This window comes from Hibiscus syriacus, unplaced genomic scaffold, assembly GCF_006381635.1.
Source record: "Hibiscus syriacus cultivar Baekdansim isolate YM2019G1 unplaced genomic scaffold, ASM638163v2 tig00116971_pilon, whole genome shotgun sequence".
Lineage (NCBI taxonomy): Eukaryota > Viridiplantae > Streptophyta > Magnoliopsida > Malvales > Malvaceae > Hibiscus > Hibiscus syriacus.
The window spans coordinates 6,873,171-7,017,349 of record NW_024063495.1 but is presented as its reverse complement, the minus strand read 5'-3'; the positions used below and the strand labels follow the sequence as shown (position 1 = coordinate 7,017,349).

Below are 144,179 nucleotides of genomic sequence, written 5' to 3'. Positions count from 1 at the left end.
GAGATAATTATCCAGAGTCTTCTTCTCCAGCTTCTTCTTCTCCCCGTAAGCCTCATTTAAAGGTGAGTTTAATTTCAGCTGTTTAATTCTTGGATTTATAAGTTGATTTTGATTCTTGGAGTATTATATAAGCTTAAGGAAAGCTTATATAAGCTTTAAACATTAAGAATAGAGAATTAGAAAGGAAATGATATGAAGGGTGTAGAAATGAAATTTTGTTATAGAAAGGTTTTTGAAGTTCTAAAGATGGATTTGACTTGTCAAGGGTATAATTAAGAAGCTAGAAGCAATAGAATTGAATTTGGAGCATGTTGAAAATTTAGTGTAATTCTTGAATTGTATATGGAGAATAGGATTTTGATGTTAAAGAGGTGATTAATGAATAGGAATGAGTTTGAATATGAGTATGTAAGTTAAAAATAAGAAAGGGGATGATATATGAAGTATTAAGCTGAAAAGAGTGGATTTTCGGGCATAAAAGAGGATTCTGGGCAGAGTGCATCGATGCACATTCATAGTGCATCGATGCATCAAGGTTAAAACCCATAAATTATTTGAAGGTGTATCGATGCATTGGTAATGCATCGATGCACTCTTTTAAAATAGAAACATCGAATGCAATTAGTGCATCGATGCATAAGTCATGCATCGATGCATCCCTATAATAATACAACATTGAATACATTTTATGCACCGATGCATCAGTAGTGCATCGATGCATACCTTCATTAAAAGATGAAATTGGCTTTTCTCTGAGCCTAAGGAGTGATAGTTTCGAATATATATCAATCAGTATACTGATAAGTATTAATGTATTATTATGTAGATATAGAATGAAAGCTTGTTCCGGAACAAACTAAGGATTAGGATTGATTCAAAACAACGAGGCCCAGGTGAATGCAATTTAAATTGTACTTATGTACCAAATAAACATTGGCTTGCGATGAGCCAGTGATGGAGTCACTATGGTAAGAAGGGACTCCTAAAAATGTTATTTGAATTGTGATTCTTATGTTTGCATGAGTGCATGAAAATGGGTACATATGTTATATGTATTGCATATGTTACTTGAATTGAATGAATATATGTTAGTGTGATAAGCTATGTGAACTGGTTTAAATAGTATATGTGATTATATAAGTTTATAATATAAATATGTGATATAAGACATAAGTAAAGAACTATATGATATTAGTTAAGATAAACATATGCTATTATAATTGACTATAGGATCGCGAACTATGTAAAAATAGCAAGGACTTATGTGATAGCAAGAGAAAATGATATAAAATAGATGATATAGATATAAATGATAAGTTAAACGACATAGACATATGTGATTATATGAAAAAGAATATAAGTTATGTGATTATGAACATGTGGATATAGGTCTAGTTGAGGATATAATAACAAGATATAAATTACACGAGTTAAATATATGAGAATTAGTATAACCAACTTATGAGATGAAATGAAAAGTGAGACAAGTTAAATAACATTGACCTATAGGACAATATGAAAATAATATATATGAAATAATATATAAATTAGGAGACATTGATAGAAGTAATATGAACATGTAAGATAAGCTATGTCATATAAATATATAATATATAAGATTATGGGAGAATGTGATGATAAGTTATAAGAATATATATAGGTAACAAGTTATGTGAAATTGAATTAAGTAAATATATGAAACTAGGATATAAATAATGTGAGATAAGTTATAGGGGATTGATATACGAACTATATGAAAGTATGTACATGAATATATGTATAAGTTTATATGTTATTCTATGTGATATATGATGTATATATGAACATATGTGAATAAGATATGACATGTGTGTTTACATGAAAAATGAGAAATGATATAATCCATATGAAATGATCTACGTGATTACATGTAATACGTGATTACATGCACTTGAGATAAAGGTTATATGATATGAGATGTATGTTCACACATACATATGGTATATGACAGAATAAAAGGAACAAGTGATATGAAACATAAGAATAATGCCCATAGTATATGATATGAGAGCTATAGGTATAGTTGGCATGCCAAGAGTCGAGGGTTCTACGTGGTCCTTCGGGACATGTATGTAATTATGTGGAACCTATATGTAGTACTTCGGTACACTTATTGGAGCCATTGTATTATGTATGTGGTTCTTAAGGAGTAGTCCTTCGGGACATAGTGGTCCTACGGGACATATACAGTGGTCCTTAGGGACATAGTGGTCCTACGGGATGAATACTGAACTAAGGTTCGGTGCCCCATGAGGGAATTGATACGAGCTGTGGTGACAGCATTAGTGCACAACCTCAATGTACTCACATACCTCTATTCTCAATAATATACATGGGCAATTGAAATACAAACTTTAAAGTGAAAGTGGTACAAGAAGGTAAGTTTCGTATGTGCATGATATGATTATATATATATTATCGTGTAATAGATACATGCATATTGAAATGTCATGATCAAATGTTTAGAATACATATTCATCGGATGAAATGGGTATTGATTGGAAAAATGTATGATATTATATGATAGATATGTTAATGATAATGATAGTATTTGTATAGGTATGTGTTTTTTATATGAAATGTTCGATGGTTTTTATTATATGTTTATATGCCTCACTAAGTCAACGACTTAGCGTGTGATTGTTTCACACGTAGGTTTCGAGAAGAGTAAAGAGCAATATGAAGCAAGGCAGGTCAGTTACTTCTTACCGAAGATCAGATCAGAAAAGATGTTTTGAATTAGATGTATTCTGTACATTGAAAATGGTTGGCATGTAAATAAATGTCTGAATTGTATATGCAATGAACGGTTTTGCAAAAACATTTAAGCTCTGAATAGTTCTAGAAATCTTTTGAATAAGCTATATGTATATAAAAGTTTTAAATTACTCACTATTTTATACAAGTAAATGTTTTGAAAAAGTCAATGTGACACCTCGGACTCGAATCCAGGTCGGGTACGGGTGGGGGTGTTACAATAAGAACTTTGAAAAGACATATTCATACGATGAAACTACTGATTTGCATAGAAAATGCTAGTTTTGCTTAGAAAATATGGATAACTGATTCATAACCCTACGATGGCTTGTATAAGATACTAGAAATTTGATAAGGAATCATTTATAGTTCTTAGATTATCTGGGAAAACAATCAACCTTAGGATCTCTAAATTATAATTACCCTTGTTAAGAGTTTTAATACTGACATCACATGGTTAGGAAATTACGAAAATGCCTTTGAGATATAAAAATAGTCCGAGTTGACTCTAAATTAGAAAGTACCCTAAGAATTCGTACCTAACCCGATAAATTACAGATTTAATTGTTAAGATCCTACTTTTGTTCAGAAAAACTCTGATAATCCGTAAATCTCCGAGCTGTGAGTAAATAAGGGAAGAAATTTATCGAGGATGCTCACTTGTCAGAATTGTTCAAAAAGACTAATATAGATGATAAGTTTGAATAATAATAATATGGACGGAAAGAAATGATTGAAATACCCTTGATTTGTAAAATGACCAAAATACCCCTAGAATGAAAATGACCCAAGAATATCACCAAGCCAGGAATGATTGGATATCCTCAAGCTCTGAAATGACTAGAATAACGTTGAACACCAAAATACCCTTATGGACTAGGCTAAGTAAATGTCTTAGATTAATTACGGAATCTAAATAAACATGGGTGTTTTACTACCCTTAAAAGTTATGGAACTCAGTTTAAGTGAGTTGACCAACGCTAATGCTATATCAGTACTTGAATGGCATAGATACCACCTGAATGCTCGTTCGTCTCCTCAAGTTTCGATCAATGATAATCCTAGAAGTACTCGGCTTAGCTCAACGCTAGAGCACATTCGATAATAAGAAGTGGATATTCTTGAGACAAATTAACCATGAATACTAAAATAACTTTATTATATGACCAAATTGAAATGAATGGAAGTACAATATGTATTCAAAATTCAGAAACGTCTGAGTTACTCTGGAAAACTCTGAAGTAACCGGGATAAAAGTGACTACTAAATGAACTAAGTAACCTCAATAACTGAGGATTAAGTAAGTGATTTGGATAAGTTTGGAAACTCAGATGAACTTACATGATGTACCATCCCTATGGGTTATTAACCAAGAATTAATTACGTCGATAATTCCTGATATTGTTGAAATGTGGAAATGAAATAAAGACCATTGGAATATCTGTTCGTTTCCTTAAAATCTATTCATCAATGATTCTGAAGATTATCTATGGACAAGAATTTTTAATATTAAAGAGTGAATACCCCGGAAGGGTAATGAATTGACCAGTACACATGCATTAGTATGGGAGTTGTTCAGCTTGAGTTATTTCGATAACTAATAGATCGACACAAATTGTAAATGTCATGAACCTTTATTTCTTCCTTATCAGTTTCATGTTACCCATCTTGATAACTACCAAGTGTCTCTGAAAAATACTTGGACCCTCTAGTGTGTTCCCTATGTACTACATAATTGGTTTATCTATTTTGAAATGTGGGACATCAAAATCTATGGTTTACTATTTTATTGATGCACCGACTTACTGGTGATGGCTTATGGACTATGATTGTTATCTGATTATCGGTTTTCACTGGTATATGATTACGGATTTATGGAAATTCTGCTTGTTGTACAAATTTTATCTTGAGATATCGATTTTGGGTATGACTAAAACATGGAGGTACATCTCTGATCAAGCTGGTAAATCTTTACGGACCTAATATTACTCTTGAGTAGGCTTTGTGGCCCCGAAATCATTCTTAGGTAGGCCTTGTGGCCCTGTGATTTTTCTTGGGTAGACCCCGTAGCCCTGAGATCATTCTTGGGTAGGCCCTACGTCCCTGATATATTTCTTGGGTAGGCCCCGTGGCCCTGAGATCTTTCTTGGGTAGGCCCATAGGCCCTAGGATGCTCCCTTAGGTTGGCTTCCTTTGTTGTGTTCTTAGGATAAGCCCTTATGGATGCAGTTATGGAAAACTTCATAATAAAATATGGTTGGAGAGTTCCGCTATGATTTTAAAAGATTTATATCTTCTCACTGGTTTTGATTGGAACACACTAGATATCCTATTGGACCTCCTGAAAACTTGATAATATGAATATTTCCTATGAACTGAGATCTTCATGATTTTTTCTCGATGAACTACCAGTGGAACCTCAGATTATCCCGAAAACCAGTATACATCTGATTAAATAAGGAAATTATATGGTTTGACATTTATCTGCATAACCTGTAGCATCAACTGGTAATATTGTATTACTGAGCTTTCCAAAGCTCACTTTATTACTCACCATTGCAGGTTAAAAGAATCATTGTTTTCAGAGTATGATATGTGTGATTAGGGGGCATGTAGGTGGTATTTTGTTTTATATACGAGTCTAAAAATCTGTTTATCTATGAATATTGGTAAAGTTTTTTTTATTCATAAATCATTTTATGAGTTTACATGTTTTGATAAAAAAAATTAAATTTTCTGCTACTTTTACGGTGGGTTGCTCCGGTGGCCCTAATATGACACCCCGGATCAGATCGGGTTACCCGCATCGGTCTGAGGGGGTTACATTGATTGAACTACTTCGAGAGTACAATAATGTGTTTGCTTTGTGTTATGAAGACATATCGGGTTTGGATATAGAATTGGTGGTACACAAATTGCCGATAAAGCCAGAATGTAGACCTATACAACAAAAGCTTAGAAGAATGAGACCTGAGATACTGCTAAAAATTAAAGAAGAAGTAAAGAAGCAATTCGATGATGGATTCCTTAAATTGGCCAAATACCCTGAGTGGGTAGCAAATATTGTTCTAGTACCAAAGAATGATGGGAAAGTCCGTATGTGATTTTATATATAGAAAACTCAATAGAATAAGCCCGAAAGATAATTTTCCTTTGCCACACATAGACACTTTGATGGACAATACTTCTGGAAATTCTCTATTTTCATTCATGGATGGGTTCTCTAGCTACAAAAAAATAAAGATTCACCCTGAAAATATGGAAAATACTACATTTGTCACCATGTGGGGTACATATTGCTACAAGGTGATATCGTTTGGGTTGAAGAATACAGGTGTAACATACCATAGAGCCATGGTAACATTGTTTCATGACATGATGCATAGAAAAATAGACGTTTATGTCAATGATATATTTGTAAAGGCCCAGACAGAGGAAGAACATGTGGAGAATTTGAAGAAACTCTTGTAGAGGTTGAGAAAATGCTAACTGAAACTAAACCCGAATAAGTGTACATTCGGGGTAACATCTGAGAAGCTCTTGAGGTTTGTAGTGAGCAAAAATAAACTGAAATAGACCCAAACAAAGTTAAGGCCATTCAAAATTTTCCACCCCCACAACACACAAAAAATAAGTTTGAGGATTTTTGGGGAGGTTAAATTACATTGCTCGGTTTATCTCACATTTGACTGAGAAATGTTATCACATTTTCACCTTCTCTGAAAAAATAACTCAGGGGTATGGAGTGATGATTGTCAAGAAGCCTTTGAAGCAGTTAAGCAATATTTTTCAAATACCTCAGTCTTAGTTCCACCTATCTCAAGCAAACCATTAATTCTCTACTTGTCAATATTTGAGAACTCAATGGGGTGTGTATTAGGGCAGCATGACCAAACTGAGAAAAAAGAGAGAGCAATTTACTATCATAGTAAAAATTTTACTGATTGCGAGGCAAGGTACTCATTGATCGAAAAGTTGTGTTGCGCTTTGGTTTGGGCTACTCAAAGGCTCAGGCAATAAATTTGAATCACACCACTTGGTTAATCTTCATACTTGACCCTTTAAAATATTTGATGGTTGTACCTTCTCTATCTAGAATATTGGCTCATTGGGAGATTGTATTGTCAAAGTTTGACATCTAATATGTAAGATAGAAAATAGTTAAATGGAGTATCATAGCAGATTTTATTGCAAGCAGGGCTTCTGAAGAATATGAGCCATTGAGTTTTGATTTTCCAAATGAAGATTTGATGACTATTTTAGTAGAAGAATCGATTACTTCTACAAGTTAATATTGGAAGTTGAGTTTTGATATAGCTTCAAATGCTTTGGGGCAATTTTGGTCTCACCTAGTAGAGAACACTATCATTTCACCAGTCGATTGAATTTTGATTGCACAAACAACATGTTTGAGTATGAAGCTTGTATTTTGGGTCTCAGAGCTACCATTGAGCACAAAGTAAAGAAACTCAAAGTATTTGAGGATTCAATCTTAGTAATTTATCAACTTAGGGGTAAGTGGTTAAGGAACTTATCAAAGAATTTGAAGAAGTGGCATTCAATTACCTCCCCAAAAAAGAAAACCAAATGGCAGATGACCTAGCTACTTTGGCAGCTACATTCAAAGTAAATGAACATTCAAATATGATGCACATTGATATGCAAGCTTATTAGTATCTAATCCACTGCTACAACATCGAAGAAGAAGAATATGAAAATCACTAGTATTATGATATTTTGCAATACATCAGATATCAAAGTTATCTTGAGAAAACAACTGAGAATGATAAAATAGCTATAAGAATGATGGTTATAAGGAATGTGCTTGATGGTGAGATCTTATACAAGAAAATTCCACGGATTCTATTGAGGTGTGTGGATGCCAAGGAAGCTAAAACAATCCTCGAGGAAGTGCATGAGGGAGTGTGTGGTACCCATGCCGATGGATATGCAATGGCTAGGCAAATAATGAGGTTTGGGTATTATTGGTCAACAATGAAAACTGATTGCATCAATTATGCAAGAAAATGTCACAAATGCCAGATTTATAGAGACAAACTCCATACCCCTCCTCGTCTGTTGCACGTGATGACAGCTCAATGGTTGTTCTCTATGTAGGGCATGGATGTCATTGGACAAATTACACCCAAGGCTTGAAATGGTCATCATTTCATCTTGGTGACAATATACTACTTCACTAAATGGGTAGAGGTAGCTTCTTATGCAAATGTCTCTCAGACAACAATCTATAAATTCTTAAAGAATGAGATCATCTGTCGATATGGGTTGTTAGAGAGAATAATCTCTGACAATGCCTTGAACATGAACAATAAGATGATGGAATCAGTATGTGAGCAGTTTAAGATAAAGCATCATAATTTCACCACTTATCGCCCAAAGATGAATATGATAGTAGAGGCATCTAATAAGAACATCAAGAGGCTTATATAAAAAATGACCGAAACTTACAAAGTTTGGCATGAAAATTTACCATTCGCCTTGTTTGCTTATCGAAATTTTGTACGAATTTCAACTAGGGTAACTTTGTTTTATTTGGATTATGGGATGGAAGTTGTGTTACCTATTAAGGTATAAATTCCTTCACTTCATTTTTTTGTCAAAGGTAAAGCTAGATGAGGTAGAATGGGCGCGAGCTAGATATGACCAATTGAATCTGATAGAAGAAAAGAGATTAAAAGTCATTCATCATGGTCAAATGTACCAGAAGCGCATGATACGAGCACATGATAAGAAAGTTCACCCATGAGGATTTCATGAGGGAGATTTGGTACTTAGAAGGATCCTACCCATTCAATAAGGTTTTCGAGAAAAGTGGATGCCAAACCGGGAGGGACTTTATGTTGTGAAGAAAGCCTTTTCTAGAGGAGCTTTGATCCTGACCGAGATGGATTGACCAGAGTTATCCAACATAGTAAACTTTGGTGCTGTCAAGAAGTATTTTGCCTGAAGAAAAAAGAAAAGATATAACAAAATTGATAGTAGAATAAAAAAAGAGGAAAAATGATGAATGAAAAAATGAAATAAAAAAGGAGTGGAAAAATAAATAAAAAAGGGTTCAAGATGAAAGTCTGTAAAGAGCGTCTTAAAATCAAATGAGGTCTCAAGTTGAAAACTCACAAAAGGGCAACTTGGGTTTTGTGTAAATTCAGGATTCGTGCATGGTGCAGGTCTTGAATTGATAGTGAAGTTGAAATGGCTTTTGGTTTAACTAGTAACATCGAATAGTGATTAGAGTTGGGATTGGAGATTGAAAAGATCCTAGTTAAAACAACCAGAAAATAAATTTGTTGGGATTGATGAAGCTCAATTGAACAATCGAATAATTGCCAAGAGGGGTGAATTGGCCAATTGAAAAAATTTGGGTATGGAGGAGAAAGGATATGAAAATTTACACAATGATTTATAGTGGTTCAACTTATAAACCAAGTCTACATCTACTACCATAGCTCCACACTAAGAATTTTCTAACAAATTCACTAATTTGTTCTTTCTTTTTCTAGGCTCAAGAGTAACCTTCACAAAACCCTTAGTTTTTCAATGGCTAAACTAAAACCATTCCCTTTTACAGGGTTAAAAGATATAAAAAAGAAAACCTCACAAAGGTAGGTGTTTACAAGAATTAAGCTCACAAAGGAACTCATACTTGTCTAGTTTTAAAGATTTTGTTTTCTTTATAGGACAAGTATGTACATTGTGACCATGAAAATGACAATGTGAGCATTTTGCCATTTTTAACATAGATGAATTGTTTTTAGAAATTATTTATTTTTCTTTTGTTAACATTCAAGCTTAACTTTTAATTCAAGATTTTCTTTTTTCCAAATCTTCAATTTTGGTTTTTGAAATCTCAAAATCATTTTTCAAAATTTCATTTTGCTTTTCAAAATCCAATTTCATTTTCAAGAGAAAATCATTTTCAACTTTGAATTTTGAAATTAATTTCTTATATTTGGAATTCATTGTCTCAATTTACAAATACAATTCATCATAGGCAACCTGTAACTCCTTAAAATAATAAGAATTTAATTCATTAGAGTTAGAAGTTACCATTGAATCTTCTTCGATGGCCATGAGGCATAGGTTCCTACTTCATCTTTATCATTGGAGTCATCTTCACCACTTCAAGCCGTCACAAATGCATTCTTCTTAATTGATCCCTTCTTTTTTAGGAGGGACAATCATACTTGACATGCCCCATTATTTGACATTCGAAGTACACCGAATGACCCTTCTTTTTTCTTGATTCGTTCTTCATTTCCTTAGAAGTCATTAATCTCTTGAATCTTTTAAAGAGCTTAGCTATCTCTTCTTCTTCTTCTTCATCTTCATCTTCATCCACCTCTTCACTTAAGTCTTGATTACTCTCATTAGTGGATTTGAAGGGAATACCTACCTCATTCTTCTTCTTATTTTTCTTTTCTTCATATTCTTCTTCTTTTTTATCTTCTTCCTCCTTTATCATCTTCCTCATAAGTTTCTCATTAGGGATAACTTCTCTAAATCCATTGAGACCGTTGAAAATCATGAAAAATCTATCCGTCATAGTTTTGATGTCTTCATTCGGGTTCATCTTGAAATTTTCATAGCTATGATTGATAAAACTAATTTTGGTTTCCCTCACTTCATTGGTTCCTCCATGAGTGACTTAGAGCTTTTCCCATATCTCCTTGGTATTTGAGCAAGAGGAGACTCTTCCATATTCATCCGGGCCTAATGCATAAAATAGAATGTGCAGAGCTTTTGCATTGAGTTGGAACTTCTTCTTCTCTCTATCACTCCAGTCATCAATCTCATCGGTTTGAATGGAGTATCCATTCATAATTGAGTTCCAAGCTCTTAGATCATTGGATTGAATGAAGAGCATCAATCTATTCTTCCAATAGACATAATTTTCTCCATGAAATAAGGTGGCTTGTTGATCGGTTGAGAGTCTTCAATGTAGTAGGAGCCAGAGGTTGAAACCATATTTTCAGTTGTGTCATGAATTGGTAGAACTTCTTCAAGGATCGTCTCAAGGTTATTAAACCTTCTAATGAGTCAATCTCTGATACCAATTGTTAGGATTGATGAAGTTCAATTGAACAACCAAATAATTGCCAAGATGGGGTGAATTGGGCAATTAAAAAATTTTGGGTATGGAGGAGATATGATAGGAAAATTTTCACAATGATTTATACTGGTTCGACTTCTAAACCAAGTCTACATCCACTACCTTAGCTCCACACTAAGGATTTTATAAAAAAAAATCACTAATTTGTTCCTTTTTTTCTAGGCTCAATAGTAACTTTCACAAAACCCTTAGTTTTCAAATGGCTAAACTAAAACCACTCCATTTTTACAAGATTAAAAGATGTAAACAAGAAAACCTCACAAAGGTAGGTGTTTATAAGAATTAAGCTCACAAGAAAAACAATTTAAAGATTTGCAATAAGCTCAAACACATATGTATAAGAGAAAATGAAAAACATAAAGAGTGAAAGAGCTTTTCTCTTGATCTCTATTACATGGATAGGTGTTTTAACCTTCTTCAAGTGTCCTCAACCTATTTTTATAAGTCTTAATGAGTTTGTGGTCATTTTTAGCTGTTAGGGATGTTTTGAAGCCGTTGGGGATTAATTTTTGCAAAATAAAAATGCCCAGAACAGGGAGTATCGGTACTTCTTTAATGAGTATTGGTACTACTTTTGTAATATTTAAATAAACTAGTCGTTGAAGACCGTTGGGCTTGACCAATATCGGTACTATTATTCATGGTATCGATACCACTGTGTAAAGTAGTATTGATACCCCTTGAGTATCGATACCTATTTTGCATTATAGAATTTGAGCAATTTGGAAAACAACTGGTAGTATCGATACTACCTAGATAGTATTGATACTTCTCTTACTTTTGGTATCAGTACCACATGAACAATATTGATATTATTCATATAGTATCGATACTGTAAGAACAGTATCGATATTACGTACCCAGAAAACTATTTTGTGCTCAAATTCTAGTTTAATGGACTTTGAATTATTTTTGAAAACTTTGAACAAATTCAATCAAGTCCAAAAACATTTTGTCTTAATTTGTTATATCAAAATATTATAAAACATGATTCAACAAAATTGAATACAGATGAAATTCAATACTAGTTTAAGGCATCTAATATCTGGAGATTTGGTAGTCTAGAGGGAACTTCACACCCTTATGCGTTGTCATAATTCTCAATTCTCTTTAAAAAAAAGCTACACTTGAGTTACTCTATGGCGTGCATGTTCAAAAGCATCCTTACTATTGATATCTGGGGACTCCTACTTTGTTTTCTATTACTTTTTCCAGTTAAAAGTTTGTCATGTATTTACCCAAAAGCTATTTACATTTATATAAATAAAAAGGTCTTTTTCTGGTTGACATTCTTTTGCAAGCATCTTACATTAAAATTAAATACATGTAGTTTAACTTAAAAATATGAGATCATCGTGTATTATTGTGTAAAAAGTTTTAAAAAGTACAGGTGTTTTGAAGTTGACAATAATTTTAGCAAAAGGCTTATATGGTGATGGGCACCATGAAATTAAAACCTTAGGGTACATAGAAAGCTTCGGCAAGTTGGGGGTTAATCCAAGATGTTTATCATTGATCAGGTAGCTGATCATGAATATTGTCGGGTTTCAAGAAGGAATAAACCTAAGGTCATATCCAACCAAAAGCGTATGTGATCAATATTGTCAGTTAGGGTGAATCGATGGTGATTTTCATGCCCAAGATTTTATTGAATCACAAGGCGGTCAACAAGAGAAGGTTCTTATATAAAGATGAAAATATATAAAAAAATGCATCATTACATACATGTTAGGCATAAATAGGATAATGACATTCATAAAATGCATGATGATAAATGCAATTGAGTACTTACAAGTCTTCCAAAAGAAAGAAGGTTGAAGATGCTGAAACCTCAAGATAAAAGTAACCAATTCAAAGTTCAAAAAAGGAAGGGGTTTAAATGACACTCTAGTCAAGGCATATTCCCATATTTGGTGGTTGTAAGACAAGTTTCCGCAAGAGAAATTGATTTCAAAGATTCTTCTGAATTCTAAACCTTCAAGTATGATATTTTCAAATTCTCAAATGTGCACTAATAAATGATATTGTTTAATTTTCAAGTTTGATCCTCTTGAAGAAGAGAAAAGCAAACCAACACCGATTCAGTTTTCCACAAAGTGAGGTGGAGCAAATCAAAATTTCTTTAAAAAATCTAGTATTCCCTAAAGAATAGCGGAGCATATCCTCATTTTTTAGATTTAATCTTCCTGAAAAGTAGCGAAGCAAATCAACATTGATTCAATTTTTCGTGAAGAACAGTGAATTAAACCAAAATTTCCGAGTCTGAATTCCCCTAAAGAGTGGCAAAGTAAATCCTCATTTTCTAATATTTTGTCTTCTTGAAGAGCAATGAAACAAGTCGACTTCGATATAATCTTCTCTGAAGAGCAATGCAGTGAATCAAATTTTTCAAATTTGATTACCTGGAAAAACAATGGAGCAGATCAAACCCGACCTACCCTGAAGTTATAGTGGAGCAGACTAACCTTTCGAATTCCTCATAACCAAACAAATATGGACATCATTTGATCTTTGTCTATTCTCACTACACGATAATGAGAAAATAGAGACAGCTGTAGATACTCATTTTATTTGGGGGTTTCATTCGAGTTTCATTATATATATATTATTAATTAGTTAAAATATAATAGCTTGTTAGATTAATTATTTAATTATATACATGTAGTGTGCATATTGCATGGGTTCATATATTATATTATTGCTAGTTATATAGGGATTAATTATTAATTATTATTAGTTATGCATGTGTCTACTTATATGTGTATATATTATTATTAGTTATATATATTAGTAGCTATGATTATATATATTATTATTAGTTATATTCATATATATATATATATATATATGTTAATTATTTTAATTATTATTATTATTAATTAGGCGTGTGTGAATATATATATATATATATATTATTTATATGTTTATGCATATATTATAAAAGATATGAATGTATGTGATTACATATTATATGTGTATATATATATATATATAATTAAATTGAACATATACGCATAAAATATTAATGGACTTTACAAAGGACCAATTCCTATCAATTTCATTAACAAGTCCATTTATTACAAACAGGTTGGAAGCCGAACATTAGCCAAGGCCCGAGCTAGCAACAGTCCACACATTTAGGGTTTAGAGAAACCCTAGCCACATTAAGCCTTCAGCGTCACCAGATGCTAACCCTCGGATGGGAAAAGGATCCAATACTTGAGATTGGCGCTCAAAATTAGGGTTAACCCTAAGATCATCTACTATCGCCGCCACATGATGTTAATTGCTGGATACAATCAACGATCCAACGACCTAGATCACCTGCTACATTCCCGCTTCCACTGGCAGAGGGGCAGAGCCTCCTCGACGCAAAACTCTAATAAAGCACGAAGGGGCATTTCAGGCCCTCAGATCAACCACACCAGCAAGATCCCTCCCATGAAAAGCCAAAATGAAAAGAAAAGATATCAGAAACAAAAAGAAAATATGGGAATAAATACATATAACAGAGAGCAAAAAAACCCAAAGAGAAGGCATCAATCTCAGCAACACAACATCAACAATACAGCAACATACATACAAAGAAAAAGGTATCATTTTCTCTCCTCAGCCAAGGTAACCAAAGAGAACCAGAACCAAAGAGGAGAAGAGTATCCATCTCTCTCTCAACAGCCAGCATAACACAAGAGCACCAAAAAAAAAACTCTTTTTTTCATTAGCCATCATTTTCTATTGGCAATAGAGTACAAAACAAAACAAAAAAGGAAAAAATCCTTTTCGAATAGCAACCAAATCAAAAAAGAAAATACTTTTTCTTTTTTATGTTAGAAGAATCGAGCACCCAAAGAAAGTAGAAAATCCAGAGAGAGAAAAAGCTTACTTCCTAGACCGAAAAGGAGCGTCGCCGTCACCTATAGCCAAATCCCTGTTGAGCCACTAAAGGTAACGATTCTTTTAAGTTCATTTGGGGTTTGAGGGGGTCGACTCTTTGGGTTTTGGGTGGCTTTGGCTTCTATTTATGAGAAAGGGAAGACTCCGAGGAGTTTTGGCTCTTCCTCGGAGCCCTTTGAGGGTGCAGCCACGGTGGCCAGTGTGAAAGGGAGAAGTGAAGAAAGAAAATGGAGGGGCAGTGAAAGAGATGAGAGACCGGCGATGTGGGGATGGGGTTTGGCTAATGAGATGATATTAGGATTAGGTTTGTCTTTAGGTTAAATTTGGAGGGTTAATTAAACCCCAAAAAGGTGTCGTTCCATTCGTGGGCTGGGATTGGGGTACCCATTCGCGTGTGGGTTTATTGTTGTAAGGGCTCCGCCATTTTTCACTTTAATCTATTTTAGTCCTCAAACAATCATATGCTTATTAAACCTTTTCTTTTACCATTTCCATTCTAGGCATGTTATGATCCCATGTTTGTATTTTCGTCCTTTATGACATGAATATATATGTATGTAGGTACGGGTAATATGGTATATATGTAGTATGATTTGTTTTGTCTATATGTATAGGTATTCATATATATTAAATATATCTTATATCTAAGCTATTACGTTATGCGGGTGCATTCTTTTATATATATATATATATGTCTTAACTTTCGTCTTAATATTTTTATACATATACCAAAATATAACATGATAAACATTTTCCTTCAATTATTATATGAAGTAGTATTAATGGTATTTATTGTATGTTACTTTAAAATATACATTTTCTTAACCAAATCATGTTAATAAATTATACATGTAGTTGCATTTGTATGTGCATGTGCTCTTTTGAACATATAGATCTAGGTTCAAATATTTTTTGAAGTATGTGACACTCTTTAGTTAATATGTATGACCCCTATAATCATCACTCGATTCGTTCAAATAATTGGATTAAGGGTAATATATTTTCATTTTAAGGTCGTTGTGAAGTGACTGTCTTAAGGTATAAGAAAGTCACTTTTGATAATCTTAAAATGAAAGTGTATCTCATTAAGTGAAACCCTAAAAATTGAGTACACTCAAAATTTGGGAACGAGAGAAAAAGAAATGTCGGTCTATTTAAATTCGTCGAGGAAAGATCGTTAGAACTTATAAAATGTCTGATCTCGACGTCTTTAAATAATCGAACATCCTTATTCTTTCTAAAAAGATTGGTAATTTCTAATTTAATTTGATTTATTTTATCATTGTTCATGCATTTGAATTAATAATGAATTTTCGAATGAGATAGTAATATTTTTTTTATTTCAATTGGAGTAAGAACTAATTGCTTTAAGGCATGAGAAGTATTTTCTTCTCAATAGGAAATAATTAAATATTATCGTTTTCCATCCTAAAATTCAAAGAATATTATTTAAAGGGATCTCAAATTAAATTAAATTCGAACTTGTAAATTTCATTGCAAAGATAATTAATTAATCGACTATGTACCGATTTAGGATGCTGTGGGAGTGTTAACCCTTCCTTGTGCGTAATTGTCTCCTAAACTTAATTCTTTGAAACATAGACCTAAACATGTTGTTTTAATAATATTAAAATTAATTTTATTAAAATGACAATTTTTTTGGGGTGTCCAATCACACCCTAATCAAATATTGGTGGTAACTCATCGAACCCCTTTTTTATTTTAAAAAGAAACACCAAATTAATCGATACGAGATTTTTTAGAAAACCACACCATAATTAATTAATTTTTTAAGAAATCATTTAAACAGTATTGACATAACAATTTATGGTGCTGATGTGGTTATTTACGATGTTGATATGACGGCCCACAGTTTAGGGGCAAATTGGATTTTTATAAAAGTTTAAAGGACTATTTATTTAATTTTTTTAAAAAATTAAATTTTTAAATATAAAAATATTATAATATTCAAAAAATAAATACTAAAATATTAAAATAAAAAATAAGTTACTAAATATATATATATATATATATATATATATATATATTAAAATACTATTAATGTTTTCTTAAAAAATTAAATATATATTATAAACTATAAAATAATAAATTATTAAAAAACCAAAAATATTTTTAAAAACACATTTTAAATAATATATACATGTAACATATAATCATATCATCAATATTTATACAAAGTCCTATGACTAGTTTAGTTTAGACTTATAAATTTTATATTTAAATATAATTAAAAAGCATTGTAAGTTACTCACATCAGTACACAAATATAATCATATTTAAGGCAATTTTTAAGGGCGATTTTCCCCAAAAATCACCGGTGATCGGTATATTTATCGATTTAATACCGGTCAGATTATATTTCTCGATCTAACACTCGTAGCAGTAAAGTGCGCCCCATGAACCGCGCTATATACTAATTTGGCGCCACGTGGAGTATAGCGTGCGCCCTGTACCGCGCTATACGTTGACTGGGTTACACGTGGGGTATAGCACGCCCCCTGCTCCGCGCTATACGCCACGTAGGGGTATAACGCGGATCAGAGGCTGCGCTATACGCCGTACCAAAATTATATTTATCTCGGTGTCGGTACCGCACCTTATATGTTTATAAATATCGCATCTCTCATCACATCTCCAGAATCTCTCCTCCCTTATAAATTAATACAACAATTCCGTCAACGAGTAATAATTCTGGCAATCTTCTCATATTTAATTTAGAAGTTCATGCGATTTTTCGTTATAAAGTAATTTTGTTATAATTTTTGAATTATACTTATTTTTTATTATCATTATTTGAAAAAATATTATACTAATTATTTCCAATTAATTTTTATGTTTGTAAAGTTGAAAAGCGGGAGCATACTTCGAAATAGTTTTGCGGTGCAGGTAATAATAAAAAATTATATTATTTAAATTATTTACGTTGATGAGTAAAAAAATTTTGTGTTATATTTTCGTTTATATATAATTTATTTAATCATATTTGTTTAAGTTATTTTTTTCAAATATAATATTGCCGCACTTTTAAACTCAAAGAATGGCGTGACTTTCAGCTATTGTTTATTATGATGGTGAAATTCGAGAAGATGAAACCGACATTGTTTTAGTATCAAATGAGTATGTTAAAATATCATTCAAGATAAACATAACTCTTGAGGAGCTGATAACGAAGATTTCGAGGAAGATTCATGTTGGAAGTAATAGAAGAATGTCGTCGTTACAATACAGATTTCTAACATCATTGTTGCTATTAACTTATACAGCGTTCGAACTTTCGAACAATGATGATGTTCAAATGATGGTTGAAGCTCAAAGTAATTATTCAGACGCCGCTATTGAGATGTATGCATATTTCGTTCAAGTGCGTGTTGTTCGGGGTCAATCTTTAAGCTCACACCATGGGCTGGCTGAACAAGTTGATCAAGTTGACAGCCCGACTACAGTAATGTGTAATGATTTTAATGCCATAATAGGGAGACATTCATCCGTAACTCCTTACGATATGTACCGAGGTGGGTCCACTAACAATCCGTATGGCAACACCGCCGCGTCCAGTTTAAGGGGAAGACATTCATCTGCAAATTTCTTTGACCATATGGAGATGCCATCGACACAACCATCTGTGCAGTTTCCATTTGACACGATGGCTTCAAGCTCCAGGGGGAGGCATTCGACTGCGAGCTTTTTCGATCTCAATGTCGATATGCCTTCCAGTTCAAGGGGAAGGCGTGCAAGTAGTATGTTCTTCGACCTAAATGTAGAGAGCATGGAGGAACCATCATCTCCACCAGAAGAACCGCTTCGTGAGCCTGGTGTGGATGGTGCTGAGACTGGACTATTCATTCACCCAGAATCGCCGCAATTCAACTCCGATGATGATGAAGTTCCAGGAAATGTGGCATAAACTGACCCTCCTGCACACATGTATGAAGCTGATTATGGTGCAATGTACGGGACAGAATTTGCGGATATGCCTCATCTCGGTGACTATGGATATTACTCATCAATAAATAATTGTGAGTTATCTTTAGGCATGGAGTTTTCAAGCAAAGAAGAAGCGATGATGGCTATCAAAAATTACAATATCCGTAATTCTGTTCAGTCCAGAGTCAACCGATCGACGATCGAAAAATATGTATGCTACTGTGCCCGACGTAAAAACGGATGCAATTGGATGGTTCGCGTATCGAAAATGAAGAGGAAAACAACATACGGGAACTAACAGTATACAACGGTCCTCACACATGTTGTGCTGGAGGGGTCAACCAAGATCATCCCAACTTGGACTCTGAAGTGATATGCCAAGCCATCATGCCCATGGTAAAAGCAAGCTCTCATATAGCTGTTGCAGTGTTGATTTCAGCTATACAATCGCAGTATGGGTACACCTTCTCCTATAAAAAAGCTTGGTTGGCAAAACAAACTACCATTGTTAAACTTCATGGCGAATAGGATGCATCTTACAATGAACTTCCAGGTTGGTTTAGGTTGGTGCGGACGTTGAATCCTGGGATAATTGTGGACTTCGAAACCTCTTATGCATACCATAATGATCGAGTTCTTCGCGATCGATGCAAATTCTACCGAGTTTTTTGGAGTTACCCACAGTGTGTTAATGCTACCAAATACTGCAAGCCTGTGGTCCAGATCGACGGGACTTTCTTGTATGGAAAATACAAGCAAGTTTTATTATTGACAGTTGTCCAAGATGGCAATCGCAACATTCTTCCAGTTGCTTTTGCTCTTGTCGAAGGAGAAGATACAGATTCTTGGGCTTTTTCCTTCGAAATTTACGTGCACATGTTATCACGAGGGAAAAAATTGTGTCATTTCAGATCGCGGAGCTGGGATCAAAGCAGTAATGGAGTCTTTGGGTCCAATGTGGCAACCACCCTTTGTCCAACATAGGTATTGTCTCCGACACATTACTGCGAACTATCATGGAAGGTACAAGAAGAATGATGAGCGTCAATTAATTGTGCGCATGGGTAAGTGAAAGCAAGTTAGTAAGTTATAAATTTTTTGATCATTTTAATTTTCAAAGAAAGCAAGTTAGTAAGTTATACATTTTTTGATCAGGTTACGAACTACTTCCTCGAATGTTTGAATCAATGCTTCAAGATTTGCGGGCGAAGAACGAGGAAGGATACGATTACATCAGCCTCATCGATAAAGAAATGTGGACGGACGCATATGATGGTGGATATCGATATGGACACATGACGACCAACTTGGCTGAGGTAATCAATTCAACCTTAAAGGGTGCATGTCACTTACCTGTAGCGGCTTTGGTAAAAACTATATATTTTCATTTGGGGGCGCTTTTTACGAAGCTCGGGGGACAAACTCAAACCTGGATGCAAGGCGGTCATGTCTATCACCCTAGATTAGTTGCAGATCTATAGAAAAAAAATTGTTGCATCAAATGGAATGTTTGTAACAAGCTTCTCTAGAAGGCATGAAATGTTTCGTGTCACAGAGTTGTCGCGACCTCTTCAAGGGATTGAAGTTATGTCGTTAAGAGTAAATCTAAGGGACAGAACGTGCGACTGCGGGTTTTTTCAAGATCTGAAGTATCCATGCTCTCATGTGAGAGCAGATTGCTCGCATACACATCAAGACTATAACCATTTTGTGGATCCCGTATACCTACTATATGAAGTTTTTAAGGTATACGAATTTGAGTTTCCCCCCATAGGTAATGATAAAGACCTTGATGAGGTTCAAGATTGGCTTCCGAATGTACCAAATTTGAGTTTATTGAGGGAGCATGGTCGTCTAAAATCTAATCGAATTCATTGCGATATGGATATTCGAGAAAAATCTAGACAAGACAGAAGATGTAGTTATTGTAGAAACTCAGTACACACTAGAAAACCATGTTCACTTCTGTTGCCATCAAGTAACAATTGATGAGGAAATGATGTATTTGTTTATCAAATAATAATTCTTGTATTTTAATTTGCATTTACTTCAAGTTAATGTCATTCGATAATCGCTGATGAAGATTAAAAAAAACGAACACAATCATTAAATTTTATCAAACTAATAACAATTTGGTATTTAAATACAACAAACTTACAATAAGAATTAAATGGCAAATGATAACCAAATTACAATAACCGATATTAAATGGTAATAAACAAAATTAACTGAAATATATTAAAAAAAGTCCAACAAATTTAACAAAATAAAGTAAGTATTAAATGAGAAATAATAAAAAATTACAATTAAACAAAATAAAGTAAATACAAATATAAAAAAAATTTATCGATGCATGCGTCGCAAATGTGTTCCGCAAGGCGGTGGCTGTCGGTCTCGAGGAGGATTTCTTCGTATCACTGGTTCTGACTCCTCGCTGTCATCGTCGTCGTCGTTGTCGTTCTGAGCAGATACATTAGGTTGATGAGGAGATGATGACGATGAAGAACCTCCATAGAATAAGGACCCTAGAGGTGTATGACTGACTATACCACCGGCCTACGAAAACTGAGAAAACCCAGACATCGTTGAGTGTGAAAACTATACAGGAGGTGTCTGTACTACGGCCATGGGTGATGAGGCTGAACCCGCCAAATATCTAGCATATAAACCCCAAGTCAGATCTACAAATATAGACCCATAATAACCTCCAGGAGGGGTCATTTGTGACGGTGGCGGTGTCATAAAACCAGGTGAAGGCGACGACATCTGGTAATGGAAAGGCGATGGCGACATCATATATGGCTGCGACATCATATATGGCTGTGGTGGCTGCTGGGAAGGTCCTGCTGGTGCAGCTGAGGATGAACCGGAAGCACATGCTCTCCGTCCACGAGTCGGGGGACGATGATGCTGTGTCGGTGAACGTCTCTGTCGACGTCATGGAAAGGTCTGCCCTCGTGCATCCTCGGGAAGTAGAAACGGTTTCCCGTTACTGTTGAACCACTCATAATAATCCTCAGCATACATCAAGAAGTTAGTAAAAATGGGCTCTCTACGTGGAAGGCGCCGATGTTGATCCTCCCACAACACGACCCACTCATGATGCCTCACCAGCCAATCTGTATCTGTCTTACCGTGTCTATCTAAGCTATGCAACTCGTCCATATTGCGAGGTGCTTCCGGAATTGGTTGAAAACAACCAAACTGCCGGAGCACGCGATCAGTGGAGTGCCACTCGACGGTCGCATAACAGATCAGAGGGACCATCGCCATCCAAACATCTGATGGACCCCTCAACTCAGGTGGGATCACCGCCCTCACATCATCAGTAGAATATGGCACCCATTCAAACTAAAATAAACAATATATAATTTTTATCAAAATAATAATCTAATTATATAACTATAATCTAAAATCGATTTTTAAACATTAAAATTCATACCTGTGTGTCAGCCTTCTGATCGATTAACACCCTAATTTTTTTCTAAATCATCAGGTAGTTCTTGATGATCAGTAGACCACCTATTCAAGGAAAAAAATTTGTTATACGCTGTATAAAATTATTAATATACAAAATCAGTTTTATAATTACCTCAGAAGTAGTGGAAATACGAATGAGTTCTTCACAACGGGACATAAAAAGGGCAATTGATACCATGCCCAAGACTGCAGTAGCAGGAGACATCCGCCGATAGCATTACGTCTGTAGTCAGTGGCTCCACACATCTTCCTGTACAGCAAAGCCAAAACTACTGAGCCCCAACTGAATGATCCGGCGAGACGAAAGTCGCTAAGATGTCGCAACCACATGCAGTGAACTAGGTTACGCGATTTGTCCGGCATCAGCAACCCTCCTATCAGCTGCAGTATGCATGCCCGTGCATACATCTTAACCTCATCCTCAGAGGCATCTGCGTTCAACTCCCGAAAATTAGCATTTAACCAATTTAACGGTATCATACCTCCGATAAAAATTTCCAGGACACGTCCTAGACTATCCCGACACAAAGTAGTCCAAGAACCGGAAGCTATCCCCGATATAACATCTCCATCCACTGGAAGCCCCAGGTGCATAGAAACATTCTCAAGCGTGATCGTGCACTCTCCGCACGGAAGATGTAATGTGTGGGTCTCCGGCCTCCACCGCTCTACTAAGGTATAAATCAGGTCTGGCTCTACCTTACAGTGACACTGATATCTACCTATGTAACTGAATCCAACCTCTACTAAATACGGCAAGACACGGCTGAGTATCACTAACTTAAGATTCCTAATAAAAGGATCTAATACACGGTCATTCTCCTAAAAATAAATAATTACAAAAATTAATTCTTAATCTAATAATCATGCATTAAATAAATCAACTAATTATTACTAATAATTTAAATTAAATTAAAACGTTAAAATGTTACCGTATCAGCAAAGTGTCGAGATATTTAATTCTTAATCTAATAATCATATATTAAATAAATCAACTAATTATTACTAATAATTTAAATTAAATTAAAACGTTAAAATGTTACCGAATCAACAAAATATCGAGATATTTAATTCTTAATCTAATAATCATGCATTAAATAAATCAACTAAATATTACTAATAATTTAAATTAAATTAAAACGTTAAAATGTTAGCGTATCAGCAAAGTGTAGAGATATATGATTTCCATCCGAGCGAAGTAGACTGTCTTCCATTATATATCTGCAAAAGAATTATATTAGTAAAATATTAAATAAAGTAAATACATAATAGTAAAAATATTATAAAATATACCTTAAAAGAGAGAGAGTATCTCAGAGAAATTTAGAGAATTTGAGAGAATTTGGTGTGATAAAAGTGATTGAGGATGGGGTATTTATAGGGAGGATTAGGATGTGAGGGGCCGGGTATTTAGGGGTATAGCGCGCCCCCTGCACCGCGCTATACCCCACGTGTCAGATACGCAGGTATAGCAGAGATCGGGGGGGGGGGGGGCTATACCCACGTGGCGCCAAATCAGCGTATGTTGCGGGGCAGAGGGCGCGTTTTACTGCTACGGGTGTTAGATCGGAAAATATAATCTGATCGGTGTTAGATTGATAAATATACCGATCACCGGTGATTTATTGAGAAAATTGCAATTTTTAAGCGCAACTTTATATACTAGTTTATTATATAATGTGCAAAAGTTTACAAATAGTCCATAGAATTGTTCAAAGTATGATTAGAGGTGTATATTGATACAAAAAACTTACTATTTTTCCCAATTATATTTAGTACAAAATTTATAAACCTCAATTAGTTCAATAAGAATATTTTGTATAAGTATTAATGATATGATTATATGTTACATGTATATATTATGTATAATATATCTTTTTAATTTTTTTTAAATTTTTTAATAATTTATAAGTTATTATTCTATAGCTTAATATATATATATTTAAGTTTTAATAATTTTTATTTTTAGTATTTTATATATATTTAAATAATTTAAATAATTTTATATTTAAAATTTAAAATAATTTTTATTGTTTAAAAAATTAAATAAGTCCCTGAATTTTAAAAAAATCAATTTCTCCTTCGAATAAGACCAAAAAATCGATTTAGCCCATCTGTCATTAATGATGGGCATGGATCTTGTTCTCGGCCAACCCGACCCGAGAAATCTACACCTAAAACCATATATGATCTGACCCAGAACAAATATATTTATAAAAATATTAATTATATCCGATAAAATAAGGATCTAATTAAAAATATAATACATAAAAGACTATTATTACAATTATCCTTGAATATATAATATACAATTTTATCAATTATCCTTGAATATATAATATACAATTATATTATTTTCAGGTTAAGTCAGACTAATTATTTTTTACTCTAAACTTAAACCTAAATTTAACTTAACACAACTCAAACATATCATATAAAAACCTGATCGATCCGAACCATATTTTTTAAAATCTAATCCAATAGAGTCGGGACTCGTCGAATTTAGATCATGTGTCCATCTATATTTATTATATCATCATTCACATCATCAATCACCGTAGACTACTATATCAATATTATAAATCGTTAAATTATCGCCGTAACGGTAAACAGGTAAATAATAAAAATCATTAATCAAAAAGATAACATTAAATATATATTTTTAATCGGAGGGTGACCTTAAAACAGAATCTCAAAGCCCCAAAACCCTTGAAACAGTGATTTAGTGTTTTTTTTTCCAGGATAAAAAAACAAAGTGGTAGAAGGTTGCTGGCAATGGCATCAAATTTGAGATCAAAAACGGCAATCGTTTCCAAAGCCCTAACGAGACCACTCCCTGGTGGGGCCTTCTATGCCGTCTCCACCCAATCCCTGTCGCCAAAGCATTGGGTACCCTCTTATTCCTTCTATATCTCCACCTCTTCTGATACCGCTGCTGCTGCTGCTGCTGCTGCTGCTTCCTCTTCTTCCCAATCTCTTCATGGTATTTAACTTTATCACGTATTTCTTCATATGGGGAATTTCGTAGATTTTAATGAGACACAGAATATTTTCCATCTTCATTTGTTGATGCTTGGCAGATAAAGAGAAAGGATCAAAATGGACAAGATGGTTTCTTTTCCTTCCAGGGGCTATCACTTTCGGCCTTGGAACTTGGCAGATTTTCAGAAGGCAAGACAAGGTCAACTATATTTACCCCTTTTCTTTTACATTCCATTCATTCCCTTGCATTTTTCTGTTACTTTCTAGGACCTATGTATTAATGTCTTCTTATTCTATCTCTACCATTGCTTCAGTGCTCTTTTCTTTTTATATTATGCTTGCTTGCTTGAGTCTGCCCCAAGTACTCTTCTGTATTTTTTTCAAGTCAAAGTAATTTTAACATTTACTGCCATTTTAGTGAGTTTGAATTTCTCTATGTATAGATCAATTAAAATGCTCTTGATGCTATTGAGTTGTTTTTATTTGTTTAAATATAAATTTTCGAACTTACTTCTTTGAATAAACATTGCTCAAACAAATGATAGTTGTCTGGCTTCTAGCGAGAAAAGATAGACTGTCTTATTACTATTTAATTGAATTTGTTGACTGAACAAAATTAAAATTAGAGGTATCGACTTTACCTGGTCTTTCCAGGAGTTATCGTGTTTCCACTTCTTCTCCTACACATATTCAGACATAGGTATGCTGTATGGGGTACGATTCTCCAAATATATGGAGAACCTTATATAAATTGAGCATATTTGTGTGGTATACATATTCATATCTGACAGACACCCCAAGTCCAGCTAACTTAGTCAAGCACTGAGCCAATAACAGTCCATAGTGTTTTCTTATTAGAAATATACCCCTAAAGGGTGCTCTTATATACATTTATACCTGAAATTTGGAAGATTAGTAATTCATATTTTATGTCCCATTTTTTATTTTTGGCATAAAATACTTTCATGATATAGATAGACCATTTGAATAAATAAAATAGTCTAAGAAAGCGAATGCGTAAATGAACGATGTATAATTTTGCATACATCTATTATTTCACTAATCTTCTTTATTTATATGCCATATGCATCATAAGCATAATCACTTGTCATTTTCAATGGATCATGACACTTAAGTCATGTGCTTTTCAGGTTTATGCTGCAATCTATAGAAATCCTTTTACTTGTGTCTAACTGGAATGTTTCATCATTTAGAAACATGTGCACTCAAGTTACTGCACGTATTGCTCTCATCTGTGTTCCCTTTAGGATTGTTTTTCAGTTTTTTTTTTCAGAATAGCATTCTTATATTTTTCTCATTATACATAATCCAGATAAAGGTGTTGGATTATAGACAAAAAAGGTTGAAAATGGAACCTTTGAAACTAAATGGCATGCCTCCTTCAAGTGAGATATTGGAAACTTTGGAGTTTAGGCGAGTTGTGTGCAAAGGAGTTTTTGACAATGGAAGGTCAATCTATATTGGGCCTCGTTCTAGAAGCATTTCTGGAGTGACTGAAAATGGCTACTATGTCATTACACCCCTAATGCCAATCCCTGGTGATGCTGAGAGGTAATTAACGTTAATTTTCTGTTCTATATAAATATTCTCGTCAATTTTTGTATTTCCAGATATATCCTAAACACCTTAGCATTAATTTCCTATTTTCTCTTCATTGATACCATCTTTAAGCATATTTCTGGGAATGAGTAGAGGAGAGAATGCATAGGAATGGAGACTGGCAGATCTATATCTGGAAAGGCTGTTAATTTGGGTTCTTTAATTAAGTCTTAGATCATGCTTTTTTTTCCTTAAGTTTTTGGATTATGTTTTTATTTCAGTTAATTTATTTCCATTTTAGAATAGGTTATCTATTTACGTAATGAGACCCCTTCTTATTTAAAGGGACTTCTGAAATGATGAGACGATAAGCAGAATTTTTATCAAAACCCTAAGGAGATCTAGATCTCTCTTTGTTAAGCTGAAAGTTTTCACTCTCCCTTTGATAAGTTGAACTATCAATCCGGAACATATTATCTTAATAATTTGATAGTAAGAGACAACAATACTTAGCAATGGTAGAATAGTGGTTGATAGAGTGGCAAGTAGAAATAAGCAAGGAGCTCGAGCATATGCAAGCAAAGATAGAGGCATAGAGCAAATGCTTGATTGGATGTTGCAGGATATTGACGAAATTATTATTGAAACCAAATTCTAAGTGTTTGATCAAATGCATGAAGGAATAGATTAACTGATTACTGATAAAGAGGGTAGCAGCTCTATGGCAGATGAACAAAACCAAATCATGGCAGCCTCTATTGATCTCTCTTTATTTTCTTATGCATCAAACCCTCCTTAACCCATCTCAGCTAAAATCATGGCAATCACACTAGACTTCATTTTCTTGTCTTATTCATTATCTCCTCTTAAATTCATATCTAACTTGTCGTTTTCTTTAGACTTGATCCTTCAACTCCATATCAGAAAAGTTTAATGGTTTTAAACTTGTGTTATTTTGAAAATATTGAATGTTGGTGAGAAGTTTGAAGAGACTTATTCAATGAGAATAAGTTCGTAGAGGCCTACTATCCCTATCAGTTTCAACTATTATTAATGGAAGGGATCTTTCACCAAGTTTATCCTAAGTTCGAGCTTGAGGACAAGGTCATTCTAAAAGAGGGGAGTAATGTTATGGACCAAATCTATGGTGGGAAAGGTTGTTGATATGTGTCTCTCTTTAACGAGTCCTAAGATTTCAATCTCTGTTTCTCTTTGGTGATAAAGGTTTCAGTATCCCTTCGATGAACTGAACTATCAATCCAAAACAACATGGTTATAACAATATGGTAGCAAGGACTCTTTGGCCAAACTATTCTACCATCTGAATTTTGGTAGTGATCTATAGCCTCGAAGTTCTTTTCTCAATGAACATATGTTACCAAACATATGACCTTTGCTACCTAAATCGCTCACCATGATGCGTTTTCCAATTTGGATCGTGTGGTCCCAATTGTGGATCATTGGTGATCCAATTCAGTGGACAGTGTTTTCCCTAGTAACTGTAGAGAAGTTTATTTAGCTATTATCTCCGACATAAATTAACTAGAAACCAGCGTCGAAGAACAAATCGGCCATGGGTAAAGTTTTAATTCCAAACTTTGATGAAGAGTGAGACTGTAAGAGATGATTCAGATTACGAGCTATGGGAAAGTGAGAGTCTGAGGGCGTTGACGAACCCTTTGGCTTATTTATTTATGGCTTTTTAAAAAGTGAGAGCAGAGCTTTGATATGCAGTTAATTGTTTTGTTTTCCCACCAAAATTGTTGGTACTTTATGAATGACAGTTTTTAAAGGAAATTTCATTAATAAAAGGAGTAGCTTGATTCTGCCATTAATTATTTCTTTTTATTTTTTTTTCTTTTAAAATGTATATGTTTACTTAGTATTTTTCATATTCCTTTTTTGAATAAAAAAGGGTATTTTAAAGTTAATAATTATTAATAAAATTTAAATTTTAAAGTAATTTAATATTTTATTGGTTAAATATAAATTAACTTAATTATTTTAAGCATTAAATATATGGAAATTATTTGTTTTTATTAAATTAAAATATATAAAATGTACAAAACATTTTGTGTTCCAATGAATCTTACTTTGTTTTTACTAAACGAATTGAAAAATCATATTTCGTTCCTACTAAATGAACTGAAGAAGACTACCCCTATAGAATTACATTTCAAACAAGTAGCGATTAATGTTCCAGTTTTTGCTCCTAATACTGGACCATTCCACATTCCAGGTAACACTGCACATGACATCTAAGACAATTTATCTGAAAGTTTTGAAGCTTCCTAATTTTTGTGTTATAAGCATGTCCTGAAGAATCACATAATGATATTTCAGGCATTGCATTATTCATTAGAATTATACTAAGTATTTATGGCTGAACCTCTCAACTAAAGTCATTGCTTCTGGACAAGCTTGACATTTTCACTAGTGGGTCCTGGGATCCCTTAGACCCTTTTAAAGTTATTGGCGTGTATTAAAACCCTTTTTTTAGCATGTTTCAAAAGCAATCCGACTTTAAGGGTCTTACTTTTAGGTGCTTCAATTTTGTGTCATTGTTATCCCTGCACACCCAAACACGCTCACATACACACACAAACAAATAAATAAAGTACAAAAAAAAAGGAAAAGACTAGAAAGTGTTTTTTTTCCTGCTTTGTTTTAGTCTTTTGTCTCAAAGTAGCAAGCTTAAGCTGCAAGCTGGAATGGGGAAGTCTTTAAGATTCTACGTTACCTTCGTTATGTGGTATCCCTTTATAGGCACTTTTGAAGGTTAAATTGTTATTTGGTGCTGAACTTCATGTTCCTTTCTGATGCATGAGATTGCTTGCTATGTTTCCATTAGACTTATTTAAATGCACTTTCAGTGTTCAGTCCCCAGTTCTCGTAAATAGAGGATGGGTCCCACGCAGCTGGAGAGACAAATCTTTTGAAGTTTCGCAAGACAGGGAGAAGTCCTCAAGTATGGATGCTATTCCTGTCCAACAGAATGAACAAAGCTGGTGGAGAATGTTTCAGTCTAAGAAGCAAAAAACTGTTGAGGTTGTCTCTTATCACCCCTTAATTCCTTGGTTGATGCCAATAACATATCTTAGGAGAAAAAGTCTAATTGTTTTTGGAATACAGGATGAAGCCCCTGCTATTACTTCTGTGGAAGTTACTGGAGTTGTCCGGGGGAGTGAGAAGCCAAGCATATTTGTTCCAGCGAATGATCCAAATTCTGGACAGTGGTTCTACGTTGATGTTCCTGCAATTGCTGTTGCTTGTGGACTTCCTAAGGATACTCTTTTAATTGAAGACATCAATGAAAATGTTAGTGCAAGCGACCCTTATCCAGTTCCAAAGGATGTCAATTCCTTGATTCGCAGTTCAGTTATGCCTCAAGATCATCTAAATTATACATTTACATGGTATGAGCCACTATATTATATGATACAAAATAATGTCCCTGCAGTCTGCAGATATAGTTCCTTTGTTAGAGATATTTGAGGATATTTTATATTATTCTGCATGTTCGTTCCCTCTCCTTCCATCATTGGAATACTTTTGATTTTCTTGTGATTGCGTTGAAGGAGAGCAAACTTTTCTAATTAGAATTTAAACAAATCTGAATTAGAAAATTTAAATAATGAATAGGTTGTATGAACTGAATAAAACTATGTAAATATCTCGCTGAAAACTCAAGAGTCATGTTAATAAATTATTATAAAGATATATAATCATTTTTATATTTTTCTTGTGAAATAAATTTTGTACTAATTCAATTTAGCAACTGTTGGCCAAAGACTGCCTCTTCTTTTGGAAATCAAAAGAGAAGTGATGCCTGTTGCTTAAAGATGCATTTGGTTTAACACAACTTCTGCAAATTAGTTCCTTTTTTCTTCATTCATTATATTGCTGCAAATGCCTTCTTCTTTATGCCTCAAGGCAACTTGAAGCGGCTGTGCATTGACACACACCTCTATACATGCTTGAATTTTTTTTTTTGCCATGATATTTGAAACTAATAGACCATGTACTTAATATTTGTGCCTGCCTCTTTGGAAATGCCCTATGGAACCTTCCAAGTTATGGGTTGGGTACAATGCTAATTACTTGTTCTTGAAGTAGGTTTAAACTTTAGTATGCTTGTGTGTTTTTACTTAGTTATCATGATTGTTTTTTCGCATCAATTTGTTCTGGGAGATTTTGCAACATTTAGGAATGTATTTTGCTCCTACTACTGATAATTTGGATGATTATATATTCTGAGATTGTTTTGTTAGGAAGCATTCTGAGATGAAATAGAATATGATTTTTAGCTTCAGTTTCATGAATTTTACTTTATTAATGAGTACATAATTTCTGGTAACTTCTTTCTCCCTCTTCTTAAAAACAGACATCATAATATGATTATCATGATGGAGTATTTTCAACTGTTTCACTACATCATAATTCTGTCTTCAGTGATTACAACCTTTAAGCCAAGCCTGATAATAATATAGAAAACAATACAGCCAAATATTCTTTAAAAATTCTGTGAAAGAGGAAAAAAGGTTACCTGCTTACCGATTAATAATCTGTTGTCTGAGTAGGATCTGAATATCTTGGGGAAGTCAGATTTATTTTCTTGAGCTACTTTGCAAATTGTAATCTTGTAGAAATGCGCATAGGTTAGTTGCATTTGGGTTGAGAATTAGTTATGCCTCAAGGATTTTCTCATATATATATATGTGTGTGTGTGTGTGTGTGTGTGTGTGTGTGTGTGTGTGTGTGTGTGAGTGTATATGTACATATATTTTCCTTGCAGTTTTTGAATTGAGGAAACCCCATTAAAACTCAACGAACTGTATGTAAAACCTTTTGTGCTCAAGATTTTGCATTAGCCGAAATCTCTCTCTTCAGTGAAAATTTGCTTCAATAAAGTGTCTTATGATGGGACATAATGGTTCATGTATCCTACTTTCATCTGTAGAGACGTATATATGGATGCATGATGGATTGTGGTAAGGAAGCCTGCATGTGTTTGTATTATTTAGATTTCTGTATGCCTCTCGCTACACTTTATTTTGAGAACATTCTTGCTATTTTTTGCTTTTTCTGAAGTAAATCATGGTGTCACCTCAGCAGCTCATTAGTGAAAAGACAAACGGATTTATCTCAGATTTTTAAAGCTAATTCTTTCTCCCATCATACCTCTTACCTGGTATCTGTTTTATTTTCTGCAGGTATTCTCTGTCTGCTGCAGTTACATTTATGGCTTTCAAGAGGCTTAGACCAAAAAATGGTAGGAGATAGCAAGCATTACTCTAAGAGGTATGATTTATTCCTATGGTTATTGTTCTGAAGTGCATTCAAGCATATTGATTGTAACATGTTCTTAACCTGGACTAACCTACATATTGAAACAAGAGATTTTATTTGGTGGCACTTATACTCGGATTTGGGTAAAAGCATCAAATACGGGTATGTATCCAATGCGAGTATATTTTTTTCCCCAAGTTTTTCCATGTATTTGGAGGATCCTTGAAAACACGAATATTCAGACCCATGTTGGACACGAGTACTTCATGAAAAATGAAGAATTGGAGCAACCATGGGTGGCAAAATTAACCCAATAATGTGGGCGAAAAAATTAATTAGCCCAATAGGGCAACCCAAAAATTATTTTGTAATCTACGACATTTGCTACAATGGAGAGGGAATTCGTCATATCCTTGTGACGAGTTCCCCTGGATATTAATTTAAAATGGTCCTGGACATGTAGGCTCCGTGTGCCCTAATATTTTAATATCGATAGTTCTTTTGGTCAATGTGTCTTTTGTATGCAAGTAATTTTCCAAGAGTGCAATTTTGGACAGTGAGCCTTATAATTTGGGTTCAAACCACATTATTCCTACTATTTCATAATTTGTTTAGGAGCCAAGTTTAAATACTGCATTATGCATGTTCTCTATTCTCTACGGAGTACGGATAATTATTGAGTTACATTTGAAAGAATTGGCAAAAAAAATATATAGATTGCATATTTTGTTTAGGGTAAACTATACGGATAGTCCCTTTTGTTTTTGGTCCGTCCGATTTTGGTCATCACTTCCAAAAATAAGTGGTTTTGATACCTTACGTTATCGATCCGTATGATTTTAGTTCCTCGACTGTTAACTCCGGTTAACCCCTTAATGGAAGTTTGAGTTGACAATTAAAAAATAAAAGAAAAGTCATGTGGTCTTCTTCTTCTTCTTCTTCATGTAAGGGACCAACGAACCGATAACATAAAGGATCAAAACCACACATTTTTTTTAACCGGTGATCAAAATCGGACGGAACGAAAACATAGGGGATCACTCGTATATTTTATTGGTTCATTTTCTTTTAAGAATAAATTATGCATTTGCTTTTTGTACCTAGGGGGACCTTGGCCAACCAAACAAGCATTGAATCTTTGAGAGACATTGCTGCTTGCAGACCAGAATGCCTTATAAAACGGGTGGAGCAGTTGAGAATGTAGCCAGAAAGTCTATTCCAATAGCACCACCTGCTTTTTGATCAGTGGAAAGAAACAAATCAGTTTTGCTACATTCTGTTTTGCCTTTAAACAAAAATATGTACATATTTTAAAAAAAAACCTTTTGATAACTTTTTCTAGTCTAGAAGACAAGGAAAAAGTGAAATGAAAAAAGAAAGAGGGAGAGGAAAGATTGATTAATGTCTGATGTGATAAAACTTATTTATGTGTTTTCAACTATGTGTGTTGAGGTTTACTAACGCTGAGAATGTATTGTTTACAAGGGAAACTTTACTGGATCATCTATGTATCTTGAAGCTGTAGATTATTTTTGCCTTATTTTGGAGGCTCGTCACTGTCATTTTCAGCGACAATGTCGGCTCTTAAAAGTTTTAATATTTATTCTCAGTTAGGGTGCGATGTGTCTTACCACTTTACCAAAGATTTGTTGGTGACTTTTGTTTCCTTTTCCTTGTTGGTTATTGAGTTTAATGCAAAGATTTTTTGTAACCCCTCATACCGATGTGGTTAATCCGATCCAGTCTGTGGTGTCACATTAAGATTACCGGAGCGATCCGTTGTAAAAATATCAAAAAAATTAAAACTTTTGTCAAAACATGTAAGCTCATAAAATGATTTATGAATATAAAATAAAATTTATCAGTATTCAGAAATAAAACAAATTTTTAAACTCATATATATAAAACAAAATGCAATTACATGTCCCATAATCACATGTACAATACTCTATAAGCAACGTCGGAAGAACTTTTTTTCTGATGTCGATAAATGCACTGGTACGATTCTTTTAACCTGAAAAGGTGAGTAACAGAGTGAGCTTTGGAAAGCTCAGTAATACAGAACTACCAGATGATACTGAAGAGCGTGCAGATACATATAAACATATATTTCCTTATCGGTTCAGACATCTACAGATCTTTATGTTGAGCGGAAATCCTACTGATATTTCAGATAGTAACTGACAGTGAGCTTTCAGTTCAGAGAAATATTTCAGATGACTGAGTTCAAGAGATCATAATAGTTTATCTAGTGTGTTCCCTCAAAACCAGTGAAAATATATAGATCTTTTTAAAACATTTTTATTTAACAAAAACCATAGTAATCATTTCAACCGAACACAACATAATGTGTAGGTTCCACAGAACCATACACCCTCTGCACAACAGTAAGGCCCTGAGCACAAAGCCGAGGAACCTGCAGATATAAACCCTCCAACAATACCCCCAAATAAAACAATTTCTGTCAATAAACAGAGATATCAGAAAACAAAACATAATTCAGATCAGATATCATAACAAAATCCAGGTCGAATCAGAATAGATTTCAGATCAGATGTCAGAACAAAATTCAAATCGAAAATTAGATAAAATATTCATGTGAGTAGGGAACACACTAGAGTTTCCAGATATTATTCAGAGATATTGGATAATCTTATCGGGTGGAGAAACACAGATCTTCAGTTTACCGATAGAATGTCGGAAGTTAGAATCACTATTGGAAGAGTTCATTAACTGACAGAATCATCAGTTATTCAAAATATGATTTACCAGGATCATATCTTATTCGTACATTTTTCGAAAGCTCAACGTAATCATAAGGGTATTCAGAATCCTTTACATATGAGTTACTTGTGTATTCAGATATGCCCAGAGTATTTTCAGCTGATAAGAGAGAACGAAGATTCAGAACCTTTACAATCTATGTCAATTGATTGGATTATCGAAAAACTCCATATGAATAACTCCCAGAACTAATGCTTGTCGACTGATCAATTCATTGCCTTTCCAGTGTATTTACTCTTAAATACCACAAATTATTATCCATAGATCATATTCGGAATCATCGATGAATATATCTTCCAATGTCTTTATTTCATTTTCACGCTTCCACAATATCATGAAATGCTGACGTGCTTGATTTATAGTTCATGACCCAGAAGAACAATACATCATGTAAGTTCATTAGCATTCCCAAACTCATCCAAATAACTTATTTAATCCTCAGCCATTGAGCTTACTTAGATCACTTAGTAGTCAAGTCTATCCCGGTTACTTCAGAGTTTTCGAGAGTAATTCAGACGTTTCTGAATTTTGTTACATAATATACTTCTGTTCAGTTCAATTTGGTATTCGTAGTTGATTTGTCTAACGAATATCCACTTCTTAGTACCGAATGTGATCTACAGTTGAGCTGAGCTGAATACTTTCAGAATTATCATCGAACCAAACTTTAGAAGACGAACACGCATTCAAGTGATATCTATGTAGTTCAGGTACTGACATATCATTAAGGTTGATCGGCTCACTTAAGTTGTGTTCCATAACTTTTAAGGGTAGTACAACACCCATATTTACTTGGATTCCTTAATTAATCCAAGACATTTACTGAGTGTAACCATAAGGGTATTTTGGTCATTTTGGTGTTCAGTTTTATTCCATTCATTACAGAGCTCAAGAATATCACATCATTCCTGAGCTTGGTGATATTCTTGGATCATTTTCATTACAGGGGTATTTTGGTCATTTTATAGATCTGGTGTATTTCAATCATTTCCTTCGTTATGATCTTATTATTTAATTCAAACGTATCATCTTTTCCAGACATTTCGAACAATTCTGACAAAAGAGCACCCTCGATAATTCATTCTTAACTCGGAGATTTTCAGGTCAATTATCTTCTCAGAAGTTACCAACAAGTTATTATGAATTTTTTGCACAAAGACAAGATCTTAACAATTAAATTTGTAATTTATCGAGTTAAGTACGAATCCTGAAAATACTTTTTCATTCAAGGTCAACTCGGACTATTTTTACCTCTCAAGGGTATTTTCATAATTTCTAAACCAGATAAATTCGGTATTAACTCTTAACGAAAATAATTATAATTAGAGATCCCTTGGTTAATTATTTTTCCGAACATTCTCTGATCTTGAAATGATTCCTTAACAAACTTCTAATATCTTGCACAAACCCTCTTGGGGTTACAAACCGGTTATCCAAATTTTCTAAGCAAAACTATCATTTTCCATACCCATCAGCAATTTCATCAGCTCAATATGTCCTTTCAGAGTTAGTAACCAACTTCCAGGGTAATTCTTTTCATTTTACAATATAAGGGTATTTTCGTAATTTTACCAAACCAAAGTATTCTCATAATTTCTCGTCCAAGTACTATTAACAATTAACCTTTGATGATATAGAATATAAGTTACATATCTAGGGCTGATTCCTTTATCACTAAGCATAGAACTTCTAATTTAATTCTAACAATCCCTCAATTTCTTAATATTAGTCATATGAGCCGTATTCAGTTACCGAATTTCTACTGCATTCATATCGAGTGTATGAATTAATTAAAAACCCAAATGTGACTAAACATGTTCATTCATGCATTTACCAATACAAACATGTTCCATAAAGCATGAAAATGTATTAATGTATTTTCTCGATTTTCGTGTAATACTGATCGACCATTAAATTCCATCCGAACTCACTCGATCCTTAATTCAACTTTCAATAATTCCTCAAAAACATAACAATATAAATTTCATAAAAAACATAGCTTAATTTCGAAAAATGGATCGAATCGGGTGATAAATAAGTGAAAACAGCTTACCGGGTTTGAATTTGGCAAAACAGACCCCAAAAAACGGATTTAGAAAGTAAAACATCATGATAGGTATACCCGAAAAAATTTAACATCGGTCAACGGTGGTCAACATCGGTCAACGCGGTCAACGGGTCGAGTCGATCGGGTCGGGTCGGATTGATTCAAATCGGTCAAACCGATTCTTTTCTTTTTTTCTGTTTACCTACGCAGAACTATCCCCATGCGAAGGGGGCGACACGTGCGGCGTCCTCAAAGACCCTAAAAATCCCAAAAAAATTCTAAAAATTATTTTATGGCATTTTGGGACACTTACCAAGCTCAGTTCAATATTTTGAACAGTGGAGAGCTCGATTCCGAAACATAAAAAACTTTGACTTTCTCACCCCTCTACGCACCGGCGACGATAGAGACACGGAGATCACCGGTGGCCTCAGAACGATGCAAGGAACACGATGGTGTGGGAGGTGTCAAAAATGGATGACCTGATCGACGTGAATCAATGAAAAACCAACAAAAATTGAGTTAAAATCGACGATACTTCCGACTGAAATTAACGGCGAACGACGTCGATTCACGATCAGATGCTTGAGGGGTTTTGTTCATCGGTAGACAATGAACACGATGATGGTTTTGGTTCGTCAAACGGAGGTCGGATGATGAGTAGATCAGAGTGAAAGGAGAGTGAAAGGGGAGGGAAAACTGGGAAAAATATGCGTAAACAATCGGGGGGAGAGTTTATAATTCTCTTCAAAATAAAAATGGTTAAATTAATAGTTTAGCCACTGAATTTCATGAACCTTATAAAAGGTATTCTAACTTTGTGACTTTACAATTTAATCCTCAATTTTCTTCCCAAAATACCAATTAAATCCATCACTTTATAATTCTAAAATTTAGCCTCTAATTTAGGGTGTTACAATTATCCCCTCCTTAAAAGAATTTCGTATTCGACATTCATTCATGTCACAGAATTACAGAAAAGAAACTTCCATCAGTTCTTTAATATCTTCAAGTAGCTTTTATATAAGTATGTGTCATCTACTAATCCTTAACCAGTTGAGTATACATTTTCTTCACAACTCTCCCTCATTCCAATAAAATAATCAGAACAAATTTATCCTTGTGGAATCAATTCAGCCTTGGTTACGAGAATAGGCTCATAGAGCAATAACATATCCCAATTTCATTTCTGGAGTTGGATCAGAATTTCTTATATGAGTAACTCTCACATGGCTCGTGAGGTACTTTACAAAATTCAGATAAACGTTACTGGTATTCCTTTATGCGAAGGTAGAGCCTTAACGGATAAAAACTTAGGTTTGCTCGTTACAAATAGGGACTCAACCTTGGAGTTTCGGCTCAGAGATGTATGATTGTAGTCTAGAGGTATGTACTGATTAGACATCTTTTGACATTCGACCGGCCGGTCTATTTGGAAAAATTTTGACTTAAACCTAAGCTCTGATACTACTAAATGTAACCCCCTCAGACCGATGCGGTTAACCTGATCATATTAGGGCCACCAGAGCGACCCGCTGTAAAAATCTCGAAAAATTTAAAACTTTTGTCAAAACATGTAAGCTCATAAAATGATTTATGAACACAAAATAAAATTTATCAGTATTCAGAAATAAAACAAATTTTCAGACACATATATATAAAACAAAATACAATTACATACCCTCTAATCACATGTATCATACTCTATAAGCAACGCCGGAAGAACTTCTTTACTGATGTCGATAAATGCACTGGTACGATTATTTTAACCTAAAAAGGTGAGTAACAGAGTAAGCTTTGGAAATCTTAATAATACAGAACTACCAGATGATGCTGAAGAATGTGCAGATACAAATAAACATTTATTTCCTTCTCGGTTCAGACATCTACAGATCTTTATGTTGAGCGGAAATCCTACTAATATTTCAGGTAATAACAGACAGTGAGCTTTCAGTTCATAGAAATATTTCGGATGACTGAGTTCAAGAGATCATAATAGTTTATTTAGTGTGTTCCCTCAAAACCAGTGAAAATATACAGATCTTTTTAAAACATTTTTATTTATCAAAAACCATAGTAATACATTCAACCGAACACAACATAATGTGTAGGTTCCACAGAACCATACACCCCCTGCACAACAGTAAGGACCTGAGCACAAAGCCGAGGAACCTTCAAATATCACCCCCTGCACAACAGTAAGGCCCTGAGCACAAAGCCGAGGAACCTGCAGATATAAACCCTCCAACAACACCCCCAAATAAAACATTTTCTGTTAATAAACAGAGATATCAGAAAACAAAACATAATTCATATAAGATATCAGAACAGAATCCAGGTTAGGAATCAGAACAAATTTCAGATCAGATGTCAGAACAAAATTCAAATCGAAAATCAGATAAAATATTCATGTGAGTAGGGAACACACTAGAGTTTCTAGATATTATTAAGAGATATTGGATAATCTTATCGGGCAGAGATACACGGATCTTCAGTTTACCGATAGAATGTCGAAAGTTAGAATCACTATCGGAAGAGTTTATTAACTGACAGAATCATCAGTTATTCAAAAATATGATTTATCATGATCATATCTTATTCGTACATTTTTCGGAATCTCAACGTAATCATAAGGGTATTCAGAATCCTTTACATATGAGTTACTTGTGTATTCATATATGCCTAAAGTATTTTGAGCTGATAAAGGAGAACGAAGATTCAGAACCTTTACAATCTATGTCGATTGATTGGATTATTTTAAAACTCCATATGAATAACTCCCAGAACTAATGTTTGTCGACTAATCAATTCATTGTCTTTCCAGGGTATTTACTCTTAAATACCATAAATTCTTGTCCATAGATCATATTAAGAATCATCGCTGAATAGATCTTCCAATGTTTTTATTTCATTTTCATGCTCCCACAATATCATAAAATGCTGACGTGCTTGATTTGTAGTTCATGACCCAGAAGAACAGTACATCATGTAAGTTCATTAGCATTCCCAAACTCATTCAAATCACTTATTTAATCCTCAGTCATTGAGCTTACTTAGATCACTTAGTAGTCAAGTCTATCCCGGTTACTTCAGAGTTTTCGAGAGTAATTCAGACGTTTCTGAATTTCATTACATAATATACTTCCATTCAGTTCAATTTGGTATTCGTAGTTGATTTGTCTAATGAATATCCACTTCTTAGTAATGAATGCGATCTAGAGTTGAGCTGAGCTAAATACTTTCAGAATTATCATCGAACCAAACTTTAGAAGACGAACGCGCATTCAAGTAATATCTATATCGTTCAGGTACTGACATATCATTAAGGTTGATCGACTCACTTAAGTTGTGTTCCATAACTTTTAAGGGTAGTACAACACCCATATTTACTTGGATTCCTTAATTAATTCAAGACATTTACTGAGTATAACCATAAGGATATTTTGGTCATTTTGGTTTTTAGTTTTATTCCATTCATTATAGAGCTCAAGGATATCACATCATTCCTGAGCTTGGTGATATTCTTGGGTCATTTTCATTACAGGGGTATTTTGGTCATTTTATATATCTGGTGTATTTCAATCATTTCCTTCCATATGATCTTATTATTTAATTTAAACGTATCATCTTTTCCAGACCTTTCGAACAATTCTAACAAAAGAGAACCCTCGATAATTTATTCTTAACTCAGAGATTTTCAGGACAATTATCTTCTCAGAAGTTACCAACAGGTTATCAGGAATTTTCTGTACAAAGATAGGATCTTAACAATTAAATTTGTAATTTATCGAGTTAAGTACGAATCCTGAAAATACTTTTTCATTCAGGGTAAACTCGGACTATTTTTATCTCTCAAAGGTATTTTCGTAATTTCTTAACCAGATAAATTGTATTAACTCTTAACGAAAATAATTATAACTAGAGATCACATGGTTAATTATTTTTCCGATCATTCTTTGATCTTGAAATGATTCCTTAACAGACTTCTAATATCTTGCACAAACCCTCTTGGAGTTACAAACCGGTTATCCAAATTTTCTAAGAAAAACTATCATTCTCCATACCCATCAGCTCAATATGTCTTTTCAGAGTTAGTAACCAACTTCCAGGGCAATTATTGTCATTTCACAACATAAGGGTATTTTCTTAATTTTACCAAACCGGAGTATTCTCATAATTTCTCGTCCAAGTACCATTAACAGTTAACCTTTGATGATATAAAATATAAGTTACATATCCAAGGCTAATTCCTTTATCACTAAGCACAAAACTTGTAATTTAATTCTAATAATCCCTCAATTTCTTATATTAGTCATATGAGTCGTATTCAATTACCGAATTTCTACTACATTCATATCGAGTGTATGAATTAATTAAAAACCCAAATGTGACGAAACATGTTCATTCATGCATTTACCAATACAAACATGTTCCATAAAACATGAAAAGGTAGTAATGTATTATCTCGATTTTCGTACAATACTGATCGACCATTAAATTCCATTCGAACGCCCTCGATCCTTAATTCAACTTCCAATAATTCCTCAAATACATAACAATATAAATTTCATAAAAAACAGAGCTTAACGAAAAATGGATCGAATTGGGTGATAAATCAGTGAAAAACAACTTATCGGGTTCGAATTTGATGAAACGGACCCCAAAAACAGATTCAGGACGTCAACAAACGTCAGGATAGGTATATCCGAAAAAAGTCAACGGCCGATCAACGTCGGTCAAAGTTCTGGTCAACGGTGGTCAACACCGGTCAACGCTGGTGAACAGATCGGGTCGGGTTAGACCGATCAAACCGGTTCAAACCTATTTTTTCTTCTTCTTTTTTCTGTTTACCTACGCATAATCATCCTCATGCGCTGGGGGCACGTGTGGCATCCACGGATCCCCTAAAAATCCCGAAAAAAAATTTCTAAAAATTATTTTATGGCATTTTGAGACACTTACCAAGCTCAGTTCACAATTTTGAATGGTGGAGAGCTCAATTCCGAAACATCAAAAACTTTGACTTTCTCAGCCCCTCCACGCGCCGGCGACGATGAAGACATGGAGATCACCGTTGGACTTGGAACGATGCAAGGAACACGATGGTGTGGGAGGTGTCGAAAACAGATGGTCGGATCGACGTGAATCGACGGAAAACCAACGGAAATTGAGTTAAAACCGACGATACTTCCGATTGAAATTAACGACGAACGACATCGATTCACAACGAGAGGCTTGAGGGGTTTAGTTCATCGGTCGACAACGAACACGATGATGATTTCGGTTCGTCAAACGGAGGTCGGACAGTGAGTAGATCGAAGTTGAAAAGAGTGAAAGGGGAGGGAAAACTGAGAAAAATATGCATAAACAATAGGAGGAGAGTTTATAATTCTCTCCAAAATAAAAATTGGTTAAATTAATAGTTTAGCCACTGAATTTCATGCACCTTATAAAAGGGTATTCTAACTTTGTGACTTTACAATTTAATCCTCAATTTTCTTCCCAAAATATCAATTAAATCCACCACTTTATAATTCTAAAATCTAGCCTTTAATTTGGGGTGTTACATTGTGAGACTGAGAAGGGGTTTAAAATTCAATTGCATTGTAAGGGTATGGATTAATCATACATGTAAAATTTACAGGCAGATGCTGGCAATGGAAAATTCTTGCTTAGCGATGAAAATAACTAAATGAATTTTACCATTGGGAGAAAAGTGAAGAAACGAAAACCTTCATGACTTTTGATTTCATAGTCACCGAATTGTTGAGCGTCCGTCATTTCCTTCTTCCAGACTCTAAAGATGTATGCTGAACTTCATCCAACTGTGAGACCCAAAACCATTACCAACTGAATTACATTTCCTGCTAGTAAAGGTTCAACTCCCACAAAATAAAAAAAAATGATACATAACTTCCTAAAAATTGATATCACTTAATATTTATTAAAATAAAAATTTATTTAGGAAAATCTTATTTGATAGCTTGGATTTAGATTTTAAAATTATGGGGTTACAATTTTCCACTGCTTAAGAAAAAATTGTACTTGAATTTTTATCGGATTCGAATAAGCACGAACATGGTTGACATGTCACACCGTTGGTTTTCTTTCCACAGTGCGAACAAATTTTTTTTTAATTCTCGCATTGAATGCTAAGTGTCGAAACTGTCATTAAGCTTAGCGATGGGCAGGAGTAGATTGATTTAAAAATGTTTTAAAAATTCTGGGTGAAGTTCGATCTTGGAAAAATACATTGGTGTGGAGTCATCATCGATCTTTGGGTTAGGTAGGTCGAATATCTAAATGCGTATTTCAAAAGAATTTTACGAAAAATCATTTTAAAAGACAAAAATTATTTGCGTTTTTTCAAAAACTTATTTTAAAAAGGGTTTAAAAATCGATTACGCATGTGAAAGATAAACATCCCATAGTGCCCGAAATCTATACTTAAGTGATTAATTTTATTGTCTTTACAATGAAAAAATATTACAAATCTGACATCAATTTAATTAAAGATCCTTTTCACAAACAAGCATATAATTTAATTAATCCTATAATTCTAAGAAGAAAAAGACAATATTCCATCATTTCCAACCAAAGAGAAGGAATCTTCCAATGCATATTAAGACGGCTATTTCTCTTACCAACTAAAACAAAAGGAATATCATAATTTTTTCCTAAAGAATTCAATATTAATCACTTATTCAAAAAAGGTCAAATGAGAAATTAAACCAATTTATTTTAATTACACATCCATTTAGAAAAGATAAAGAATGATCGATTATTTAAAAATATTGAGACAATGCCTTTAATATAAAGTATACGAATGATCGTATACTTATTCAAAGAATGATCGTATACTTTATATACGAATTTTTCTCGATAAGTTTAAATAAAGGAACATTTCATTTTCTTTTCTTTATCTCGGTTAATTTTAAGCGCAACTGTCCTTTTTTATTTCACAAAATAAGGTATTTAATTACTTTAAAATATCAAGATAGGATATCTAGTTATCTTAAGATCATCTTTTTCTCAATATTTTAAAATAATAAACTACTATCTTTAATTTAATTATGAAATCGATTAAAGTAATGCTCATGAGGATCATACATATTCACTAGGACTAAAATAAACAGATGTAAACATGACAGGCCAGAATGTAAAATACAAAAAAAAAAATTAACTAGGCTTAACAAACATGTGACTAAATTGAGAACATGGTAAACTAGAAGGCAAACAGTAAACATGGCATAAATCATGGCCAAAAACATAAATATCATATACTTCGAGCACTGGAGTCGCAATAAAACCATAAATAACATGAAGGGAAAAATTAAAGTATTTAGAATAAAGCATTAAATGTATAAACATCACATAACAGAAACAATTAAGCATAGAGGACTAAAATATAAAACAGGAAAAATAAGAGGATAAAATTAAAAAATAGAAGCCTCTAATTGAGGACTAAATTGCATTACTTTTAAAATTGGGCGGAGCCCTCGTACAATAGACCCTAACGCAAAACACGCATTGCCCTAGACTAAACTTAATTAACCATTTCTTAATGGTTAGATTATGGTTAGAATAATTTAATAATTGTTATAATTGTTAACCGTACAGTTAACCGACCATGAAAACTCTTAATAAACATGGGTTGATATAAACCTTTGACCAAACTTGTATCTCACCAATGTGAGACAGAAGCAACTTTTTTGCATTACCATTTTATCAACAAGGGAGAATGGGAGGGACAGAAAAAACCGAATCAAGACATCTTCTTCACTCTTAAAACCTCTCAGAACCGTATGATATTTTCAAATCACCATGTACTACGACTTTTTACCTTATTCGATCAAAGTGAATTGCCTTATACTACCTTATCCCATTCATCCCCTCAACAATAATGATACTACATGATAAATTAATTCCCATTCTCAATGCCGAACAATTATAAATTACTGTACAGTTTTTCAATTTGTTCATAAAAGAGTGGCATGTTTTTTTTCTCCTGTTTATGGTCATGTAGTGTACGAAAAATGTTTCTTTGCAAAACAACAATATATCAATCACAATTTGGAAGTGTTGATGGATGAAATGGTCAACAAAAGTACATGATGATCTGAGATGGAAGAGGATGGCTTTGGTAATGGTTCTGATCACCTCAGAGATGCAGATGGTCTTGTGATGGAAGATTCGACCCCCTCTTGTTCTTTATGGAACGGATATTTATAATATCATGGATATGTGTCAGTTACGAGTTGTCATGTCTCTAATCCTAACTAGACATCTTAGGGGTTGAGAGTTCAGACTAGGAGATCTCGGGTGTCGACACATGATGGTCGATGATGTAATAGGAGTGTGTTCGCTGGAATAGTCGGTGGTCGACAAGTAGTTGTTTACATAATGCTCTACACGAGTCTGAGAGTTCACATGGTCTTCTATTTGTGTCCCTTAAAGTTCGTACTAGTGGTATGTTCGTTATTATGGAGGATTGCAGAAAGGGAGATTTGTTTGTACAGACTAGTGGTATGTTTGCTATTATGAAAAATTACGAAAGCACTCCAGCAAAATTGGTTTTTTGCTACATTTTTTTTACTTATAACGACGTTTCTAAACACCGTAAAAAATACTTGCGGCGTTATAACAAATGCTTCAAAAAGCGTCTCTAAAAATAACGTCGCTAAAGTTCGCAGCGTTTATGAAAAAAAAACATCGCAAAATGTAACGATATATAGTGGCGTTTGTTCAACAACCGCCGTAAAAGGTGATGATATTTAGCGGCGTTTACGCCGCAATATGTTTTGACATTTAGTGGCGTTTTTAGGATACAAATGCCGCTAAATATTTGATATATAGCGGCGTTTTTAGGATAAAAACGTCGTTGATGGTTTGGTATATAACGGCATTTTTAGTATACAGACTCCGGTAAAGATTGGTATATAGCGGCGTTTGCAAAAAAATGCCGCTATAGGTGTAATATTTTACGGCATTTTTTATACAAACGCCACTAAATGTATGATATATTGCGGTGTTTTTTGTAACAAACGCCGCTAAATAACACATAATTTAACCAGTTAAAAATTATTGTCGATTACCCCAATTCTATTTTTTCAACCTGTTTTATTATCCAACAATCATAACAACAATAACATAAAACTCTATATCAATAACAAGCAACATCCAATCCAATATAATAAATAAAAGTTTTCATTAACATAATATATGTTCAGTTAAACACGGTTCAGTAACAATAACATAATGCTGATAACATAAATGAGTTTATGATGGTGGATTTTGAGGTTGAGTTTTCTGTATCATATTCATTATATCATTAAGTCGTTTTTCAAATTCTTCACATCTCTGCTGATATGTTGCTTCTCTCTGTGTTGTCGTTGTTTCCCTTGCTTCATTTTCCGTTTTCATGTTAGTCATTTGTTGATCCATCTCAACCAACTGTTGTTTTAAACTACTAACTTCTAATTGGGAAGATTGAGACTGTGATGACATGTACTGTGATGAACTGGATCCAAAATATTTGGTAGGAGTAACAAATTATCCTTGACAACGCACCTGACCATACCTTTCAGGACTCAAAACGTCATTAATAGCTCGGTTTTCAATGTCATCATCATTAACAATACCGTGACCCAAACCAGTAACATGATACTCCATATTTTTCTCCTTCAATTTTCCTAATAATAAGGTGAATTTAATTAAAATAAAAAATGTCATGGTACAAATACAAATATAAATAAAGTTAGGTTTTCTATCAAAACGCCACTAAAGTCCGAATCATTTGCAGCGTTTGTTACTAAAACGCCACTATATATGAAACGCCGCTAAAGTACTAATCTGTTGCGGCATTTATTAAAAAACATCGCTATATGTCTAAAGTTAGTGACGTTTGTAAACAAACGCCGCTAATTACCTTTATTTAGATAAAAATGATTTTACATATTTAATTTATACTCTACATCAGCTAAACTGACTGATATATGTAGCTTTATCTAATTAACAAATATACATTTTAATTAACCCACAAGTTATGCAAAATAAAACCTAACAACAAAATAAATTAAAATTGATAAACATTAAATTAAATGTATGGTTGTACCTATTGCGGCGTTTGTTGTCAAAAACGTCACTATAGATGAACCTATAGCGGCGTTTTTTGATACAAACGCTGCTAAATACATTGATTTATATAAGATTAACATTCTTTAAATATTTAATTTATGTTGTACATAACATATATTTACTATCTTGTAGTTTAACCTAATTACCAACATCCATACATTTCAATTAAGCCATAAGTTATGCATAAATATACTTAACAAGAAAATACATTAAAATTTAGAAACATTAAAGTTATGCATAAATAGTCTGCATCATATTGTTCACTAGAATATATTTAGTTATGCTCCTTCGTGGGGGAAGGACGTAGGAAAGTTGTTTTCCTTGTTTGACGACGCATCGTTAAGTTTTTCCTCCATGTAAACTCTATATGGAGAAATTGTTCATCCATTTCACCAAATAAATCCCCTACCTCCGGTTCACCAAGAAGACTCTTTGCGCGCTTCAGTGCTTCACTTGAAACAGATAACGAACTTATACCTACACTATGAAACTTGATTGGAGGTGGCTTGGGAAATGAATCAAACATTAAAATAAATTTAAATAGATGATATAAATGTTTACTTGGAGTAACAGTAGATGAAACATCGTCTTCATTGAGGATAGATACTGCTTTTGCAATTGAAGATTCTTTCAACACCACAGAGTTACCAAATTCGGTTCTAAACATCGGGTATTTATCCACTCCTCTATCACCGTTATCAATAAGCTTCGAAGATCCTATATGCGTACAATCTATGAAATTTTAGTGACCATAGAAAAATAGTATATAGCGGCTTAAAGATTTATAGATTATTACCTTCAAGTAGGAGATCGACCATGGAAGGGGTATGGAGCAATAGAAGTTCCTTTCGGGTCATCATTGAGTTTCGACGGTGAAACTGGACCGATAGCCTCCCAACAATAATTTGATCCATCATCAGAGCAAAGACGCCACGTAGACATTCCTACGATAATTTCTCTTACTCAAGGCAACACCTGCTCTTTTTTTTCTAATACGTTAACTTTCTGGGATTTCCCCATTTTCAGAATACCCACAAAAACAAAAATGAAAAATATCATTAATTTAAGAGGGATCAAACCGTGCAATTGTGTTATAGTTCGTCGATCAGAGGGCCGATTTGGTCGCCGGGACATTCAAAAGACGACGACGCTTGGAATCGTGCTCAGCCTATTGTTGTACCAGAGAAAAAGGTTTGAGGGAAGAAGAGTTGAAATGATTTTAGGGTTTAGGTAAGAGAAAAAGAGTACCATATATTTAACATTTTACAACGTTTTAAAAAAAGCGCCACTATATCACATACTTTTACGGCGTTTATAAAAAAGCCACTATTGATTAATATTATTATGGCGTTTATCTAAAAATGACGTGAAAGGATTAATTATTGCGGCGTTTGAGGTATAAATGCCGCAAAATTTCTTCTCTATTGCGGCGTTTGTTGTTAAAACACCACTATATGTTCACTATATTACTGCGTTTGTACATAAAACGCCACTAAAACAACCATATTACGGAGTTTATCAAAAAACACCGCACCATTAATACTCAATAGAGGCGTTTGTATAAAAACACTGCTAAATGTCTACTCTTTTACAGCGTTTGTTGATAAAACACCACTATAAATAACTCTATACCGGTGTTTGTGCCATATGTTAGAATGATGAGTCAACAACAATATTGTTTATGCTTAGTTTGCATGGTGATGTTAGTTAAGTAGTTAACAGCATTCTTATCATGGTATCATTCGCCGAAGATCCTGACGCCGTTGTTTCTGTCACAATTATCATCTCCACCGTTTTCTTCATCCGCGATTTTCATTGTTTCTTTTGCTACTCGTCGTCTCTAATTTAATGTAGTCTTTCTTATACTGTTTCTGTTCCGTTCTTTTATTGGGTTCCTCAGTCACAACAAGGTTTTCTCCGATGCCTCCTTCACCAAATCATGCATCCTCAACCATAACGAATTTCGTCATCGCTCTTTTCATTCGCTGATTGACTTCCTTTTTCCTTGACAATTGGTTATTTGCTGGAAGTAGCTTGACATCCTTATGGTTCAGACTCTTTCTTACATTTCTATGGTCTAGCATGCACGAATTGCATTGATGATCAGAAAACACCAGATCTTATATTCTTTGTTTCATGAAACTATTGTTGCTTGCTTTCTACTGGAATTGTTGTCTCTTCAGGATTTCTCGCTCTTAAAGGGGTTAAGGTTAGTCTCTGTTGAATCGATTGTTAGCAGAAAAGGGAGGATTGATTGTCACCGATACCTTTTTTTGCAGTGTTGAGATTTCTGCTCATGTGAATTGTTAAATAACACATCTTACGTTTTTTTGGGTTGATCTTTAGTGTTGCATTGGATATTATAGTTACTTCAATGTTTGGAATCTAGTGATAGTTTTTTGTTGTTCTTGGCACTGGTTTTGTTGGTTTATCTTCATTTTCTGGAAAATTCTATGGAATTGTAGTTCACTGATTGTTAGTGGCTTGTTTCTGGAAGCTGTGATAGAGTGGGCTTGTAAACTGTTGCTAAATGCTGGAATGGATACTATGTCATTGCATTGCTCGCTCAATTGTTGACAATTTGTATTCTTCGTTATATGCTGCTTCTTCTCCAAGGTAATTGGAACTTGAAGCTTAACAACCAAGTGTCCATATTATAAAATATCTGGGGAGAGTCAAGAGTTTAACAACCTTGTTCTCCTTACTGGAAAATTCTATGGAATTGTAGTTCACTGATTGAGTGGCTTGTTTCTGGAAGCTGTGATAGAGTGGGCTTGTAAACTGTGCTAAATGCTGGAATGGATACTAGTCATTGCATTGCGCTCAATTGTTGACAATTTGTATTCTTCGTTATATGCTGCTTCTTCTCCAAGGTAATTGGAACTTGAAGCTTAACAACCAAGTGTCCATATTATAAAATATCTGGGGAGAGTCAAGAGTTTAACAACCTTGTTCTCCTTAACCAGACAAAATAGATGTTTTCTTTCCCAAGAGAGGCTTCAGATTACATCTGGGAGCTCGAAGCTTAACGACTTACTTCCACCAAAAATAAGGTTCGAATAAGTGAAGGAGAATGACAGTGAAAGTGAAGAAAAGAAGGGAAAAGTCATGAAGAAAAAAAAGTTGATGCATGTTGTCGATTGATTTGGTTTAAGCTAGTATTGTTGTTGAATTGTGAACACTTTTACTATAGATTTAGGTTGCTTGATTACCTTCAGTTTGCATTTCTTTGTTACATGTTTGATTCTCTCACAAGGTGATCATGAAACTTTGAGGCTTAACAACCAAGTTTACTTGGAAAGAAAATTATATGGGGGATGATTAAGTGTTTAACGACCTTGTCCTCCTTAACCAGACAAAATATGTTGTTTTCTTGCCCAAGAGAGGCTTCAGATTACACCCAGATGCTCGTAGCTTAACCGCCTTGCTTCCAACAAAAAGAAAGTTTGAATAAGTGAGGAAGGACAGAAAAACAAAAGAAGAAGTAGAGGGAATGTTAGAATGATGAGTCAACAACAATGCTGCTTGTGCTTAGTTTGCATGGTAATGTTAGTTAAGTAGTTAGCAGCTTCTTGAAGTTGATAGTAGCAGTTAAGGTTGTTAACATCAGTTGTAAAAACTGTTAGGCTTATAATAGTCATTAGAAGCTGTATATAAACAGGTGAAGTCTTGTAATCCATGTGCAGTTTTGTAATGATCAATATACTATTATTCTTCTTTCTTTGATGCATTCTTATCAACATAAATGCCGCTAAATTACCACTCTATTGCGGCGTTTTTTGGAAAAACGCCTCTATATTATCATTTAACGGTGTTTTAATTATAAATGTCGCTATATTTCAAAATATTATTGCATTTACTCTCCAAACGCCGCTATAAAACACTTTTGCTGGAGTGAATGAGAGGTTCGCTTGTATAGAGGATCGCATAGATTAAAAATAATGAAAAGATCAAGATTGACATTGTCGTTGCTGTATAGGTTGTTGACTTAATATATAGGTTATATTGCTAGACAATAAGGGGGTTTTGGTTCATGGATTTTGGGATTCTCATGGGATGAGAATCTCACATTCTCATGTTTGGTTGGCCGGGAATCTCATTCCCGGTAATGTTTTATTACCAATAATAGATTTTTTGGGGTATATTACCAGGAATGTCATTACCTCCATTCCCTTAGGTATTGTAACATTACCGATGTTTTGGACTAAAATGCCCTTAAATTTTTATATTTTTTCAAAAATATCATTCTTCTGTCATTGAATAATAAAAATTCTACGAAGGTTAAATTACAAATTTATCCTTAAATTATTTTAGATTTACAAAAAAAGTATATAATTAAAATTTTATATGAATTTCAGGGGTTAAAAAAATTTACTCTTTCATTAAACATTTTTTATATTTTAATGTTGTAAAAAAAATTATATAAATATTATGAATTTAATTTTTTAAAGAAAATATATAAATATTTTACAATTTGTAATATTATACAAATATATAATAAGGATAATTTGATCAAATATACATTCCAATAATCTTTTATTCATTTAACCAAACACGGTAATCTTACATTCCTGCTAAACCAACCAAACACAAAATACAACATTCTAAGTAATCATATTCCTTGATAATCTTTTATTCTCACTGGTAATCTTTTATTCCAACTGATAATTTTTACATTCCGTGAACCAAACGCACCATAAGTTCACTTTGTATTTACGAGTAATTTGAGGCCACTTGCTCATATAAGCTCACGAGAATTAAAGGCGTCAGTTACGCCTTGGTATTACTTTAATAAACCTCAGTAGAGAAAGAAAGAGACCAATTCCTCCGATTATTTCCGTACAGGTTACCGCTTCTACCGGGCATCCATCCCCAATATTTAACCCCCACATTCCCCTCCCTCAAGATTTCAGCCCTCCAGTTTTACTTAATAAAATTCAACACATCTGGTGGGTCCCAATTTAACCTGCTACCTTCTCTGTCTGAATATAATATATATATTGTTAGAGAAGAAGATACATGATCTTTTGGACATAAAAGAGATAACAAGGCAATAAAGCAAGAGCAGCCATGGAGGAATTGTTGGGTCTACTGAGGATTCACGTAAACCGGGGCGTAAACCTCGCTGTTCGCAATGTCCGTACCAGCGATCCTTACATCATCTTTGGAATGGGCAATCAGGTTTTAAAGATGAACTTCAGCCTTAGAGGGACGGCAAAATTTTTTATGTCCAACCCTTTTACTGTAGTTACGTTTGGTCGTTGTTCTAATCCTATATTTCTTGCAGTCACTGAAGACTGAAGTAATAGATAGGGATGTTAATCCGGTTTGGGACGAAGACTTAACTCTTTCCATTAGAGACCTTGAAATGCCAATCCAACTTGTAAGTCTTTTACTTATCCGTTCCTTTATACAATCATTTTTAAAGTTTTTTTTTGTTTTTTTTATTGCAGACTGTGTATGACTGTGACAGATTTAGCAGGTAAAATTTTCGAGATAATGTTCTTGAATTTTTTATTTAACGATATAACGTACTCCCAAGATTAATTGCTCAAATAGGGCAAATTGCACTGTGTTGGCCGTAGGTCGCCATGCCTTCCGGGCGACTTACGGCGTGGCAGCTTCCCAGCATAGGTCGCCATGCACTCCGGGCGACCTTGTAGGTCGCCATGCACTCCTTCTGCTCCTCGCGTGATTCCTCTTGCCTTCGGATGCCCTCGCATAGCTCGCTCGAATGGCCTCGGTCGGATGGCTTCGGATGCTCAACGTGTTGGAACGTGCATGACACATGCAATCTCTCTCATAGCTCGCCGGGAAGACATGGCGACCTAGTAGATCGCCCGGATGGCATGGCGACCTACGACCAACACTGTAGATTTCACCCTATTTGAGCAATTAATCTGAGGAGTGCATTATCTCGTGAATTAATTTATTCGAGAACGTTATCTCGAGAGTTTAGCCGATTTAACATGGATGACGAAATGGGTGATGCGGAGTTCGACATCAATACCTTCATAGAAGACTTGAGAATGGATTACACAGACTTTCCGGATGGAACCATATTAGCAAAACAACAACCGAGCAGGCAAAACTGCTTGGCCGAAGCCAGCACTGTGATTTTGAGGGAAGGGAAGGATCTTCAGACCTTTGCCTCAGATTGAGAAATATGGAGACCGGTGAAGTGGAACTTCAACTCGAGTGGATTGATCTCCCTGGTTGTAAAGGTCTTCGTGGTTAACTTCATCAATGTTCTTCTTTCATTTTCCTATCCTATATATGTTCTGCGGCCAGTTATTCCAGTGATGAGCAGTGGTTCATATGTAGGATTCAACAAGTCTTAGCTTATCCTGCCATGCCAATGGTTTTGGATACCAAATAAAGCATGTACAATGTAATTTTTTACTCCAGATGCCATCTCTGGTAAACAGTTCTCTCTATACATCGTATATTCATTTTCCCCATCATCTGATTCAAGGTGGTCGAGCTTTTTCTGAAAGCGAAAAACAAATGAAAAGCTTCTCAGCTTTAGGCAACATATAAACCTCCAAATTGCGGACGCTAGAAACAAGCTTAACAGACACCAAACCCTCGCATTGCAAATGGATTTGCAAGATGACACAAAAGTCTTCATACTTGATGGAGCACAAGAAGGATTAGGAAACCAGTGGAAAGTGTTTTTGCAATTGGTCTCTACTAACAAAGAAGTCTATGCCAATGTTGCATGGGTACTGCAACCCAATTCCGTTTTCAAGCACTCAATATACGAAATGAGTACGAGACAAATATGAATTGAGTACGTGCTGGAGATGTCTCATGGTGAAGGGGTACGACTAAAATTAATTAGGTTTAACTAGATACAACAAAGAGATTTTTAGAGATGAATCGAGAACGACATTTGATCTTCACGTGTGTTATCAAGGGTTAATTTTTAGATTTAACTTAAAAATGATAATAAAAATTAGATGATTTTGAATAAAAAATTAAAGTTGATTTTGAAATATCAACTGACTTACAAAGAATTTTAGGATGAGATCAGGATATATTTAGGTTGAGATGTCTTTTTATGTATGTATCGTCTTTCAGTTACATTTCTAACACATTTTGAAACATCTCAATCGGACGTCGAAAACTTAAGATATATATGTTTTAATAAAGATATAATGCAAATAGAGAACTAGATACGGATCTAATACATAATTTTATAATAATTACAAATTTTAAAATTTATTTATATTTATCGTAACCTTACCGTGTCATATAATTTTGGAAATTTTCGTTTTATGTCCCGTATCAGTGCAACATACGTCTCTACAACTCATCTAGAAGAAAGAAAAAGGAAAAATGAGGCAAGATTCCTTAATCACAAGCACTTCAGCTGAAGCGGGATAATGATACCCCCATTGATTTCAAAAAGCTAATTAAAACCATTCTGAGATGGTCCCTAAGGATGCCACCAATAGCAACAGGGCTCACCGAAACATGAACAACAACATCCATATTGAATATCTTTGAGCGGACTGATAATGTTGTTCTGAATTCTTGATTTACTATTTAACCTTAAATCGGTTGATACCAAATTATTTTTTGATTTCTTTTATAAATATATTTGTTTCAGGTCAGATCGAGTTCGAGTTTTATTTTAAAAGATGGATAGAATATCGGGTCGGGTGAAGTCATCCTAAACTTGGGTCAAGCCAGATTTCGGGTGGAAGATGTATATTTTTCTAGTTGGACCAAAATTGACCGAAAACCCGACTTAACCCGACCCATACCCATCTCTATCTACAAGACATTTATGAATCTTTTCAATAATAAGCTCATAAAACATAATTAAGTGGTTAGTGGATTGATTATGAGACAAATTTAGGCCATAAGACCCAAGCAACATGCCACTAAACAAGCCAATTGAGGAAGTTTAGACAACAACATGCTAAGATCCTCGGCAATGACATTGAAGAGAAGAAGTGGGAGTGGGCATCGTTGACGAAGGCCCCTTTTTATGTTGAACATGTTTAAGGGCAACCCATTGATCAGAACTGAAATGGAGGCTGAACTAACACAACAATGAATTTAGTGTCTCCATTTCTCGTCAAAGGTCATCTTTTTAAGGATAAAATTGAGAAAAAGTCCCAATCGACCGAATCAGTCCTTATTAAAACTAATTTTTATTATGATTTCCGAGAGAGCTTTTCTTCTTAGTTAATCCACCACTTTGTTAGCAATGAGGAAACAATCCAAAATTTGCTTCCCCGAAATCAAGGCAAATTGACATGCCAGTTCTGATATTTAATTTTCCAAGAATTGGATGGAATCTTCTTTAACCAAGCTAAGGACTACCAAACATTTTTTTTATTGAAGCTTTAATAATGCCAATTCTTTTCACCTTAGCTCCACCAACATCATTTTTGATACCTTGAGTAGTCTTCCAAGTATGACCAAAAGTCAAGCCATTTAAATGGGTGAGGTCCTCGATTAATCGAACTATGCTCGATAACGTAAATACCTATTTAAATCTTTAAATTTTGATTTATTTTGATTGTCTCACTATTTTTTATTGTTAATTACACTTTATCCCCTTTAAATTGATATTCTGACTCCATCCCTAAGAATTATTAGGTTGTGATCCGAAAAAGACTTGTTTAGAACTTTCTGAAAAATGCAAGGAAATTGAAGAATAACCTCAGGTGATAAAAAACAATTAAGTCAACAAAATGTAGCCTCTTCTATTCAATTACAACGCGTAAAAGTTCCTCCCGTAAGAGGGGATCCACAAACCCTAGCTGATCGATAAATTCAGAGAATTTATGCATAGCTGAAATGTTGAAATCAAAACCCTTTTTTCCTCAATAAATCTCACATTGTTGAAGTCCCCAAGAAACCTTATAACCACTCAGGTAAGAATATAACTCCTCGAAAGAAGACTCCTACGTTCATTTTGATCATTCAGAGCATAAACGTATTCAGCTCAATCAGCATGTTAACGCCCAGCTCATACTATTGTCAATTTTTTTAATGAAAAAGGATGAGTTTGGAACATATGAATAGTCGGGTGACCATTATGTAACTTTTAACAGTAGAGGGACTCAACAAAGCAACACCATATAGTCAGAGGACCATTTTATAAATTCTAATAGTTGGAGACTCAACAAAGCAACATCATATAGTTGAGAGACCATTTTTGTAATTTACCCTTTATTTTTATATCATTTTATGATTTATATAGAATAAAAATTAAAATAATAATAATATAATACTATAATTTAAACATTAAAAATATATCAATTTATTATTGTATAAAAGAGTAATATAATGAATTTAATAAACGAAAAATGATATAAAATATTAATATTAAACTAAAAATAGACTAAATATTTTTAAAATATAAATTAATATAACTTGGTCTAACGATTTTATTAACAATGGATGTGATTAGTATATATATGTATAGTTTGGGATGAAATCATAATGTTCAAAAAGTTTGGGGACCAATTTAGAATAAAGATCATAGTTTGGGTATGAATTTAAAATGTTTAAAAGTTTGAGGACTAATTTAAAATGATACTTATAGTTTATGGATAGAATTGAAATATTTAAAAATTTAGGGACCAAGTTAAAATGACAGTCATACTTTGAGGACATGTGAATGGCGTTGGGCTGATATTGTGAATTATCTTCCCCGATCAGCTCATTTGTACGTGGTAGCAGCGAAACCTCCTTTTCTTAATGGAGGCTCGGACTCACCTGGCTGGAGATGGGTAACAGACACCTTCACTAAGAGCGCTTACCACCGAAGAATCAATATGGAATCGATTGATGATTCTTCTATTTGGAACTTAATTTCAAGATACAAAGGACATCCTCGAGTTAAAAATATGCTTTGGCTTAGTTGTAGGGGCAGCCTTCTTTTGAATGGGGAACGTGTTAGAAGACACATATCCTCCGATTCAGGTTGTTTGATTTGCGGGGCCACCGTGGAATCATCATTGCATATTTTCTGGAAAGCCATCATAAAACCAAACCGTATTGATGAGTTCTTTCAACTGGATTTGGTGAGTTGGATTAAGTGTAACTTGTACAACCAAAGTCATTTCCCGATCAATGCTATGGATTGGGATCTTCTCTTCGGCTTAATTTTATGGAACCTTGGCTTCGACGCAATAAGGTGATTTTTGAACCTGATTTTTTTAAATGTGAAGACGTGTTGCAGAGGAGCATGCGCATGCAACAAGGAATTATTCGGGCTCGACTCTCCATTCCGCCGTTGGGAAGAAATCATAACCGAGCACTTGCATGGTCTCCTCCCCAGCAGGGGTGGCGCAAACTCAATACGGACGGAGCGAGGAATGCTAGCACGGGATTAAGTACGTGTGGTGGAGTGATTCGAGATCCAACAGGTAATTGGATTGCTGGTTTCTCCAAATCCATAGGTGTGTGTTCGACCCTTTATGCTGAATTGTGGGTATCTATGAAGGCTTGAAGCTGGCTTGGGACCTAAAGGTAAATGCAATAATTGTTGACTCAGACAGTAAGGAAGCTCTATTGGCGGTTGATTGGGGGAAGACCTCAGGTGGCAATTCTCCATTAGTGGCACATATTCGTGAGCTGGCTGCACGGTGTTGGAATATTGACATGTTTTACACCCCTCGTGACTGCAACAAGGTGGCAGATGGGTTGGCTAAATTTGCTTGGTCATTGTCTTTCGGCCTCCACTCTTTTCATTTTCCCCTTCACATGATGGGTGATTTGCTTCAGAAGGATTACCTCACTCCTTTGACTACTGTTAATTAGTTTATTAGACGTGGCTGCTTTTTTATCTATTAAATTTTATATATTGTGAGCACCATTTTCAACAAATCCGACCCGGGAACCCAAAACCCGACCCGGTTCTGTAACCGTCCTAAGCCCCAATCAACAGGCACCTTCAATCCCCCCAATCAGAGGCCACCCCTATCTGAAGCACCCCTGCACGCCAAAGCTCCACGCAATCTGCAGCAAACAAGGGAGAAGAGACAAAAAAAAAAATGATTCCAATTCTATTTAAAAACGGGTATAAGACCCGATTGAAAAATCATGTAAACGGTCGGTTAGAAAGTCATCCAAAAAAACAGTGTATTCACTCTCGGTTTTGAGAGATCCAGAAGCAATAAACAAGATTTCTTGTTTTTCCCCTAAGTATTCGAATAGCTTTTCTCATTTCTTTACTGCTTTTGTTCTTGAGCCTCTGAAAACTACGGATTTTTATCAATGTTTTTAAAATCGGATCGGACATTGAACCGGTGGAGGTACTAATTCACTGGTTCAATCGGGTTTAACCGCGGTTGAACCGAATTTTATATAAAATAATATTTTTTTAATTTTACATAATATTCAAAGCAATATTAATATATATGTAACACTTTTTTTAAGTTTACAATATTAAAAGATATAAAAATATCACAAGTCATAATATATATAAATTAAAAATCATAAAATCAAGTGAAACAAAATGATTCAAATCAACTACAACATAATATTTAAGGTAAAACATATTAAATAATAAATATATTTATATAACTATAATTAAAAAAATAAAATTGGGGCTTAAAAAATCATAACAAATGATGTCATTTGGTTTAATTTAAAAAAAAACAAACTCGCATAGCTAAGAAGCATAGAATAGCATCCCAAAAGTTTAAAGAGTAAAAATATGAAAACAAAACAATCTCACATGGCTAAGAAACATAGAAGAGCATCCCAACTTACTTCTATAAATAATAGAGGTAATTTGACATTCAAAATCATGGAGCCTTTTGGTGAACACAAAGCGAACTATTCTTTCGCTTCAATTAAGCTCAAATTTTAGGCTTCAATCGAACTTCTAATTTTTTTTGAGTTCGAGCCTTTTCGAGTTTAAGTTTTAATATTATATTTCGAGTTCGAGTTGAACTTGATAATTTTTAGCTAGTGAGTTTTTTAGTCGAGTTGAGTTTACTTTTAAAGTTTTCGAGTTCAAGTCGAGCTCAGCAATACTCGAATTTGACTTGGCTCGTTGAACAAACGACGTTGTTTGGTTTAATTGTTTTTTAAAAGAAAAAAAGTGAACCGACAGTTCAAACCAGTTTTTCCGGTTTTCAGCCGGTTCACCCCGGTTCTATCGATTTTCAGCCGGTTCATTGTCAGACTGGTTTTGTGAGGTAACCGGACCGGACAGGCCACCGGTTCACGGTTCAACCAGTTGAACCAGTCGGTCCGATTTTGATAACCATGATTTTTATTATAATTTTTTTGGTGTTCGATTTCGTAAAAGAAAAATGTCGAAAAAATACACAAATTGCATGGATTTCGAAACTAAAAATCTAACATTTTTTATCTATAAATATCAACAACCCATCTATTTTACAGCAAACAACCAGAAACAGATCAATCTTACCTTCATCGGAGGTCGTCGAAAAGAGAGAGAACCGAAGGGTCGCCGACTATTTTCGTGGCAATAGACGTCAGATCTCGCAAAACGGAGCCTCGAATCGATATCATGACGTCGAGACGGACTTGCTCGTGAAATTTGGTGGCCAACGGCAACCGAAGGCGGCGGCAATTGGCGAGGGCTCGACACCGGCGAGAGGCTGAAATTCTAATTTTTTTTTAAAAAAAGAAAAAAAAATGAAATGTTAAAAAAAGAAAAAAAATGTATTTATAAAGGAACTTAGGGGAAATTGCACTTCGGTCCCCCTAACTTACTTATGTTTTTACAAAAAGGTCACTAGAAGGACCATTTTTGTGATTTTACCATTTTTTCCATGCTTTATAATTTTTGGTATAATTTCATTTTAGTCCCCCTACTTTTAGCATGTTTTTACACTTTAGTCATGTGTAGTGACATTTTATTTTTTTTTAAATTTTTGTGGATTGATTTTGTAAGTTTTCCTGTTTTGTACATATGTTGTTACTTTTTGGGTTATTATTGTTTTTAGTCCCTCAAACTTTTCCATATTTTTGCATTTTGGTCACTGGACATTTCGTTTCTAATTTATTGTAATTTTATCATTATGTTTTGTTTTATTTTAATTTAGTCACTGTTAATTTCTGATTTATCTACTATTATTTGCATTTTGGTCACTATTTATTTCTTCTTTTACTACTAACTTTTATTTTCTTGCATTTTAGTCACTGTTATTTTATTTTATGCAGTTAGGTCCTTATTTTATTTTTATTCTATGTTTTTACTATTTTTTTATTATTTGTTTTAATTTTTTTTAATTAATTTGTTTAAATAGTTCATTATTTCATAGTTTAAATATCTAGATTTAGTTTTAAATTAGATTAATATTTGAATCAAACTTAGAAATTAGGATTTCACATTAGTTTTAACTAGGGAGCAATTCGAGTCGAGTTTTCGCAATAGATACTCGATTCGAATCGATTGCTCGACTTTTAAAATTTATCAATAATTAATATTTTCTAAAAAATACTTTAGGTTTAATAATTTAGATAATAAATAGATTTTTAGTTTAGATCTAGTCCTCAACTTTGGAATTTATCGATTTAGGTCCTAAGCTTTTAGATCTTTTAGAAATCGGTATTATTAGTCCTTTGACCTTTTAGTCCCCGAACTTCGATTATACCTTTAATATTGACATAATTAAATAGGTTAAATAGAGCCTCCATTTTTAGATAGATTTCAAACTTAGTCCCTTAATTTAGGAATTAATTCGAGTCAGCCCTCGCATGAATACTCGAGGGATCATCTCAGTTATTCAATTCAATAATTGGTTTAAAAATAGAATAAGGTAAATATTAGAGCCTACATTTAGGTTTAATCCCCTAGGTCCTTTAATTTCATAATTTGACACCTTAAGCTAGAAAAAGTCTTTAATTTACCTTAGCTTAATTAGGATTAAATAAAAATTTGTTTGATTGCATCGTTTTTTTAAACCTAAGGCAATGTTCACTTATTAGGGAATTAATGGTATATCTCCTGCAAGTATGCTCAAGGGGTGACTACTGGTGATTCCCGAAATAGGTCGACATCCTTTTCAAAGATCGCATCATGATTTTCTAAAAACGAGTCAATATTCGATTATTAGGCACAATAGTTGATCTCCCACATTTACGCTTGGGAGATAATGCTATCGGTCTCAATAAACGAATACCCTTTTCAACTTTGCATCCATAATGATTTTCAAATTAAATAAAGATCGAACTCAAAATTTTTGATTTTAAATATAGGGTAACCAACTAGGTATCAATTTTTGGGCGCTTGTGGGGATGTTAATCCTTCCCCACGCGTAACTGACTCCCGAACCCATTTTTTTGGATTTTCACAGACCTTAAAATTTGGTATTTTGATAAAAATAAAATGTTTTATTAAAATCACCCAATTTTTATGGTGTCCCAATCGCACCTTAAATGATTGGTGGCGACTAGAGCTGGGTATATGGGTATATGGGATAAGGCTCGCATGCTACCCGTATAACCCGCAGCCCGCTTAATTTAATTTTTTTTTCAATTTATTTTATTTTTTACGGAAGACAATTCACGTTTTATGTGCATTTTAGCCATAACACAATTCACGTTTTATGTGCACTGAAGTCTGAAGCCCAATTCACATTTTAATTTGATGATATGCAATTTTGAAGTATGAAGCCCAAATTCCCACAACCTCATTCACATTTCAAAACCCTACGAGTAAACGTTCCCAATTCACACTGAAGCAAGCAACTAAAGCAAGCCCCCAAATCCAATTCACACTCTCACTCTCAGTCTCTCACGAATCAATGGCGCAACATCGTCAATTCGAACCAGCTTTCTTTAACTTACCATCCATGTCTTGATTTTTTGCATTATTAGAAGGAGAATCAACTTAGATTTCCAGATATTGCATTGATGGCATGTGACATTTTGAGCATTCAAATTACAACTGTTGCATCAAAATCGACATTTAGCATTGGCTCTCGTGTTCTCAACAAATACTGAAGTTGTCTCCTTCCGGAAAATGTCCAATCTTTGATATGTACCAAAAATTGGTTGTTATGATTTGAGGTTGAAGGTAAATATTACAATTCTTAATGTTTAGTAAAATTGTTTCTTTATAAATTTACTTTTGATTTCAAAATTTAAGCTATCTAATATATTATAATTTTTCTTATGTTGTAGATGAAGTGGACAAGTCTCCGGTGATTGGAAAAATGGAAGATTTAACTACATCCAAGGATTCAAAAAACATTGAATATTATTGATGTTGATTTTATTTAGACTTATTGAGACTTATTAGTGTTATGATGTTATTTATTTTAGACTTATTGAGAATTAATGGTGTTATTTATTTTAGACTTATTGAGACTTATTTGATAAGATGCATATTAGTCATATATTCTATGATATTTTCCTCATATTTGAATAACTAAAATTGCTTAAATCATGGATTTTGATTATATTTCGTATTTTGTGTATTAGGTTGAAGATTTGGATTAAATAAGTTCAAAATCCAATGAATAACATGATCTTCACGAAATCCCCAAATTAAGGAGGTAAAATCGGAATTCAAGAAGTTGGCAATACCAGAAGAGGTTTTCGCATAAGGCGTGGGCACAGCTTATTCATCCTGAGCTATCGTAGAAGAAGTCTTCAGTTAAGGTGTGGGCACGCCTTACTAGTTTGTACAACTTTAAATTAGGGTTATGAATTTACAAGAGAAAAAGAGTTTAATGACAGTTGAAAGACTCTATTGAATTATTCTCATCTTTAAATAAGGATGAGGGTATTTAAAAATCTCTATTTTGGTGGGATTCACTTTTAATAAACTTCCTTATCTAGAATAGGACAATCCTTATAAAAGAGGAGCTAGGGTTTTCATAGTTATTATGTTAGAACATTATTTTTTAAAAGTGTAGTAAGTTAGAACATTATTTTTATTGCATTTAAAATTGTTGTTATTTAACGGGTCGCGGGTAAGCCTGTTAGCCCGCGGGTTAAATGGTAAGGGTCGCGAGCCTTAGAATTCAAAACCGTTTATGATTGTGGGCTTTTTAAACCGCTCCGTTTAAGCCCGCACCGTCAAAATCCATGGGCTAAACGGGCGGGTAGCCCGTATACCCAGCTCTAGTGGCGACTCCTCGTATTTCAAAAATTCCTTTCAAATAGAAAATCCCCGAGTCAGTATCAGTCTTTTTCCCACCCGGGCGAAAAACGGTGTCGACATATATATGTATATCGAATTTATAAACGCTTCTAATTTTATTTTTTTAAAATAACAGGGTAAAGTACACAAATGGTCCCCGACAATAGGATATTTTGTTGAGTATCTCGACTATTAATAGTTACAAAATGATCACCCAACTATTCATATATTCTAAACTCATTATTTTTTGTTAAAAATTTAACGATTGTCTGAGCTAGATATTAACATGCTAATTAGGATATGATAAAAGCATATTTTAATGATGTCTACTGGCATCGCTGTTGCATTCAAGCACTGATTCAACAACATAATGTTTCAAACAATGACTCGACGACGTAAACAGAGAGTTGATACGCAAAATACAACTCAAACGGTTCTGAGATCATATATCACTCAACATATTAACGTCCAACTCAGACAACTGCCAATTTTTTAACAAAAAAATGACGCGTTTGAAACATAAAAATAATCGGGTGACAATTTTGTAACTTTTGATAGGCAGAGGACGAAATAAAGTAGCGGCAAATAGTCAGAAGACTACGTTGTAATTTTTAATAATTGAGAAATTTAATAACAGAATACCTTATAGTCGAGGAACATTTACGTATTTTAGTATATATATATATATATATATTAGTTAGGATCTACTTACACCTAAGTTTTAAACCTTTTTAGGATCGTTAATTGAGAGAAAATCAAAGGTTGAGATTAACTACTTATTTTTTTCAGTGAATATCTTCACATTTCATACTGTTAATCTCAGCCCCTCATCTAACGATCCTAAAAAGATATAAAACTAAAAAGTTTTACACTATGTAATTAGGTCATGCCCATATATATATATATATATATATATATATATATATATATATATATATATATGTGTGTGTGTGTGTTAGTGTTAAAAAATCAATATAATTAATTTAAAATAAGGAGGTGCATAGAAGTTAGTAATTTATTAATATTATTGGAAGTATAACTTATAGTGCAGTGAGTGCAATTAAGCATGGTGTTTGGAGTGAGTGAATTTCAAAGAGATTAACTGACAGTCTCCAAGCTTTGTCCCCTTTCCCTTCCAAAACGCATGCTTCAGCTTTACGCACTTTTACAACCCTCCCTTCCTTTTTATTCAAATCCCCACAACCAATCCTTCATTGCCGTACAAGGAATTCTTAAAAACAAATTTTAAAAACTTAATAAATTAAGAATATTTGTTTAATATATTAACGTTAAACGATTTTAATTTATTATCATGTATTTAGTAAATTAAAATATTCTTTTAAAAAAATTCATTATCGATCTGTTAAATGATATAATTACAGCTTATTCAATCAACTAGTAATGTCAGTTCACTAAAGAAGATTCAAGTATGAAGAAGAAAATGTTGAAGTAGAGTGAATGATTGAATATTAAACTAAATTAATTGTAATTAGTTTCGACTAATTAATTAATTTGTTATTAATCAGTTTGGTTTATTAATCCAACACAGATTGTAATTTTTAGTATAAAACCAGCTAATGTAAATGCTAAGTATTGATGTATTGCAATCCACTTTATTTCCGAATACACATTCAATATTTACTCTCTTTCTGAGCCTATCAAGTGGCCAAAGTCGTAAAAGGAAATGTTATTTTCCCTAGAGGTCATGGTGTGTGTATATTGTCAATTGATTTATGTTGAAATATTTTGATATAACAAATTAAGGCAAAATGTTTTTGGATTTGAATTTAGTTTGTTCAAAGTTTTCAAAAGTTTTAAAAAATAATTTAAAGTCCATTAAAATAGAATTTGAGCACAAAACTATTTTTCTGGGTACGTAGTACCGATAATATTCTTACAGTATCAATATTGCATGAACAATATCGATACTATTCACGTGGTACCGATACCAAAGGTAAGAGAAGTATCAATACTCTCTAGGTAGTATCGATACTACCAGTGTTTTTCAAATAGCTCAAATTCCAAAATGCAAAAATAGATACTGATACTCAAAGGAGTTCCGATACTACTTTACATAGTAGTAACGATACCATGAAGCATAGTATCGATACTGGTCAGGCCCAACGGCTAGTAACGACTAGTTTATTTAAATATTAGAAAGGAAGTATCGATACTCATTAAATGAGTATCGATACTACCTGTCATGGGCAGTTTTATTTTGCAGAGAATTAATCCCCAACGGCTCCAAATCATCTCTAGCGGCTACAAACGGCCACAAACACATTCCAACCTATTGACACCGTTTTTCGCCCGGGGTAGGGAAAGACCGATACTGACTCGGGGATTTCTTTTGAAAAAAATATTTCAAAATGTGAGGAGTTGCCACCAATCATTTAAGGTGAGATTGGGATACCATAAAAACTGGGTGATTTTAATAAAACATTTTTTTTTATCATAATACCAAGTTTTAAGGTCTACGAAAATCTAGAAATCAGGTTCAGGAACCAGTTACGTGTCGGGAAGGATTAGCACTCCCACAAGCGCCCAAAAATTGATATCTAGTTTATTACCCTATATTTAAAATCAAAAATTTTGAGTTCGATATTTATTTAATTTGAAAATCATTACGAATGCAAAGTTAAAAATGGTATTCGTTTATTAAAGCTGATAACATTCGCCCCCTAGCATAAACGTGGGAGATCAGTTATTGTACTCGATAACTAAATATTACCTCGATTTTAAAAATCATGATGCGGTTTTTGAAAAGGATGTCGACCTATTTCGGGAATCGCTAGTAGTCACCCCTAAGCATACTTGCGGGAGATATATCATTAATTCCCTAATAAATGAACATTGCCTTAGGTTTGAAAATAGAATGCAATCAAACACATTTCTATTCATCTTAATTAAGATAACTGTAAATTAAGGATTTTTCTAGCTTAAAATGTCAATTTATGAAAATTAATGTACCTAGAGGCTTAAACCTAAAAATGTAGGCTTTAATATTTACCCAATTTGATTTTTAAATCAGTTATTGAATCTAATAACCGAGATGGTCCCTCGAGCAATTAGGCAAGGGTCAACTCATATTATTCCCTAAATAAAAAAACTAATTTAAAATCTAACCTAAGTGGAGGCTCTATTTAACCTATTTAATTATGTCAATCTTAAAAGTCTAATTGAAGTTCGGGGACTAAAAAGGTCAAGATCTAAAATATCGATTTCTAAAAGACTAAAAGAATAAAGACAAAAATCAACAATTTCTAAAGTTGATGACTAATTAATAAACCAAAAACCTAATTATTATCTAAATTAATCTATTAAAAAGGAACTAAGCCTAAAATGTTTTTTTAATTGATAAATTTTAGAAAGTCGAGTAATCGATTCAAGTAATCAGACATCTTATGCAAAAATTCGACTCGAATTGCTCCCTAATTAATAACTATAGTGTCGTCTTAATTTCTAAGTTCGATTCAAGTTTTAACCTAATCTAAGAACTAAATCTAGGATTTAAACTATGATATATCAAAACAATTAATAAACCAAATTAGAATAATAAATAATAATAAAAGAAAAACACAACATAAAATAAATAAAATAAACATACATACATATATACAAGGACCTAATTGCATAAATATCAAAATTTTAAACTAAAAGACAATAAATTAAATATAAAATGGGGCTAAATTAAAACAAATTGAGATTTTAAGGCTAAATCTAAACAAAATAAAAAAAACATATTAGGGACTAAAAAACAAAAAATGAATAAATTAAATGGACCTAAATGTAATTATCCAGTTTATTTAAGCTTAAAAATAACTTGTTTAACTAAAAAGGAAAAATTACAGAATCAGTCCATACAAATCTTAAAAAAATTAAAAGGTCACTACACATGACTAAAATGCAAAAACACTGTTAACTTACAGGACCACAAAGTAATTTTACCAAAATATATAAAAGGCATGCAAGAAAAGGGGGAAATTACAATTTTAAACCCTACAGGACCAGAATGCAAAAAAATTGTAACACCCATAACCCGTATAATTATACCTATACAGATTATAAATGTCACCTGAATTTCTAAAATCATTTTCACTTCAAAAGTGATTTAAAATTTATTTCCTTTAAAATGGTAAATGATATTATAAAAATATCGTATCATATGAATTATGTTTCATTATAACAAATTTAAAACCAAAGTATTTTTTATGAATAGTGAATAGTGTACCGATGCACTGCTACAGTAACATGAACAGTGCGCCAATACATAAAAATTTCGAACCTAAAATGTGTATCGATGCACTGCTACAGTGCATCGATGCAATGCTATAGTAACTGCTACAGTAAATTCTGAAAAATACATATAAATTAACCTTTCACCACTATAAAATTTCCATTTTTATTTCCAACTTTATTCTACAAAAATAATTAAACATTATTAATTACATGTCACTATCTAATTCAAATTCCATCGTAGGATGTCTTACTAATATTGAAATATACTTCTCGATGCTTGATGTCGTTCTGAAATCTTTACTATACTACTGGCTTTTTACTTACGCGTAAAAATTATCACACGCTAAGTATAAACTTAGTGAGGCAATTAAAACAATAAACAGTGCAATACAATTCATACATTTCAATGTCAAAATCAAAATGTCATAAAATCATATTATCAATATATCCAATATTTTATCATGATTAAAATACTATAAAATTTCTTATCAATATACATACCATTTAATCCATAAGCTCGTAAGCTTATTTTACCAATATACTTACCATTAAATCCCTAAGTTTGTAACCTTATTTTATCAATATACTTATCATTATTCCATAAGCTCGTAAGCTTATTTTACCAATATACTTACCATTATTCCATAAGCTCGTAAGCTTATTTTACCAATATACTTACCATTATTCCATAAGCTCGTAAGCTTATTTTACCCATATACTTACCATTATTCCATAAGCTCGTAAGCTTATTTTACCTATATACTTATTATAATTTCGTAAGCTTATTTTTCCAATATACTTACTATAATTTGCATCACTGATGCCATTAACCTCATATATTAATCGTTATTGGAATCTATACATTCCATAGGAAATTTATACAATTCGTATAATTTCCTTATAATATTAGCACTCTCAGTGCTCTATCTAGAATATCATATACTTAATATGATTTCCTTCTCATTTTAGCACACGAAGTGCCCTATTCGAGAATCCATACCATTAATACGATTCATTTACCATTTTTAGCACCTGAAGTGTCCTATTCGAGAATCCATACCATTAGTATGATCCCTTTACCATTTTTAGCACATGAAGTGCCCTATATGAAAATCCATACTGTTAGTATGATTTCCTTATCCTTGTAGCACCCTTAGTGTTTTTTTATGGAAATCCATACACTCAGTATGATTCCCTTACCATTTTAGCACATATAATGCCCTATCTAGAAATTAATATATTCAATATGATTTCCTTATCATTTTAGCACACTCAGTGCTCCATATGGAAATCCATACACTCAGTATGATTTCCTTATCATTTTAGCACACTCAGTGCTCCATATGGAAATCCATACACTCAATATGATTTCCTTATCATTTTAGCACATATAGTGCCATTTGGTCATCACTATACATACATTAATAAATCATGCTATTTTAACTATTACCACATGTACATGCATAATTAGATGCACTCACCTGGTTCGCCTTGCTATTATTTTCAATACGCAATTCTGATTACTCAACTACTTTGTCTTTACCTTTCGTTTTGCTAGACTCGGGAGCTTGATTTTGATCTACTCAAGCATCCATTAAAGACACATTCAATATCACTTATTAGTATATTGAAATCTTTCATTTCTTAAACTAAAAGAAAAGCTATTTTCATTTATTTATTTAATATATGCATCGGTACATTTTATAGTGTATCGATGCATCCTCTCACTGGTGCATCGGAACACAGCCTATGCATCGATGCACTATCTACATTCGATGTTTATTTATTTAAGTATGCATCGATACACTCCTTGTGCATCGATGCACTCTGTCCATAATTTACATTTTGAGCACGAAAATCACTTAATTCCAGCTCAAATGCTCCATATTCCAACCCCTTCCATACCCTTAACTCCAATACCTTCATCTAAACTCATTTATACGCATTTATTACACCCTTAACCTCAAGATCTTTTCTTCTACATGAGATTCAAGAATCATACCCAATTTTCAACATGTTCTAAATCCAATTCTAACACTTCATATCTCTTAATTAAGTTGATGACAAGTCAAATCTACCATAAAACATTCATAAACTGTAACACCCCAACCCGTATCCGACCCGGATACGAATCCGAGGTGTCACATTGACCTTTTAAAACATGTACTTGTATAAAATAGTGAGTAATTTAAAACTTTTATAACATATAAATGACTAATTTACATAAAAGACATTTTCATTATTACAAAACCAATCAGATCATGTATATTTCACTTATTATTTACATATAACTATTCGAAACATTTATAAAACTGTTCATAGCTTAAACAATATATTCTTTTGAAAACATGCCAACTAGAACTTTATATACTAAAATACATATTATTCACATCTTTTCTGATCTGACCTTTAGTAAGGAGAACTGACCTGTCTTGCTCCAAATTGCTCTTTCCTCTTCTCGAAACCTATGTGTAAATCACTTACACGCTAAGTCAAAGACTTAGTGAGGCATATAAACATATAAGGTAAACAGTAACTAATAATCATACCTAAGCAATTCTTACTATCATTTCATACCACTCATACTTTTACATGTAACGAATATATGCATACATATATGTCATTATCATTCATATCTCTTATGTCCATATCATATAACATACACCATAACCAATTGCACATATACATATCATGTCATGTAAACCATATATATATATATACTATCATAAAACACGTACACCCAAGCAACTATATTATCATCTTCATTTCTTTCTTATTTTATCACTATCATTGATTCCTTTCATCATATGGTCTTATAAGTTACCATTTGTACAATCAATATCACACATGAAATTCCACAAGGAAATAAACATATTATCATATCACTTTATTAATATTATCTATTTAATAGCCCATGATACACATGTGAGAACTAAAGATATGCGAGTACATAGAGGTTGTGCACTAATACTGTCACCACAGCTCATATAATTGCACCGAAGTGCAACGTAGAATTGCACTGGAGTACCGCGTAGAATTGCACCGTAGTGCCATATAATAATGTCCATAAGGACCACATATCATTCCTTAAGAATCATATACATATACTAGGGATCAAGTATGTGTCTCACCAGACTTCACACATGTTCCAAAGAATACATATATGTCCCGAAGGACCACATATCATTCCTTAAGAATCATATACATATGCCAAGGATCAAGTATGTGTCTCACCAGACTTCACACATGTTCCAAAGAATACATATATATCCCGAAGAACCACATATCATTCCTTAAGAATCATATACATATGCCAAGGATCAAGTATGTGTCTCACCAGACTTCACACATGTTCCAAAGAATACATATATATCCCGAAGGACCACATAGACCCTCGACTCTTGGCATGCCAACTATACCCCTAGCTCTCATGACACATAACATGGGCATTATCTTTTATATCCTTTTACATATTCATGTAACCATATCATATATTCATATAAGCTCATGGTTTCATTCACATATACATGTAATCACATAGTTCATGTCAATTCTCATATGAGTTCATATTCATATAAACATAGGATTCACCCTCATGTATCACATATTTCTCTTTCATATGGCTCATAACATTTCTCATGTGTTCATATGACATGTAACTCATTGTCATCTTATCATGTTATCACATAAACATATCATCTTACAATACATACAAAACATATCAATACCTATATTCACATATACCTATCATTTCATTATCCTTATTATTATTCTTATCATCACCATTAATCCCTTTTACTTACCATATTCATATCAATAACACATATACTCATGCACACATATAAATCATAACAAATACATACTTCTATGAATTCATGTTTTTCACTATTTGAAATAGACTTATCACAAGTCTTATTTTCCCTTGAACCTCATATACTAGAGAATGTGCACTCACCTTAGCTTTGCTTTGATTCGATTATAATCCTTCAATTGATCCGGAACGGGATCACGTTCTAAATCTACATCATCATACATAGATCTATATTAGTATTATAACTAATATACTCTAATGGTTCACTCTTTAGACTAAGAGAAAAGGCAATTTCATCTTTTAATGAAGGTATGCATCGATGCACTACTGATGCATTGATGCACTACTGATGCATCGGTGCATAAAATGCATTCGATGTTTGTTTATTACTGGGATGCATCGATGCACTACTTATGCATCAATGCACGAATTGCATTCGATGTATTTATTTTAAAAGAGTGCATCGATGCACTTCCTGTGCATCGATACACCTTCAAACGATTTCTGGGTTTTAACCTTGATGCATCGATGCACTATGAATGTGCATCGATGCACTCTACCCAGAACCTCTTTTTAAACCCGAAAATTCATTCTTTTTGGATTAAATCCTTCATATTTCAACCCCTTTCATATTCCTAACTTTCATATACATACTTAAACTCATTAATATTCATTTATCTCATCTTTAACCTCTAAATTTCATCTTTCATATGGAAATTCAAGAATCATACTCAATTTCTAACATGTTCCAAATTCCATTCAATTGCTTCTAACTTCTTAATTAGACCCTTGACAAGTCAAATCCAACTTTAGAACTTCAAAAACCTTTCTATAACAAAAGTTCATTTATAAACCCTTAATAGAAATTCCTTTCTAATTCTCTCTCTTTGGTGTTTTAAACTTATATAAGCTTTCCTTAAGCTTATATAACCCTCAAAGACTCAAATTCAACTTAAAACTTTCAAGAAATCAAAAGCTAAATCAAACTTACCTTTGCTCTTGGCTTCCACGTAAAGAAAAAGAAGAAAGGAGAAGAGAACTCTGGAGAATTCTCTCCCTTTCCACGTGTATATATCCTTATCAATCCCATTTTTAATTCATTTCTTGGTCAATTGACCTTTTTGCCCTTTATTTCCTTTAATAATTACTAAATAACCTTCATCATATATATCCAATAATCATTGAACTATTTCATTCTTCTACTTTAGTCATCAAATTCTGAAACTTTACAATTTGGTCACTAACCCATAATTTGGGATGTTACAAATCTCCCCTCCTTTTAAAAATTCGTCCTCGATTTTTCAATGCACATCCTGAGAATAACATATCTTCTAACGTTCTCATGCTGCTTTCTGAACTTAATCTTTTGTATCATCTTTAATAACTTGGTTCTTATCTTTTCAATTATTCGACTACCTTTTTACTTTATATCTCCTATCATGTCACTTATCAGATAGACAATAACATTAATTCTTATTACTCAAACTCATAAATCAATCAAATTCCTTGTCAATCTTCAATTGTCTTTCAAGAATCACCAAACTTTTATTTCATCCTTACTTGACTGACTCCAAAACTTCCTTAATACATATAAATCTTTATTCATTTCTCTGACTACATCCACTTAACCAAAAAACATAACCTTAAATCTTCATCATAACTGATTAAACATACACTTTGCATAACTAAACAATTTCTCATATTACCTGACATACCTTTCTTACTTCTGGTTAAACTTATAACCTATATCTCAACATAATCTTTATCACATCTAATTCTTTAAACTTCATCCTTTCATTTTCTTCATAACTCAAAATCTTCTTATACACCAATCATATCTTTCTTTCATGTTCACATACTCTTTTCCTATCACTTAAACTTATCTCTGATTACCAGTCTTTATTATATCTTTATAACTTTACTAATCAACTTCACTTATACAAAAACCTCATTCTTATCGTTCTTGCTTGTATTTTCTTCCTTCAAAATTTTCTTTAAAACACATAAATATTTATCTCATTGCCTATATAATATATATATGATCAAAATACAAAACCACATCCAGATTCGTATCTCATTTGATTAACTTACTTTATGCTTCCTTCAAATTTGATAATTCTAACATCCATGCCATTACATCTAATTAATAACAACTTTTCAATCTAGGGTGTAAGCCCTGATCAAATTAATCATAAACATCATTTCAGTTAAAATCAACCCAGTGTAATTCACTTATTGAACCCATACTCTCATTTATATACAGTATTATGCCTTGTCTCCTTTATTACCTTTCATTTCAATGATTAAAATACATAACCATATCTCAATCCACACCATACATAATTAGCTTACCCTGAAATCATCTTCTAATCCTTTAACTTTAATACACTACTATCTTATAACTCTATTAGTCAACATCGATTCTTTCAATCTAAAACATAAACCTTCATCGAACCATTCATATACATTCTTTGCAGTCGGAATTATTTCAACAATAGTTTACTCAACTAGTCAAATAAACATTCAATCTCATACACCATATCACTTCCATTATTCAAGCTTAACATTCTAACTTCCTTTATTTATAAACTGATCATTGATGTACCCATACTTAAACTCTTCTTATAAATTCTTAGTTTTACTCAAACATTTGAATCCTCACTTCCTTCACTCTATCACTTTACTATAATCACAGTATACAACTGTATCCAGATTCACTTCATATTTGGTTATCATAACCTACCATATCTTGAAATCTTGTAATTTCAATACATTTCATCCCATAATCTTGTTAGCCCACGCTAACACTTTCCATCTTAAATACAAAAATAGTATCTACCTCACTTGATACATTTAAAATACTTCTTATCCTTCACATTATTTAATTTCTTGCAAAACACTTAATCCATTCCTTGGTCTTTATCCATTTATCCTTTTATAATCCGCATTGTCTTATACATAACTAAACCGTATCATGTTCTTCATACTCCCATGCTCTTTTATATCACATATATTTATCCTTAACTATCACTCCTTATCACATTTTCATTACTTTGATAGTCAACTTTACTTGCACAAAACCTTATTCTTTACCATTCTTATACTTATGTTTTCTCCACTTGTTTCAAAAAAAATCACCAGATTTCAATACTCATCTAATCCATTTAAAATACTTTTTCTGCTTCGATTTACATAACTTCTGAAAGAGCTTTTAACCTAATTCATAAGGGTTGTCTTTAACCCTGACTTATCCTCAATTAACTCTTTGTTTAATCTTTCAAGATCAAACCTACTGTTGGAGTCTGTCGAACTCTCATCTGATTTGATTCTCTGACGGAGAATACAACTAATTCATGTCTGGTTTAAAGTTGAACCAGAATCTCTACCTTTCTTTGATGGTGCTAAAATTCTATGAAGCACTAATTCTCTTAATCATCTGAGATTTTATTTCTCCAAACTTTTCGTTCTGAGCTTTTTCTCTTTAAAGCTTTAACACAATTAACCATTTCTTGAAACGATAACAAATTCAAAACCAGTAACACTCTTTTAATTTAAGGCGCAAGTCCTAACAACAAATCACATGTATCATTTTCAGTCGGAATTAACTCAGCAGCAATTCTGCTAAGCTTAATAAACTTATAATCATACTCATACAAGGTGTAATTCCCTTGTTTCAAGCTCGTGTATTCCAGTTTCATCTGTCTTATAAACTGGTCATCAATGCACTCATCCTTAAACTCTTATATAATTCTAATCACATCATTTAATCTTTTAACGTTCTTATGGTGACAATTGTCCACCATACTCTAACTTACCAAAGTAGTAACAAAACTACTCAATTCAACATCTCCACTTTGAAGAAATGAAAACCTTCTATCATATCATTCAACCAAAGCTCTATAACAATATAACCTCCTCAAATCCACCCTTGAACTTGGGTGCTCGTAACTTTATCAACTAATTTGATACATTCATTCTATGAGTTAAAGAAGTATAAATTGAAAACACATCAGAACATTCTTCAATCATGAAGAATGATTTTCCAAATTTTATACAGGCATTTCCTGAGGTGTTCGCTCTTCTCCCTCCCTGACCAGGGCAGGTGAATGCTATTACCTTCAAGTTTATTACCTTTCACTTCTTTCGAAGCTCTTATTATCATACTTCTATTATCACATAATAATCTATTTTTATTAGCAAGACAGCATACTCCTTACACTATCAGATCAGAATTTTTCACTTTGAGTTGGCATGTACACTTTTTAAAACACTTCTGACTTCGATTTAAGCCTAGAATCGGCTAAACCGTAGCTCTGATACCATTAAATGTAACACCCCAACTCGTATCCGACCCGGATACGAATCCGAGGTGTCACATTGACCTTTTAAAACATGTACTTATATAAAGTAGTGAGTAATTTAAAAACTTTTATAACATATAAATGACTAATTTACATAAAAGACATTTTCATTATTATAAAACCAATCAGAGCATGTATATTTCACTTATTATTTACATATAACTATTCGAAACATTTATAAAAATGTTCATAGCTTAAACAATATATTCTTTTAAAAACATGCCAACTAGAACTTTATATACTAAAATACATATTATTCACATCTTTTCTGATCTGACCTTTAGTAAGGAGAACTGACATGTCTTCCTCCAAATTGCTCTTTCCTCTTCTCGAAACCTACGTGTAAATCACTTACACGCTAAGTCAAAGACTTAGTGAGGCATATAAACATATAAGGTAAACAGTAACTAATAATCATACCTAAACAATTCTTACTATCATTTCATACCACTCATACTTTTACATGTAACGAATATATGCATACATATATGTCATTATCATTCATATCTCTTATGTCCATATCATATAACATACACTATAACCAATTGCACATATACATATCATGTAATGTAAACCATATATATATATATATATACTATCATAAAACACTTACACCCAAGCAACTATATTATCATCTTCATTTCTTTCTTATTTTATCATTATCATTGATTCCTTTCATCATATGGTCTTATAAGTTACCATTTGTACAATCAATATCACACATGAAATTCCACAAGGAAACAAACATATTATCATATCACTTTATTAATATTATCTATTTAATAGCCCATGATACACATGTGAGAACTAAAGATATGCGAGTACATAGAGGTTGTGCACTAATGCTGTCACCACAGCTCATATAATTGCACCGAAGTGCCACGTAGAATTGCACTGGAGTACCGCGTAGAATTGCACCGTAGTGCCATATAATAATGTCCATAAGGACCACATATCATTCCTTAAGAATCATATACATATACTAGGGATCAAGTATGTGTCTCACCAGACTTCACACATGTTCCAAAGAATACATATATGTCCCGAAGGACCACATATCATTCCTTAAGAATCATATACATATGCCAAGGATCAAGTATGTGTTTCACCAGACTTCACACATGTTCCAAAGAATACATATATATCCCGAAGGACCACATATCATTCCTTAAGAATCATATACATATACCAAGGATCAAGTATGTGTCTCACCAGACTTCACACATGTTCCAAAGAATACATATATATCCCGAAGAACCACATAGACCCTCGACTCTTGGCATGCCAACTATACCCCTAGCTCTCATGACACATAACATGGGCATTATCTTTTATATCCTTTTACATATTCATGTAACCATATCATATATTCATATAAGCTCATGGTTTCATTTACATATACGTGTAATCACGTAGTTCATGTCAATTCTCATATGAGTTCATATTCATATAAACATAGGATTCACCCTCATGTATCACATTTACTTTCTCTTTCATATGGCTCATAACATTTCTCATGTGTTCATATGACATGTAACTCATTGTCATCTTATCATGTTATCACATAAACATATCATCTTACAATACATACAAAACATATCAATACCTATATTCACATATACCTATCATTTTATTATCCTTATTATTATTCTTATCATCACCATTAATCCCTTTTACTTACTATATTCATATCAATAACACATATACTCATGCACACATATAAATCATAACAAATACATACTTCTATGAATTCATGTTTTTCACTATTGGAAATAGACTTATCACAAGTCTTATTTTCCCTTGAACCTCATATACTAGAGAATGTGCACTCACCTTAGCTTTGCTTTGATTCGATTATAATCCTTCAATTGATCCGGAACGGGATCACGTTCTATATCTACATCATCATACATAGTTCTATATTAGTATTATAACTAATATACTCTAATGGTTCACTCTTTAGACTAAGAGAAAAGGCAATTTCATCTTTTAATGAAGGTATGCATCGATGCACTACTGATGCATCGATGCACTACTGATGCATCGATGCACTACTGATGCATCGATGCACTACTGATGCATCGATGCAAGAATTAAATTCGATGTATTTATTTTAAAAGAGTGCATCGATACACATCATGTGCATCGATACACCTTCAAACGATTTCTGGGTTTTAACCTTGATGCATCGATGCACATTGCATCGATGCACTATGAATGTGCATCGATGCACTCTGCCCAGAACCTCTTTTTGATCCGAAAATTCATTCTTTTTGGATTAAATCCTTCATATTTCAACCCCTTTCATATTCCTAACTTTCATATACATACTTAAACTCATTAATATTCATTTATCTCATCTTTAACCTCTAAATTCCATCTTTCATATGGAAATTCAAGAATCATACTCAATTTCTAACATGTTCCAAATTCCATTCAATTGCTTCTAACTTCTTAATTAGACCCTTGACAAGTCAAATCCAACTTTAGAACTTCAAAAACCTTTCTATAACAAAAGTTTATTTATAAACCCTTAATAGAAATTCCTTTCTAATTCTCTCTCTTTGGTGTTTTAAACTTATATAAGCTTTCCTTAAGCTTATATAACCCTCAAAGACTCAAATTCAACTTAAAACTTTCAAGAAATCAAAAGCTAAATCAAACTTACCTTTTCTCTTGGCTTCCACGTAAAGAAGAAGAAGAAAGGAGAAGAGAACTCTGGAGAATTCTCTCCCTTTCCACGTGTATATATCCTTACCAATCCCATTTTTAATTCATTTCTTGGTCAATTGACCTTTTTGCCCTTTATTTCCTTTAATAATTACTAAATAACCTTCATCATATATATCCAATAATCATTGAACTATTTCATTCTTCTACTTTAGTCATCAAATTCTGAAACTTTACAATTTGGTCACTAACCCATAATTTGGGATGTTACATAAACCTTCATATTTCATCATGTCACTCAAAAACCCATTTTCTTTAATCTCTAATATCTAATCAATAACTTAGTTTTAATCTCATTTAAACCTTCCTTTGGCTTCCATAATATATAAAGCTTCAACCCCTATAAAAAATCGAAGGAAATAACCATTAAATTGGAAACTTACATTTGAGCTGAAGGGGAGAGTTTTCCACTGCAAGAAGAGAAGAAGATGAAAGGGTTGACTTCCTATTCCCCTCTTCATCTTATCTCTTATCTTAATTCCCCACTAATTGAATATTAAATTCAATTTAATCCAAATGACCAAAATATCCTTTTAATCATCCTTTATTACAATTTAGTCTAAGCTATGAATCTTATTCATCATCGTCTTTCATTATTTAATTTAATAAATCCTCATATTTTTAATTCATTTCAATTTAATCCTTAAATAAATTTTTAGGCCATTACAAACATGCTAAAATAATCGGGACCAAAACAAGAATAACCCAAAAATATAAGGCATACACATAAAAAGGTAAAATAGCATTTTTTTTCACTCATTTCACACTAACTTACCCTATAAATACCAAATATTTATTATTTTTCACTCATTTCACACCAAACTTAAAACAAAAAAAGCTTAAGAGCTCTCTCCTTCCCCCTACCGACAGCAGATCGACTGCCTCAAATCCCCTACGACCGACGTCCGTCCCTCCAAAAAAGGCGACGAACCTATATCTAACCCCTATGACCTAGTTTAAGGTTAAAACCACCGAAAAACATTCCTAATCTAGCCAAAAATCGGTTAAACTCTTCGACTCCCATCGAACTCCGACGACATCCTCGACTCAGGTAACCCTTAGATCTAGTATTTCATTTATTTTATTTTTTACTGTGTGAAAAGATTGATTATTAATGTTAAAAAGCCTCGATTTTTTTATTATTTTAATAAAAGGCATATATTTTTATTTCAAAATCTGAAAAACTTTGTTTTACTGAGATCCCAAAAAAGAAAACAAAAACAAAAAAAAAAGAAAAAACACAGAGGAAAAAACTATTCTAATACTTAGAAAAAAGAAAGATAAAAAAACTTGTTTAATGCTTTGAAAGAATTGGTAACAATATTTTTTTTCGGAGAGGTCTCTCGTCTTTTTTCATGCATGAGTCTTTTAACCGTTTTACACAGAAATTACAATCATTGTATCTTGTATGCTTGATGGTTGTTTCTGTAGGTAGCGTGGAGCTGGGGCTGTTGGCTTGCATGGGGTGGCCTCTGCTGATTTTGGGGTAGAGAAGGGCGGCAGCTGAATGGGTGAATTAGGAAGCTACCTAGGGTTAGGGTTAGGGTTAAATTTAGGGTAGGCCCTGGGTCGAGTTCGGTTTGGGCTCCGGGTCGGGTTTAGGTTTAATTTGGTTGTATTGTTTGGGTTCTGGTTGGGTTAAAAATGGTGATTACAGCTGCCCCTCTTTGCTCATTGCTGTGAAATAGGAATGAAGCAAAGATAAAAAAGCACCATTTTTCATCTTGGTCTCTTCTTGTCACGATGCAAACTTTTCGCTGGGAATGTCAGTTAATCTCTTTCTATGAAATCGTCGAGTCCTTGGTGCAAATGATGTCATCTTTTCTCCGTTGTTTTGGCCGAGTCTCAATCTCTAGTTCTTCAAGCTACATGTTCTTCTCATCATGATCTTTTCACTGGAAATGTTGATCTATCGAGTGATATGTTGTTGATTCGAAGTGTTGTGAATTGAGCAAGAGAGATATGAAAACACCTTGTCCAAAGGTCTTATGGATGGCCCGAATGACTTATCATCTTGCTCGAAAGACTTATAGATGACCCGAATGATTTAAGCATCATGCTCGAAAGACATACTGATGGCCCGAATGACTTTTTCTAATTTGAAGTGTTGTGAATCGAGCAATGGGAAATGTTGATCCCTCAAGTAGGACATTATTGATTCGAAGTGTTGTGAATCAAGCAAAGGAAATGTTGATCCCTCAAGTGAGGTGTTCCTGATTCGAAGTGTTGTGAATCGAGCAAAGGAAATGTGAAAACATCCTACCTGAAGGTCGTATTGATGTCCCGAAAGACTTATCATCTTGCTCGAAAGACTTATAGATGACCCGAAGGATTTAAGCATCATGCTCAAAAGACTTACTGATGGCCCGAAGGACTTACTCATTAAGAAAGCCGTAAAAATCAAGCTTTGTTTCTTAAAATCTTTTATTTACAGTTGTCATCAAGAAACACCAAAAAATTAGGCTTAGCTTCTTTAAAAATTCTTTGGAAATAATCATCAAGAAACCCTTGAAAATCAGGTTTAGTTTCGAAAAACTCATTTGAAAACATCAAGAAACCCCTAAAAATTAGGCTTAGTTTCTTTTTAAAATTCATTGGAAATCATCATAAAAACCCCCCATGAAAATCAGGCTTAGTTTCTTTAAAAATTCTTTTGAAAACATCATGTTGTTTGGGTAACGTGCCCCCATATCAAAGTAATGATTCTTCTTTAATATACTCCTCAATCCTTGAGGCTTAGCCATTTTGGAAAAAAAATCCCTCATAAAAAAAACCCCTTAATGCATGAAATGTGAATGCAATAGATATGTATCTAAATGTAATGCATAACTTTCTTATATGCAGAAATGTTTATCAATAATCCTCTTTTGACTTCAAAATGGAGATCTCGGTCTTATTTCTTTTGATCACTCTTGTATAGAGTCTGCCCCAATATCAACATGGTCAAACTAATTCTCTTGTACAATCATATCCCTCCCGTATTCTATATTTTTTCTTAATTTTTCAACGTAATTCTAGAAGAAGAGATTTCTCTCTTGAATTCTTGTGGCGATCAGGTAGACGACTAGGCACCTTATATATCTCTGAATCGACTTTTCAATCAAAATTATTCTCAAAAGTCTTTTGCCAACTGAATCGTGAATGGCTTGTTTCTCTATGTAAGCTCTATTTATTTTCATTCTGCTCTGAGCACTCCAAATGGTGAGGCTCATCTGCCACATCTACTTGATTTAAATCTTGTGATCTTATTGATATTTGGTTTTGGTAATGCCCCAATGTGGGAACTTATGGCTCTCTTTGTGCCAAGATCTTAATCTTGAGTGGTCTCACTCTTGTGTCGCTAATCAACAATGCTATCGAATAACTTGAGGGCTTCTCTTCATGATGCTATAATCAGATGGACACTAAAGAAGTGATCAATTCCTCTAACATGATTGTCTTTCATTTTTTTATGAGCTGGGATATGTGTCACTTTCGACTAAGGGGGTCATCTGCTTCTAACAACATCACAAGGAAGTTTTAGAAGTTATGTCCTCCAGTTCTTCTGATATCTCGGCCTATTTTCTTTTAAGAAATACTTCATTGTTCTGGCATCGTTTGTTCTTTTTCTTCGATAGAGGCAGAATGAGTCTCACCAGCCTTAAGGACCTTTTTCACTTGAGATTGATTTGTTGAAAATGTTTTTTTAATTTTATTTTAGAAATGTGAAAAAATTTTGTTGAATGAATTTTAAAAGTGTTGTCATTTTCTTCCGACTCACAATCAAAACAAATTGTACAACAAGAGTTCATTGAATAACAAATAAGTAAAATTTTCTTTTAATCCTTCAAAAATTATATAATTTAAAAAGTGTAAAGATTAATATTCATATAAGGCTTAGGCTGACTTGGGAAGGTAATGTGTTTCAGGTTAATTTGGGGAGGATGGCTTCTTGCGTCCTCGATTCTGGTGTTCATTGATATGATAAAACAACAATCATGCTTCTCTTCTGGAAATGTTTACTGGTTCCCAGCCCTCGTGAGTGCCTTTGGGTTGTGCAGTACGTTATCAAGAGATATATAAGATTGTCTTCTGTGCAATGGTTGACAATATTCGTATTCGAGCTGGCTTTTCAGGTTTTCAACTCGAATTTCATTTAGTTTCAAGACGTCATCTAAAATTTTACGTCTTGAACCCTCCTTTTATTATTTTTCCCTTTAAAGCATTAAATATTTTAGAAAACATTTTTTGTAAATAAAATTAACCCTGAGAGACGGAATGAAGTCTAAAGATAACCTCTCCACTTAGAAATCCATGTATTATTAGAAGTGACTTTTTAGGCATGTAATGTAAGTAAGGGCTCACGGTTATGAAAGAAATTGATTAATATACCCAAATAAGTGTTTAAGGGTTATCGAACCAAGGATCAATTCGTCCTATTGTCTTCAATCTTGTCTTGCTCGATTTGAATTTGCTTGTGTGTCTTTTCTTTTATTTCCTTTTGGTGTTCTCTGATCTTCTGAAGAATTGATTTTAGATCTTTGAATCGTTAGTCTTGAAGTATTCGATCAGTTTTCTTTCTTTTCTTCTCTATTTTTTTCTTTTTTTCTTCTCTTTCTCTTTTCCGTGTTGTCAACTTGATTTGAACTTCGAGCGCTTTGTATTTGGTCTACCTTGCAGCATTTTGTTATCTCTTACTTTATTTCATCATGACTTGCTTCTATAACGAAATCTGGATTGATGATCTTCACTCATCTGATCAAATGTCCATCACTTTTACCCCTAGTGTAGAGGGTGATCCTTGGTTAGGGTTGAATTAGAAAAAATACTATAGGCTCAAAAGGGGATAACAAGGGATATATATATATTTGAAAGTATAAATGAAACAAATTCATTCATAATCTTATACACAGAAGTCCTTGTAAAAGAGGTATCCCCAGGGGACGAGTTTTTAGGATTAACCCTACGTACATGAAAACAATCCAATTAATGCATGATAGAATTATTTCAATGATTCCCTTTATTTCTACTTCACTTTGCTCCTAGCATACCCCATGTATTTGAATTCTCTTGCAAAAACTTGATCTGCAACATTCGATCTTATCTTTCTTACAAGAATGGTTCTCATACACACAATCATCTTGTACTTTAAGCCTCCCGATTTATTGAAGTTAAAAAAAGACTGCTAGTTCTGTGTCTAGGAAGGGAAATGTGTGACTTTAAAGTCATAATTCTGAAAAAGGTAATGTTATTGAAAGATTATTTATGTCTTGGAAGGTAAAAGTATAGGTTTTGGTACCTCGGGGGGATAAGGGCATGACTTTATTGTTTCTAAGGGAGGTGATGTCAAAGTTCGGTCTTTTGGTAATGAGCACACGCCGTGTAAGGAAACGAGTAAGGGTGTTCGGCTTTGGAGTGAATACGAAAGGTTTAATCTTTCCCATTTTCAACGATCTATAATTAATGAAGTAGTAAAAGAACCTTTAATTCATTTGATATTCAAAGAATTACAATATTAAAACTTGATTTATTACTCCTAACCCTAAAAAAAATCATAAGTTCAATCAACAAAAATATTTATTGAGTATGAAAAGAACAAAAACACGTTCAAACAGGACAAAGCCATTGCCATAAGGCTTCACGGTGGGTGGAAGAATTTATTTTTAATTGGCCCCAAAATGTCTCATTACAAGTTAAAGATTAATACCCCTGGGTCAAACAAAATATGGGCATTGCTTCTTAGTGCCCTAAGGATCTCAATCCTTTTTTGGTATGAATGGGGTGACTTCTTCTTGCCTCAAAACTTTTATCACGAGATTCTCTGTAAGTTACTCCCAAGATCCATGATTAAGGCATGTATCTGGTGATACTAATCTATAAGAATAAAGGAGATCCCCAATGTTGTGGCAACTACAGAGGTATTAAACTACTCAGACATACCATGAAGCTATGGAAAGGGTGATAGAGGCTAAGTTGAGACAAGTTACTAGGGTTTCAGAAAACAAATTTGGCTTTATGCCAGGCAGGTCTACTACGGAGGTAATTCATCTATTTTGACGGCTTATGGAGAAATATTGGGGAAAAATAGAGATCTTCACATGGCGTTCATTGACCTTGAGAAGGTGTATGATAGTATTCCCCGCGATACGATCTGGAAGACCTTGGAAACGAGACGGATCCCAATTGCTTATATTAGGGCGATTCGTGATATGTATTGTAGATCTACTACTTATGTCAGGACTACAGTTGGCGACACCGAGGCATTCCCTGTGGAAATCAGACTCCACCAGGGGTCAGCTCTTAGCCCTTACATCTTCGCCTTGATTATGGACGACATCTATTATGCGACACCAGACGGTGTTCTATGGTGTATGCTTTTCACTGACGACATTGTCCTAGTTGCCGAAAAAAAAACTGAGCTAAATAGAAGATTGGATGCCTGGAAGACTGCTTTGGAAGTAAAAGGTCTAAGGATCAATATTGAAAAGACAAAGTATTTATGTTCAAACTTCAGTGAAAATAAAAATGATGAATATGTAGAAGTATGCATAGAGGGGCACGTTATCCCCTCAAAAGAATGTTTCAAGTACCTAGTGTCTATGATACATAAAGATGAGGGTGTAAATGATGACGTTACACATCGTATAAAGGAGGTATGGCTAAAGTGGAGGGCTGCTACTGGAGTTTTGTGTGACAAGAGGGTGCCTCTAAAACTTAAGGGAAAATTTTATAGAATGGAAATAAGACCAGCGCTTTTGTATGGATCAAAATGTTGGGCAATCAAGAAGGATCATGTAAGGAGGATGGAGGTCGCATAAATGAGAATGCTATGATGGGCATGTTCTAGAACTCTGTGGGACATGACACCAAACTCTGCTATTAGGATGTCCTTAGGGGTGGTGTCTGTATCCGAAAAATTGAGGGAAGACTACGGTGGTTTGGGCATGTCCTTAGGCGACAACCGTCGGATGAGGTCAGGAGGGTAGAGTCGATTACAGTCGACAGTGCCAGAAGAAAAGAAAGACCAAGACAGAAGTGGGAAGACTGCTTAAGAGCTGATTTGAAGGATTTAGCCATTACCGAGGACATGACCTCTGATAGGAAAGTATGGAGACTTCTTTTTAATGCCTTTGTAATAATTTCCATGACTTATACTTTATATACATTTTTTTCATTAGAATTTATGAAGTCTTAGAACTAGGGTAGCGGAGTAGTGTAGCCTTAATTTAGGTTTTTAACCCATTAGACTTTATTCCTTCTCGTAGCTTGCTACTGTTGACTATTGTGTATCATTCTCTTCAGGTTCTCTCTTTTTAAATTTAGTTGGGTCTTACGTTTCTGTCTATATACATATATTTTAATGCAGGGATTTATTTATAGGGATTATTTCCCATTACAGACGTGCATATGAGGACTGCATATGAAGATTGTTCAACTATGCATTTATTTATTTATTTATACATGCATTGCATTTTATCTTTATATTTAATTTGTTGAATACCAGAGGTCTTCCACGGAAGCTGCTCTCAACCCTGGCGTTGGGGGCAGCCTACTACCATACCTCCCCTTACCTCATTACACATGTGAATAGGGTTTTGTTGTTGTTGTTGAGATGCAATGTATACCATGTAATGTATTCATGTTAATGCAAAGATGCATATGCAAATGGAAATATGGGTGTGCAAAATGTGAGATGCAAATACAACAAGGAATTGATCCCAAAAATAATTGTTCCTTGAATAATTTTTGAAAAACCGAAAATGTCTACGTATACTAGGGAAGTGAAAATCTGGTCCATTTGTAAGTTGTCCAACTCCTGCGATCGTTTGGGTATAGCATCAACTTCAAAGCTTCTACTTTATCTCCTACTTTCAGCAGTTTTTTGAGCTATTTCGTGATATTCAACTGTTGGTTTCAGTGTCAAATTTTCTTGAGTCTGACTTGTTACCTCGGCTAGTCGATGTCTGGCTTGTCTCCTTAGTAGGTAGACTCTCTCTTGACGCTACTCGATTTACGTAGAGCATCTTTAAAATTATTCTGATATGTCATTGTTTTGGGCATTGTTTTTCAAGAACCTTCTAAAAGATCAGTTATTTAAGGGATCAATACCCTTAAAGGATATTTCATTTCCATGCAAAAATGCAACAAGACCAGACAAAAGGAAATTAATGTTAGTAGAAACAAAACAAATATAATTAAGTCAGTTGAAATGATTAGTCAAAGAAATGTAATCTTAGCAACAATAATTGAATACGACTCAATGTTGAGACTAAAAAATAAAGCATACAAAGAAAATTAATAGTCCTAATTGCATGCATTCTAATTCTCCTAGGCTATCCACATGACTCTAACGGGTAGGTTTACTAAATTCCCTACATATGGTCAGTTGTAGAAAAGGTTCCCAAGCCATCTTTACAACCTGCTAAGGTTGACTCCGATTCTGGCCCATTACAGACTTGCGAATCAGATTCGTCCCAGGGGATCACACCACTAAAAGTGTGTCTAGGAACTAATATCTAGACAAGAAACTCAAAATGCTTTCGAGATATAATTTATCAGACCCACACAAGGAAGCCCAATGCTCCTCATGAGGTGTGACGTTTCTCCATACTTAGGTAAATTGGGATTGAGCTCAGGCTTAGAGCTATGATATGTAACAGTCCTAAATAATTTCATAGAAGTGTAAACATTAACCAGAAAGAAAATCTTTTTTGATTGATTTGAAATGTCATAACGAACTGTAAATTAAACAAGATCGAACTCATAATTTCCAAAATCCTGAATATAGGGTAACCAACTTGTGGCTCGACTCTCAAGTTGTTTTAAAAACAAAATGTCCTTAGTGGAGTCGCCAAGCTATTAACATTGTTTTTCACCAGGGCGGGGAAAGACCGATATCGACTCGGGGGTTTTCTTTTGAAAAGATATTTCAGAAAGTGGGGAGTCGCCACCAATCATTTAAGGTGCGATTGGGACACCATAAAAACCGGGTGATTTTAATAAAACATTTTATTTTTATCAAAATACAAATTTTTAAGGTCTGCAAAAATCCAGAAATCAGATTCGGTAGTCAGTTACGTGTGGGGAATGATAAGCACCCTCATAAGCGCCCCCATAAGCGCCCAAAAATTTATACCTAGTTAATTACCCTATATTTAAAATCATAAATTTTGAGTTTGATTTTTATTTAATTTGAAAATCATTACGGATGCAAAGTTAAAAAAAGGGTATTCGTTTATTAAAGCTGATAGCATTCGCCCCTAGCATAAACGCGGGAGATCAGTTATTGTACGCGATAATTGAATATTGTTGTTATTGGGGCAGAGAAGGTTGATTATTACTGTTAAAAAGCCTCAGTTTTTTTATTATTCGAATAAAAGGCCTATATTTTTATTTCGAAATATAAAAAACTTTGTTTTACTGAGATCCCAAAACCAAAAACAAAAACACAAAGGAAAAAAACACAGAGGAAAAAAACTATTCGAATACTTAGAAAAAACAAAGATAAAATAAGTTGTTTATTGCTTTGAAAGAACTGGTTACAATATTTTTTTTGGAGAGATCTCTCGTCTATTTTCATGTATGGGTCTTATACCCGTTTTACACAGAAACTACAATCATTGTATCTTGTATGCTTGCTAGTTGTTTCTGCAGGTAGCGTGGAACTGGGGTTGTTGGCGTGCATGGGGTGGCCTCAGTTGGTATTGGGGCAGAGAAGGGTGACAACTGAATGAGGGAATTAGGCGACTATCTAGGGTTAGGGCTAGATTTAGGGTAGGCTTCAGGTCGGGTTTGATTTGGGCTCCAAGTCGGGTTTAGGTTTAGTTTGGTTAGGTTGTTTGGGTTCTAGGTTTAGTTGGGTTGAAAAATAGTGATTACACAACATATAAAAACAAGTTGAGAACACTTGAAGAAGGGTTAGAATATCTATCCAAGTAATCAAACACAAGAGAAGAGTTTTTCATTCTTATTTTCCTTTCTCTTGTAAATAGTAGTGTTTTAGTGAGCTTAATCTTGTAAAAAAACTACCTTTAAGATGTTTTATTGTTTACATTTGTTTTCCTTTTATAAAAAGGGAGTTATTTTAGCTTAGCCTGTGAAAAACTATGGAGTTGTAAAGGTTATCACTTTATCTTGCAAAAAGAAAGAACAAATTAGTGATTTTTTTTTAGAAAATCCTTAGTAAGGAGCTAATATAGTGGATGTAGACTTGGTTGAGAAGTCGAGCCACTATAAATCATTGTGCATCAAATTTTCTCATTCTTAAATCTCCTTAATCCCTAAATTTTTCTCAAAGCCAATTCACCCTCTCTTGGCAAATAATTCGGTTGATCAATTGAACTTCATCGAATATCCCAGTAATTGATATTAGAGCTTGAATAATTAGAAGGTTTAACAACCTTGAGATGATCCTTGAAGCTCTATCCATTTCTGACACAACCGAGAAAATGACTTCCATCTCTGGCTCTTTCCACATGGAAGTCTCCCAACCGATCAACAAGCATCCATACTTCAATGGAGCTAACTATCGTCATTGGAAGAAATTAATGAAGTTATTCATCCAATCCAATGATATTGATGCATGGGAGATGATCAAGAATGGCTACTCTTCTCCAAATAAGAAGATGAATGAGTGGAGTGCCCAAGAATGGAAGAAAAATCAACTAAATGCCAATGCCATGCACATATTGTTTTGGGCATTTGGTCCTGATTTTTATGAAGGAGTTTTTCTTGTTCAAATGCCAAGGAGCTTTGGAATAAGCTCGAAGAGATTCATGGAAACAAGAAAGAATAACCAACAAATGCAGTGTCCTTAATGGCTCTTGAAGAGCCCCGAGGTATCTTCAAACTCAAAAGAATCAAATTCTTATTCTTTTAATGAGTTACAAGTTGCATATGATGAATTATATTTGGAATTTGAGACCATGAATTTCAATTATAAGAAATTAATTTCAAAATTGAAAATTGAAAATGATTTTCTTTTGAAAGTAAAATTGGATTTTGAAAGGAAAAATGAAATTTTGGAAAATGATTTTGAGCTTTCAAAAATCAAAATCATTGATTTGGAAAAAGAAAATCTTGATTTTAAAATTAAGCTTGAAAGCTTAACAAAGGAAAAAGAATTAATTTCTCAAACCAATTCAATATATTTAAAAATGGCAAAATGCTCACATTGTCATTTCCATGGTCATTTGGAACATACTTGTCCTTTAAAGAAAGGAAAACGTTTTAAAATTAAACAGGTATGAGTTCCAAAGGGAACAAAGGGCATTGAAACTAAAGTCCAAGGATCAAAAGCAATTTGGATACCAAAATCCAATTAAATGTCTCTTGTAGGTGTGTTGGAGCATTGTTGATAAAAGTAAATGATTTTCAATTGCTCTTGTCACACAAAATAAGAATGAGTAACCTCTAATCTTAAAGTATTTTGATTATCTTGCATAATTGGTTGCTCATTTAGTTTAAGTATGCATGAATTTTGATTTTAAATAATTTTATGTTTTCTATCTCATGTATGTTAAAAGGTATTATGATGGACATTTTAAAGTTTTAATGATTTTTCATAAATTTTAGTTCATCATAATGAATTTTTGTCAAAATTTATTTTAAATGCTTTGCTTTTATAAATTTTAATTTTTGATCTTAATTTAAATGTTATTGCATGTGATTTATTGCAAATGATATCTCTCTAACAATTGATATTAAATTTTTAAATGCATAACATTTTTGGATAGCTTTATGCATATACACTTAAATACGAAAATTGGTATTGCATAAAGTTTATTAGACTTGGATTGAATTTCTTGTGCTACTAACTTGTTTGTTCATCTTTGTTGAAATTCAATGTTTTTTAAGCGTCACGCTTTTAAAGTAAAATTTTTTGTTTGGAATGCATTTATTGAGTGAGAGCTTTAATTTTTCAAATGATTTTAATGTTAAAATTACTACTTACTCTTCATTGTTGTTTTGAACTTAAAAGTTTGAATTGTTTTTTATATAACAAAAAGGGGAAGAAGTATAGATTTGAAAAATTCAATTTTAAGAATGAAAAGGGGAGAGCTTTAATATTTTCCAAATATGTAAATGTTTTATTAAGGGAGAGTTTTGCCAAAAATAATTTTTCAAGTGTTTTATTATATCAAAAAGAGGGAGATTGTTGAATTATGTTTTATGATATTTTGATATAACAAATGAAGGCAAAATATTTTTGGACTTGAATTAAATTTGTTCAAAGTTTTCAAAAGTTCTCAAAAATAATTAAAAGTCTATTTAAATAGAATTTGAGCACAAAACTGTTTTTTGGGTACGTAGTATCGATACTATTCACGTGATACCGATATCAAAGGTAAGAGAAGTATTAATACTACCAATGTTTTTCAAATAGCTCAAATTCCAGAATGTAAAATAGGTACTGCTACAGTAGTATCGATACTGGTCAGGCCCAACGGCTAGTAACGGCTAGTTTATTTAAATATTATAAAGGAAGTACCGATACTCATTAAAGGAGTATCGATACTACCTATCATGGGCAGTTTTCTTTTGCAGAGAATTAATCTCCAATGGCTCCAAATCATCCCCAACGGCTAGAAACGACCACAAACACATTCCAAAATATAAAAACAAGTTGAGGACACTTAAAGAAGGGTTAGAACACATATCCAAGCAATCAAACACAAGATAAGAGTTTTTCATTCTTTTTTTCATTTCTCTTGTAAATAGTAGTGTTTTAGTGAGCTTAATCTTGTAAACACATACCTTTAAGAGGTTTTCTTGTTTACATTTTTTTCCTTTTGTAAAAGGAGAGTGGTTTTAGCTTAGCATGTGAAAAGCTAGGGAGTTGTAAATGTTATCTCTTTATCCTTAGTGAGGAACTAAGGTAGTAGATGTAGACTTGGTTAAGAAGCCGAACCACTAAAAAATCTTGTGCAAATTTTCTTATCTTTTTTACTCCTTACTCCCTAAACTTCAAAAAGTCAATTCACCCCCTCTTGGCAATATTCAGTTGTTCAATTGAGCTTCATCGAAAATCCCAATAATTTATAAAAATTATGAACAAATATTACCTTGTAATCGCCCCGACTAATTAAAATATATTTATGCTAAACTCTAAACCCAAAACTCAAATCTCTAATTATATAGTTGTTGTTCATCACCTCCACCATACACACATCTTAACCACTCATGGCTGCCTTCTCACTGTGTGCATATGTAATGTGTGTAAAGTACTGTATAATTAAAATGTGAACTGAGGGTCCTCAAGGAACGGTTCTATCATTTTGTAAATTATTCCTAATAAATTTACTGGAATAAACTATCCTAGGTGTTTTAAACAAGTACACTTTTTATAATTTTTAGTACAATAAAATATAGGATAAATTATTTATTTGGTCATCCAATTACAAATGTATTTTTGTTATGATCACTCAACTATCATTTTTAGTAAATCATCACGTAAATTATGTTTTAATTCTATTTTAATCACTTATCGTTAATTTTAATTATCGACTTAAAAGAGATGGTGGCATGATTTGGTATAATAATAATTTTAATCCTCAATGTATTCTATTAATTTAGTCCTAATTCAATAAATTAACCCTTAATATTTAATAATCTTGTTAGTTTAAGAGAACATAAAACTTATCATTTAATCTTCATGTTTTTCTTAGTTCGTATGATATAATTTTAAATGTTACACAATGATGGTCGAGGGTTGGCTAGGGACAGACTCGTGATTTTATGTTAAAGATATGGGAAGATGAAATAATTTTAGAAATGGGAAGAAGAAAAAGATTTTTAATAAAAATATATAAAAAATAAAATATATAGTAATTTTAAATTTCCACACAGACGATTGTCCATCTATAACCTCAGTCAATCCCTAGGTTGGGCAATGGTTTATGCTAAGCTGTAACAAACTCCAGCTTCCCTCTTAATCTAAAAAAATGTTATTTTTCATACTTGAGTAAATAAAATAAAGGGTAAACTACAAGTTTAATATTTAAAGTATTATTTTTTATTTTATTTTAGTACTTAAACTTTATTTTTTTTAAATATATCTAATATTTAATTTATGTTTTATTTTGATATCATATCATTAAAAACTTATCGATGATGTTGTAATGTTTGAAAAAAAGCATTTAAAAAGCCATGAGTAAAAAAGGCGAATCCAAGAAGAAAGAGGAAAGGATAAGAGTCTATTTTAATGTTTGCAAAAGCTTAGAAAGTGTAACAAAAACAAGTGTTTAGAGACCCACAAACACTCCCTCACAAGGCCCCTCCCCCACCCCCTACCAAAATGTTGTTTCCACTGAACTTTGTTGCACTATTCCGTAGAAGTTAGACCCACGAATATCAACATTTATCAATATCATCTCCAATTAACCCGATATAAATATATATATTTTTCTGTTAACAGATGTGTCATAATCATTTTTGAAAAAAATCATTTTTTTAAAATAATAATGACTTCATTTTGGGAAAATTTTTAAATTAAATTGATTTGGAGTCTCCATTAATCTTTGGATTAGGTAGGTCGAACACCTAAAAACGTCTTTTAAACAATTTTAAGAAAAAACATTTTTAAGACAGAAAACTGGTCTGCGTTTGTCAAAGATTCATTTTAGGTTCGGGAGTCGATTACACGTGGGGAATGATTAGCACCCTCACAACACCAAAAAATTTGTACTTAGTCGCTTATATGTTGTCTTAATAGTGGAAATTGAGAATTAGAGAAACAAATAAATAATATTAATAACATTGACTAAAATTAAACCCAATATAAATAACAAGGTCTAAACATATAAATAAATTAAACTGGATTTAAACATTGACTAAAATTGCATACAAGGCTAGTCTTAAGGACCTGGAGTGTAAATAATCATTTCACATGCAACATAACTAAGGACTAAATTGAAATGTAATCTAAATTAGCAGGCATACAAGGACATTGAACCTAGAAGCAATAGTAAACAAAACAATGACTAAAATATAAAATTCGTAAATATTATACCCAAAGTCAAATATCAATAAAAATAGGAAAATAACATGACCATGATTAAAATGTAAATACAACAAAGTAAGTGCTCAAAACAAAATGATTTAGAATCTTCTCCGTGGATCGAAATACAAGAATAGAAAAATTTAAAACTCGAAATTTGAACTTGAAACTTGAATTAAGTGACTAGAATGGAACTTTTACAAAACCTCGAGGACACACTAAGGGTTTACCCAGTCGCTTAACGCACGTCTATTCCCCTCCCCCAAACGACATCGTTTGATGCCTTGAACATAAGGCCAAAATACAGGCCAAAAATCGGCCTAAACTCCCCATTTGTCTCATTTCTTTTTTTTGGCCTAAAGGGAGAGAGCCAAAAGCTCTCAACTCCCTCTTTTCTCTCATGTCCTCCGCCGAGGGAGGAAATCGAAACTCCCCAGTCACCGTAAATTAGTGGCCACGAAAAGTGAAAAATGCCTCAAAAACCTTACCTCTTTCCTCTTTTCTCTTACTCTATTCTTTTTATCCTTGAAAACTCAACCTTTCGGGTGCCCAAGAGCTAAAACTAACCCCTCTAATCCAAACCACTAAAACTAAAATTGCAACATCCCGAAATCTGGGTCAGTGACTAAAATGAGAATTTTTGAAATTTGGGGATAAAAGTAAAATAGTTTAATAGTTTAATGACTTATTGGAAATATAGTCGAAGGTTGTTTGGTAATTATTGAATGAATTAAAGGGCAAATTGGTCATTTGATAAGAAATATATTTTTCCCCTTTTATAAGAATGAATCACGTGGGGGAAAATAAAGAGTTATCTGGAAACTCTCTTCTTTATCTTCTTCCTCCCGTATCTCCAAGCTCAAAGGTAAGTTTATGATTTCTTGATTATTTGTTGATTTAGAGGTTGGGTTATGATCACTAGATGATAATTAAGCTTAAGGAAAGCTTAATTTGTTCTTAAACAACAAGATGAAATATATATGAGAGATTAAAGATTTTGAGTTCTTGAATGAAATCTTGGAATAGAGTTCATTACTCATATTGGAAGACAAATTTGACTTGTCATCAACTTAATTAAGGGATATGAAGTGATGGAATTGAATTTAGAACAAGTAGAAAATTTAGTATGATTCTTGGATTTCATATGGAAGATAGAATTTTGAGTTTAAAGAAGTGATTATGGAGTAGAAATGAGTTTAAGTATGTATATGAAAGTTAGGAATATTAAAGGAGGTGAAAGATGAAGAGTTAAGCCGAAAGAGAGTGAATTCGTGCGTAAAATGTAAATTATGGGTTGTGTGCATCGATGCACTCTCAAATATTGAACATCGAATGCCAATAGTGCATCGATGCATAAGGAGTGCATCAATGCACCCGTTTAAAATACAAACATCGAATGGGATTTGTGTACCGATGCACCGGTAGTGCATCGATGCACCCGTTAAGGAATGCATCGATACACGGTATAGTGCATCGATGCATGCCTTCATTAAAAGATAAAATTAGCTTTTCTCTTAGTCTAAGCAGTGATAGATTATATTATATCGATTGTATACTGATAGTATAAATATATGATTGTGTAGATATCGATCGAGAGAAAGTTCCGAAATAATTAAAAGATTAGAATTGATCCAGAAGAGAAAGAAAGCCATAGGAGTAATTGATAGCAAGTGAGGCCAAGGTGGGTGCATATTAGTTAGTTTATGGTGATAAATGGAAACAAGATTTGTGACAAGTCTATTTCCTATGTTAGAATGCATGAATATATGATTATACGTATATGAATGACATGAATTGTATGTATGTTTGATTATATGGGTTAACATGCTTTTGAATGTAATGATATGAGAAGTATGTGCTATATGATGTATATATATGAACATATGGGAAACTGAACTGTATGACTGCATGAGAAAGATATGAGCCATATGACATGTTATATGTGAACATGAGAAAACAAAGTATAAGATATGAGCTATGTGATCCTATGAAAATATGAAAAGAAGTTATGTGACTACATGTATATGTGAAAGAAACTATGAGCTTATATGACATGTGAAATGATAAAGTGAAAATGGCCATGTTATATGATACGAGAGCTATATGTATAGTTGGCATGCCAAGAGTTGAGGGTCTACGCGGTCCTTCGGGACATACAGTGATCTTTCAGGATATTTCATAGGTCCTTCGGGACAAAATCTCATAGCCTCTAGTGGGACCCCTTACGAGCTGTGGTGACAGCATAGTGCATAACCTCCATAGACTCACATATCTACAGTTCTCAGAAATGTAAATGGGCTAGACAAAGATATAACAATAAATATATATGTGAAGAATATGCTTTTGTGATATATGTTGATATGTGTATTGCACGAGTCATATGATGATATGTGTATTGTTTGGTTACACGAAGCATATGTTGGTTAAAAAGGTTAGGTTCAAGAGGGTATGATCAACACATATAAATGAAAATAATATGGATAGTGAAATAATATTAATGGAAGTAAATGATGAGTGTATGTTTCTATGTATATTTGATTATACGTAATGTTATATTGTTTTGTGTGATAGCATAGTATGATATGTTCATGCATGGTTAAGAAGTTAGAGTTTCTCTTATAAGTTTAATGCCTCACTAAGTCATAGACTTAGCGTGTGAGTGTTTCACACGTAGGTTCTGGAAAGCAAAGTGAGAAGCTAAGAGGAGCAAGACAGGTCAGCATTTTCCTTACAAAGTTTCATATCAGAGAATAGATGATTTAAATGTGTTTGGTTAATCTGAATATAGTTGGCATGTACTAATTGATTGAGTTGAATATGCTTTGATCGATTTTGGTTATTTTGGTCAATTTATGTAAATAAATAGCTTTTATTTTAATGAAAGTTTTAAATTTTCTTGATTTTTCGTCAATAGTCAAAGTTTGAAAAGTCAATGTGACACCTCGGACTCATATCCGGGTTGGGTACGGGTTGAGGGTGTTACAAAAATCCCCACTTTAAAGGGGAAAAAAACATAACTTTTCACCTTCAGTGGTGTATTTTCTCGCCTACGATGAAGCCTAACGATCTCGGATATTGCTAACAGGTAAATTTTCCTCCTTTTTTCTTTTGGGTTTTCTTTTCTTTCGATTTTTCCTCTCTACTGATCCCCCTTCCCCAAAAATATTGCTTGCCTATGATTTATTGTTGCCTTGGATGGAAATCATGAAAGCTAGTTGGTAAGGAAATGATTTTCCCGGATTTATCAAGATTTAATGTAATTTTTTATTGTGTTTTTAAAATTTGGCAAATTTTGACTGATTTGGTGTGTTTTGTCACAGTTTCACTGGATTTGCTGACGACTACGGCTCGGGGAGTCCTCGAAGGTGGCTCACGCGACGGGATGTTGAAGGATCGGAGCGTGCATCTCACACGCCAATTGGATTATCCATTTTGCTGGTGGCGGCGGCTACGTTGGTGTCTTAGGGTTTACCCTAATTTGCATCTCTGATCTGGACCGTTGGATGGGTCCATATCGTGTGGCTTAAAGGAGGCGGCGCTGGAAAGAGTTACAAAACACTAGATGCAGATGCGTGTGGGCTGTTGGATCTAGATAAGATCCAACGGTTGGAGATGGTCAATGCCTAGGCTAAAGAGAAGAACCCTAACCGAGTTTGGGCTCCAAATGGGTTTCAATTCGGTTGGGCTTGTTTAGCTTGGTCATCCGGTGAGCTGATTGTATTTTGTAACTTAGGCTTGTAAGCCTTGGTCTGTAAAAAATAATAAAAAATATTATTAATAAAACAATAATAATAATAATAATAATAAATAATTAAAACTTAGACAAAAACTAATATCTACGAGATGAATTTTAAAATATAAAAACGAAAAATTTAAGAGACAAATGTCCCACTTGTCCCTCGATCCGTATCTGATTACACCTGATGAGTGTGTTAAAATTATCCCAATAAACAAATAAGAAGCAGCACATCCCTGTGCTTTGGGGACTTCAAGTTCAAGCTTGGTCGCAATTCTCAAAGCTGTATGGCATATATATATATATATATATATAAACCTCTATTCTCTTGCTCTGCTTATTAGCACCCACTTTCCCCAAAACTCAAAAACACATGCTCTCCCATTTCCCCCACCATCATCACTTCCACCAAGCATACCTCCTTCTTCCTTTCTCAATTAGGCTTCAACTTGTTTTCCTTCTTTTTTTCTAGTTTTGAAGCTGGTTCTTGATCTGCTTGATTCAGTTTTCAACTTATAGCTTGCCAAAGATGATCACGTTAGCAGACTTTTACCATGTGATGACTGCTATGGTGCCACTTTACGTGGCCATGATTTTAGCTTACGGTTCAGTGAAATGGTGGAACATCTTCTCCCCCGGTCAGTGTTCGGGGATTAATCGCTTCGTCGCTCTCTTTGCCGTCCCTCTCCTCTCTTTCCACTTCATCGCCTCTAACGACCCTTATGCTATGAACTTCCGTTTCATAGCTGCTGATACCCTACAAAAGGTCATAGTCCTTGCGATTCTTGCGGTTTGGTGTAAGGTGAGCAGAAGGGGTTGCTTGGAATGGACAATCACCCTCTTTTCACTCTCTACTCTTCCAAACACTTTGGTAATGGGCATCCCTTTGCTTAAAGGGATGTATGGGGAATTCTCGGGAAGCTTGATGGTTCAAATAGTTGTCCTACAATGCATTATTTGGTACACTTTGATGCTTTTCATGTTTGAATATAGAGGTGCCACGATGCTCATATCTGAGCAATTCCCCGACACTGCTGGCACTATTGTTTCAATCCACGTAGACTCGGACATCATGTCACTTGATGGTCGACAACCTCTGGAAACTGAAGCTGAGATCAAAGAAGACGGAAAGCTCCATGTTACTGTCAGGAAATCTAATGCCTCAAGATCAGATATTTTCTCCAGACGCTCCCAAGGTTTCTCTTCAACAACTCCACGCCCTTCGAATCTAACCAATGCCGAGATCTATTCTTTGCAATCATCGAGAAACCCAACACCAAGAGGCTCGAGCTTTAATCACACTGATTTCTACTCCATGATGATGACCGGTGGACGCAACTCGAATTTCGGTGCTGCTGATGTTTACGGTTTGTCTGCCTCTAAAGGACCAACTCCGAGACCATCCAATTACGAGGAGGATGGTGCTGGAGCTCGTGCTGGTTCTGGCACCGGTAAACCGAGGTTCCAGTACCACGCACCAGGCGGTCCCGGTGCAGCCCATTACCCGGCTCCTAATACGGGTATGTTCTCATCGACTGGATCTAAAGCAAAGAAGCCTAATGATCAAGCTCAACAAAAGGCTGAAGATGGTGGTAGGGATCTTCATATGTTTGTTTGGAGTTCAAGTGCTTCTCCTGTATCCGATGTCTTTGGTGGTAATGGCCATGAATATGGAGCACCGGACCAGAAAGAGGTTAGAGCAGCTGTCTCCCCAGGGAAAGGTAGCTTTACAGTACATTTTTGTTCCATTTTTTTTTCCATTTTAGATTAATGATTAGTACTATAACTTTCCACACTGCTTTGTTTCGTCGTTCCAGATGAAGTACATATGGAGAATCGTGAAGAGTACATGGAAAGAGAAGATTTCAGCTTTGGGAATCGAGGATTGGAACAAGAAATGAACAACCATCCCAAAGTGGGGGATGACACCGGCAACGGCAAGCCCAAAACCATGCCACCACCAAGCGTCATCACAAGGCTGATACTGATCATGGTTTGGAGAAAGCTTATCAGAAACCCCAACACTTATTCAAGCTTAATAGGACTCACTTGGTCACTAATCTCATTCAGGTACAAATACAACACTCTGTTTGTTTGGCATCAGAGCTCTCATCATTTATAGATTGCTGGTTTCTTTGCAGGTGGAATGTACAAATGCCTGCCATAATAGCCAAGTCCATTTCCATTCTGTCAGATGCAGGGCTTGGCATGGCCATGTTCAGTCTTGGTCAGTGAATTTCTTTACTTTTTCTTCTTCTTTACTTACAACAAATCTTATAATGAATCGCTTCATCATTATTAAATGTTGTAATAAAGCAAGCAAAACTGCGTAAGCAAAGTAAGCCAAACAGTGTATGGTCATCATGATAATAATAATAAGCTGGGGGTTTCTCTTTATATTTCCTAGAGTTCTTATACTGTTGGGCGGTGGAAATGATGATGAAAGATGTTAAAAATGTTTTTTTATCTAATGATATAAAATTTAGGGTAAAATATATATTTAATTGTCTAATTATTCTTATGATCATGTTTTGATTATATAATTATTTTTTCCAAAACGTATAATGTCAAAATTAATCATCAATTTTTATCAAAGTTGTCATTTTTTATTTCAATTTTTAAGCATTTTGGCTCTAAATCTTTATTTTAGAGTAAAAGGGCTCTGATATTTGACTCAATAGTTATTTTTATCTTTATTTTTTTAGTATTTTAACTCTAAAATTTTTATTTTAAGTCTCTTATTTTAGAACGTTAATTTAATTAACTTTTTCATATGTAGAGTGACTTTTTTCCTTAAAATAAAATATTGAAGGCCAAATACTCCAAAAAAAAATAGAAACTAAAATGATTATTTTGATAAACATTAGGGGGCTAATTTTGACATCATGTCTTTTTAAATTACGTTTTTGTTTAGTATTGATCACATTCCATTTAAAATAAATAAAACTATTGACATAAAATTTTTATATTTTTTTAATGGTAATGACTAAAATGGAGTAAAAATAAAAATTTAAATATAATTAAAAAAACTAATTAAATAATCAAAACGTAACTACTAAAATAGATATGTATCTTCTAAACATATTATTAACTGACCCTATTCCCATATGTAATGGGATAAGGAGAGGTATGATAGTAGGTTGTCCCCAACGCTAGGTTGAGATCAACTTCCGTGGGAGACCTTCAGCGATTAAAATTATGAATTGTCTATCGTGGGACTCGATCCTACGATCGTAAGATTAAGAGCCTTGCACTTTTATCAACTGAGCTAGACAATTCATGTATCTAAACACATTGTTTACCAAAGAAATTAATATTGGATTCCGGGAACAAGTGTGAGGCTAATGGGCATGGCATGATGCGGTGACAGGTCTGTTCATGGCATTGCAACCAAGGATCATAGCATGTGGGAATTCCGTTGCAGCTTTTGCCATGGGTGTTAGATTCCTTGCAGGACCAGCAGTGATGGCAGCAGCTTCCATGGCTGTTGGACTACGTGGCGTCCTCTTACACGTTGCCATAGTACAGGTCATTTGGCTTTTGTCTTCATCTTTTACCGTCGTTATTTGCACACATAGCAATCTTCAGATAAGATTTTTAAATCTCTGCTACATATTTCAGAAAACCAAAAAATCTCTTATACATTGAAACTGCATGGAAGTAGTAAACAAGTGAATAAAATAAAACATTGAAAAGATTTGCTTCTGATACACTCTTAGATCTATACAGTCAAAAGGATATCATATGTTTTTGGATAAAGTACACAAATGGTCCCCTAACTGTATGATACTATTTATTGAGTTTTTTTACTATTAAAAGTTATAAAATAGTCACTCACTATTCATTTTGTTCCAAACTAGTCATTTTCCATTAAAAAATTAACGACAGTCTGAGCTGGACATTAATTTGCTGATTGAGATATGATAAAATTTGATCACATAATCTCAAACGAGTATCATATCTTAGTCAGCATGTTAACACCAACTCAGATGGCCTTTAATTATTTAACGAAAAATGGTGAGTTTGGAACATAACGAATAGTCAGGTGACTATTTTGTAACTTTTAATAGTTGAGGGACTCAACAAAATAACTCTCTATATTCGATGACCATTTTGTAATTTTTAATGAAAGACTCAACAAAACAATATTATATTATCAGGGGACCATTTTTGTACTTTTACCCTATTTTTTATACAAAAACCATACAGTATAAATTTAATTTAATTAGGGTTATTAAAGAAGAACAAACATCCCTACAAAATCTAACATGTCTTTTATTAATTTATTTTCGTTTGCATGCATTTGGGGTTTCCAAATTCTAAACAAATGAAAACAGGCAGCTCTCCCACAAGGAATTGTCCCCTTTGTCTTTGCCAAGGAATACAACGTACACCCCGATATTCTCAGCACAGCGTGAGTCTTTCCTACACATTTATTTTATGGCTAAACTTCACGTTTAGCAACCCACCTATTATTTTTGTTCCGTTTTAGTTATCCAACTATTTTTTGTTTTAAAATCGGACCTAACATTTTGTTTTGGTTTCCTTTTGGTTATCCGTCGTTAAAAAATTAACAGTGATGATGATGTGTCACCATAAGATAATGACACATCATCATTGTAAAAAAAAAATCATATCAACAATTTTATTAATTTTTTAGCAGTGGGTGACCAAAATGAAATCAAAACTAAATATTAGATATGATTTTTGAACAAAACTAATGGGGTGACCAAAACCGAACAAACGTGATAATTGGGTACTAAACTTGTAGTTTAACTTTATTTTATTTATTTAATTTTATATTAGTTTTACTTCTACTCTCATTAATATATTTGTTCCTTTTTATTTTTTATTTTGTTGAATTGCAGTGTTATTTTTGGGATGCTAATAGCATTGCCCATAACGCTAGTGTACTACATTTTATTGGGACTATGAAGTAGCCAGCACTAACCTAATATATCAACATTTTAATTATTGTTTTTTTCCTTTTTATTTTTTCGTAGTAAAGTTTGTAAAATCTTATTTTGTAGTCAAATTATGAAGAAAAAGAATCTAGTTTGTTATCATTTAAAGTTGTCATTTCTATTCCAAGAATTCGTGCTCTCTCATGCATAATAAATAAATAAAATTAAACGATCAAAATCGAATTAACACTTTTAAAAAATAAATTAAATTTTAATAATATATTGATTCAAAAATCACTTTTGTTTTTTATAAAATTCATCATTCTTTGATAGAATTTTTTGAACCGCACAAAGTTTGTTTGAATTCAAGAAAGTATTTGCATAAAATCTGATGGGTTTTAGATTGGACCGACCTGATACTAATAAAAATAGTATCTCTTGTTTCTTAAAACAAAGCAGAACTGAGAAAATCAAGTAAGCTAAGGTTTTTTTTTTAGAATTTCATTTGATTTCTCATATTTTAAGTAGTGATTTGTATAATTATGTAGATTTAAGTGTTGTTTATAGAAATAGTTTTTTTTAATTAATCTGAGGTAAGTAGGGCTGTAAATGAGACGAAACAGATCGCGAGCTACCCGAGATCGACTCGATCAAAGTTCGGTCAATACTCGAATCGAATAGACTCGAACCAAATTCTTAACGAGTCAAAGAGAGCTACTTGATATTCGGCTCGAAAAGTTCTCGAGCTACTTGGAAAAAATAATATATTAAGATTATAGATTTTTTAAATTAAATTAATAATAATATTACCATTTGTATGTTATTTTTTTAAAAAAAATATTACATAAGACTTTCATGTATTTAAGGTTTGGGTTCGAAGTTGAGTTAAGCTTCAATTTTTTGATTTCGAGTGAAACTTGAAAATTTTAAGCCAACGAGCTTTCGAGCCGAGTCAAGCTTCAATTCTTTACTTCGAGTTGAGCTTGAAAATTTTAAACTCTCGAGTTTTCGAGACAAGTTGAACTCGATTTTACATTTTTTGAATCGAGTCGAACTCCACACTACTCGAGTTCGACTCAACTCATTTACAGCCCAATTCAAGACTATCTCGTAGATTATTTATGAACATTCGACATGTAAGTACGTGCAAATCGCTCCTAAATCTTATGTAACAATACTAAGAAATCGTAAAACTTATTTAAGGTCAAAACGTGCAGTATCAAGGTTGGAAATCATGTTTATTAGGCTCTGAAATCAGGTATGCAAGTCATGTAAATTATACTTTAAAAATATGACATAAATGTAACGCATCGACCTTATAATTCATCATTGTTTGTTATATTGGTTTGCATTGAAAATTAAGAAACTAACCAACAAAGTATAAATGGGTTTCATTATGTCTCCCCTGTAGTCTTCGTAGAGGAAGAGCCCTTGTCATAAACTGGTCGACCCAAACATATAGATCGTATATACAAAACAAAATGACCGCCGTATATATCGTGTATTTGAAATTCTAGTGGCATGAAATTATATCCAAAGGTTCCAAGAGAATCCAATAGTTTATCATTTATTTCAAAATCCTTTTAAGATGCACCAAAAATCACTATCGTAAATCATATATCGTGTAAATACTTTTAAGTATTAGTGTAGCAATATTGATTGCGCGTGTAAATAAACTTTCAAATACCAATAATTCATATAGCATATAGCTGCATAAAAAGCAGGGTAATGCAAGAATGCACGTGCTAGAATTTTGGATTGACAAATATTCATCGTGTTAAAACATGCAAATTAGACATTCAAGTGTTTTCTAAACCATGCAATCCTATAAGAAACTCAAAGAAAATCGAACCATTTACTCTGAAACTTAGTATAGGGGGCTAACCTAAGCCTAAGTCCCTAAGTATTTATACAGATCACCATGACCACTCACCAATGCAGCGGTATCGACAATGACGCTTCAACAAACAACTTCTTTCTCCTTCACCTCGCCACTTGAAGCTTCCCATGGATTAGGAGCTTCAAAGAAGCAACGAAAGGCACAAATACCATCATGTATCTATTGAAATTTCACTCCAAATGACTATCAAACATTAGTCCAAATTCATCTGATCAAATCAACAAAACAAGATTCAATTTGGTGATTTCCTGTCCAATCTAATATTGATCTTTAATCAATCTCTTCCAACACTTAAATATCTAATTAAGAAGTTAGAGAACACCTTTAATTATCATATTCAACATCAAAACCTAACTCAATTAATCAGGATCGAATTCTCAGAACTATGAACAATGCCTAATTTAGACATCCAAAATTAAAATGAAATGTCTTGAACTAATAATAAACGTTTTTTGTACTTATAAACCATGTGTTAAATCATCAAAAGACACTAATCTTCCATAGAAGAATTTTACTCGCACAAAAAAATCTAAAAACAAACCTTCAATTTTCGCACATATCATTCCATAGAATTGGGAGCATGACAAAAGAAGACTTGATCTTTAAAGGCAGAAACAGCAACCTATATGCCAAGGAAGAAGGAGAAAGTTTCCTTGATCAAAGAGGAATTTTATTTGGTGTAAAAAACCTTCAACGGACATCTTGGAAAACAATTGAATGTCTAATTTGACAGAAACATGTTACTACTATAATGCGCCATATCAACATTTCCCAACGGCATCGACTATGATGAAAACAAATTAAAAGCTTAACGGCTGCAATACAAGATTTAAAAGTTAGGTAACTAAAGTGAGTTTTTTTTAAAATTTAGTGACCACTAGTGAAGTTTACCCTAAGAACATTTTTTTTCAACAACAAAACAACGGGCCAACTCGGGCCCTTACCGGACCGAGCTCAATAAGGAGATTATGGATCGTGGGATGACTAGTTGACTACTACCTTTACCAAATGATAACAATCCATCCTTTAGAGGACCGGTCGGCCCTGCGCCGGTGGTCAGTCACAGTCGCGCACGTGTGATCAGTCGTTGGCCTATCCTTTCTCGTTTAATTAATTTTTCGATAAACTCAGGCCTTCACCGTCACAAAACTGACAGACACCCCATTCGGCATTATTAGCCTTCGATCTTTCCAACTTCAAACCTACGTAACTACTCCTGCTGTCACCGTCCTGTTACATTAGCACTCCCCTCCAAATTCGCTTCTTTCGTGGCATCGTCGTTCCCTTTCATCACAGCTCCGAAATTTTTTCGCCAAAATAGTAAAAACGAGCGTTAAGCTAAAGAGATCTGGAAAAAGATCAAAAGAAGAAATTAAAGAAAGAGGAAGCAGGTTTTAATGGCTAATTGGATTTCCTCCAAGCTCAAAGTCGCTGAAACTCTCCTTCAACAGGCAAGTTTTTTTTCCACATTTTTCATTTCTTTTCTTAATTTCGTTTTTTAATTGTCCATTTTGATTTCTTTTATGGATCTGGTTTCATGCCATTTCTTTTTCTTGAATTTTTTTTGAGGAAATAGAATATTAATTTGTTTTATAGTAGTTGTAACTTGTAATTGCATTATGTGATGGGCGGTTCAGATCGATCAGCAAGCGGCGGAGTCGCTTGGGAAGAATGAGAAGCAGTCATCTGATGAGGTTCAATTGGCCACTCCAACGAAACCGAGTGGCGTTGTATCTTTAAAAGATCAGTTAAAATATAAACCACAAGAAAATAATGATTGTCAAGGCAAATTGGTCAGTGATCCCATTGCTAATATACCTAGTAGTAATAATAATAAGAATGATAGTAAGAGAAATACTTCAGTTAATATTTTAAATGTGGAAAAAGAAGTTTCAAGCAAGTCGAAACCTAGTACCAAGCTAACCGATAGTGATTGGACTGAACTTCTTAGTACACCAAATCAGGGGACGAGTTCTAGTACTAACGGGGCATCTGGGATTCGTGGCTTGAAGAAAGATGCCAGGAAGAAAGGATATTTAGGGTCTCATTTGTCACCCCTGGAAGAGAAGAGGAAGCAAAAAAGTAATGTTGATGGCATTAAGTCTGTAAAGAGACCAGATGTAGTTTCGGGAAACAAGTTGAGTGATAAGCCAAGTAATGGTGAAGAACCGAGTGCTCCAGCAAGGCTGTCTAGCGCGGATAAACAAAATGATGGTAAGAATTCGGAGGAAATGAAAGATGCCACAGATGAAGAAAATGGTTGGGAATTGGATTCTAAAGACCTTCTGTCCAATGTGGAAGGGTTCACACATTCTAGAAACGAGAACCATTCGACCCAAAAGACGATGGAATTGAGAGAAGTTGATGTGGCACATGATGTGAAGATAGGAAAGGCTGATGCTCATGATCAGTTTAGAACCACTGTAAGAACTAGAAACTCCAAGTCCATTGGCCCATCTAAAAGTTCAGCCTTTGACGATGTAAAAAGAGCCTCTCAGACAACTAGTGATGCAAGCTCTGATTTGGATTCAGATTCCGGTTCAACATCCGACTCTGAAAGGGAACATGAGAGGGAGGAAAGGAGGAAGAGGAGGGAGAGGATTTTGGCTGAGCGAGCAGCAGCAAAAGCTGTGGAGGCTATCAAAGAAAGAGAGAATATGGTTGCCAAATTAGAAGGAGAGAAACAGAGCTTAGAGAAAATTCTTGAGGAACGAGCCAAACAACAAGCAAAAGAGGTAATATTTCATTTTTTTTACATTATTACATGCATGTGTTCATTTTTATTTCTTTCTTTGTTGAGGTTGGTAAGAAAAGTATTTTGTTCTGAGTTCTGACCATGGGGATTTGTTTTTCTCCAAAAATGACAAGGTTATATGCTTTGAAAATTAAATGGTTATAGAAATTTGTTGTTCACGGGAAGAACATGATGCATTACACTTTTCTTTGTAATGGGGGTTGGGTGATTAGGGACTGAAGGTGGTAGCGTACAATTGGAAACAAACAAAATCAATTCTGCTGGTGCCACCAAACAAATTCTGTGTATTGTTAAGAATAGAACATTTTACTTCTGTAGTGGCTACTCACCCCAATCGCTTTAACCCTCCTGTTTTCTTCTTTATAGAACCAGGTCATAAATTAGGGCACTACAAATTTAAATGTGTAGAAATCAGAGTAATTCTCTGTATTTTCATATTATTTTCAATAGGACAGATTACATATTTATATACAAATTATCTCTCTAAAGTAGAAAACACTTAAGAAAGGAAAAATACTAATCCTAGGATGTGATCCCTTAAAATAAGGGATTGTATAAATATATGTACAAAATCCCTTAATTAAAGGAATGATATCAAATCATAACAAATCATATCACTATAATTCCTACACCCCCCTCAAGCTGGAGAATATACATTGTATAATCCCAGCTTGAATAGGAATTTATTGAAAACAGGCTTTGGCAAAGCCTTAGTAAGAATGTCGGCAACTTGTTTTTCTGAAGGAATGTATGAAAGTGTGACTGTCTTTTTGTTAACTTGATCAGCTATAAAAAACCTATCAATCTCAACATGCTTTGTTCGATCATGTTGAACTGGGTTCTTGGCAATTTGAATAGCAGATTGATTATCACACAAGACTTCAAAGTGATCCTCTTGATTAGTGCCAAGTCTTTCAGGAGTTTAAGTAGCCAAATTCCTTCGCATATTCCAATGCTAGTGCTCTGAATTCAGCTTCAGCACTACTTCTTGAAACGACAGATTATTTTTTACTTCTCCAAGTTGTAAGGTTACCCCAAACAAATGTGCAGTAGCCACTAGTGGATCTCCTTTCAGTAAGGTCTTTGGCCCAACTAGAGTCTGTAAAAATTTTAACAGTTATGTCTTGTGTCTTCTTAAACATTAAGCCGTGTCCTGGAGTTTTCTTCAAGTACTTGAGAATTCTATTTGCTGCTGCCATATGCTCTTCAGTAGGATTAGTCATGTGTGGACTTATCACATTTATGGGAAAGGCTACATCTGGCCTTGTCAAGGATAAATAAATTAGTTTCTCAACTAATCTTTGAAATTTCTCTTTGTCTACTAAGGACTCATCTTCTTTGCTAAATTTCAAGCTTGCCTCCATTGGTGTATCAATCGGCTTACAACCAAGAAAACCAGTTTCTTTGAGTAAATCAAGTTCATATTTTCTTTGGTTGATTACAAGTCCTTCTTTTGACCTTGCCACCTCTATTCCTAGGAAATACCTTAGCTTTCCCAAGTCCTTGGTTTCGAATTCCTCATTTAACAACTTCTTCAAATTGCAAATCTCTTCTTCATCATCTCCGGTAAGAATTATGTCGTCCACGTACGCAATAAGGATAGCTTTCTTATTTGTAGAATTTACCTTGTTGAAAAGAGTATGATCGGCGAGGAACTGCTTGTAGCCGTTTTTCATAATGACTTTAGTGAACCACTCGAACCAAGCTCTGGGTGATTGGTTTAATCCGTATAGAGACTTGTTGAGCTTGCACACCTTGTTACTTCCTTCAACAGACTTTAAGTCAGGTGGCTACTTCATATAGACTTCTTCTTTTAGCTTGCCATTAAGAAAAGCGCTTTTTTACATCAAGTTGGTGTAATTTCCAATCACAATTTACAACCAAACTTAGGAGTACTCGAACAGTATTCAGCTTCGCCACAGGTGCAAAAGTTTCTGTGAAATCTATCCCATATGTTTGCGTAAAGCCTCTGGCCACTAGTCTAGCTTTGTATCGTTGAATACTACCATTAGAGTTATACTTTACAGCAAAGATCCATTTACAGCCAACAGCCTTTTTTCCTTGAGGAAGGTCCGTAACGATCCAAATAGTATTTTTCTCTAGTGCACAAATTTCCTCTTCAACAGCCCTTCTCCATTTTGAATCCTTTAGAGCTTCAACTATGCTTGTGGGAACTTGTTCTTTATCCAAGTTTGTTGTAAATGCTTGAAAAGACGGCATCAATGAATTATAACTAGCAAATTTTTCAATAGGATGCTTGGTGCACTGTCTAACCCATTTTCTAATAGCAATAGGGAAGTCATCTAGAGTAGGGGAAGTGGACTTACTGATTTCTTCTTCTATTTCGACAGCTGGACCCAAATCCAATTATCGACAAGCATCAGATTGCAAAACAGCCTCAGGAATATGTTTGCTTTTCCTTGTATAGACACGAAATTGTTTGATTGGTGATGTTTGTGGAAGATTTTGAATGGGAGTAGATGTGTTTTCAGGAATGGTGTTTAAAGTAGGTGTGGGTGAAGTAGTGATAGGTACTACAGATGAATCAATGGGAGTAGTTACAGGTGACAAATCTGTAGGTAAAGACAAAATCGGTGGCAATTCTGAAGGTTGAGAATGAATAGTAGGAGGAGATACCTGATGTGGCTGAAAATCCTTCCATGTCTCCCCCTGAATTTCAGCCTGAGTGAAATAGGGATCCTGCTCTTAAAATGTTATATCTATAGTGGTAAAAAATCGTTTAGAAGGAGGATGATAGCATTTATAACCCTTCTTAAGAGAAGAATACCCAACCAGTACACATTTTAATGATTTAGGATCTAACTTGGACTTATTAGAAGCAATGTTTTGGATGAAAACAATACAGCCAAATATTTTAAGTGGAAGAATGGAGGAGATAGGTTTAAAATGGGGAAAGTATTGCAAAAATATAGATTGAGGTGTTTGAAATTGTAAAACCTTACTAGGCATTCGATTGATTAAATATGTGGTTGTTAAGAAGGCTTCCCCACAAATATTTTGGAACATTAGTGGTAAATAGAAGAGAACGGGTAACTTCAAGGAGGTGTCTATTTTTTCTTTCGGCAATGCCGTTTTGTTGTGGGGTGTCAACACAATAACTAATCTGAACTATGCCATTTTCCCTGAAAAACGCACCTAAAGACTTAGCAAAAAATTCACTGCCATTATCACATTTAAAGAGCTGAATTTTAGACCCAAATTGAGTGAGAATCATGTTATAAAATTAGGTAAAAACACTAGCAGTTTCAGATTTATCTTTTAGCAAATAAGTCCAAGTTATCCTATTGTGATCATCAATGAAAGTGATAAACCACTTACAATTATTAGCATTCTTCATCCGAGAAGGCCCCCAAATATCATTGTGGATCAAAGCAAAAGGGTGAGCAGGCTTATATGTAGAAGGAGAATAAGTTGATTTAGTATGTTTGGCAAGAGAGCAAACTTTTTAAGAAAAAGAATTTGGCCTTTCATGAATGAATAGAGCAGGAAAAACTTTTGCAAGATAGTGGAAACTAGGATGACTTAAACAATAATGCCATAACATAACATTATCAACTTTTTCTAAAGCGGTGAAAGATTTCGAGATTTCGGTTTTAGTAGAGGCAAGAAGAATATAGAGACCATTCTGCAAGCTGGCCTTACCAATCATCTTCTTCGAGTTCAGTGCCTGCAAAGTACAATCAATATCATTAAAAATTGCAGAGCAGTACAAGTCGATGGAAAGTTTACTAACGGAAACGAGATTGCAAGCCAGATTTGGTACGAAGAGGACATTTTTAAGTACAATCTGGTCATTGAGAATAACAGTGACATGTCCTTCTATTTTGCACAAGGAACCATCAGCTGTTTTGACAGCTTTACCAAAATTTGGAAAAAATTTGCAAAACAAATCCTTATTACCAGTCATATGATCCGTAGCACCAGAATCGAGGATCCAATTTGGGGCCGACTGGGAGGAGAAAAAAACTTTAGCATGAGGTTTACCTTATGGTTCTTTCATGATCAGATTACCTTCTGATTGAGCAGCAGAACCAGAAAAATTTTATGGATTCGAAGTGATCTCCGGAGTAGGAGGAGAAGTTGTGGACATCGTCTAGGTTGGAAAGAAATCGTAACCTAATTTGATACCATGTAGAAATCAGAGTAATTCTCTGTATTTTCATATTATTTTCAATAGGACAGATTACATATTTATATACAAATTATCTCTCTAAAGTAGGAAACACTTAAGAAAGGAAAAATACTAATCCTAGGATGTGATCCCTTAAAATAAGGGATTGTATAAATATATGTACAAAATTCCTTAATTAAAGGAATGATATCAAATCATAACAAATCATATCTCTATAATTCCTACAAAATGCTATGTCTTCAAGATTTGAATCTACAATGTAGCAAGAATGAGAAAGCCTGGAACATAGGCATTTGTACATTCTTCTTCTCCTCTTTCTTTCATTAAGGTTAGCAGCCCTATCAGAACTACAAAAAAAATTGTGACTGCCTTGTGTTTTCCTTTCATAAATTGGTGTATGCATTAGTTTTCCTCACATAAATTTATGCTTGCAAGTTGTAATATTCAAAATGCCTATTAAGCTGAAGTGGAAAAATTCATGCTTATCCACGGATTTAATCATCTTCAAATTTTGCTTTGTAATTATTTTTACTAAGTACATGCCACTTTGTTTCTAGAGTCGGATCATTGTTGTCTTTTGCATTTGGTATTTATTTTATGGTTTTGGAGAGTAGTCTATTAAGTACATGTCACTTTGTTTCTAGTATATTTGGTTTATGAATATTGAGATTTGAGCATCGGATCTATTTTTTTCCCCTTTCGTCTTTTTACTTGATTTTCATCTCTATTTTTTTTATATTCTAATTTCTACCTAAAGCTAATATGTTTCCCCATTTTATTCCTATCTCCCTGTATCTTCTGTTTCTTTCTTTCACCTCCCTCGTCATGTGGTTGAAATTCAACACTAGCATTAATGGCTTGTAATCTCCTTCTTCCATCAGGCTTCAGAGCTGCAGACTACTACAATGGAAATGATGGATGCTGTTGAGCTAGAAAAGCAGAAACATAATAATACTAGAATGGAAGCTCTCCAGCGACTGGCTAAGCTGGAGGTGCTGCTACAATGGCTTTAGACTGCTACTTCATATTTTCTTAGTTTTCTCAATGTTTTTGTTTGTCTATTGCATTTGGATGGAAGTTCTTGTTTCTGATTTCAGTAGTAATTGCAGACCAAAAATGTTGATCTTGCAAGATCACTTGCTACTGCACAGAAGAAACTTGAAGTAGAGGTATGATAAACTTCTAAATATAGTCTGATTGGATCTTTCCCCTTTCTAGACAATTTCTTCTTCTCTGTACAATAAGTCCTTAGCGTCTGGATTATGAATTCTGGCTTTTATCCATTTGTTAAATTTTTTTTATTCATGCTTGTTAAGATAACTTGATATAAAGAAAACCAGAACTTTTGCTTTGTATATCTGGCTTCTAGAGTAATGAATTTAGTAGCATCTTCTATTGGCTTGGCTCTTAGGTCTGACCAATTTACTAAGTGATGACTTTGGGAATTGATAGATATATTTTAAATGTAACTAACACCACAATGAAAGTTTTTCTAGCTTAATCCTGCCATAACCTTATATTTTATGCTCATTACCAGATTAATCGGGTAGCAGATCTCAGACAACAAATTGAGCGGGAAGAAGTGGCTCATGAAGGTATATTTTATTTTGATGCAAAGTTTCTTTAAAGTATTTGGAAGAACCTCATCCTGTTTCTAACATCAACCCCAATAATGAGGAAAAAGAAGAAAAATATAAAACCAATTGCATTAAATGAATATATACATAAAAAGGAACGAAAAAGAATAACTTCTTAGTATTGCACCTAGATTTGTGTTAGGATTTTGGCTATTATCCTCTTATGGTTGATAGCAGTTGACCCATATACAAGGTACTTTTTGAAGCTAATTGGTTGTACAGCATTAAAAAATTGAATTAATGGAACTTCATACAGACATGAAACATTAGGTTTCAGGTGTTTTGATGTAAGAGTTCTTTACAAAATGTCAATTGCAAAGCATTAAATAACCCCAAAAAGCTATTTTTCCCTTCTCACTAATAGTAGCTTGGAAATCGATTTCTTTCCCACATGATCATTTTGTTTTTTCCTAAATAAAGTTTAGTTTACAGTTAACACATTGTAATGGTACAAATTACCCCTTGAGGTTTTAAAAGCGTTATTTAACTATGATTTACTCCTTTAACTTACCAATCTAACACAATTAACTTGTTCTCCCTATTTCTGTGTTGTCTTGTGGCTGATCTTTTTCTCATTTCCTTGTTCTGCACTTTCTTCTATCTGTCAGTATGCTGAAGTCTTGTATTTAATTGCTCCCTTGCAACCATTCTCTGTCCTCACCTTTGCTACTACCCAACTGATGAACCTAGATTTGATTGTTACCCAATAGCTTTTCCCTTTGTTATCTGTTTTCGCTTCTCACCTTCCCTCTCAAGAATCTAATTTGCTTGCTTAAAAACTCCAAATTCTTTTAGGGTGGCTACCGGATGATGCAAAATCTTGTAAGCTCTGTTGGGTAACAAACAATGGATATGTTTTAAATGCATATTATTTTCATATTGATAATGACGATGTTGCTTGCCGCAATTCTTATAATTCCGGGCAGCCACTCTTGGGTATATTGTGTGGTTGAGAACTAAATAATTATCTTGATCAGGAATGGGACCCCTTTTTTTGTACTATCAATTATAACAAGTCATGCATATCTGGAAATAAACAAAATAAAACTAAACTTCTGATGGAACTGCCTAAATAGTATGGGCTAAAAATGTTAAAGGGGTCATGAGACTTATGCTTTTTGGGCGTAGGGAATGTCGTTAGCAATTTCTTGACTAATACTATGCTGAAATAACAGCCTATTTCAATCAGGCTTTACAAGTTACTTATACTTCTTTTTCACCTTGTAGAACTAAAAAGGAGGATCACCAGTAATCATCAGAGTGGAACTTATCTGAATCAAGTGAGTTAAGTTGTTCCTCATATCATATTGGATCTGTAAAATAGAGATTAGTGAGACTGCTATAATCTCACTTTTTCAGCTAAAACACTTTGTGCCAAAGGGTTCTCTGGTTAAACTTTTCTGTTAACTTTTCATTTTAATATGTTGTAGTTAGCAGCTTCAAAGGGAATTGAATTTGGATGTGAAATTCTCGAGGCAGAGTACTCTGTTGTCACTGATAAAATTGGACGGTTGCAAGACAAGGCTAGCTTTCTCTCTTATTTTCTTTATTTTGCTCTCTCTAAATCAATTTCTCCATTTAGCCATCCTTAACTGCATGTTTCTTTTCCTGCTAGAATGGGTTAGTGGTAAAGTGGATATAAAGATCACATCTCTTAGCATAATAGTTCTCATTCATGTATTTGTATCCATTCAGTCACTAAAATTATATGCAAATCTAACAAAACATTATTCTACCATATTGGTATAATGTCATATTAGTCCTTTCTGTTTCTAAGTAGGATTAAGGCCTCCTTTTGAATTGCTTTCCTCATAAGATAATTTTTCTTTCTTTCTCTCTCTCTCTCTTTTTTTTTTTTTTTTTTTTTTGCATTTAAAAACAGCTGTTACGTTTTTTCTTTAAGCTGTGTATTGCCTTTTCCACTTTTCCTTTTAAACCCATGTAATGGATGTTAATTCTAGTTTTAGCAACTAAATTGGTGTCACTGAACCTGTGAACCAGAACTCAAAACATGCAATTGTTCCTTATATTTTTTTGTTACTATGATAACTAATTCATTGGAAAACAAAGATAAGGCTGCAAAAGATATCCTTTGGGAAAAATTAAGCATTGGATAACATTGTAACGAGTAACTCTTAAAACCTATAAGATGATATATTAGACATTGATGTATAAATTAGACTCAAAGCATAAAAACATATATAGGACAACTGAAGGAAAAAGTTATGAGAATGCAAAGACAAAATTAAAGATTGATGTGAGAGAACTAATTGACCTGTAGTCTTGTATAGACGCTAAAAATTAATGTTGTATTCATGGAGAGGAAAAGTATTAAGAGAGAAAATAAAAGATTCTAAAGCTTCTCTCTTTCTCTTTTAAGATTTTGAAATTAGAAGTCAATACTAAAGGAGAAAATATAGAAGTTCGATGAAGAAGAAACATGTGAACATACTTTTACTGGTTATTTAATTACGCAGCATTCATAAAAGAATGTAGCTAGAATTCAACAGAGAAGATTCTTCTTGTACCTGTAGAAGAAAGGAAGTGGGAATAGTTGTTAGAACTTCGGGTGTATTGGAAGGTGTGGAGTATTATTTAGTTTATGTATATCCATATATACTTTTTTCTAGTTTATGTATTGGAAGGTGTGGAGTATTATGGATAAGTTGTTCAAGTATTTTATTTTTGCAGCCTTGCTATCTACACTGTCATTAGTTTTGCTAGATCAGGCATCTACATCTGCATCTGCATCTACATCTACATGACAGCATATGAAAATTTATGCTGAGTTGGCATTTATACTGGCTTGTAGCCCTAGATCATATGGCATATAGATTTTGTGACAGTATCTTTAGATCCCATATTTAACCACATATGTTGCCTTCGTAAATACTGATAAGGCAAGTAAATAGTCTTATAAATAAGGGTTCTATTAAACAACAATAGTACTTCAGGGGTTGACTTGGGTACAACAAAATTAGAAACATGGAGGATTATCTAAGAAATTTGAGAAAGGACAAAGACGTTTAAGAAAGCAAAAAAACATAGCCTTACTATTACTTTATTAGGACAGAATAGTTTTAGGTGGAGGATTATCTAAGAAATTTGATTTGATTGTCACAAACAGGCAAGACAACTGGAAGCAAGCATTGAATCAACAAGGAAAGAGGTGGAGGAGCCAACAGAAGTAGAGGTTGAGCTGAAGCGAAGACTTGGACAGCTTACTGATCATTTAATTCAGAAGCAAGCCCAGGTCTGTCTTTCAAATTTTGTGCATGTTGATGATCTGGTTAATCAATATATCATTGATGTTTTTCCTGTCTAGTAAGTCTTTAGGTGCTCAAAGTGAAAGGATGAATAAATCTTAGCAACCTTTTAAGTATATATATATATATATTCGGCTTTCAAATGTTGGTCATGTGAATGATTCTGGTTAATCGATATAACATCAATGTTATTGTTGTCTAATAAGTCATTAAGTGCTCAAAGTGCAAGGATAGGTGAACCTTAGCAACCTTTTATGTGATATGTGTGTGTGTATCTCACATTGTACATAAAATGTTTTCAGCTTTTAGGAGACGATGTGAGTTACTATTTTATTTGGCTCGACTTTAGCTTAAATTTGTTGACATTAGATATAGCATGCAAGATAACAAACATCAGAAGAGAAGCAATCAAGTTTGGCTCCAATTAATAATTGGTCATTTACCAAAATCGGCGGAATAGTTTACTGATGTCAAATGTTGAAATGAATGCATGTATTGATTAACTTGAATAAACAAATTAATACTGAAGAGTTACTTCATTTGTTGTGCTCCTCGCTATATCAAATGACCATTACTTCTTTTAGATTCATTTGTCCACTCTTATTTTTGCAGGTTGAGACACTCTCTTCAGAGAAAGCAACATTGTCGTTTAGAATTGAGGTACGTAATTTATGAATTGATGAGCGGTACAAGTTTTTGTAACTTATCAGTAGATCTCGTAATTTGTACTAGTGAACTTCTTCAGACAGTTTCGAGAATGCTGGAAGAGAACAAGTCCTTGATTATGAGTAATGCTTCATCAAGTGATTTGGAATCAGGGGTATGGGGTCTTTCTGATTCAAAGTCGCTCGAAGACAAAATCCGTTCCGGAAAACGGCAACTTGGATCAATGATCAAGCAGTTGGATGCCATATTTTTGGCTGGTGCAATATTCTTGAGAAGAAATGCAGCAGCAAAAGCTTGGTCTCTAGTGTACCTCGTATGCCTTCACTTTTGGGTCATATATATTCTAATGTCACATTCCCAACCATCAGACGATAAAAGATCTGGTGCTGTTATGTCATTGGAAAACATCAACAAAACTGGTGTGTAATTTGCAATTGATGTATTTCTTGACCCTCGACTATCGAGAGATCTATTATATGTAGGGTGTAATAGATTTTAATTTCTGTAATTTCTGGTATAATAATAGTTTAGTCCCTAAAACTTATACATTCTATCAATTTGATAATAATTCAGAATAATTCAATAAATCTTTGATATTTAAATTTTTTATCAATTTGATTCATTTTAATTTAATCTGTCGATTTGATTCATTTTAATTTAAATTAATTTAATAATTTAAAAGATTTAACCCATTAAGAAGATGATGATGCACGTCGTCATCCTATTAGATAAATGAAATAAAAGTGTAAATAGAGACCACAATAAGAATTGAATTTGGGACATTTGAACCAAATAGCCCCAAACCATTAGCTTAGTTCATATGCAACTATAACTTTATCGAATCTATTGAGTGATCTCGATGGTTGAAGGGAATGGTATTCTTCTTTTAGATCCTGGGCTAGAGCATCTGTGTCTACATGGTGTGTGTTGTCAATGGTTAAGAAAGATTATGAACAAATATTACCTTGTAATTAACCTCGTACTATTAAAAGAAAACCCGTTACCTAATTGAAAAAGAAATGAATGTGTTATTCATGTAATATATTATATATTATTTGAAAAGAAATCGAAAAAGATTCAGGCCTATAACCTAAGATATCAATTACTTACCATTAAACTAAGCTCAAGTTTTGTTAAATTTTGATAAAAACACATTTTACTTAAATAGGCCACAATTGATAAATGTTTAGAGAACATGAAATGGATTTAAAGAGAACTGAACCTAAGACCTAAACTATATGCCCCTTGAGTCCCTTGGCTATGAGATGCAATTAAAAAAAATCTTTTTTATTTTTGTTTGACCCAATTATCATCAAGTTAACCTCTATCTATTCATAGGCCAAAATTGATCCTACTATTCGGTCATAGCATGTTGACCAGAAGTTTGGGTCTTTTACTTTTAAATCTTGAATTTCTTTTTTTCCCGTTAAACTGAACTAATGGATGAAAATGTAATGTATTTTAACAAATTTTTATTTTTTTTACAAATTTCATAATTTCATTTTTATAGTTTTATAATTTTATTTGTTTAAAATCATATATAGATCAATTTTAATAATTTATAGTTTTTAAATATTTTCATTTTCTAAATTATTCTGCAAAAAAAGATAAAATAACTAACATCAATATTGATATAAGGACAAAATATTTGAAGTTGAATTAATAAGTTCATTAATTTTTTCATCAATTGGTTCAATTTGAAAAAAAAAATTGTGGGTTAAAAGAGATAAAAAATTTAGGATTAAAATGTCTTTTTTAAAATTTTAAGAGTAAAAAATATGCATCAAAACCTTTTTTATTTGGGATTTTATTGGGAAGCGTTTAAATGGGGAATAATTGTTTTTTTTCAATTTTGTGTGAACTAAAAATATGTTCTGTATATCCATTTTATTGATTTATTTAAAAAAATATTTTCGAGTTATGTAAAATTAAAAAAAAAAGATAAAATTTTCTTATTAAATATATTATTTCAAAACAACGGCTTTTATTTTAAAATGTCTCCAAGGTATCATGTAAATTTGACACAATATGAAAATTTGGGGTTATAATGACAAAAGAATGTAAAATTGTGGGGTTAACTTTATCATTAAGCCGAAATAATGAAACTAAGCAATTTGGACGTAAGGTGTGCCGAAATAATGTGGCCCGTTCTAAAAATATAAAGAGATCATCTACACCCATTTCTACCAAGCTAATCATTTTGTCCCATCAGTATCGGCCACGTTATTAGTTATCCAGGGCTCCCAATTAGACTTGGATGAAACAAGCACGAACCAAACGATCTTAATGGTTAAAAAAATATTATTCTTCTTCGAGGTCTCGGGTTCGAACATTATGTATGTCATGAATATGAGTATTTAATATCAAATTGTTGAGAGTGTTAAAAAATATAATAGGTTGAGTTTCTATTATTAAAAGTTGTTAATGAGTTAGTTAAGCTTATATTAAACTATAAATATGATGTATTTGTCACGCCCCCAGAACTTCGACGCCTCTCACCGTCGGAATATCAGAGTCAAGGTCTGACGGGTCGTGCGGCCTTAGACGCTTTAGACGCTCCTCGGTCTTCTCGGCGACTAAGTAAGCCTTACCCAAGCTAAGTGAGTGTGCAAACTCACAAAGGTTGGAACCAAGCCCTCAAGGCTTCGGATTGCGGAAGCTTTAGAATGCCGACAAGGTCGGACTATCGTGTGGAAGTGCTAACACGAAGGTGGCTACTCCTGGCCACCGAGATAGGCAACAAGAACAAAGAAACTAAGAACTCAGAAAGAATAGAGCAAATGTCTCAGAGCTTTATTACTCTCTCACAAAGAGAAGAATGGAATTGGGTGATTACAAATGAGGAGGAGAGCTCTCTATTTATAGTTGAGCTCCCTCTCAATCAATGGCCTAGATCATTTTACATCAACGGCTATGATTTGCCCAATTAATGACAAATCCCCTAAATCAAGGAATTACAACCAAATCCTTCCTAATTACATCCATTAGTAGGATTCTTTCCTTGGATAGGTGTTCACACTGGATATGGTAAGATTTTCCCACAATATCTTCCTGATTTTGTTGCCTCTTGCCATATTTACCGAGCTTCTGTGATCATCTTCAGATATGATGCCACTTTCCTTTTCTGCACGGCCAATGTGAACGGGCTCCATAAAATTCTCCAAGCGATGGGCCAAGTTTGGTGGCTTTGGCAAGCCCGATAACTATCTTGAGATTCCCTTTCGGACTCTTGCACCAATGTCTTAGCAAGCCCGATCCTCTGTCTTGAACCTCTTTGTCGGACACTTGCACCAGTGTCTCGGACCCAAGTTCCTAGCCCGTGACACTCTCCCCAACTGAACTTAGCGACGCCCTCGTCGCTGCACTCAACGATCCTGGGCAACACCACTTTGGATACTTTTCCTTGCCTTGGCTTGTTGCGGTCCTCCCATACGATCTGCTTGCCTTGGCTTCTGCCGCATGTAACTTCACGATCCCTCGCGCCATACTTCAAATCAACTTGGTTGCCTTTCGACGCCTTCGCTTGCTCATGTCCCCCCATAAGGACTCAGCCTCCCATAATGGCTGTGCTTGCTTCGGCTCTTGCCGCCAAGTGATGAAATGGGCTAACACGCCCATAAGTGCATCTCTTTCGTAGGAACTCTTTCCTACAAGTCTTGATTTGCCTCGGTTTGGACCTCCCTGTCCCTTGCGGCAAAGTCTTGGATCCCATCCAAACTTTGTTCCATCCGCGTTAAGAGTTAGGTCTTGCCCGACCTACACTCAGTTAAAGTTGCAAATCAAGCTCACAAGAATAGTGTTGAGATGTACCTTCCCCTCTGATTTAGTTGGCATTTGCTCAAATTTTTGCGTCAGCCTTTCTTGCTCAATGAAGTCTGACACTCCCCGCATTGAACCCTTGTCATTGGAGTTCTTTGCGCCATCCTGCATCGGCACTTTCTCGCGGCAAAGTCCGATGCCCCTCCTTGCTTCATCCCTTCTAACACGAAGGTTGGAGCTCGCTTCCCACCTTTGAAATGGGTGGTGTCTCCATGGTTGCCTTGTCCCTCAACGTCTTGGCCTCCTTCGACTCTTGTCTACGAGTCTTTGAAGGATTGTTCCTCTCTTGAACATCCTCGGTAAGCCCTTGTCTTGACTCCTTGGACATGGTCAACTCAGTCTGCCCTTGGCCTCTACTTGCTTTGGCAGAAATGAACCGTATTGAGCCAAGTCGCAACGCCCCTTCGATCCTTGGTTCGTCCTCTTCATTGGACAACACGATCCTGGGCTCATCCATTACCTTGGATGACTCGACTCCCCTCGGGTAATATTGCAACACTGTTGGCACCTCAAGTTTGCGCCCCTTCGGTTGCTCGACTCTTACCCTCGGCTTAGCAACTGTGTCACTTGAACTAGTGCACACATCATCCCCAGATTCCCCATCTGGTTCATCATTGAGTGGACTTGCTCTGCCACTCGAGGAACAACCTTCCTCATCATTCGACTTGCCTTCATCTCGGAATCTCCTGCCGCTACCCTCGGCTTTGGACTTTGCTTTGGAAGTCTTTTTCTTCTTGACTCCAAACTCTTTGATGGACTCCGCGGTTGTCAAGGCTTTAGACAGCTCCTTGACTTCCCTTTGCTCCAACGTCTTCCTTGCCCACGGCTTTAATCCGAACATGAAGGTGAAGAACGCATCTTCTTCAGTCAAACTCGGGACTTTGAGCATGAGTCTTCTGAATCGGCTCACATACTCCTTGAGTGTCCCTTTATGCCTAAGGCGCCTCAGCTTGGACCACGCCTCCATCCTGGCATATTGTGAGCGAACCTGCTCACTTTGAACCCTCGGCTTGACGGCTTTATTGCTTGCTATCGCACCGGGTCTTTCCTTGTGCTCGACTGCTTTGACACCCGCAGTCTCGTCACGTCTCGATCCTGGCTTGACTACTTGAGAACTTGTAGTCGCACCATGCTTGCCCCTTGATTCGGCTACTTTGGAACATGTAGCCTCGTCAAGTCTTGCCCCTGACTTGATTGCTTGATCATTCGCAATCGCATCTGGCTTCCTTCTCGGTTTGACCGCCTCATCTTCGACAGCCTTGCCTTGTCTTGATCCTTGCTTGGCCGCATTGATCCCATCAATCAGACCAAGTCTTTCCCTTGACTTGGCAGCTTGAACTCTTCTGCCTCCGCCAATGCTTGCTACTCCTCCTTCTCCCATCCTCTCCATGATGGTTGTAAGGCGACGTTTCTCGGGACATCCTCTAATCAAGTGAGGACCATCACAGAAGTAGCACTTGAGCTTTTCCTTGCTCGCCTTCTTCTTTTCCCCGGACTTGGCCTTGCCATTCTTACCCGATGGCTTTCCTTGGCCGTGAACAGTCGATGGCTCAACTTGGCCACTCGAAGAGCTTTCTATACCATCTCCCCGCTGCACCATTTCCCGGTCTCCCCCATTGTTGCCACTATCCCTGGGCATGGGCCTGGACGACACATCGCTCTTTGGCTTGACATCTGCAAGCTCAGTCGGCGTTCCGGCTACAGCTATGGCTTCCGAAAATCTCTGGGCATCACCTTGCTCTCCCCCGAGCATCGCCCCTGGTCTAAGTCCTTCCAAGAAGGTCTTGAGCGCACCCCATTCACTCATTGCTCCCTTGCATATGAGTAGCTCCCTCTTGATCTCATCCACCTCGCTTCTCAAAGCCGCTACCTCGGCTTCTTGGGCATTTCTCCCTCGAACTATCTCCAACTCGTCAAGAACTCGTTGCGTCTCGACCTTGAATATGCCCTCCATGGACTCTAATCGATCAAGGCGGGATTCCACAACACCTTGGGTCTGCTTGGCCTCATCTTCGGCTTGTTCAAGTCTCCCGACCCTTTGTTCCCATGAAGTTGAGATATGCTCTAGATTAATGAGCTTCTCGGTATGGTCAGCAATAACTTCCATCCAATAAGCCTACTTCTCGTTCATCGTTAGCTCCTCGTCTGGTTCCTCCTGAAGACTCTCCCCGTCATCATGAGAGAACCTTTCGTCTCGCTCGGACATGCCTTCGGCGTCACCCTTGAGCCTCTCTACCTCGAGAACCGGCTCCCCTTGGTGTGCTATTGTTGCCTCGAGCATTCTTTGCGAACTCATCACGGCATCCTCATGCTTGGACACCGATGATGCTCTTGAGCCCCTCAGACTCTCTTCCCGTTTCCCACCATGGCACTCCTTGCCTTTGCGTGCGGAAACTCCTCTTTTCTTGTGCCCCATTCAATTATCAAAGTAAATTGATTGAAAGTAAGTAAAACAAACTTACCCGACTCGCACCTTCCACCAAAACACGGTTGAAACGATCGTTGCTTGCCCACAACGACTCGCTCTGATACCACTTGTCACGCCCCCAGAACTTCGACGCCTCTCACCGTCAGAATATCAGAGTCAAGGTCTGACGGGTCGTGCGGCCTTAGACGCTTTAGACGCTCCTCGGTCTTATCGGCGACTAAGTAAGCCTTACCCAAGCTAAGTGAGTGTGCAAACTCACAAAGGTTGGAACCAAGCCCTCAAGGCTTCGGATTGCGGAAGCTTTAGAATGCCGACAAGGTCGGACTATCGTGTGGAAGTGCTAACACGAAGGTGGCTACTCCTGGCCACCGAGCTAGGCAACAAGAACAAAGAACTAAGAACTCGGAAAGAATAGAGCAAATGCCTCAGAGCTTTATTACTCTCTCACAAAGAGAAGAATGGAATTGAGTGATTACAAATGAGGAGGAGAGCTCTCTATTTATAGTTGAGCTCCCTCTCAATCAATGGCCTAGATCATTTTACATCAACGGCTATGATTTGCCCAATTAATGACAAATCCCCTAAATCAAGGAATTACAACCAAATCCTTCCTAATTACATCCATTAGTAGGATTCTTTCCTTGGATAGGTGTTCACACTGGATATGGTAAGATTTTCCCACAATATCTTCCTGATTTTGTTGCCTCTTGCCATATTTACCGAGCTTCTGTGATCATCTTCAGATATGATGCCACTTTCCTTTTCTGCACGGCCAATGTGAACGGGCTCCATAAAATTCTCCAAGCGATGGGCCAAGTTTGGTGGCTTTGGCAAGCCCGATAACTATCTTGAGATTCCCTTTCGGACTCTTGCACCAATGTCTTAGCAAGCCCGATCCTCTGTCTTGAACCTCTTTGTCGGACACTTGCACCAGTGTCTCGGACCCAAGTTCCTAGCCCGTGACACTTTAAAAAAGGTAATTCCTTTTTAAATAAAAATCACTTTTGTTATTTGTTTTTTACCTCTTGTGTTGTTTTTCACCGTCGATCATTATTTCCTACCATTATGGTTGTTTTTTTTTATATTGGTATCATTCGTCAAAGATCCTGAAGTCGTTTTTCATTCCATTTTGATTCATTATTTTTCAGTTTTCCGGTGTTGATTTGCTCTCCTTAATCGCCTCTGCCGCTATCAATCACTTATTTGTTGTTGATCCATTCACTACTATTTTCTTCATCTTCGATTGTTGTCGATCTGAAATTGCTACTTGTATTGGATCAAAGATTTGACTCTGCTACAATAGAGTTCTATTCTCTGTTCACTACCATTGTTGTTTCCTTTACCACTCATCTTCGATGCATGGAGCTTGAATGTTTAACCATCAAGTGTTTAAGAGTTTAATAGTCTTGTCCTCCTTAACTAGATAAAATACAGTGTGTGTTTTTCACGAGAGGCTTCAGATTACACCTGGGAGCTCGTAGCTTATCCGCTTTGCTTCCAACCAAAATAAAGCTTCCAACCAAAAAAATTCCAAATAAATGATGGAGGACAATGAAGATGGAACAAACTGGAAAGCATGAAAGAAACTGTATTTTCAGTTTGATAATCAAGTAGAGTGCCCATAGATTATATCTTATATTCATCGTAAATTAATAAAAATATCATAGATAAAACAAAAAGAAGGGTACACTCCCATCATGTTGTTTTCTTTTCATTAGATTACCGTTATGTTGCCCCTTGTAATAAATACATTTAATTATTAAGTGGTCATTAAATTTTAAAATATTTAAGTTTCGAGATTTTATTATTATTGAGCCATTAAATCGTTAACATCATTATGACATATTAATTTTGTTTTTTGTTTTTTGAATTATAAACTCATCTTGTCGACTAATTATCCCATGTCACTTATCATCATTAGTGATAGTATCGATAATATACATTTTCATTTCAATCTTCTTTCTTTTTTTAAGAATCTTTTTTCATGAAATTCATTTAAAATCGATGAAAATCTAAAGTTTTATTCTCTTTTTATGACGAGGTTAATTTAGAGGTGTGTTGTTTGTCTTTTTCAAACTCCTTATAATATATCCTTATAATCATTATACAATTATTTATTCATATTGGTTTAATTTTGTTTGCAGTTTTCAAACCTTTTAGTTTATTCCCCATCTGTCTCTCGCTCCTTCGCTGCTTCCCGTGAAACAGAGGAGCACAAAAGAAAGTAAGTTTCTGTTCCTTTTTATTTTAATTTTTCCTTTTTTATACAAAAAAACTCATTTCAATTTCTTAAAAGTTAATTTGTTTAAAACTAATCATACCAAAATCAGTTCCATTCCAATTTGATCCACTTTCTCACGTTGTTGTATTTTTTTTTCTGTTTAATTTTCTTAATTTTGATCCTTTTTTTTAATATAAGAAGGTTTGTTTTCCTTAATCTTATTTGCAAGGGATGTTACTTTCGGTACTTAGTTTCTGTTTGGACCAGGGAAATAAATATAAAAGGAATTATAATTTTCAATGCTAATTATGTTTGAGCCATTTCTGATCATTGATGTTTCATGATCTGTAGCTTAAGCTCATTATTGTAGTTAAGTCCTCTTTAAATGGAAGTACGGTATTGAATTTTGTGAATTTAGAATGACGTGATTAGTACATATCGGTAAGTAATAGATTCCGGATTCTGATTAAGATTAACAGTGTATTAGGAACAAATAAAGATTAAAGGAAGCCATTTTTATTGAATAGATTTCAAGTGTAGCAAACTATGAAATTGAGATGAATCTGGAAATGAGTGGAATTCGTTTCTTCTGCATAAATGGGGAATAAGATATTTTTTAGCAATGGTTCCGTTTGTAATTTTGTTTATTAAGGTACGCCTTGATTTCTATTTCAACTTCTTAAATTTTCGGGTTGAGAATTCTGGCCATGTTCCTCTATTGTTTTCATTTATGCCAATTCAGTATTTTTTAACTTTTCAAAATGAAAATGTATCTTTTAGGAGAACAAAATGGATTATTACTTATATTTTATAAAGAACCTTATACTATAAATGCTGTTGTATTTAGCCGGTTAATTTTTAATCAATTGCAAGTTTTGCTGTCGACTGTTTGCTTTTCCTGTTAAACTGAAAGAAATAGTAAAAGGGGAAGTATCAAAATTAGTAATCTAATTGAACTACTTTCCAAGCTTATGGATTTTGCTAGACTGGTTAGAGAATGAAGCCATCAATGTTTAACAAATTTTCAAGCTTCTAAATTTTTATCCTTTTAACCTTTTTCTGGAGTATGAGAATGGAATTACAATCTTCTTTTTTCCAAAAAAAAAAAAGAAGAAGAAGAAACTATTTTATATAATTTTTGCTTTTCCTTCCCAGAAATGAATTTTCCGTCTCGTTGTGTCTTTCTTTCTTGACAGAACTACAAAATGGGTAAGGCAGAAAACATTAACAGCATGGAGGGAACACTGGAGATTGGCATGGGTAAACAAACCACTTGCTTTTAAACTAGTTCCATGATCATCATAAGCAACTTTGTTTGCTTTTCTTATAATGGATTGTGTTTTAACTTGAATTGAGTACTGTCTAATCTTGAGGGCTGAATTGGTGATAAGATTCTGGTTAAACTGCCACATGCATTGTGACAAGCAGGAAGTGCCGCATGAAAGAAACTGGTAAACTGAAAAGAATAATTATTTACTTTTCTTGAGTTGATTGCAGAATATAGAACAGTTTCCAGAGTTGCTGGGCCTTTAGTAATCCTTGATAAAGTGAAGGCAAGTTTTGTTTTTCTCACTAATTATGTGTAACCATTTTCAAGCTTGTTTAGTTTTTATTTCAACTCATTATCTGAGGGTTTATGCTTTTTCTAGGGACCCAAGTTTCAAGAAATTTTTAATATTCGTTTAGGGGATGGAACAACCAGACGTGGTCAAGTCCTTGAAGTTGATGGAGAAAAGGCTGTTGTTCAGGTAATTTCTGTCTTAAATTCTCTAGCCTTCCTTTGTTACTATGAATTCCTGTTATATGCACTTTTACATCATGGGAAAAGGAATGAGACCAACTTGTCTGGTGCTGCAATTTTGGTTATAGCAAATGCATTTATTCTTCATATTCTCTACTTATATGTTACATTGGCTAGGTTTTTGAAGGAACATCTGGAATTGACAACAAATATACCACCGTGCAATTTACAGGAGAGGTATGTAAAGTTCTGCTTTTGTCTTTTATGTTTAATCATATTCTTGCATCTCCTAATTTGATATAAAAATGACTTACCTTCAACACACCTGGATAATAAATGAATTTCTTCTTTTTATGTTGGGGAATTTTAATTAAGATAGCTGGTTGGCATCATTTTTCTGATTGTATGTGCTTAGACATTACAAGCCATGCTGCTATGCTGTTTCTTGAATCTTGACATATCTGTTTCTTTAGAAGACTGTAGACCAGAAGGTAGTCTTGTAAATACTAGACCTTGTATACATTTTATGTTGTGCAGTGAGCTAAGGTTCTCTTTTGGCATTATACTGGCTGTTATTATTGTAATATTTTATCTTCCTAGGGTTATGAAATCATCCCCTAAATTGGTCGCTAAAATAAAATTAAAATTTTCCATTTACTTCAAATTACAGATTTAGTATATAGTCCAATTAGGTAGCTATGTTTTTTCTTAGCGCCATGGTTTGCTACCTTTAAAAAGAATGTAACACAGAACATGTCATCTCCATTGAGGGATTATTGATTCAATTTGTCACATCCTATCTGAACGTTAATAACCAACACTCTGTTACTTATTTGCTAGACTGCTCTAACTCTTGTCAAGTATCCATGTCCAACACATTTGCATTCGAGTCCAAGTAACATAGCATATATGGGTTTCATGGGAATGTTTGGTTTTCCTCTTCCGGCCTTTCTAATTACAAGGTTAAGTTTATGCAATCAAGACTTTAGACTACTGCTAATGTTTATTGGTTTTTTTTGACATAATAATCATAAAAAATTGGCATCTTATACCAACCATTTGTGTGCATATTTGTTCTTATGCCCATAGGGAAACAAATTCTTGGTATCATGTTGTGTACCCCTCTGAATTTTTCTGTTGTTTCGTAATTCTTCTCCTAACTTTATTTTGTAGGTGTTGAAAACTCCTGTCTCTTCGGATATGCTTGGGCGCATTTTCAATGGCTCTGGCAAGCCAATAGATAACGGTCCACCTATCTTGCCTGAGGCATATTTGGATATCTCTGGTAGGCAGTGTTGTGGAATGACTGATAATTGAACAGTATAAGTTGTCTGCCATCTGTAGTTTGTTAGCTACATTACTTATCCTTTTACTTTGTAGGGAGTTCTATTAATCCTAGTGAGAGAACCTATCCTGAAGAAATGATACAGACAGGGATTTCAACAATTGATGTCATGAATTCAATTGCTAGAGGGCAAAAAATCCCTCTCTTCTCAGCTGCTGGTCTTCCCCATAACGAAATTGCTGCTCAGATTTGTCGTCAGGCTGGTTTGGTGAAACGTTTGGAGAAGGCAGGAGATCTTTTTGAGGTAAAGTTCATGCACCAATATTGCTTGTCCCTTTGGAGTGAACTCGAAATTGAAGATACATAAAAAAAAACATTTTGTACTTTGTTTTAGTTATCAGCTTCCACACATTTCTCGCTACTGAAAACATGATGCATATTTGTCATTGATGCGGTTGTTTTACCTTTCCATATTCTGATTGTTTCACTCACTGATTTCAGGATGGTGAAGAAGATAATTTTGCAATTGCGTTCGCGGCTATGGGGGTAAACATGGAGACTGCACAGTTCTTCAAACGTGACTTTGAGGAAAATGGCTCAATGGAGAGAGTGACTCTTTTCCTAAACCTGGTATAATTCAATTTATGATACAAGGCTTTATTCATTTATTTATTTTTTAAGGGGAGGGTTGTAACACCCCCAACCCGTATCCGACCCGGATACGAGTCCGAAGTGTCACATTGACTTTTCAAACATTTATTCGTATAAAATAGTGTGTAATTTAAAAACTTTGATACATTTAACTTATTCAAAACGTTTACAAAATATATCAGAGTTCATACAATTTATATCTTTAGACTACATGCCAACTACACTCTATAACCAGTACATATATTTTCTGATCTGACCTGTCTTGCTCCGCATTACTCTTTACTCTTCTCGAAACCTACGTGTGAAACAATCACACGCTAAGTCGAAGACTTAGTGAGGCATAACAACTTATAATGCACTTTATAACATCTATCAATACATGCATGTTTTGTTCTATCATGTTATACCAATTCCATGCATTCTTCGTATCATATAAAATCATATCAGATTAATTGCAGTAAATACATACATACACATAATTCATCATTAACAGTTTATCATGTAATCGCATACTTTTATGGTTAACCTTTTCAATCAAACACTATACACACACAACATCATATCATTTCTATAACATTTATCATACCACTAACATATATTTGTTCATATCTCTGGATTAGCCCATGTACATATGTGAGAACTATCGATATGTGAGTCTATAGAGGTTGTGCACTAATACTGTCACCACAGCTCGTATAATTGCACCGAAGTGCCGCGTAGAACTGCACCGTAGTGCCATATAATAATGTCCATAAGGACCACATATTATTCCTTAAGAATCATATACATATACTAGGGATCAAGTATGTGTCTTTCAAGACTTCACACATGTTCCACAGAATATATATATATCCCGAAGGATCGCGTAGAATTGCACCGTAGTGCCATATAATAATGTCCCTAAGGACCACATATTATTCCTTAAGAATCATATACATATACCAAGGACCAAGTATGTGCCTCAAAGACCTCATAAATGTTCCAAAGAATATACATATGTCCCGAAGGACCGCGTAGACCCTCGACTCTTGGCATGCCAACTATACCCCTAGCTCTCAGGACACATAACATGGGCATTATCATTTATTTCATTTCAAATATTCACATAAACATGTAATTCACTTTCACATATCACATATCACATAGCTTCTTTTCATATTATCACATAGTCACATAGTTCACTTACGCGTAGATCATTTCCATATAATTCACATGTCACATATCTCATGTTCTTGTATAATTTCTATCATTTCTTTCACATATCACGTATCACATAGCTTCTTTTCATATTACCTGATGACATATATCATGTAGATATATAATAACGGATATCATATTATCTACCTTATGCTCTATTTCTTTGTATTCCCATAGATTATAAATTATGCTGTATTTCTAAACATATATCATTTAATAGCATTTTTATTTAGGTACTAATTTAATCTCTTTACTTAATTCAATTTCATATATTCATTATAATCTTTTCATATAGCTCCATTATACTAATTCTCATAATAAATCATACCACTAAGTACTTGTCCAACTCATGTTTCCATTATGCATATACTGTTACCCATGTTTACCTAGTTCATATCACTTCTTATAAACTCACTTTCATCATATTTTCCTATTATTACATATTAAAGTCTTACATACATCATATAGCATATACAAAGCATATCATTATCTTTAGTCATGCATACATACAATCAATGTAATACAGATAATCACATATAATTATAACCACACATAATCATATCCATGACTTCATGCATATTACTCTAGGAAATAGACTCATCGCAAGTCTTATTTCCATTAAACACTACATGTCACTAGTATGCACTCACCTGGCCTCACTAGTCAATTTCAATCTCTTATCCTTCCCTTGATCGATCTTACTTGCCAAATGTTTCGGAATTGCTTTACGCGCAGAATATACATAAATGTACATTTTGAGGCAATCATTAGATACCTACACCTTGTAATTAGATACTAGCAACTTAAACGAATTTATTAAACCCATATTCACAATTTCCTTTAGGGGGAATCGGTTCCCTACTAAGGGGGTATCGATTCCCTCATGACATTCTGGAAATTTTTGTTCGTTTGAAGGGGTATCGGTTCCCCTTGAATGGGTACCGATTCCTCTTGCCCAGAAATCATATTTTAGCCCGAAAATTATCTCTCAAACACTTCATATATCATCCACTTTTCATTCTTAACTCTAGTACACATACTTAAACCAATCTATATTCATTTATTTCATCTTAAATCTCAAAATCCTATCTTCCATATGAGATTCAAGAATCATACCAAATTTTCAATGTGTTCTAATTCCAATTCTAACACTTCATACTTCTTAATTAGATTGATGACAAGTCAAATTCATCCATAAAACTTCAACAACCATACCATATCAAAATTTCATCTTAAAACTCATATTGCAAATTCCTTCATAATTCCTTTATCTTATTGTTTAAATCACATATAAGCTTTCCTTAAGCTTATTTAATACCCAAAGAATCAAAACCAAACTTAAAATTCAAATAATAATCAACTAATAAAACTCTCACCTTTGCCTTGCTCTCCCACGTATGAAGAAGAAGAAAGGAGAAGAGAACTCTGGATGTTTCTCAAATTTCCCACGTTTATATTACCTTAAAAAGAAATATAAAAATCTTTCTGGTCAAATGACCATTTAACCCTTAATTTCCTTTAATAATTACTAATTAACCTTCATCATATACATCCAATAATCATTGAACTATTTCATTCTTATACTTTAGTCACCAAATTCTGAAACTTTACAATTTGGTCACTAACCCGGTATTGCGGATGTTTCCTTTATCTTATTGTTTAAATCACATATAAGCTTTCCTTAAGCTTATTTAATACCCAAAGAATCAAAACCAAACTTAAAATTCAAATAATAATCAACTAATAAAACTCTCACCTTTGCCTTGCTCTCCCACGTATGAAGAAGAAGAAAGGAGAAGAGAACTCTGGATGTTTCTCAAATTTCCCACGTTTATATTACCTTAAAAAGAAATATAAAAATCTTTCTGGTCAAATGACCATTTAACCCTTAATTTCCTTTAATAATTACTAATTAACCTTCATCATATATATCCAATAATCATTGAACTATTTCATTCTTATACTTTAGTCACCAAATTCTGAAACTTTACAATTTTGTCACTAACCCGGTATTGCGGATGTTACAAGGGTGGGTTGGTTGGGAGGTTGCATCTACTTAAAATATTTATTTATAGCTGGAAATTAGCTTCTACTTTCTTCTCTACAGGCAAACGATCCCACAATTGAGCGTATTACTCCTCGTATTGCTCTTACTACTGCAGAATACTTGGCGTATGAATGTGGGAAGCATGTTCTTGTGATCCTTACAGACGTATGCTCTTCGTGAGGTAACGGAAAACAGCCATGTCTCATTAGTGCAAACTCTCTGGTGTCTATGACTACTAGCTATAGCATAGATCCATGGAACCATGTATGATTTTTTATTTTTCGCTATTGATAATGATCCTGATCGATCTTACCTTCTTGGCAGTAAATTCATGCATTTCAGAAATCTACGTAGCTCTGGAAAGCTTTTATGTGAATGCTGGAAGTTTACTCTTTATTTATCTTAAATCCATGTTTTATATTGTTATGTCATTTGCGTAAGACAAACTATTGCTAATGCGGGTGTCTGCCGCACGAGAAGAAGTACCTGGAAGACGTGGATATCCTGGGTACATGTATACTGATTTGGCCACAATATATGAGCATGCCGGACGAATTGAAGGGAGAAAGGGTTCTATCACATAGATTCCAATTCTTACTATGCCAAATGATGGTAATGCATCTTTTAACAATATCAACTTTTTGCACTGAAATACATTCTTTAATGATAATTATAATTCATAACTTCACTTCCTTTCTTTCTTCAATTTTTATTTTTGGCAGATATTACACATCCCACCCCTGATCTTACTGGATATATCACAGAGGGGCAAATATACATTGAAGGACAACTTTATAATAGACAGATAATGTGAAACGTAGTACAAGCTATCAACTTGTTTATATGGGAGATACGAAGGTTCACAAATTATCACCATGATTCTCATAATTTTATGCATAAATTTCATTTTTAATACGGTGTTTTGCATGGGAACTACATCTTCTCTATTATTGCATTTCATTGGTAAATTTCTCAAGGTGACTCGGGTTGAATGTGGCTCAACATGGCGTGTGATGTTGATGGCATGTACCTTGTTTGCTTAACTGGTTGATTTCAAGGTCTACAGTATTGATCTGTTTTCAAAATGGATTTTGGTGAATATGGTTTTCTTCTTTGTACGAACAACAATTTAGTTGGTTTGTTTCAATCAATAAATTCTCCTCCTTCATGAATTGGACAGATATACCCACCAATCAATGTGCTTCAGTCACTGTCCCGTGTGATGAAGGTGATGATAGCACTCATTAGTTGAGGCTCTTGATTTTCATCTGTCAAGATGAAAAATACAGGCAGTAACTTATCATGAAGTGTAACAATTGTGTTGTATATATTTTCCTAGAGTGCCATTGGTGAGGAGATGATGCGCAGGGATCATGCCGATGTGTCTAACCAGGTATGAGTGCAATGTATAATTTCAATCCTCCATTGTATGTGAAGGCATCTAACTCTGCTTCTGTTTCTCGATCCTTTAACCTTTAGTTGTGCACGAATTATGCTATCGGGAAGGACGTGCAGGCCATGAAAGCTGTGGTTGGAAAAGAAGCACTTTCTTCCGAAGATCTGGTTTGCTTTTCCACGTCACTAATTTTCTTGCACCATATTCTGGTAAGTAATTGCTCAGAAATAACCTAACGTGCTGTCCCTGAACGTAACAGCTATACTTGGAGTTCCTGGATAAATTCGAAAGGAAATTCGTCACCCAAGGAGCATATGGCACCCGCAATATCTTTCAGTCACTCGATTTGGCATGGACGCTGCTTCGCATATTTCCTCGCGAACTTCTCCACCGTATACCAGCCAAAACTCTCGACCAGTTCTACTGTCGAGATGCAGGTAATTGGAGGCAATCTGAGGCTCCTTGGTAGCCATTAAAAGTAGTTTATCTGCCGTTTCCCTGTGTTACTTTTTATTCTATGTTCCTATTTCTTTAATTTGTATTTGTTTGTAATGAGATGATGAAATAATGTAGACGGAGAATGAGTTGTGATCTTATGTCGAGTAAAATTTGAATGTCTAACTATGAATTTCAATGTATCATGATTTTTTTTAATAATATTTATTTAGAATTTTTTTTAGTTTATTAGTAATACGCGCACACCATATACATATACATATACATATACATATACATATACATATACATATACATATACATATACATATACATATACATATACATATACATATACATATACATATACATATACATATACATATACATATACATATACATATACATATACATATACATATACATATACATATACATACATATACATATACATATACATATACATATACATATACATATACATACATATACATATACATATACATATACATATACATACATATACATATACATATACATATATATATATATATATATATATATATATATATATATAACTGTTTAAATTTGAGTCTTCTAAAAAGAACATTTTCATTTATGGTGCTTGAAAATTTTAATCTTTACAACTTGGACTCATTGGCGATGGGTTTTTATTCGCTGACTTGAAAAATAGGTGATTAAAGTTTCATTTAGCCAAATCATTATCCAATAAACATTTGACGTATAACATTTATTAAGTTGAAATTTATAGAATACATACAATTAATCAAAAATTAAATTAAATAAAAACACACTAAATATATTGTATTTATTTATTGTTTTCATCTCGATATTTTACCTTCTCTAAAAGAATATTTTTATCTTTTGTTCAGCCTAGGGTTTATTTTATAAATAGCTTAATAAAAAAAATCTAAACTATATCTTTTTCCTCATTAAAAAAATTCTATTAAGTAACATGTGTTACATTTATATTTTTTTTAAATTATTCTTTTAAAAAAATAAAAATTATAAAACAAATTCCAAATTTTCTTTAAAAATTATTTAAAAACCTACCCACCACCTTTTCCATCATTCCAAACTCCTAAATTTAATGGATGATATCCTAATAAATTTATTGAGTGGGAAATGGGATTAAGGAGGGAGGAAGACGAAGGGGGATGGGAAATTTTTCCTAGGATAGGGGAGAGTGGGGGCCCGGGGGAGGAGGGTTAGGTATTTTAAAAATAAAAAATAATATTTTGTAAAAATAAAAATTTAAAAAAATATAAATGTAACATGCATCATTTAACAAAATTTTCTAACGGTTATATAGTCGAAATATTTAAAATGATAATTTTATTAACGTTAGACACTTGAATTGACCGAAAAAACAATAAGAACCTAACAAAAAAATATTATAGTTTAAACACTTTTTTATATTAAGCATTTATAAATTTTAAAGTTCAAATAATGATGGTAAAGATTAAAGTTATAATTACCATTTTTTTGCAAATAAAAAACAATTTGACCAGTAGTAAATCCAATCCCATCGTCAACACAATTCAAATTTCACCTCAAAGCTATGTAAAAACGACAAAGATAATCCGTACAAATCAATGAACCAGAAAATTAGACCCTCAAATAGGGGAAAATGAAAATATACCACCTGATAACAGAAGGAATCAAATTTGAAATAGACCCAAGGTTTTTTATTTATTTAGAAATTTTGGGAAATAAGAGAAACGTTAGATGGATTGAAAAACAAACCAAACTGTTATAAGATACAAATATACAAATTAGTTAGTTTGTAATTTGTTAATAGTAGTTAGAAGTTAGTTACATTGTTAGTTTAGCTATATGCTATATAAAAATTGAAGAGTAAAAGCAGTATGAGTTCTTAAATCAAAATCATTTTAGTGACATTTCTATGAAGGTTAAATTGAAGAGAGAAGCGCTGGAGAAGCAACAACTTTGCAAATTTTTCTAATGGTAATGATGTGAGTAGTGTTAATATGAACAACAATTGCAGAAAGATTTGTTGGAATTGAAGAAGGATGCGACTCTCATTTACAAACAAAAAGCTAAAATGGTTACAGGAAGGGGATCAAGGTACTATTTTTTTTCACTCCACAGTTGTTGCTCAACAGAAGCAGAGTAATATTTGATTTAAGAATCTTTTGATTGTATGGTTGTTGAAACAATATATTTTTTCACTAAATTAACTGTCGCCGGTGATCCTAATGTTAAGAGTTATGATTTGGGGCAGTTTAAAAATATTCTTCAGCATTTTTTGTCTCTTGGAGCAAGTGATATACTGACTAAAGAGGTCTCTGATGTGGAAATTTGGAATTCTATTTTTGGTCAGGGGGAGGATAAGGCTTATGGCCCTGATGGGTATACCTGTATTTTCTTCAAGGAAGCCTGGAATATTGTGGGAGTTGATTTCATCTCACTTGTAAATTCCTTTTTGCATTTTCCTCTCTTCTGTCAATATTCAAAGCAACTGCTCTTGTCCTTGTGCCAAAGTTGCCAAATCCGTGAATGGTAAAAGAGGCTCATATCTCGTTGCTCTGTAGCGTACAAAGATATTACTAGGATCTTAGTGGAAAGGTAAGCATAATATTTCTCTGGCATGATATCATTGAACCAAACAGCTTTTTTCAAGGCGTGAGCATTCCTGATAACAGCCTTTTGGCACAAGAGCTGGTGAAGGGTGCAAAAAAGTCCACTTCCCCTAGAAGTGACCTTAAGATTGATCTTCAAAAGACCTTTGATACACTATTTTGGGACTTTGTGCTCAGTGTTTTAAAAGCTTTAGGGCTGCTTGAGAAATTCAGAAGGTGAATTAGTTCATGTTTTATTGCGTCCATGTTTTGTCTCTTTCAATGAGAGCTTGGTTAAGTTTTACAGGGGTGCAAGAGGCATTAGGCAGGGGATCCCCTCTCTCCTACTTATTTGTTCTTTCCATGAATGTTCCTGTAAGATTTTAGATTTAGTTGTTGCAAAGGAGATTTTTAGTTTCCACCCTATGTGCAAAAAAATTGGGTTGATCCATCTGTGGTTTGCAGATGATATTCTTATTTTCTGCAAAGGATCTATTGACTACATAATATGGATTCAATGTGTTCTTAACCAATTTTATAAGATGTCTGGTCTCAAGCTTAATACTTTAAAAAGTGAGCTATTTGCTTCTGAAATTGCAGGTGATTAAATGAATGTTATTCAAAACATTTCTGGGTTCAACCTTGTTCATTTTCCTGTTAGGTACCCGGTGGTCCATCTTGTAACAAAGAATGACTCAGATGGATTGCCTATCCTCATAGATAAGATCAAAGCTAGGCTCGGGCATTGGTTGGCAAGTATCTTAGCGATGCTAGAAGGCTGCACCTCATTAGAGCAATTTTGTTTAGCATTGCAAATTATTGGTGTAGACAACTTGTTCTTCCCTAAGCCGTAATTAAGAGGATTGATCAATTATGTCAGGTTCTTTTGGAAGGTAGGGGATTCTGTTTTCACTGGAGCAAAAGTAAGTTGGAAACATATTTGCGCCCTAAAGTTAGAAGGGGGTCTTGGGTTGAAGGACACTCACTGTTGGAACAAGGCTTGCATCCTTCAATTAATAAAGAACATTTTGGCATGATATGGCTCTTTATGGGTTGCACGGATAAAAGTCTATATTCGTAAAGGGTCTAATTTTTGGCAGGTGGACTACAAAGCAAATGTTAGTTGGAGTTTAAAGAAGTTAATGGAGGCATGAAGCTTTGCCCTTGTTTGCCTCTGCAACTGACTTAAGGACAGTCAAAGCTATTTGGATATGGTTTACTATTCAAACTAAAGGTGCTAAAGTTCCATGGCATAATTTGATTTGGTTCCCTCTCTATGCTCTAAAGCATGCCGTTATTGTTTGTATGACTATTTTGGAGAGGCTTATATATCTTAAAGATTCTCTGTCATTTGACAATAAACGCTCAAATACCTTACAGTCTCTGATGCTCGGACCTGAAACCTATAGGAATAACAACTATTCCTTTAACCGTTGCATTAAGGAGATTGTTAGGATTAAACTTAGGAAAGATAGTTTGGATTTTGTAAATATCAACTATGAAAAATTCCTCATTAGAGTATCTATTTTCTTCTTGATACTCTAATCTTTTGTAGCACTCATCTGCATTACTTTGAGTAATATACACAATTTATCCCCAAAAAATTATGTTAAATGCATTATTACTTTTAAGAAATTGTGTGAGTTTAATTAAAATACTAATTTAACAGACAAATTAATGTACCAACTGATTCCTTTGAGTAAATCCTTCTAAAATATAAATACCATAGCTTTGAAGTAAATCAATATTAATTTAAATTAAATTGCGAGTTGTGCAAATCAAACAATTCAAATACAACATAAAATATACAAAATTAAAAATAAAAATAAAATATGGTTTATAAGATTTTATCCTAATAATTAAATGCTAATTTTAAATCAATTTGTGAGTCCACGTATAAACTAATTACATTATATGCATTATTCAAAAATAAAAAAATCATATAAATTTGTATTAATAAATATATCAAAATTTAATTAATAATAATAAAAAGTTATTTTCTCTTCTCTTTCTTATTGTAATTTTTTTCCTTTTTCTGCTTCTGCCCTAATAATTTCATACACAAACTACAGAGAAGAAAAGGCCTTGTAAAATGTAAAGAATCAATATCTAGACGTTACAGATCTATAGTAATTTATGTATCTTCTTTTTATATATAGTTACAGATTTACGTAGAATCATTTACTTTTTAAAAATTAAAAGAACAACTATAATAGTGATAATCATTTTTTTTAGTCTAAGATAAAATATAATATAGTAATTTATACATTTTTTTTATATATGATTATAGATTTACGTAAAATCGCTTACTTTCAAAAGTTACAATAACAATTATAATCGAAATAATCATTATACGTTACGTAACGTTTATAATATTTTTTTCTTTTAATTTAAGAAAAAATATAAGGTAGTGATTCATGCATCTTCTTTTTATATATGGTTATAGATTTACGCAGAACCGCTTACTTTCTAAAAGTAAAAAGAACAATTATAATTGCAACAATCATTATACGTTACGTAACGTTTATAATTATTTTATTTTAATCTAAGATAAAACATAATAAGTTAATATTTATTTAAAATATTTTCAACTATTTAATAATAAACACTCGTACATTTCTACATACGATGTATTCGAACCTGAGACATCATCATTACATTATATGCATGATTCAAAAATAAAAAAAAAATTAATATAAATTTGTATTAATAAATACATCAAATGTTAAGTACTAATAAAAAAAAAAGTCATTTTCTCTTCTCTTTATTCACATCATTTCCTTCTCTTTTTCCTCTCCTTCTGCCGTAATTTTTTTCGTACACAAACAACAAAGAAAAAAAGGCCTTGTAAAGTGTAACGTATCAATATCTTGGCGTTACATATCTACTATAATTCATGCATCATCCTTTTATATATATAGTTATAGCTTTACGCAAAATCGTTTACTTTTTAAAAGTTAAAAGAATATTTTTCATATCAGCAATCATTATACATATGTAACGTTCATAAAATTTTGTTTCTTTTAATATATGATAAAATATAAGATAGTAATTCATGCATCTTCTTTTTATATATGGTTATAACTTTACGCATAAATATTTACTTTTTAAAAGTTAAAAGAATAATTATAATCGCGACAATCGTTATACTTTACGTAACGTTTATAATATTTTTCTATTAATCTAAGATAAAATATATGGTAGTAATTCATCAATCTACTTTTTTATATGATTATAAATTTACGCAGAATCGTTTACTTTCAATAAGTAAAAAAAAACAATTATAATTGCAACAATTATTATACGTTACGTAACGTAACGTTTATAATATTTTTTCTTTTAACCTAAGATAAAATATAAGTAAAGTTATTCACCAAAAAAAATATAAGTAAAGTTATTCATGCATCTTTATTTTAAGATAAAATGTAACGTATTAATATCTAGACGTTACAGATCTACAATAATTCATGCATCTTGTTTTTATATATAGTTATAGATTTACGCATAATCATTTACTTTTTAGAAGTTAAAAGAACAATTATAATAGCGACATTCATTATATGTTACGTAACGCTTATAATTTTTTAATCTAAGATAAAATATAAGATAGTAATTCACGCATCTTCTTTTTATATATAATTATAGTTTTACACAAAATCGTTCACCTTTTAAAAGTTAAAAGAACAATTACAATAGATATAATCATTATACGTTACATAACGTTTGTAATATTTTTCTTTTTAATTTAAGGTAAAATATAAGGTAGTATTTATTTAAAACATTATCAATCATTTGATAATAAGCACTCATACATTTTTAAATGTGTTGTATTTGAACCTGAGATCTCATCATTACATTATATGCATTATTCAAAAATTAAAAAAAAATCATATAAAATTATATTAATAAATATATCAGATTTTAATTAACAATAATAAAAAATTCATTTTCTCTTCACTTTCTTCTCATCATTTCTTTTATTTTTCCTCTACTTATGCCCTAATATTTTTTTTCTTTTAATCTAAAATAAAATATAAGATAGTAATTCATGGCTCTTCTTTTTATATATGGTTATAGATTTACACAGAACCACTTACTTTCTAGAAGTTAGAAGAATAATTATAATCACGAAAATCATTATACGTTACGTAAGGTTTATAATATTTTTTCTTATTCATGCATTTTTATATATATAGTTATAGATTTACGCAGAGCCATTTAATTTCTAAAAGTTACAAAAACAATTATAATCGAGACAATCATTATAGGTTACGTAACGTTTACAATATTTTTTCTCTTAATCTAAGATAAAATATATAACAATTCATATATCTTCTTTTATATATAGTTATAACTTGTTAACAAACTTAATATAACAGTAAAACAGAAATGAAAAACAGAATTGTATTTCCTTCATTGCTCTACTACAATACTACAATATGCTATTTATAAGACTTTTCATACAATCATCATTCTAGAATAATCTAACAAACTTGACAGCTCACCATAACAGCTCATCAATACTAACTGCATATGATAACAACATGCCCCTAATTCATGCAATGTAAGTGACTCATCTAGGTGACTTATCTTCATTGTTATTCATAGCTGCAACATCCTTCCAACTTCTCTGTTCTCCATCGTCTTTATGATATTCATGGCTGCAACATTCTCCCAACTTTTATGATGCTTCTTCACCAATGACTTGAATTTTTTCCCGAAACAAAGCAAAGGTTGAATTTGCTAATGGTTTTGTCAATCCATCAGCAAGTTGATGACATGCAGGAACATAGTTTACACTTAGTTCCTTATTTGCTACCTTCTCTCACACAAAGCACATATCTAGTTCTACATGCTTTGATTTAGCATGAAATACAGGATTGACACTCATCACTAATGCACTAGTATTATCACTCTATATAACATGAACTTCTTCTTGTTTTTCACCCATGTCTCGCAGTAAAGATTGAATCCAAACCACTTCAGCAACTGTGGATGCAATACTTTGATATTCTGCTTCTGTGGTAGAACGAGCCACTGTTTTTTGTTTCTTTGAGCTCCATGAAACTAAATATTTACCAAGAAAGGCACATTGGCCTGAAATTGATCTACGGTCATCTGGATTGCTTGCCCAATCAGCATCAGCAAAAGCAACAATATCATTTGTTGTGCTATTAGGATGGAAAACAATACCATAGTTGATTGTTCCAGCCAAATACCGAAGTATTCGTTTAACAGCTATCCAATGTGTCGACGTCATTTTTTGACCGGGTGGGGAAAGACTGATACCGACTCGGGGGTTTTCTCTTTGAAAATATTTAAAAATGTGAGGAGTCGCCATCAATCATTTAATGTGGGATTGGAACACCGTAAAAACTGAGTGATTTTAATAAAACATTTTATTTTAATAAAACACTGAGTTTTAGGGTCTGTAAAAATCCAGGAATCAAGTTCATGGGTCAGTTACGCGTGGGGAAGGATTAGCACCCCCACAAGCGCCCAAAAATTGGTACCTAGTTGATTACCCTATATTTAAAATCAGAAATTTTGAGTTCAATCTTTATTTAATTTAAAAATCATTAAGGATGCAAAGTTGAAAAGGGTATTCGTTTATTAAGGCCGATAGCATTCACTCCCGAGCATAAATGCGGAAGATCAGCTATTGTACCTAATAACCGAATATTGCCTTATTTTTAGAAAACATGGTGTGGTTTTGAAAAAGATGTCAACTTATTTAGGGAATTACTAGTAGTCACCCCCTGAGCACAATCGCGGAGGATATACTATTAACTCCTTAATAAGTGAACATTGCCTTAATTTTTAAAAACAATGCAATCAAGCAAAATTTTATTTAAACTTAATTATACTAAAAAATAAATTAAGGCTTTTTTTCTAACCTACGGAGTCAAATTATGAAAATTAAGGAACTTAGGGGCTCAAATCTAAAAATATAGGCTCTAATATTAATCCTAAATGAAACCTATTTAATCCAACACTAATCACTATATACTAATATATTTACATGCACATTATCATGAAAATGAATAACAAACAATATAATGACTAAAATGAATAAGCAAATAATTCTAAGTCTAAGACCATAAATTAAACAAAAGCCAAGTCATGTAACACAAATAATCACATTTCATGTGTTAAAATCTAAATAAACCCATAATTGCATGTTGGACTAAAATGTAATTATCCAAAGAAGCATACTAAATGTACAAATGAATGAAAATCCAAAATTATTGACTTTAGGGACTAAAATATCAACTAATAAAATTACATGTTAATATAAAACTAATATAAAATTCAGAACAACATAATGAAGAACCAGAATGAAAGACGCATGAAATATAAAGACGTGATTAGAATCCCGAAAAAGCTTAACCTGAGGACTAAATTACATTAACCCAAAATAGAGCGGAGTGCTCTCATAATTTTACCCCCTAGCTCGGCTAAATAACTAATTACTCTAATTCAAAACACTGTCGTTTTATGTAAATCTTAAAACTTTAGCTTAACATTTAACCTAAGAACAGAACATCCTCTATACTAAACTTAAAACCATTCCCAAACTAAAACACGACCACCTTCGACACCTCTCTCCCCTCATCTCTCTTTGCTCGACGAAACCAGAGGCTGAAATTCAAGCCGTAAGTCGGCTTAAACCGGCGCCGCTCTCAACACTCTCTACTCTCCACTCACACCATTCTCTCTTAAACGAATCAGACAGAAACCCAACTGCTTATCTCTTAATCCCGACGATACGAACGGATGAACTGGAAGCTATCACGGTGATAAGTACTCAGGCAATTGATAGGACAACAAGCAATGAAGGTAACAAAATAAAATTCTTTCCTATCTCTTGGTTTCTACTTGCTTCAAAATAAGGACATACATAGAACATACTGAAAATCAAAAGAAAAATAGAAGATACCAATGAAATGTTATTTGTTTTCTATTGCTTCTCGAAAAATAAGGATCAGATCTCCTCTTACAAATGTTCTCTCATCTTTCGAATGGTGAGGGAAAGGATTTACAATCTTGCTCTCGAATTCCCTCTCGTTACAAAATGTTCTACCCTCCCATTTTTTTGTTTCTGTTTTTCCCCTGTTCTATACCCTTCCCCAACTAAATACAAGCTAAATACAAATAATTAAAGTTGCTTGTTGTTGGTGATGGTGCATTTGACAGGGGATGTGCCAGCTTTGGCGTGGAGCAGGCTTGGAATTAGTGGAAACATGGGTGCTTCACGTGGGGGCATGGTGGTGGCATGGGATATTGAATATAAAATGGTAGTGGCATGGGATGTTGAATAAAAAATGGTAGTGGCATGGGATGTTGAATAAAATATGGTGGAATAAAAAATGATGGTGCTTACACAATGTTATTCACATGGATTATGCATATATTGAGCTATACGATGTACACTGAATGCAATGTCTGGCATGGAGTGAGTGAGATACAATAAGCCACCAACAATACTCTGAAACTACTTACCATCACTAAGAGGTCCACATGCATCCTTCTTAAGTTTTGATGATAAGATCATTGGAGTAGGAACTGCTTTAGCTCCTGTCATGGTTGATCTTTCGAGAAGCTCCTTAATAAACTTTTGTTGTTTTAATACAAGCTTATCAATATATCTTATAACTTCAATGCCCAGAAAGTAACTTAGAGAACCAAGATATTTAAGTGAGAATTTCTTACATAGTTGTTGAACAATTGACTCAATAGCAGAAGATGAATTCCTAATCATGACAATATCATCAACATAAACAAGCATGAACGCTCGGCTTTTATTACTACATTGTACGAATAATGAAGCATCAGCAGCTGATTCTTGAAAGTGCAAATCAAGAAGAACCCTACACAGTGTTCCATACCACATACGAGGGGCCTGCTTTAGACCATATAATGCCTTTTTCAAACGACAAACTAATACTTCTCCATTAACATCATTCTGTTCAAAGCCAGGAGGTTGAGTCATAAACACCTCATTACCAAGATCACCATTTAAAAATGCATTGTTGATATCCACATGTCGCATAGGCCATCCACGAACAGTAGCAATAGA

General features: G+C 33.8%; 6 protein-coding genes across 6 annotated transcripts; all 6 read left to right on the top strand.

Moving 5' to 3' along the window:
- The first annotated feature begins 24,950 nt into the window (after window positions 1–24,950).
- LOC120191809 (surfeit locus protein 1-like) lies at window positions 24,951–33,377 on the top strand. Its single transcript, XM_039194720.1, has 7 exons — window positions 24,951–25,229; window positions 25,327–25,427; window positions 26,562–26,800; window positions 29,662–29,836; window positions 29,921–30,204; window positions 32,002–32,097; window positions 33,179–33,377. The coding sequence occupies exons 1-6, from the start codon at window positions 25,022–25,024 to the stop codon at window positions 32,069–32,071; spliced, it is 1,077 nt and encodes a 358-aa protein (XP_039050651.1). The 5' UTR covers window positions 24,951–25,021; the 3' UTR covers window positions 32,072–32,097; window positions 33,179–33,377.
- Window positions 33,378–52,115: 18,738 nt separating this feature from the next.
- Window positions 52,116–53,206, top strand: LOC120191965 (protein C2-DOMAIN ABA-RELATED 4-like). Its single transcript, XM_039194818.1, has 4 exons — window positions 52,116–52,226; window positions 52,333–52,428; window positions 52,499–52,527; window positions 53,005–53,206. The coding sequence occupies exons 1-4, from the start codon at window positions 52,116–52,118 to the stop codon at window positions 53,204–53,206; spliced, it is 438 nt and encodes a 145-aa protein (XP_039050749.1).
- Window positions 53,207–97,520: 44,314 nt separating this feature from the next.
- On the top strand, window positions 97,521–102,060 carry LOC120191681 (auxin efflux carrier component 1-like). Its single transcript, XM_039194596.1, has 6 exons — window positions 97,521–98,716; window positions 98,813–99,065; window positions 99,137–99,222; window positions 100,366–100,523; window positions 101,333–101,409; window positions 101,864–102,060. The coding sequence occupies exons 1-6, from the start codon at window positions 97,525–97,527 to the stop codon at window positions 101,928–101,930; spliced, it is 1,833 nt and encodes a 610-aa protein (XP_039050527.1). The 5' UTR covers window positions 97,521–97,524; the 3' UTR covers window positions 101,931–102,060.
- Window positions 102,061–105,092: 3,032 nt separating this feature from the next.
- LOC120191680 (golgin candidate 2-like) lies at window positions 105,093–116,775 on the top strand. The gene is made up of 10 exons (XM_039194595.1): window positions 105,093–105,250; window positions 105,437–106,534; window positions 111,589–111,699; window positions 111,817–111,876; window positions 112,245–112,302; window positions 113,572–113,624; window positions 113,775–113,867; window positions 115,472–115,597; window positions 116,223–116,270; window positions 116,356–116,775. Exons 1-10 carry the CDS (start codon window positions 105,197–105,199, stop codon window positions 116,701–116,703), a joined length of 2,049 nt encoding a protein of 682 aa, XP_039050526.1. The 5' UTR covers window positions 105,093–105,196; the 3' UTR covers window positions 116,704–116,775.
- Window positions 116,776–124,642: 7,867 nt separating this feature from the next.
- On the top strand, window positions 124,643–131,845 carry LOC120191877 (V-type proton ATPase subunit B 1-like). Its single transcript, XM_039194756.1, has 9 exons — window positions 124,643–124,747; window positions 125,941–126,004; window positions 126,242–126,297; window positions 126,394–126,492; window positions 126,663–126,722; window positions 127,659–127,770; window positions 127,866–128,074; window positions 128,272–128,400; window positions 131,726–131,845. The coding sequence occupies exons 2-9, from the start codon at window positions 125,950–125,952 to the stop codon at window positions 131,843–131,845; spliced, it is 840 nt and encodes a 279-aa protein (XP_039050687.1). The 5' UTR covers window positions 124,643–124,747; window positions 125,941–125,949.
- Window positions 131,846–132,668: 823 nt separating this feature from the next.
- LOC120191876 (V-type proton ATPase subunit B 2-like) lies at window positions 132,669–133,580 on the top strand. The gene is made up of 5 exons (XM_039194755.1): window positions 132,669–132,698; window positions 132,846–132,893; window positions 133,005–133,058; window positions 133,145–133,228; window positions 133,321–133,580. Exons 1-5 carry the CDS (start codon window positions 132,669–132,671, stop codon window positions 133,528–133,530), a joined length of 426 nt encoding a protein of 141 aa, XP_039050686.1. The 3' UTR covers window positions 133,531–133,580.
- Window positions 133,581–144,179: the final 10,599 nt, after the last annotated feature.

What these genes read in the sequence shown, in the direction of transcription:
- LOC120191809 (XM_039194720.1), top strand. Translation starts at nt 25,022, where the DNA reads ATGGCATCAAATTTGAGATCAAAAACGGCAATCGTTTCCAAAGCCCTA. An exon ending in TTCTTCCCAATCTCTTCATG is followed by an intron (nt 25,230 to 25,326) that starts GTATTTAACTTT and finishes GATGCTTGGCAG; the next exon opens with ATAAAGAGAAAGGATCAAAA. An exon ending in ATCCCTGGTGATGCTGAGAG is followed by an intron (nt 26,801 to 29,661) that starts GTAATTAACGTT and finishes ATGCACTTTCAG; the next exon opens with TGTTCAGTCCCCAGTTCTCG.
- LOC120191965 (XM_039194818.1), top strand. Translation starts at nt 52,116, where the DNA reads ATGGAGGAATTGTTGGGTCTACTGAGGATTCACGTAAACCGGGGCGTA. An exon ending in TCTTTGGAATGGGCAATCAG is followed by an intron (nt 52,227 to 52,332) that starts GTTTTAAAGATG and finishes TATTTCTTGCAG; the next exon opens with TCACTGAAGACTGAAGTAAT. An exon ending in GACTGTGACAGATTTAGCAG is followed by an intron (nt 52,528 to 53,004) that starts GTAAAATTTTCG and finishes TCGAGAGTTTAG; the next exon opens with CCGATTTAACATGGATGACG.
- LOC120191681 (XM_039194596.1), top strand. Translation starts at nt 97,525, where the DNA reads ATGATCACGTTAGCAGACTTTTACCATGTGATGACTGCTATGGTGCCA. An exon ending in TGGTCACTAATCTCATTCAG is followed by an intron (nt 99,066 to 99,136) that starts GTACAAATACAA and finishes GTTTCTTTGCAG; the next exon opens with GTGGAATGTACAAATGCCTG. An exon ending in CATGGCCATGTTCAGTCTTG is followed by an intron (nt 99,223 to 100,365) that starts GTCAGTGAATTT and finishes ATGCGGTGACAG; the next exon opens with GTCTGTTCATGGCATTGCAA.
- LOC120191680 (XM_039194595.1), top strand. Translation starts at nt 105,197, where the DNA reads ATGGCTAATTGGATTTCCTCCAAGCTCAAAGTCGCTGAAACTCTCCTT. An exon ending in GTGGAACTTATCTGAATCAA is followed by an intron (nt 113,625 to 113,774) that starts GTGAGTTAAGTT and finishes AATATGTTGTAG; the next exon opens with TTAGCAGCTTCAAAGGGAAT. An exon ending in CATTGTCGTTTAGAATTGAG is followed by an intron (nt 116,271 to 116,355) that starts GTACGTAATTTA and finishes GAACTTCTTCAG; the next exon opens with ACAGTTTCGAGAATGCTGGA.
- LOC120191877 (XM_039194756.1), top strand. Translation starts at nt 125,950, where the DNA reads ATGGGTAAGGCAGAAAACATTAACAGCATGGAGGGAACACTGGAGATT. An exon ending in AACACTGGAGATTGGCATGG is followed by an intron (nt 126,005 to 126,241) that starts GTAAACAAACCA and finishes AGTTGATTGCAG; the next exon opens with AATATAGAACAGTTTCCAGA. An exon ending in TGACTCTTTTCCTAAACCTG is followed by an intron (nt 128,401 to 131,725) that starts GTATAATTCAAT and finishes TCTTCTCTACAG; the next exon opens with GCAAACGATCCCACAATTGA.
- LOC120191876 (XM_039194755.1), top strand. Translation starts at nt 132,669, where the DNA reads ATGGCGTGTGATGTTGATGGCATGTACCTT. An exon ending in ATGTTGATGGCATGTACCTT is followed by an intron (nt 132,699 to 132,845) that starts GTTTGCTTAACT and finishes TGAATTGGACAG; the next exon opens with ATATACCCACCAATCAATGT. An exon ending in CACTTTCTTCCGAAGATCTG is followed by an intron (nt 133,229 to 133,320) that starts GTTTGCTTTTCC and finishes TGAACGTAACAG; the next exon opens with CTATACTTGGAGTTCCTGGA.